General features: G+C 49.0%; 1 long non-coding RNA gene across 3 annotated transcripts; it reads right to left on the bottom strand.

Annotated features, from left to right (window-relative positions):
- Positions 1 to 44,799: 44,799 nt before the first annotated feature.
- On the bottom strand, positions 44,800 to 119,213 carry LOC146870455 (uncharacterized). Of its 3 annotated transcripts, none has more exons than XR_014959395.1 (4): positions 119,102 to 119,193; positions 118,341 to 118,460; positions 118,222 to 118,242; positions 44,800 to 46,637 (listed from the first exon to the last, which is right to left on the bottom strand). It is a non-coding gene; the product is annotated as an uncharacterized LOC146870455 (long non-coding RNA). The 3 variants fall into 3 exon arrangements; XR_014959394.1 differs by lacking the exon at positions 44,800 to 46,637 and adding an exon at positions 116,269 to 117,846; XR_014959396.1 differs by lacking the exons at positions 118,222 to 118,242; positions 118,341 to 118,460 and having other exon boundaries at positions 119,102 to 119,213.
- Positions 119,214 to 144,179: the final 24,966 nt, after the last annotated feature.

The following is a 144,179-nucleotide window of genomic DNA, read 5'->3' as shown; positions in this document are numbered from 1 at the left end:
ATCTTGCATGGGCAGCCCTGAGAGTAGTACCAACAGCATATGTGTGAAACTGCCACACTACTGTCTCCAACCTAGCTGCTGTACCTGCCACACCTTCTTGCGTAAGTCACACAGAGCACACATCAACCACACCATGACCCAAGACTGTGCGTTTATTGACAAGTATGTGCATGAGCCAAGAAAAGTAGACAGTCGAATCTGCACATTGTGTAGTAAGACATTCATCACTGTAAGTTGCTCAGCCCTTTCACACATTGACATGTGTACCTATTGGAGAGTCCATCACAACACTGTTATGTGTACATGTCCAGCAAAATCACAAGTGACATGTGAGGGAGTACATGCCAATGTTTCTAATCATATACAACAACATGGCATGTGTAGTCAGCAGTGGGGTAAAGGTTACATTGGCATTGAGTGCACAATCTTTTGCCCTGAATCATGTGTCTACTGTGCACTGTTGAGAATTGGCCATTGGCCATTCACACTGCATGATGTGTCCATAGGTGCTGTCAAGGTGATCTGACACCCAAATCATGGTCACTGGCACAAATGCATGGCAGCCATATCGCGGTAGCTACCGCCTGGCCCCAGCGGTGTGTCACTGCCAATGCCAAAGCCACTCTCGTGGTAGTGAGAGTGATATGTGTATTGTCAAATGGCGGTTGGCATGCTCCGCCACCCAAATCACGGTCATTCTTAGCAATGTATGGCACACATACCGCAGTAGCTACCGCCTGGCCCCTGCGCTGTGGCACTGACAATGCCCAAGCCACAATCAGTGTAGTGATAGGCATATACCCATGGTCAAATGGCGGTTGGCGTGCTCCCGCCACCCAAATCACGGTCATTCTCAGCAATGTATGGCACACATATCGCGGTAGCTACCGCCTGGCCCCTGCGGTGTGTCACCGCCAATTCCCAAACCACAATCGCAGTAGTGATAGTGATATGTGTATTGTCAAATGGCGGTTGGCATGCTCCGTCACCCAAATCACGGTCATTCTCAGCAATGTATGGCACACATATCGCGGTAGCTACTGCCTGGCCCCTGCGGTGTGTCACCGCCAATGCCCAAGTCACTCTCGCGGTAGTGATAGTGATATGTGTATTGTCAAATGGCGGTTGGCATGCTCCGCCACCCAAATCACGGTCATTCTTAGCAATGTATGACACATATATCGCGGTAGTTACTGCCTGGTCCCTGCGGTGTGTCACCGCCAATGCCCAAGCCACAATCTCTGTAGTGATAGGCATGTACCCATGGTCAAATGGCGGTTGGCGTGCTCTGCCACCCAGATCACGGTCATTCTCAGCAATGTATGGCACACATATCGCGGTAGCCTCTGCCTGGCCCATGCGGAGTCACCGCCATGGCCAATGCATTTACAGCCAATGGGAACCGCAATCGCAGTAGACTAATGCAATTTTGAAAATCGCGGTAGGCTTGCTCCACCACCGCGTGCCGGTCATTGGATGCAATTGAAAGATGCACGACCGCGGTAGCGACCGCCTGGCCCCTGAGGTGTGTCACCGCCATGGAACATGCCCTTACAGCCAATGGGAAACGCAATTGTGGTAGACTAATGCAATTTTGAAAATCGAGGCAGGCGTGCTACGCCACCGCGGAGCCGGTCATTGGATGCATTTGAAAAAGGCTGACCTGGAACACCAATTGCAGCAGTTTAGAACCTCTGAAAGTACATGTGTGGGGGAGAGGCTCACATTTCCACAGCTCCCAAAGTCTGCTGCCTGACACCCCTCACCACCAACTGCTGCTGCTGCTTTCTCCAGAGCCTACTGCCTGACACCCCTCAACACCAACTGCTGCTGTCTCCAGAGCCTGCTGCCTGACACCCCTCACCACCAACTGCTGCTGCTCCTGCCTCCTGAACACAGTGATGGCGAGGACTGAGAAGATCCGGACCAGTCCATTCACCACCGAGGAGCTGGAGGTCCTGGTGGACGAGGTGCTCAAACAGTATGGGAGGCTATATGGTGCTCCAAATGTCGTAGTAAGTCTTTCAGAGTGGAAGTGAGAGTGCAGGGGGTGCACACATGACGTTGATCTGCTGCAGTATGTGCCTGAGAGTGTCAGGTTGTGTCATGCACTGCCTAGCATGCTGTCACCAGGGGAAAGGGGTGTGTAGCCTATTTCACACGTTTCCCTGCCTGCACATCAAAATTGGAGGGACATGTATTGTCTTGTCAGCCATACAGTGACGCAGCAAGTTGGTAATGCAGGAGTCAGGGCATGGTGTGAATGGCTGTGTGGGTCCCTGATGTCCTTCACAGGCTCATCTGTGGCCTTATCAAGGGTTTATGTCCAGAGGATAGTGATGGAATTGTGTCTGACTCAAAATTTGCATCATGTATAGGTCAGCACTATGCTCAGGACTTTAATACCAGAGGGTGACACTCTTGGTGGTCATTCACCTATGACACAGCAGATTGTCATACTTTTGTGCACAGCCCCTTCCATTTCCATCAGCATGTATACTGACTGGCATGTGTAGGCCCTAGTTACGCTCTCAAATTGTCCCCTCATGTGACATTTCTAATGCCCCGCGTTGGACCTCAGTGTGATCCCACCTGGCCTACACAGTCACTGTCCAATCTGACAAGGACACATCACTGACTGTACAGAGTGTAACATGTGTGTTGTTTGCTGGACTCTCCATCAAGGAGCCATCTCAGCCCTGTAGATTGCACACCACAGGCCTTGTGAGAAGGGTGTGGGATTGTAAGATCATGTCCCTCAATGTGACCTCCATGACTCAGTGAGTCATTCACAGGACAAGGACATTGTTGACTGCGCAGTGGTAGTAGTAGTAGTAATAACTTTATTCGATTGTAATCTTTACAATCATAAAAGCACAATTAATAAACATACCTTCAGTAAACAAATTTTATAAACAATTTAAAAACAAGCTATCCAGTTCATTTGTGAGACAGGCAGATTATGTAAACATTATAAACAAGAGAACAGGCAGGATAAACAAGTTAAGAATATAAATAATTATACAAAGTTAAAAAGATTAAAAAGTACAACGATAATAGCAGCATAGTTATCCCTCCATACTTTTCCTGAAGATGATAGCTAATTTCAAAAAACTGCATACATATAGAGTGCAGTCACAATTCAGGAGTTGAAGGAAATAAAGTGCTGGTTTAATCTGTGTGAATTTTAGTTTTTTTAAGCAAGGCTTTAAATATAGCCTCCGAGGTATTGAGTAATAAGGACAAATGAATAAAAAGTGCGCCAAATCTTGCGGAGACTTTCCGTCGCAGCCGCAAGCAGGCAACACTTGACCTCGATGGGCCCCTCTTGGTACCGCCAGTAAGAGGTGAAACAGGTCAAAACGGAACCTTGTCAACAGGAAACGATCGTAGCCAGACATTGGCCATGATAAATACGGTTCCATTTGTAGACATGTTTTAAGTAGGACGTGTTTCCTGACACTGTCTTTCAAAAGCTCACCCTCCTCCCGAGCAAGGTACCTAGTTGCCATAAATGTTTTTTTCACATATGTAACATCTGCTTTAGTTATAGTAATTGGAATTGAGAACAGGTCCGGCCGTCCCAATTCGGTAAGGCAGTCTTTTATGTACTTCAGCCACGGGACCTTAAGCCTACCATCCCAAGTTAAGGCTTCTCTTAATATATCGTAAGTAAGAGGTCTATCGTTGTTTAGCCAAGAGTTCATCCAACATAATAAGGGGTAGTGTTGGACACAGTGAGCTGCCCCTAAACATATATTGAAATGTAATGTATGTCTTGCTCACCCTCAAACTGGATAGTAGATGTGGGCAGCCTACACATAGCTTTCTGTGCTGGCATCCTGCATGCGTATGAGATGGGCAGGTACTGTGTCCACCCTCAGACCTGCATGCATTTTTGTGTGATTCTCCCATGCTAATGTACCATATGAGATGCAGTATTGTCTCTGCTAGACATATCTGTGAAGTTGGACTGAGTAAGTGTCATGCTTCTGTACTGAGAGATAGTGGTACATAACACTGTGTCACTGATTTTCCCCCCTCTTGTCTCACATGCCGGCATCTCAAAGTCCACCAGCGTATGGCCGTGTGGAGGGCCATTGGACACAAGGTGCGGGCTCTGGGTGTCTCCAACCGACGGCGCACACACTGTCACAAGAGGTGGGATGACATCTGCCGGCTGAGCAAGAACGTGGCAGAGATGACGCTGGGTCTGCTCCCTCGGACTGGCAGGTTGGCGCGCAGGAGCATGACACCACTAATGGTCCGCATCTTAGCTGTGACACAACCTGAGCTGGATGCACGTTTGAAGGAGCATCAGCAGCAAGCTGGGGGTGAGTATTCTGGGAAGGCTGACTTTGGTTGTGAGTGGTTGCATTTGTTCCAAGTCTGGGCCAGTGCTGGGCTCCGTGATGTTGCTAGTGTGATGAAGTGGATTGTAAGTGGCCTCTGTGTTGGGTGCAGCTGTCATGCATTTACCCTACCTGTACTTTCTCATGTCATTGGAGTAATGGCCCTTGGCTTTGCATTCTGAGACGTGGCCTTCTGGCATAGTCTGCATTGGGGTAGTCTGGGACATGCGATGGAAGGGAACGGCAGTGTGCATCGTCTGAGTGTGCGTTCATCAATGTTTGCATTGCCTGACGTCAGAATTGTGAGGACTAGACATCTGACACCAATGTGCAACTGTAGTTGTGCCCCAAACTACGACATGGTGGATGGCATGAGCTCATGTCCATTGTGGACTGTTATGCTGGAGTCTGTATATGTGATGTTCCCTTCTGCTCCCTCCAGATGTGACAGTGGCAACATGTTGGGAGGCACATCTTTGCCCCCCTCAGGGCCCTAGGTGTGCTCAGAGGGATTTGTGTGTCTGGTTAGACAGAGCCACCGGCAGACTATTTGGCTGTGTGGTCATCACATGGCTCACTTATGCCACGTTTGCATGATAACACGCAAAATTTGAATTTAGAATTGAGGTTGCACAATGTTACTGCACAGGGTGGTGTACAATATGGGGTATAATAATCTTGTTTAGTGCTTTGCTTGCATATGATGGTTGTGTTGATGCCACTGAACTGACCATACATCTGTCTCATGCAGCATCTCCCGTGGGCACGGAAGGACAGGGGACGGACAACAGTGGTGAGGCATCAAGCACAACTGCTACACACGAGCACAGAGACACTGATGTGACCAGTGCCTCGGAGGGGGACAGGAGTCTGCTTGAGGAATCAGAGCCAGAGATACCAACCTCAACGTCATCTAATGCCAGCGGTGACGCATCTATGTTGGGGGGCACAGGGAGCGGGAACTCTGCCTTTTCTTCTACCACACAGCGTACAGTGCACACCCTCCCACCTACTTCCACTGTTGCTGCCCATGTTCGCACCAGTAAGAAGGGAAGAGTGTCCTTCACCCCAGGCACCGCTGCCCCTGTCTCCCCTGCTGCCATCAGGGTTGAGTCAGTGGACCTTTTGCACCAGCTGTGTGTGGCCAAGACAACTCTCATCAATGCCTTCCTAGACTACGACAAAAAGTTGGCACAGTTCGTTGCTTTCATGGAGGGCATTCATTCAGACATGGGTGGGCTTCAACAGACAATCCAGTCTTTGTCCTCCGCAGTGACGGCAGCCATTCAACTGGCACAATCTCAGAGTCCAGCTCCAGTCCCTTTGGCCACCCCTCCTGTCAGTGGCTGCATCTGACGATAGTGACCACACACCACAGACCTCAAGGGCAAGATACAGCGCACGCAGCACACAACAGCAGCAGCCCAAACGGTCCAGGGCGAAGACACCATCCCCACAGAAAACTAAAGCCTCCCCAGAGCGCAAAGGCAAAAGCCCTTCAGGCGACAACCAGGGCCATAAAGCCAAGAAGCAGGCCTCAGGCTCACATGCCTCAGAGGCATCCCCAGCCAAGGACTCTCCTGTCCCAAAAGTGTCTCGTAAAGACAAGCTGACAGTTGCCGTGCCCGCTGAGAAGCTGATGCCTGCTAAGAGTACACATAAAAAGAACTCCAAGGCTGATTCACCCACAACCTCAACCCCCATCCAGAGTCCTGTAAAGCAGACAAAGGAGGGCACTGTAGGGGGTACACCTGGTAAACAGGGGATGGAGGGGCAAAGGTAAGGCCTGGCCAAGCTTACCGCTGGATCCAGCATGTCCCCTGAGGGAGGGCCACTGACTGCACCTGATGCAGCTTTGGTGGAGAGTGTGCCTGTTGTTCACGCCCCACTTACCACTCCTCCCTAGACAGGGAAGCCATTTAGAATCCCCAAGAAGTGGAAAGGCACCCCTCCACATTCTCCCACCCACACTGTATCTCACGGCAGCATGACACCACATCCACGTGCCACAACACCCCCCCCAGTCCAAGCAGCCCTCCGGCTTCCAAAGCCATTAATGTCTCTACCTCAGCTGGGCCTCTCTCTCCCCGGTCCTGTCCTCCAACTGTCCCCAATACTCAACCACCTCCCAGTCCGACTGACAGCCAAGTCTGAGTGGAAGTCCCCCTCACACAACTGTCTCTCCTACAGCGGTGCCTGGACTGCCCATTGTTACCCCCCTGACTGTGTTGCTGACCATGGCAGGGTACAGTCTCACCCATTTCCTGTACAGGATCTCATGTACCTCATCTGCACTTTGTACTGGCTACTGGCCTTAATGTTCACTGCTGTTTGCCCATTCCCTGTGCAGCTTCTCATGTACCTCATCTACACTTTGTACCGATGTTCACTGCTGCTTGCCCATTCCCTGTGTAGCTTCTCATGTACCTCATATGCAATTTGTACTGGCCACTGGCCTTGATGTTCACTGCTGTTTGCCCATTCCCTGTGCAGCTTATGTCCCTCATCTGCACCTTGGACTGGCCACTGGCCTTGCTGTTTGCCCATTCCCTGTGCAGCTTCTCATGTACTTACTCTGCACCTTGGACTGGCCAGTGGCCTTGATGTTCACTGCTGTTTGCCCATTCCCTGTGCAAGATCTCATGTACCTACTCTGCACCTTGGACTGGCCACTAGCCTTGCTGTTTGCCCATTCCCTGTGCAGCTTCTCATGTACTTACTCTGCACCTTGGACTGGCCAGTTCACAGCTGTTTGCCCCTTCCCTGTGCAGGATATCATGTACCTCATCTGCACCTTGGACTGGCCACTGACCTTGATGTTCACTGCTGTTTGCCCATTCCCTGTGCAGGATCTCATGTACCTACTCTGCACCTTGGACTGGCCACTGGCCTTGCTGTTTGCCCATTGCCTGTGCAGCTTCTCATGTACCTACTCGGCACTTTGTACTGGCCACTGCCCTTGCTCTTGTCTACATTTGGTGCCTATCTGTGTAATATGTGAATAAAGACAGTTACTCCTGTTGTCTTTGTTAGTGTCCTTGCTAAATAAAGGGTTTTCTGTGTGGGTATGGTTTACTGTGACATGCTCTGTATGCTACTTCAACATTGCCAATGGCTTGTTTCATTTTTTCAGGGTTTTACAGAGGTGACAGGCACTTCAGTCCTTCTTGACTTTGAGGCTTGGGGGTGCAATGATGGTGGTTTGTGATGAACTACTGTTATCATAATCATTCTTTGGTCAGGTTAGCTATATTGTACACATGTCATGTTTGTATGCACTTCCAGCACAAAGTGGGATTCTATCCACAGGATTGCAGGCAGGCTGGCCAGGGTCATCATGTCTGTGTGATTTTTCTCGATGTGTGCACAGCAGTGTTGGTGTGTGGTCATCTTGTGATGGCCAGTCATCCTAGTCACATGGGTAAATTTCAATGTGTGCACTTGGGTGGTCAAGAAATGTGCAGTGTAAAGGGGGTGACTTTGTCAGCAGTGTTGTGTGTGTGCCCCTGCAATATCAACTGCCCACGTGTGTCACCCAGGAGTTGATTGACTGTTAGTTGGATTGGTCAGCCCTGTGCTAGTGATTGTGTGCACATGTGGGAGTTGAAGGTTGTGCACTGTGCAGTGTGGTGGTGTGTCCTTGCACTTCTGGGGGACACCTACATGTTGTTGGTGCCAATTGTGAGTATGCAGAGTGTGTGACTGGCAAGTCAGGGTTGTGTTTTGTTGATCAGCCTTCTGTTTTTTTTATACTGTTTGTACTCACTGTGCAGACCTGCTCAGCCACACTGACATTGTGGGTGTGTTTTCTCATGCATTGCTGTCACTTGGGGCTTTTTTGGCTCCAGTATGGCAAGTGGGATGTGGGGTCATACCATCCCCTATCTGTGCTTCTGATGCCTACCCATTGTGAGTCTGCACTCCATCTATTTTTGTATGGGGCACTTTTCACCTGTCCCCTACTGACGTACACACCATTTCACTCTCATGTCAGCTGTCCTCTTGGGTTGCCAGTGTGTGTGCCTTCCCATCACTTCATTTGTTACACTATGCTTTGTGGTGCTGATCTGTGCACAGGACCAATGTGCCACTCAGGACAGTTTCCCAATTGGTTATATGTGATTTTATTGTACAGTTTTGCAGCCATGGTTACTTATATGCAGTTAAGCTGTTTGTGCTGCACAGTCCATTGGTCATGTTGTTTTCACCTGGGTGTGAGAAGGGGGCCTGATATATGCTGTCCACTAGTTCTAGTGGGTACCTTGTATCAGTCCAAACAACCCCTTACGGTGCTAGGTTAAAGACAACCTTTATTGAAAGCTATCCTAGTGGTAGCTATGGAGAGCAGCCTTCAGGCTAAGTCTTGAAGGCAGCTCGTTTTACCAGTCTATAATCTCTTGAATGATCAAATGAAAAGACAACCACACCAGGTATATATTCAAAATATATGTATTTAAGATAAAACACACCCCTCTAGTCTCTTTATGAGACTGGAGTTCGAAGTACTTAGTTTACCAGTGAGCAAGCATCAGTAATAGCACAAATACACGTTTGCGCCCTAGGGGCGTACCAAACCATATACCAAAACAGTGGTATAAGAACCACGACTGGAATAGACACTAGGCCTATAGCCTGTAGAATCGCTGGGACCCCAAGGAACCACCCAAGGTAGTGACACAGGAGACCCACGGGGACTGTATGCAGTGTGTAAACACAACCGCGGGTTCCCGTTATCTTCTATGGGCAATGTCGCGGTTGGAAATTTAAAGATTAGGGACACTTCTAATCGAGTCAGGACCAAACCCTTTTGGACTTAAGAAGTTCTAGGGCTAGCACCCATGTGAGCACCGGAGTACTCAAGTTACCTCACCCAGGGAAGCAAGGTGCATAGGTGTCTTTTGGTGTCGGGTCGCGTCGTCGATTTCAATGGAAGCCTGCAAAGAATTGCTGCTGCCGTGAAGAGGAGAAGTGTCCGAAGAGATCCAAGCCTGGATCTAGGATGGAAGGAACCTGAAAGCAGAGGGGACAGAGTCTGGGTCACTTGCCAGTGACCGAGGGCAGGATGGACCAATGCCCACAGATGTCGGGTGCTTCAGGTGAGTTGATGGGTGTCTTGACTCTCCAGCCACGAGGTCCAGGAGGCGTTGACGAAGTCCATGTGCCGGATTCGAGCTGTCCCACGAAGTCTGTCCAGTGCTGCGGTGTCGGCGACCAGAATGGACCCAACAAGCCTTGGCAACGGCAAGTCACTGGAATTTAGAGAAAGGACTGCGGTGCAGACCAGCAAGGTCTGAGGGACTCACTCAGTGAGGGTAAGTCAGGGCACATCTGGAGCAAACTGGTGTTTGCCAGTGGCCCGGTGACAGTGGGCTGACCGGTGAACGCTAGGAGAGCTTTGCCACCACTTCCCTGCATCTCGCCCCGCTGAATACGAGCGGAGGCGCTACTACGTCGCGCACTGTATTTTTAAACTGTCACTAACCTTTTTAAAGTTTGTGCAGGTTCTGACTTGATTTCTGTTTCCAGGGGTGGGCTGCCGGCTGGGGCTGGTCGTGTTTGCGGGCTCCCAGCGGCAGCGGGCGCCATCTTCGGTTGGGCTGACTTCCTATCCCAGCCCTGCCACTCCCCCACCGCTCCGCCCCTATTTAAACGGGCAGTATGTGTCAGCGCAGCGGACGAGCGCAGCGGGCACGACGAAGGCGCGCCGGAGTTGCGCCTGAGTTAAGCCCGTTTGCGCCCGTCCGCGGCTGGCCGGGGCTAGGGGCACGAGATGTTGCCCGTCCAACTGTGTATTCGCCATCTCAACTTTGCTCATATTGGGCCCCAGGTGCCATCGACCCCTCAGTAACTACTCACTTGATGCAGCTTGGTTTGTTCACCCTCCCTCCTTACCCCCCCCCCCCCCCAGGGATCGCATCACATCTAGCTTCGCTATCTACTACGCCTCTCTTCACTCCCCCATCACCATCTGTCCCTCTGGTTCCGGTATTTAACACTTCGGCCACACTCCTAAACACTAGGTCTGCGGTCAACCATCAGTACGAGCTATTCGACTACATCGATACCCATGAACCAGATCTCTTATTCCTAACAGAGACCTGGTTCAAGGCTGACTCCCTGCCCAATGTGTTAGCCGCATTGCCCCCTTCATATTCCGCCATTCGAGCGGACCGCTTAGAGGGCAAGCGGGGCGGTGGAGTGGCCTTAATAGCTCGGACTGATTTCAGTTTTCAGATTCTCCCCTCCCCTTCTATTCCTGACGTAGACTACCTTGTAGCCCGTTCGACCTTCCATCAGGTACCCCTCACTTTTGTTCTAATTTACCGCCCTCCCCAACCAACTCCCTCTTTTCTCTCAAGCATTCAGGCCCTCTTGGCTACTCTGGTGATCAACAATTAATCAGTACTAGTCCTAGGGGACCTTAATTTTTGGCCTAATGACCCTGCTGAGAGTCTTCAATCTAAAGAGTTCACCGACCTCATGATCAGTTTGAATTTCTCATCGCTCATCCACAGTTCCACTCACATACACGGCCACACGCTCGATCAAATCTGGGCATTGAATGTCCCGTCCACATCCCCTACAATATCCCCGTGCTCCTGGTCAGATCATTCCATTATCACCTTTTCCCTTGCTTTGGCCCCGATGGCCAAACCCCGGCTCCCCAAGAACACCTGGGTCAGGAAATGGGGCAAAACTGACATGCCTTCTTTCTGCTCGACCTTGGCCAAAACTAGTCCTGACCTTTCAGGCCTTGCAGCTACTTCCCAGCTGGCCGCTATTAACAACTGGCTGACCGTGGCGGGTGATGAATTTGCCCCCCTGAGGCGGCTCACAGTCAAGCGGGCACATGCAGCCACGGTGGTTTACCCCAGATCTAAAAGAAAGGAAATTAGCCGCAAGGAGAGCCGAGCGAGCTTGGAGAAGAACCTATAGCCCCGCGCAAAAGACAATTTATTTGTCTGTTTTACAAATATATAAAAAGGGCATTCTTGAGGCCAAAACAGAGTTCTATACGAGCAGGATAATGGCAGCAGAGTCCTGCTCGAAGGAAATCTTCTCTACTGTTCATGAACTGGCATCATCCAGTGGAGCTACGGCCACTATCCCCCCTTCCCAGTCCCTCTGCAACTCGCTCAACGAGTTCTTCATTGACAAAGTTGCCAAAATTAAACTCAACATCCCCCCCCCCTCCCCTACATTTGTCAATCCCTCCCCACCCCCTACGGCCCTTAAATTGAACACTATCCCGCTGTTAACCAATGACACTTCCCCCGCTGCTTCATCGGGTTAAATCGGGTTCCCCCCTGGATTTTGCCCCAGCCCATATCCTCAGGGAAATCTATCTAGCTTGCCCCACCCCACCCCTGACTCTTCTTAATGACTCGCTTAGAAATGGCATTGTCCCCAGTCCACACAAATCAGCGGTTGTCATTCCTATCATAAAAAAACCTGACGCCGACTCATCCTCCCCCTCCAACTACCGCCCTATCTCCCTTCTGCCCTACCTAGCAAAAGTTCTTGAAACCCATGTCACGACCACCCTGAGTACCTATGTAGAGGCTAACCATTGCCTCTCCCCTTGTCAAGCTGGCTTTCGCCCCCTGCACTCTACGGAGAAGGTGGTGATCTCAGTAATGGACGAGCTGCGTGAAGGTATTGACATCAACCTTCCGCAAGCCCTGATCCTCCTGGACCTGTCCGCCGCTTTTGACACGGTGGACCACTCCATCCTACTCAACCGTGTCAGGGCGGCAGGCATAGAGGGCTTGGCCTTCTCATGGCTTGAGTCCTTCCTAGCCGGGAGAGCTCAAGCGGTCCATCTGGCTGGCTTCACCGCGGCCTCCCGTAAGGTGGAGTGCGGGGTCCCTCAGGGCTCATCACTCTCCCCTCTCCTATTTAATTTATACATTTACCCCCTTATTTTTATGTTACAACAGCTGGAGGTCACGGTGTTTAATTACGCCGATGACCTCCAGCTAATCTTCAACCTCTCCCACTCATCTTCATCCGCCCAAAATGTCCAGACAGTCATGACGTTCATTCAGGATTGGATGAACTGCAACCACCTCAAACTCAACCCGGACAAGACCGAGTTGGTCTTGACTGGAGGTGGTTGCAGTCCGTGGTCCCCCTCCTTCTGGCCCCCGTCACTTGGTGTCCCTCCACTCCCCGTACCCAAAGTTAAAACTCTTGGGATCTTTCTGAACTCACAACTCTGTTCATTCTCAGGTTGGTTCAGTGGTCTCTTCCTGTTTTTTTTCCGTCAGAATAATTAGGAAAGTCTCCCGCTTCTTTTCTCCCTCGGCTTTAAAAATTATCGTGCTGGCCATGGTATTATCGCGCATCGATTATGGCAACATAATCTATAATGGGGCTCCTGCCTATGCGATCCACCGCCTGCAGTTGGTACAGAACCAGGCTGCTCGCCTGATTCATGGCCTACCTAAATACCATCGGGCCACTCCACTGCTCAAAGCACTACATTGGCTTCCGGTGAGAGAGCGCGCCCTTTTCAAACTTGGCTGCCTCACTTTCCAGGCTAGGTCGGGTACTGCCCCCGAGTTCATATGCTCAGCTATTAAGCCCTACCTTCCGGGCAGAGAACTTCGCTCCACTCATATGGCTCTTTTAGCTATCCCCCGTTTTAAAAAACAGAAGTCTGGTGGAGCGAAGTTCGCTGTTCTTGCTCCAGTCTTCTGGAATTCCCTTCCCGCTGCCCTCCGCACATCGCCTTCTTATCTACAGTTCCGGAAGGATCTCAAAACCTTCCTATTTGTGCGAGCTTACACTGCCTAGCCCTTCCAGCTGCTGCCGTCCACTGCATCACACATAGCGCCATGAAACCGCCTGGTAAAAGAGCGCTGAATAAAAGTTTTTAAATTCAAATTCAAATTCAGGAAAGCCCAAGCAGAAAAGTAGATGCCTTCATGGAGACCTGCTAGCCAACGGGCTAGTGATCGTGAAGGAGCCTCGAGCGGTCACACTTGAAGCTGGCCCACGGGTCACTCGTGAAGTGGAGGCCAACAATCTTCAGTGCAGGAGGTGCTCAAGACTGGGGCTACTCAGAGCCCAAAGCACAACTTCGAGGAGGACCAGGAAGATAGTGTTGCTGCAAAAGATCATGGTGTCCAGGGGTCAGGGTTCCCCGTCACCCACGATAGCCACGGGCCTCAGCTTTGCTGAGGACTCAGGGTAGCCTCGGGAAAGTCTGGAAATCCACCTCTGGTGATGCAAAGACTTCGGCGTCCGGCGGGAGCTTCAGCGATGCAGACCGGTCAGTTGCTCCTTTGGTGTCTGCCAAGCAGGGGAGTGACTCCTTGACCCCAAGGGAGATTTCTTCAGTCTTCTAGTCAGGATAGAACGTCGAAGGTCCAGGATGTACGTTGCAGAGTTTCGTCCAGGGTAATCTAAAGTCCTAGGGACTGGATTCCTATACTTCTAGTAAGTTTAGAGGATGGACTAACTCTAAGGCCCCACCTATGGGTGGGCTTGGAAAGAGGGGTGGTTACACCCATTTCCTTTGTCCAGTTTCGCGCCAGAGCAGGGGCAGGTAGCCTCTGCAACCGGTTTGAACTGGGCAATGCACAGGGACACCAAACGTGCCCCCAGTGCAGGACGTCAAAGCACCAGAGAGTGCTCCCGCCCGGCCCCAATATACATCTGCCTGTCTGGGGAGGTGGTTACACCTCCCTTCGACAGAAAACCTATTGTCCAGGCCTCCCCTGCCGGAGTTTCGGTCAGCAGCAGGAGGCCAGACCTGTGTCTGTGGCACAGGCATCCATTTTGTGATGCCAGGGCTCAGGAAAGTCCTACCGGGTTTAGCCAGTGTGAACATGTCTCTCCCTCTAGAAGGGTGGAATGCTACCCCCGCCGCCATAACTGGCGGGGAGGGGTAGTATTCCAAAGCGTTTGACACCAAACACAACATGTTTTGATGCAGCCATCCACATTTACCGGGAGGTTATAATGCACATAAGAGTATATGGTATGGCTGTATCACAGAACAGCCATGAGGAAATATTTCCGAAAGCTGCAGAGGGGCTCAGCTCATGCTTGGGCACCCTCTCACATAAAACCAAGCACTCTGCCTTCAGGATTGTTAAGGCCTGCCATAGGAGTGGCTTATAGGTTTATATGTGTCTGTATATGGTAGTGATATAGGTAGCCTATACCACTGTAAGGGGTGCAAGCACACCCTTACCCAGGCTGCAGTAGCAGACCTGTGGTGCTATTTTGGAATGCTTCCCAGGGGTGGCATAATACATGCTTCAGCCCCTGGTAGGCCTCTGAGGTCCCTAGATACATAGTATACCATATACTAGGGGCTTATAAGGCACTCCAGAATCCAATTAGATATGTACCTAATGTACATGGAAACCATTTTAGAGAGGAAGCAGCTAGGCTGTGGTCCTGATTAGCAGGGCCACAGCCAGACTAAGGTCGAAAAACAGTGAAACACCAGCAACAAGTGGGGGTACCCATGTGAAGCAGATCCTACTCTCCTAAACTGGGGGTCCCAGACTTGTGCGTCTGTGGGTGTTGGGTTAGCTGTATGTGTGATTGCTAGGTACTGCTTTACTTCCTGAGTGTGATGTCGTCTGTGTGCTGTGCTGATTAGTGTTGTGGGGGTTCATGGTGTGTCACTCATATCTGTGTGGAACTGGTATGGTTGGTGTCCACACACTGCTTGTTGTACACGCAGTGCTGTGAGTGTGTGTTGCCTTGTCCTTGCCTGGTGTGCACCCCCTGATGTCCTGCTGTGTTTGCAGTGTGATGTATTGGCATGTGCATCTTTTGTGTGTTTGATGTGGATGTGTGCTTTGTTTGGGCTGTGTTGTCTCTTGCAGCTGACAAATGCTCTGTGTGTGATGTTCTATTTGCATGTCAGTGTGTTTGTTTTGTTGGTGTGTTGTGATTCATTCAGATGTGTGTTGCCAGTGTAGTGTGCATTACTTGTGTGTCTGTCACATGCACGTAGGGCTATTCTTGTTCCTGGGCTTGTTTTGGGTGCATCCTTGGGGTTTTCTCCTCTCATGTGAGACCTGTCACTTGTCAGGATTCTGCATGTGCAACCATGTGGTACATTATGACACCATGTTGACTTGATCGGTGGTGTGGTATGTCTGTCTGTGTTTCATTGTAGGCCCATTGCTCCCAGTTTGTGTCCATGATTGTTTTGAGATTATTAACTTCTTGTCTGTGTTGGAGTATGTTGTTTTGCATTGGTCCTGACTGATGAGGTTGTGTACTCCTGTTCTGTCTGGGCTCCCATTGCCTTTCCACAGTTTTGCTGCACAAGTCAGGTCTTATTGTACTTCTGTGTATGTTGTTTTTGAGTTTTGTGTTTGGCTGTTGTTTTTGTGCCACCATTGGTTCAGGCATCCCTGAGTGTGTGTGTGATGTTTGTGGATGCCCCCTAGGGAGTGTGATTGTTTGTCAGTGTATTGACTGGACATTATTGGCACCCTTCTGTGTGTTTGACACTGGTGTTGTGTACTGCAGGTGTGAGGTTGTGGGGGTGGTTGGTATGTGTGAAGGATCCTACTTGTGTATGACAGTCATGGAGTGTAACAGTGGGCCCTGTGTGTTGTGCTGCTGAGATACACCCGTCAAGTAGTTGGATACAGATGTGTGGCTGTTCACTGTTTGACTTCAGAGACTTCCTTTCACCCTGTGTCTATACATGGGTTGCCTTGCTGTCTCCCTGAGTTGTTGCAGAGGTGACTGTGGTTTAATTTCACTCACTGTGCCAGCCATGTGTGATTTGATGGGAAAAGGGTGTTGTTATATGTTTCTTCTCTTGCATGTGATGCCCACATACTTAGTGGTTAGTACCTTGGCCTTCCATTTGTGTGCACCTCACTTTAGCTTTCCTATTTGTTGTCTTCCTTTGCTGCTGACATCTGGTCTGAGTATGTGGCTGTGTGTTAGTGTGGGGTATCTCAGTGTGACTTGACAGGCTGTGTGTCCAGTTGAGTTATTGTTCTGAATCTGTATGAGTGTTCATTTTGTGCTTGGACTCAGTTTTCTTGCCTTGAGTGTAGTGTAGGTGTGGTGTGAGGGTTGCCCTGGTCCTGTGCTTCTGTGCTGTGTTTCTCTGCAGTCCCCCCTGCTGAGGCTGTCTCCCTAGTTGTTTGGTGTGTGGTGCAGGGTGGGGGTTCACCTGGCTGGTTATTGTGCATGGGGGAGCACAGGAGAGGCACATGGCATGTCCTTTCATGTTTAGGGGGAGCCCTAGTGTGTGGAGGGTGGAGGTGTGGCCCTATGATCTTTGTGCACTGCTCATGCCTGGCGCTGGCCCTGCCTTCTGCATTGTGCGCATGTTTTCCCGCTTCTTCACCGCTGCGGTGACGTGACCGGGACATTACATCAATATCGCGGTTGGTGGTTGACCTGGATGCGGAGGGGTGATTTGGTGACAGGTAGGAAATGGTTGGGTACACTTGTGGATGTGTTCCTGTCCCCACCAGGGTGTCTGGTGTGAACAGGAGCCCTACATCTGCCCAAGAATTGTGTGTTGTTGTGTGCAGAGTTGTGTTATTGCGTACCTGCGGCGGCGTCCGCGACAGTGCATAACTTGCTGGTAGTGTATCAGGTACAGCACCGGGAAGACGTTTAGAGCTGGATCCATTGCGGTCGGGACCGGGCGGAAAGGACCGGGAATCTGGTTTCGTGCTCCGCAGTCGTGCTTCTGCTTTCTCAGGTAGTGCGCTTTCTCCGCTGCGGTGTGACTGGCTGTTTGGGGCATCCTGATTTGTACAGCGGATGGGACGTCATTCCGCACGGCGGTGGGTCTCCATTGGCTCCCACCACCGCGGTGGCGGGTGCATGTGATGGCGGTTCGCGTCACACCGCGGCGGACGGGAAATGGGCTATGTTTGGCCATACTAATAAGGCGGGCGTGAGGACCGCTGCGGGCATTTTCTGCCTCTGCCAGCACTGCGGTGGTGCCTTCGCCCGCCATCCTAATGGGCCCCTTAGTTGGAGTCATAATTCTCAAGCAACCAGACTCCTCAGAGACCGAGATGAGCTATATGGAACAACTGACCTTCCAGCTTAACATCATGGCCAACTTTACCATTTATGGTGCCGTGGTCTACTGGGCACCAGAACCACGGGCCAGCTTCATCAGTAATGTTCTGGACTTCATCACATCTCTCCTGGTCAGATTAAACACCTTAATCCTTCTAGTGGATCTGAATTACCACCTGCATGACACAGCCGACCCCAACTCAATAGCCCTGCTGGACAGCCTCAAAAACCTCAACCTCACACAGTGGCGCCGATTACGATCCGGTAAAAAAAATAGCCCGTACGACTCGTATCCGGTCTTTTTACCGTACGAATCGTACAAGTGCTGTACAAACTGCCAATTACGATTCGCATGGGAAAAAGACCATACGAATCGCATTGGGAATAATTCCCCACACGTCCTCGGGTCGGAAATTGTGTCCGACACGTCCCCGGACGATTTACCGTACAAATGTGAAAAGTGAAGTCCGACCGCGGAATCACGATCCATCCCGTGCGTCCGATGTTACAACTGTATGCAAAAAACACCGTCCGCACAGAACACCCATAGCAACCATGGAGACATGTGCCCGCATACGCGCCGAACACCCCCCCAGCCCCCGTACGTTCGAGTCGTACCCCCCGTGTATGTACACCCGTGTACGTTCGAGTCGTACCCCCACCCGTGTATGTACACCCGTGTACGTTCGAGTCATACCCCCACCCGTGTATGTACACCTGTGTACGTTCGAGTCGTACCCCCACCCGTGTATGTACACCTGTGTACGAGTCGTACCCCCGTGCATGTACACCCGTGTACGTTCGAGTCGTACCCCCCGTGTATGTACACCCGTGTACGTGTCGCACCCCTGTGTATGTACACCCGTGTACGTTCGAGTCGTACCCCCACCCGTGTATGTACACCCGTGTACGTGTCGTACCCCCCGTGTATGTACACCCGTGTACGAGTCGTACCCCCTGTGCATGTACACCCGTGTACGTTCGAGTCATACCCCCACCCGTGTATGTACACCCGTGTACGTGTCGTACCCCCCGTGTATGTACACCCGTGTACGTGTCGTACCCCCCGTGTATGCACACCCGTGTACGTTCGAGTCGTACCCCCACCCGTGTATGTACACCCGTGTACGAGTCGTTCCCCCATGCATGTACACCCGTGTACGTTCGAGTCGTACCCCCACCCGTGTATGTACACCCGTTTACGTGTCGTACCCCCGTGTATGTACACCCGTGTACGTTCGAGTCGTACCCCCACCCGTGTATGTATACCCATGTACGAGTCGTACCCCCGTGCATGTACACCCGTGTACGTTCGAGTCGTACCCCCACCCGTGTATGTACACCCGTGTACGTTCGAGTCGTACCCCCACCCGTGTATGTACACCCGTGTACGAGTCGCTCCCCCGTGTATGTACACCCGTGTACGTTCGAGTCGTACCCCCACCCGTGTATGTACACCTGTGTACGAGTCGTACCCCCGTGCATGTACACCCGTGTACGTTCGAGTCGTACCCCCACCCATGTATGTACACCCGTGTACGTGTTGTACCCCCGTGTATGTACACCCGTGTACGTGTCGCACCCCTGTGTATGTACACCCGTGTACGTTCGAGTCGTACCCCCACCCATGTATGTACACCCGTGTACGTGTCGTACCCCCCGTGTATGTACACCCGTGTACGAGTCGTACCCCCTGTGCATGTACACCCGTGTACGTTCGAGTCGTACCCCCACCCATGTATGTACACCCGTGTACGAGTCGTTCCCCCATGCATGTACACCCGTGTACGTTCGAGTCGTACCACCACCCGTGTATGTACACCCGTTTACGTGTCATACCCCCCCGTGTATGTACACCCGTGTACGTTCGAGTCGTACCCCCACCCGTGTATGTACACCCGTGTACGTTCGAGTCGTACCCCCACCCGTGTATGTACACCCGTGTACGTTCGAGTCGTACCCCACCCGTGTATGTACACCCGTGTACGTTCGAGTCGTACCCCCACCCGTGTATGTACACCCGTGTACGAGTCGCACCCCCGTGTATGTACACCCGTGTACGTTCGAGTCGTACCCCCACCCGTGTATGTACACCTGTGTACGAGTCGTACCCCCGTGCATGTACACCCGTGTACGTTCGAGTCGTACCCCCACCCATGTATGTACACCCGTGTACGTGTCGTACCCCCCGTGTATGTACACCCGTGTACGTGTCGCACCCCCGTGTATGTACACCCGTGTACGTTCGAGTCGTACCCCCACCCGTGTATGTACGACCCGTACCCTCACCCGCGTACGTATGGAGCGTACCCCAGGCCCCAACATCACCACCTTCACACAACATCGCGCATGTACGAGTCGTACCAAGCCAGACAAGGACAGCACTGTACAACAAAATGACCCATGTACACACCGTACACACGCTAAAAACGCACGTACACAACCATGACAAAGCAAAACACCACAAGAATACACCATTTGAATGGCACAAAGCCACAAAACATGTCCAACAAGCACAAAAACAACACATTCACTGACCTGCAACTGCCAAAATCCCAAAGAGAGGCCCAAAACACAACCACTCCTTATAACACACCCACCCAAAGTTCAAACACAGCCACACCCACCAATGGACCAATAAAAAGGGCCCACACACACAAACCATGAGCCTTTGCACTGCTGCCAGACCCCACAGACAACCTACAGCACCATACTAGAAGCTTTACCACACCTTACACTTGCACACCTTCACACACACACCTTCACAAACACCCCCACATCACATTCACACACACACACACCTGCACAACCACACCCACACACCCACAACCATCCACACCCCCCCACCATCCACACCCACACCCCTCACCATGCCCACTAACAAGAATTCAAAGTTCACTAGCTGAGTGTTGGAGGTCCTTGTCGATGAAATCCTCAAAGTTGAGCCACACCTCTTTGGAACATTGGTCAGACAGACCAGCATTTCAGAAAAAACATCCATGTGGCAGACCATCGTCGATGCTGTGAATGCTGTTGCGGACACCAGAAGGACCAGGCATGAATGCCAAGCCAGGTGGTACGATCTGCGGAGGAGGGTCCGAGCCAAACTGACGGACGAACACAACCAGGCCAACGTCACTGGAGGAGGGTCGCCCCGCAGACGCGTAGAATACCATCCCTGGGAGGAGAGGGTGATGGCCATACTGCCGGTGGTGGCAGTGGACGGATTAGACGGACTCCGAGACCCGGGTGAGTACACAAACAACTCACCTCACATGGGGGGAACGTCATCCACAACCAAACTCACAAACAGGCACGCAACCACCCCAAGCTATCGCATGACTCAACCACACTCCATGAACATGCACATGCCACTGGCGCCACCATGCCCCATGCACCCAGCTGGACAATGTCAAGTCACAGGCCACAGAAAACACCAACACATGACACGGTAAGCCAGATGGCGGGAGTGTGGGCCCCAAAAATCACATAGTGCAAATCAGAAGCAGACAACAATGCCCCCTGCCCATATGGCCTAGGTCACAGCCAGACAAACAGTGTGTCCCCACACAGGAAAGACTCGCCAGCAAATGGCGGACGCCTTGCATCAACACATGGGGGTGACGGCACGTTCTTGCACATGACAGCAGCTAATGAACAGCCAACACTGTGAAAGAGTGGCAGCACACACCACCACAGCAGCAGTGCAGACACAGACACTACACCCAATGGGTGCCTGGAGATCAGAAACAAACTCACATCAACAATCCAAGGGCTATTCAACGATCTGCTAACAGTGTGTGCCCAGGAAGCTGGGCTGAGGTGACAGAGGGTGACACACAGAGGGAGGGAGAGGGGGACAGAGACGGAGGGAGACACAGGGAGACGGACAGAGAGAGGAGACTGACACACAGAGGGAGGGAGAGGGGGACAGAGAGGGAGGGAGACGGACAGAGGGAGGAGGCTGACACACAGAGGGAGGGAGAGGGGGACAGAGAGGGAGGGAGACACAGGGAGATGGACAGAGGGAGGAGGCTGACACACAGAGGGAGGGAGAGGGGGACAGAGGGAGCGAGAAAGGGACACACAGGGAGAGCAAATCAGCCTTGTGGGGTGTGGGAATGTCTGCTCGTCAGCAGGTGGACTGCGTGCATGTAGACAAGGGTGGCCAGTGCCAGAAACCCCCCTTTTCTCCATGGCAAAACACAGGGCCATGTCACAACCTGTGCACGAGCACAACGACAGCTACCTGCATCATATAAGTGTGTGGAACCACTCCATGTGCACACGTACAGTGCTACACGGAAGGCGCCAATGCATGGCTCGCCACACCTGCCCAGTCCACTGCTGACTGCAGTCACAATTGACGCAGCAAGTAAGACTGTGCCACACATAGGTAAAGTCGCAAAAGCTGTGGCCGAGGGACATACCCATGCACAAGTGCACTGTGAGTGGAATGCAAGACATATCCAAATTCCCAGAGGAAATGTGCCAACTTTGAAAACAATGAAACATGGATGTTGCATGGAACAAAATTAACATTGTCTCTCTCACACACAGGTCAACGTCGTGAATCACCCCCCAACACGGGGGGGGGGGGGAAGACTCACAGGACCCGGCTCGGCGGGATGACGGAGCCACCGGCAGCGACGACTCACCACTCTGTGGACGAACCCGACCCCGACCAACCTGGCCCCTCTGGTGTCCAACGACCTGCAGCACCTGCGTCAGGTACAACTGGGCCAACCACCACCCCCACTCCTGCCACATCCCAGGAGACACCCAGGATCCCTGCCCCACCACCACAATGCAGCCAGGCTGGCCAGGAGGGACACGGTGTCCCGGGCACCCAGGAGGAGGCAGGCGACAACGCCAATGCCACCCCTCAGGGGTCCCGGAGACCCGATGTGCCCACAAGGGCAGGCCAGGTGCAAGTGGGCAGGGGTGGTGGGAGTGGAGGACGGCGGAGGCGCTAGCCTGACCGGTTGGCTGGGGAACCGGCATATTCCCATGTCCGAAACATCCTGGACACATACCGGCAGGACACCACGGGCATGGCCCAGGTTGTGTCCATCCTCGAGGGGATCAAGACCCAGCAGGCCCAGCAACATGCGGAGCAACATGCCTGTCTACTGCGACACCAACAGCGGATGGAGGACAGACAGGCTGAGCTCGTGACGGTGTTCACGGGAAATCACAGTACACTCCGTCGGATGGCCGACAACATGGGCAACCCTCCCTGTGCCATCAGGCATAGAACATCACCACCCACAGGGAGGGATCATGAGGAGGAGGAGGAGACATCCGACGGAGCATCCCAAACATCGTCACGGCCTGCTTCTGAGGGTCCCCGCAGGAGGGCGGGTCGTCCACGGAAAAGACCGTGAGGGTCGGCGCAACAGCACCATCTCCCAGGACACCTGGCCTGGCACCTGGCCCACTGGACCAACAGCAGCACAGCAGCAAAAGACATTCTCTGCCACATGGACTTGCTGGTCACTGTCTGACCAATGTTGACAAAGACTGTGGCATGGACTCTGAGGATTTCAAATGGCAAGGACACCAACTCCCCTAGTGAACTTTGGATTCCACACACCCGGAAAGCCCCTCATGTCGAACCCCCCCCCCCCACCCCCCACCCCAACCAAAATAAAAAGTCACACCATAAAGAGAAGATGCCTACTGATTGCATTATTACCTTACATGTGTCTTGTAAAGTCTAACTATGCCTGAGTTCTCATTTGCCTTCAACCATCCACACCCTGGGGCCTGAGTCTGGCACAGGACACACATGGGTCACATTGTATTAGGCAAGACAGACATGGAGCACCATACACACCCATGATGGGCCCAACCAGCTGAGTGGGTGGCCGCACAACCGTGCCGACAGACATATTGAGTACAGCGACAGCCATGCGCAGAGGTCAGGGATCAAGTGGAGTGTCCTGGGGGGCACCCAGGTATGTGTGGACAGGTGGCAGAACCATGTCCTGCAAGCTTGAGTCAGGTGGATGCAGAGAATGGTGGCCTGGCCAACGTTGGATGCATGGGGATGGCACATGTCACAATACCCACACAGTCATGGACATCATGCACAATACAGAGTCTAATCCCACACAAACAGCTTGCATCTTGCTACTCTACACATAGACACATAGCCACTATCACTGAAAACCATGCCAGACATGCCGGATGCACCGTGGCAACACACCAGCATTGACTGAGAAGAGGCACCTTGGAGGCATAGGGACACCTTTATTAGTCATGTATTCGGGATTGCAGAGGCAACTCGGAGTACACATGAACGGGTCATGTGGAGTAACATGTGGGTCCAACACTGGCACCCCCCTTCTGCAGCACAAATGCGTGATAGCCATGGAACTGGCACACAAGTGTCGGCTAACAGCTAAACACCCCCTGCTGCTCACGGAGAGACTGCCATACACCATTGATCCGCTGATGTGGAAGTCCCACACCATGTCAAGCCAATGCAAACCGTATGTGTCCGAGGGCAGTGTAACACACTGATGACTGTCATCAAGTCTGACCATCTATTCAGGTGTACCCAGCTGCATGTAATGTGTACCATGGTGATGCAACATGTCTGCAGAGGAACCAAACATCGACAGGGGCAGTGTGCATACATCGTAAACAACTGCCACACCCAATACACCCCTGATGCATCCCTTACCCTAAGGAGACTTCCAAACTTGTCCGTGCGTGTAACGCTGAGTCAGCACACGATGACGTGTCCATGAGGAATAGCAGTGCCACAACAATGCAACCAGCAGACGGCATGCGCAAGTACCTGGGGATGAGAGACACACAAGAAGTCAGCCACAAAAAGCACAGCCACTTGCATGTGCATGTACTCGACACATGTAAGGATGACAACATGCCAGGTCACAATTATGACTGGGGAAATACACATCACTGCCACCATCACTCCAGTGACACATCCACACACACCTCTGACTCACGTGGCATACATGCAGATGGACACACATCGCAACACATGCCACACGGGGACCAATGCGTGCACACTCAGACACTGGTACTCACCACTAAGCAAAGAAGTCGCGTATGAGCCGAGTCCGGATGTCCTCTTGCGGAACCACATCCTCCACATCACTAGCCCCATTGCCAAGCCCTTCGTCCTCCACGGGTGGATGGTCCTGATCATCTTGATCCAGGATGAGTGGCACAGCTTTCTCAACTGCCATGTTGTGCAGCATGCAGCAGACCATGAAGATTTTGCAGACCTTCGCCGGGGCATATGGGAGGGCGCCGCCGGTCTTGTGGAGGCATCGGAATCGGCTCTTCAGGAGGCCAAATGTTGTAGACTTGTAAAATGTCCTCTCTATCACTCGCCTTGTCCGGCCATGGGCGGTGTTGTAGCGGAGCTGGGCCGGCGTGATGGGGTTGCGGAGAGGTGTGATCAGCCATGGCATGTTGGGATAGCCAGCGTCCCCTACATGGAAAGCACATGGACATAAGTAGGACAGGAGAAGCGGTCGTGCTGGAAGTCTACGCAAAATACAGGACAGACAGAGTGTACCCACCAACAACACATGCTCTTTGGTTGCGCAGCTGCGTCATCATTTCAGGCACCCTGCTACTCCTCATGATGTAGGCATCGTGTGCTGATCCTGGAAAACGAGCACAGACATGTGAAATCACCATGTTGGACAGACACACCACAAGGGCATTGATGGAGTGGTAGTGCTTGCGATTCCTGTACGCTACCTCCTGTGCCTGTGGTGGTACCAAAGCCACATGTGTCCCATCTATGGACCCAATGACATGGGGCATCCCTCCCAGGACATAGAATCCACGCTTGACCCCAGTCAACATTTCAGGGGTTGGGAAATGGATGAAGTCATCCAGGTGAATCAACATGGCCTCTAAGAAATCATGCAGCACACGGCAGAACATGCTCTGGGACATGCCACCAACATGAGCTATGGTATTTTGAAAGGTACCCGTGGCAAGAAAATGTAGGGCTGCCATTACCTTCAGCTGGGGTGTCAGTGCCGTAGGATACCTGTGCAGCGGTTGCAGGTGTGGTGCCAGTCTCGCCGTCAACTCCAGAATCAACCGTTGGGGGAAGCGGTAGCACAGGATACAGTCATTCTCCCGCATGGCAGCCAAGTCCGGAATTGGTCGGGGAAGAGGCGGCGCTCTGCAGTAATTTGGAAGTGACAAGGAAGAGTGAGTGCACTACAACAACAATTTATATGTACTGAGCACATGTTAATCTGTCAATACACATATGCGACATACGGAGTCAGGTATGTGCCACATGCCCTGGACACGTATGGCTGGCAGGTGACACTCCTACCAAGACCCAGCTACACACGGAGATTGTGAACCTCCACATGCCATGGCATGGGATTAGCTGTGTCCCAGTGTAAGTGAACAGCCAGACGCAAGACAGGAGTGACATACATCCACACATCAGCAGAAGTAGGATGTCGATTGCAGAGACTGGTAGCGGAACACTAGAGCCACAGGTCACATGACATTACACTAGGACAGCCCACACACCTTGCCATGAAGGTGTACATGTGATGACTCACCACACATTCATAGAGAGGATGCAGACATGTCCTTGTTACGCTACTCTGTGTCCCATGCATACATACGCACCTCACATCCGATCAGACATGTGGCCTGGTGTGCGAACAGTGTGCCATGTCAATCTACACACAGACACATGTTGGTTGCGGCAACAGCTGATGCTTTTGAGGGAGCTCCAACATCAACCTAATGGGAACCCCCCACACATACATGACATAGTCACATGGTGCACCGTGGGTAGTGACCTGTCTGATGTGGTAACCCCTGTACCGGGCATCAGGGGACACTAGCGTGTGTTGTTGACCGTGCCATGCCAGTGACGCTCCTCCCAAGTGTGCAGTACGACATGCACACAGGTCAAAGGAGTCAAGGGCATGCCTGGCACACATTGCACCGTCACACATAACATCTGTACACATCTCATCATACATCTGGTGCCTTCTCCACCCAGGAGTAATGTGCCACATCACAGCCTTTCACACCTGTGCCCCACACATGTAGTACTGCCCAGACAATGCCTTGATGTCCATCCATGGACAAGTATGTCAGCCCTATTCCTTCCTGTGTGGTGCCTGTCACCACTGTGATGTGTGAAAGGCACCGTACTTTCGCTAAGAGGGCCTGTGTACGTTCCCTATCACTATGGGAGTGCTGCCGTATGTGTACCCATAGTGATAGTGAGCGTACGCACGTGTGTACGGTCCGTCTCACTATGGGTGTTCTTGTGTATGCGTACTCATAGTGATAGTGAGCGTACAGGCGTGTGTACGGTCCGTACCACTATGAGTACGCATACGCGAGAACACCCATAGTGATAGTGAGCGTACAGGCGTGTGTACGGTCCGTACCACTATGGGTGTTCTCGCGTATGCGTACTCCTAGTGGTACAGACCGTACACACGCCTGTACGCTAACTATCACTATGGGTGTTCTCGCGTATGCGTACTCATAGTGGTACGGAACGTACACACGCCTGTACGCTCACTATCACTATGAGTACGCATACGCAAGAACACCCATAGTGGTACGGACCGTACACACGCCTGTACGCTCACTATCACTATGAGTACGCATACGCGAGAACACCCATAGTGGTACGGACCGTACACACGCCTGTACGCTCACTATCACTATGGGTGTTCTCGCGTATGCGTACTCATAGTGGTACGGACCGTACACACGCCTGTACGCTCACTATCACGATGAGTAAGCATACGCGAGAACACCCATAGTGGTACGGACCGTACACACGCCTGTACGCTCACCATCACTATGGGTGTTCTCGCGTATGCGTACTCCTAGTGATACGGACCGTACACACGCCTGTACGGGCCGTTGCTATGCATTTGGGGTGCCCTAGGGCCCCGGAACGCACCGTACCTGTGTGTGAAGCTCCAAATTACATAGGGGGACACATGAGGGACAAGTATAAAGGCCTACATGCATGCTGGTTGTCATGGAGACCAAGTTTAAAGTTTACATTTTTTGAAGCAGGTGCACAGCAGTTGTCAATTTGAACGAATCTACTTTGTTGCAATGTGCTTCTGGAGTTGACATCATGCTGAAGAAAAAAACCACAATGAGAACCCACTGACTGTGCTAGGTTTGAAGGGATTGGAGGAAACATAGGATGCAAATGTGAGTGACCAATCACTCTGTACTCCTGTGCATGAAACAGGCCAGCAAGGCAGATATAAGGCAGCCAGGTCCCATGAGGGAGCACTTGCCTGCACATCTTTGTATTCCACGACCCAGCTGCTGCTACTGATTCCCTGGAACCATGTCAAGGTCTGTGGAGAGGTCACAGCCCTTCACCCTGGAGGAGAACCTGGCTTTGCTGGATGTGATCCTCCCACAGTACCCCATGCTGTATGGGCGACCAGGGTATCAGGTGAGTGCAGAGTCCACCAGCACAGACTGTGTCCCTTTTTTGTGAGTGTGACTTCTGGCATTGTGTCCAGGTGTGGCACACATGCTATGTACTGTGGGGGGGGGGGCCCGGGGGGGGAATGCCTGATGTCTCCCAGCCAGTGCATGCTGTGGTGCATGTCTGCCGTCCTCACTTGCATTGTGTTTACTGTGACAATCACTGCATGGTGCATGCCACATTCTGCCTGTCTTGTCCTCCTGGGAATGTAGCCTCTACAGTCCTCATGTGATTCTGTGCTCACACCAGTGTGACAGGTGACTGTACCCACAGATGTGTGTTAGTTCTGTGTACCTGTGCTGAGAGTGTCCACATGATGTGTTCGTACCCTGGACATCGGTGTGTGTGTGTAAGTCCCCTGTCATGTGGGTGGGTGCATATGTGGAGTGTAGCACCCCAGCTGCATGAGGGATGGATATACCCTGGCCATGTGATGTGAGCAGGGAGCAGTGCTGTGTGTCTGATGTGCAGAGCCAGCCCCACACCTGTGAGCCCCCCTCCAGTCTAGTCGCACATGTGCAGAGTGAGGTATGTCGCTGCATTTGGCAATGGCAGGTGAACGTCCTGTGCCTGTGTGTGTCTGTGTACTCTGCTGCGGTAGCGTCAGTGGCCTGTGGCATGTGACTGCTTAGAGGTGCTGCACATTATCCTGGTGTAACTTGTGATGCACAGTGTGAGCCTGGATCATTGATTGTGTCGTTGCCCTCATTCCACCTGTGTACTTTCAATAGCACGTACTGCTTTTGCCCTTCCCCAGAGAATCATGTCCCTATGACAAAGGTGCAATGCGTTGGATGCATACTATGCCTTGTTGTAAACAGCACATTTGTTCTAATATGTCTCTCTGTGACATGTGCCTGGTGTATTGATGTAGTGTCACTTGTTCATCCTCACAGGTAGGCGCCTCTGCCAAGAAGCAGTTATGGCTGACCGCCGTCAGTGCCGTGAGGAGTGCGGCTGGTCGCAAGCGGCGCCTGGCCCAGGTGAGGAAACGCTGGCAGGATATCCGGTGCTGGACGCGGAGGATCGCACGGGTCCTGCTGGGGGACTCACCTGAGACCCATAAGAACCGGGGGCGCTGCCGTCTGACCCACATCCACAAGCGTGTGCTGGCGGTGGTATTTCCAGACGTGTTCCCTGGTCTGTGTGTAGTCACTCCTTCACAAGGTAATGTAGGCTGGCGCTTTCTCCACGTGAACTATGCCTGTAGCATCATGTGTGGGGGGTGGTGTGTAACAGGTTTGGGGACCTTGCCTGTGCCCTGTCCAGTTCAGTACATGTGGGTTCCATGTCAGTTGGCACTGATGCTGAGTCCAGACATGGGAGTTAGTCTCACAAGTGTCATGCCTTACAGCGCGCATGTCCTATGTTGTGGCCTGTAACATGATGTGCATGAGTGTGCGATACGCATAGTGCAGGGATGGTGGCGTGTGTTGCAGTCATTCCCATTCAGGACCATGGAGTTGTGTGGCCACTGCTGTCCCCTGGGGCATATGTTCATAGGTGTCATGTGTGTCATCACAAAACGTGGACACTCTCAGTGTCTACAGCATAGGTTGTGCTCTGTGCCATTGTCCCCTGGCACCATGTATATTGACGTGAAATTTAGTACAAGTGTCCACTGTACAACCTGACCTGATTTTCCTTGTTCATAGTCACAGTGGCCAGTGCCTGTGTGTCTTGTTCAAATAATCATGTACAAATGGTCATCATCAGATGATTGTGACAGGCGCACCTTGGGAATTTGGCGACCAATCTTGCATTTATGCAGCCCCTGTGTATTTCACCCAGACTAAGAGATGTAAGTGCCACCTGTGTCTCAACAAATTGTCTCATGTAGGGGGTGGTTGGTGCGGGCCAAGCCTACATGTCAAAACCAGAATTCTCCTTGCTAGGTCTGGCCAGTGTGTGATGTTTGTCTGGACATACACTCAAGGTGCAGTGAGCCAGTCATGGTGGGCATGTTTTCAGTATTACCTATGCAGCATCTGCCTCAAGTTCATGGATATGGTCCCTCCTCATCCCTATTTTCGGCAACGCTGTGTGGTGCAGATGCAGTGCTGGATTGTCCCCAGGGCCTGGCTCCTATGTCAAACTCCATTTCATGTCATTTGCTATTATGTCATGCTCTCCATGGATTTTCTTTGGCATGGTGGGTGAACCAACTGTGTGTTGCATGCCCTACATCTGTACCTTGTTTTGTAGATGTTACTGATCTTTCTTTGCAGGCTATGCACTGTAACCTATGTAGATTGGACTCATGTGACATATGTATACAGGTGTGTGATTAATTGCTGTCTCTTCACCTTGCCCACAGCATCGTCGGGGGACACGGAAGGAGACATGAGCACAGGCGGAGGGACCGAGCACCAGTGCCAGCGTTGACATCGTGGCTGGCACATTTAGTACTGAGGCGTGGTACTGAGGCGGAGGAGAGTGAGGCCGAGGACCTGTCCACTGGCACGACAGAATATGAAGCTGACGGGTCCGAGGATGAGCTCTCCGAGTGGGCGGAGGCTGCACCACCAGCTGACAGCGGCACAACATCGCACCACGCCCCCTCTATTGCCATCAGCCGCCTCCCACTTGCTCGTGTCCCTTCCCAGCGTGCCCGGTCACCACATGTCTCCTTCCTGCCAGGCACCGCACCCCCTGCCCCTGTCTCCACTGCTGCCGCCAATGCCGAGTCTGTGGACATCCAGCGGCAGTTGCAGGTTGGTCAGGCTGCGATCCTTAATGTCCTCCATGGCCACAGCCAAGTGCTGCACAACATGGAGGCATACTTGGAGGGCATTTTTTCATCGCAGGCTGACCAACGCCAGTTGCTGAGGTCCATAGACTCGACACCGACTGCAGCAGTGGGTCTCCTGCAGCGCTACGTCCCACCCCCTACCCCTGCCCCATCCACACTTCCCACTCCCATGCCTGTCCCACGTACACCCAGATGTCAGCATGCACCCACCAAAAGAGACACAGGCACCACACCAGCAGGGAAGGTCATACGCACACCTCCTGGCACGCACACACAGGGTGAAGTAGGCACACCCACTGGGTTGGGGGGCAAACGTAAGACACGCAGCCAGAGTGGGAGTCCGCATTCCACCCAATCCACTCCCTCCAAATCCCCTCCCCTCAGCTCTCCTGGCCACATATCCGGCAAAGACTCCTTCATGGCCGCTCTGTCCCTGAGCCCCACTGCGACACCACCCCGCAAGCGGTCAAGGGAGTCCCCGGTCAGGGCGATTGAGTCCCCCCCCCTGTCCGCACCCTCCCCCAGTGGCGCTGCGACCCATCCCTCCGCCCCCCCCCCCCTCCTTGGGGCCTGTGGTTCCTTCGGTTGCAGGGGAGACGCTGGAGGACCTTGCTAAGGTGTGCAGCGACATCCTGGCCTCCGCCTTTGGCCCTGCCCCACCCCCTGTGGTGGAGTCCTCCATCCCTGCACCCACGACGCCTACCCTTCGCCCTCATGTCCCTGCGGTACCTGGTCCTTCCCCCCCAACATGATGCCCTCCCCGCTGTGGAAGACGAAGGAGTCTGACTGTGCAGGCAAGCTAGGGGACACGCGTCCCACTGTGTCCCCCATCCAGTTTTTTTCCTTAGAACACTACTGCTTTTGTGGTGTTGCTGTTGGTGGGGCTGCTACGTGATTTTGGGTGGTGATCATGGGTTGGGTGTGTGGGAAATGTAGTAGTGTGCTTGTCATAGGGGGGACCCTGGTATCTGTGTGCTATCACAAGGTGTTAGCTAGGTTTCTCTGTTCATGTAAGCAGTTACTGCATGGTGAAATTGTCCCAAGGTGTATTCCTTCCTCTGTGTACCCTGACATCTTCCCTGCAGGGTGTTCCCAATATTTAGCGGTGAGCTGTGTGTACATTAGCTGGGTGTGTGACGGACCCCTTCAACTTTGGCCATGCATGCAGAGCGATGTCTCCACCTGCATCATTCGTGGCATCCTTGGTGATCACTGTACTTGTGTATGTAGTCTGTTGACATGACTTCATGTGGACATGTTCCCTTTTAGCATGTGTGTACTCCCAGCCTCGCACACATGTGTTACATGTACTGCAGGGTCTTTGTGCACCTGACTGACAATTGTGGCAATTAGATCTGTGGGTACTCCATCCTTATTTTTTTCCATGGGCAATGCTGGGGGCCTCTGCACCCACCCCTCCTGTCTCTGGGCACTGCTGGGAGGACTCTGCACCCACCCCTCCTGTGTCTGGGCACTGCTGGGAGGACTCTGCACCCACCCCTCCTGTGTCTGGGCACTGCTGGGAGGACTCTGCACCCACCCCTCCTATTTCACGATATGTACGCTTAGAACATACACTTGTGTGGGTTCGCTCCATGCATACGAGGTGGGGGTACATGTCGTACATACACGGTTGGGGTGGGGGTACGCTCCATACGTCCGCGGGTGGGGGTACGGGTCGTACATACACTGTTGGGGTGGGGGTACGCTCCATACGTCCGCGGGTGAGGGTACGGGTCGTACTTGCACTGTTGGGGTGGGGGTACGCTCCATACATACGCTTGAGGGTACGGGTCGTACTTACACTGTTGGGGTGGGGGTATGCTCCATGCATACGGGGGTGGGGGTACGGTCCGTACATATGCGTCCCCATGCTATGTGATGCTTGTGCGGGCCGTACCCAGGCCTTTGCCACGTGGGTACAGCCGTCCCGCCATTGTTGGGATGACGTAGGTGTGGGCGGGGTACGACTCGTACCCACGCTCTTAAGGCGTGGGTACGGGACGTACCTCTATTGTTGTGTTGCCGGTTCGCATCGTCAAGCACTTCCGTTGTGGCGGTCGCTGGCTTTGCTGGACACGCCCCCACCCTATCGTAGTGACCAGGGCCTGGGGGTCAGATATGTCCAGGGCATGTGTGCTGTGTGACTTTGGTGGGGGTTTTGTGGCCTGCCCCTGGTCCTGCCCCCCCCCCCACTTACCCCCCTCCCTTTGTTGTTCTGACCTTCTGCGGCGTCTGCGTCCGAACCTGTAGAGGAGGTCGACTGCTATGAGGGCCGGGATGACACGTAGGTTCGGGTCCATGTCTGTCCGTCGCGTACAGGTACTCCTTGTTCGCGTCGTCCTGATTTCCCGGCAGTTTTTGGCAGCTGTGGTAAATAATTTAATTACCGGAACTTAATTTGATGCGGAAAATCTATAATAATAGCTCAGTAAAATAAGAGGCAGAATCCGTGGTATTAGAGGTTCGGAACGGGCTTTATTCCAAAATCAATTCGAATTGATGGACTCCATATTCCATCACCACGAAGGTTCAGGAAGTGAAGGGCTAACTTTATTGACAAGTAATCATTTTTATACAATAGGCATTACAGTGAAACAGATGCAGGAGGCGTAACAGTTGATAACAAAGGTAAAACATACATGCGTAACTAAGTGGGTGTAACTGGGCGTAACTTAAAGAACGTCATCAGGTATGATGTCACAATAGGGTGGTTCCATGAAAGAATTTCGCAATGTCAGCAGAAATACTTGGCAGAGATGCGCGCGCAGCAGCATGACGTGTGATTGACGTGCAACTAGGGGGTGAAGGGGACTTGACATTTAGCTCTACATGTGGAGACAGAAGTCTGGGGTTATGTCAACCTAATCCCAAATCATATCTAATATCCTATGTTTAAAGAACTATGTTATCCGAAATGAGAGGTCTCTTAGGATAGAATCTTATTCTATACTGACTATACTGACTGTTAGTGCGTGTACAAGCGTCTAAGTGTCTACACTAGATGCGAGGGGGTAGGAATATTCCATGGTAACAGGGCTATGAATTACTTGCATAAAGACAGAGAAGCCGGGCCTTTTGCTCGGTAGCTGGAAGAATGTTTACTTAAACTACTAGACAGGAATGCATTGGGTGAGGAGCGGAGCAGAGCAGATAATCTTGAAGGTGAAATACAGTTTTTGGCAAGCAGACAGATCGAGTCAGGCACAGTTAGCCGCACAGGGAGTAGGACAAAGTTCATGGATTCAGATGCGAGCTCAGACTGGAGCTTTCAGAGGCAGAAGGCAGGAAAAAGCTTAATGGCAGAATCAGGGCCTATTCGCCTGGACTGTGAAATGGGATAAATGAACCATATAAAGCCGGTGGCCTTTCATACTTAGGAATAGAATATCCGGCCCATCCATGGCTGATCTGAAAGAGGACATATTGACGGTGGCCGCACATGTGTTTGCGTCTTCATAACTGGAACTGGAGGAAACATACATGTATTTGTGATTTATACATGAAACCGTTGGGGTCCAAGATAGGGGACATAACTTGATCATAAAAATCCATATTTCCACATTCCCTCCTTGTCCCCTACTTGCCCTTAAGAGATATCAATCTTCATCAATCCGTTGATCTGTTCATATAGCATCATTTGTTCTTCTTTCTTCTTCCGGGATGAATGAAATCTTGGTGATGGAATACACGATGTGGCACACAGACCACAAATCGCTGGTCCACATTGTAGGCATAAGCAGCAACTGAATAGTATGAGAAAGCCAATACCTAGGAAGGATAGGACCCTCCATCCAAAGGTAGATAATACACTCCAAAACCAACCGGACCAAGTCCAGGTGCCTGGATTCTGGTGTATCTGGCTTACAATCTTATGAAGGCGAGTTATGGCTTTATATACAGATGGCGAATTTTCTGGTATGAAAATGCAACAACTTGATCCGATGACCCTACAAGCTCCGCCCCTATCGGCCAGAATGACGTCAAGGACAAGACGATTTTGAAGCACAACAATCCGCATAGCAGACTGCTCTTCTGTTAAATTGCCTAAAGCGAAAATAGTTTCGTTCACTACTGCTTCAAGGGTTCTGGTTAATCTACGTATCAGCTTACTATTAGTGACTGTACCTATATAGGGAAAGAGACCTTTATTGAAATCTGTGTATTTTTCCCATGCTGTTTCAGTGTAGTCGACTATTGGGAGATCTCTCCGTTCTCTATTGTGTACTAAGTGAGTATTTCTGTGATAATCAGGAGGAGCTAGGAAAACAGGTGGCAAAAGGAATCCGATGTAGCAGGTACCATCCCAATCTAGAGGCAGACGTATATATGCAATCTGACCACATACAAAGTAGGAATGGCGAGAAGCTCTAAATGTAGATTTGCCTTGATCACTGAATTCTATTACAGTGATGCATTTACTATGGCCCATGTGTATGGAGCCATTCTTTCTTATACACAATTCACCTTTAACTGGAAATACTGACATAGCGGGCAAAATTGGTGCAGCTTCGGATTCGACATTCAGGATCATGAGATTAAGCGTGAAATTACCTAATCCATATACTTCATTTTCTAGATCAGTTCCTGTTCTTTTGGGAAGTCCCTCCTTGTTAGGGTAGCAGACTTTAAGCAAGACTAAGTTCAGGTTTCCCCAAACCCAGTTGTCTTGATAAACTGCGGAATTCGAATCTAGGGAATTAATTAAACTAAACCATGCTCCACAGGAGCCATTGTGTGTGAACGGATATGGAAAGAGAGGCAGAATTCCCTTATAGTTCTGATAGGGAGGGAGTCGGCCACATATCCAACAATTTGTAGCATTGCTAGCCTGAAGGGAATGATGTAACATACTAATAAAAGTATTATTGCGCAGCGCAAATCTATAGGACAACTCATGCGAGGGTAATTCACTAAAAGAATGTTCAGCAGTAACATTGTAAACATGTTTAGAAATAGGATAATATATGTGCAATAATATACTTGCAGCGATTATTAAAAGACATAAGAAAAACAAAATTAATAACGTCACTGTGCAATGACTACGCAGTGATTTACAGTACGCATGTTTTTTCAACTGGATTTGATTATTTCTTTCTCTATTCCGGTCCAGAGGATACATGTCAGAGACAAATTCAACCGATTCACCTTGGAGAGGACTTAAACAATCAAATTGTCTGACTTATTGGACCTCAATTTTAGTCTATATAGTTCTGAGTTCGTTTGCTCAACCAAGGGGAGCTTTGAGTCTGTCTTTGAGGAAATACAGGGTTTAGTCTCTATATCGGATGGTAATCCATGAAATTTCTTGATATGACTTGAATGTATCCAGCCTTCGACCTTCGATCTTCACGGCTGTCCTCGTGGTTAACAGTACGAGTTGAGGCGATTTCCACCTAGGCTCCAGCTGAGACTTCCGGTCAAAGTTCCTCACTAACACCAGGTCCCCGGGAATTACGTCATGGGGTTTCACCTCGGTGTTGTCGGGAAAGGCTGCAGCTACCTGTGAACGACAAGATTGTAGTGCAGACATCAAGGAAGCCAAGTAATCTGTCAGCATATTACAGTCTACATCAGTTATTTTGCGTGGTATAGGCGTCCCCCACATATTTGGTGGTCTACCGAAGATCACCTCATATGGGGATAGCCCTGTTCGAGAGTGCGCTACCATTCTCATGTAAAAGAGTGCAACTGGTAAGGCTACTACCCAGTCGACACCTTTCTCTCTACATATTTTGGACAATCTAATTTTCAGAGTTTGATTATGTCGTTCCACGAGACCTGCTGCCTCGGGGTGTCGGACACAATGAAATCTCCATTGATAGCCTAACAAAAGTGAAACGTGTTTCATTAGTTCGGATGAGAACGGCTGGCCGTTATCTGAGTAGACAACACGTGGTAAACCGTACCGTGGGAAGAATTCTCGAACTAACTGTTTGGCAGTAGTCGGGGCAGTGTAATCTGAAACCGGGTATGCCTCTGTCCAACGGGAAAGAGCACAGACAACTACAAGAACATATTTGAATCCTCGACATCGTTCCATCTGGATATAATCCATCTGGAGGACTTCAAAAAGGTGCTCAGGAGGCTGAAATCCACCCTGTTCTACGGGAATGCTTTTACCTGGGTTAAACTGACAGCAGATCATACAGGTACGGACTTTTTGTTTAGCTGCTGCTCGTAAATGTTTGTTGAACCAAATGTGTTGAATGCTGTCTAGCATAGCCTTTTCTCCTAGGTGCGCTGGACTATGTATTGTATTAATGATAACTTGGACCATTGAGTCGGGAAGAAACCATACAGATTTTTCCTTCGTCATCCATCCTTGATCCGTTTGGATCCCTCCTAATTCATTCCATTTCTTTATTTCGTCTGGTGTAGCATGTGTCTGTATGTCAATTACGTCAAGAGAGGGATCCTTAACCATCATGCAATGTGTTGGTGTCGGAACTATTGTCTTTGTCATGTCAGATGTGTGGGTTTGAGCAGTCTGTTTAGCTATTCTGTCAGCTAGATCATTGCCTTGGGAAATGATATCAGTAACTTTCGTATGAGCTTTACATTTCATAATTGATATCGCAGTGGGTAGATGTATTGCATCTAATAAGGCATGAATGAGGGGTCCGTGCTGAATGTGGGCACCGTGAGAAGTTAAATAACCTCTCTCTCGCCACAGCACGCCGAAGTCATGTACAACTCCGAATGCATAACGTGAATCAGTGTATATGTTGACTTTCTTATTTGTGGCTTGAATACAGGCTTGTGTCAGAGCGATGAGCTCTGCTGCTTGAGCTGACAAGGTATTTATACGATTTGTTTCAATGACTTCAGTGTCTGTTGTGACTGCATACGCGGCCACTAGCTCTCCTGTACTTGTTCTCATACATGAACCATCTACATACAACGTCAGGTCTGGATCTGACAAAGGGATATCTGTCAAGTCTTGTCTAGGTTTCGTCGTGATAGTAATAACTTCTATACAATCATGTGCTAATGGGTCTGTTCCGTTTACTGGTAACAGTGTGGCAGGATTTAATGTACTACAACGTCTGATTTCTATGTGTGGCTGAAACAATGTCAATTCGTAACCGGTGAGTCTCGCTATAGTCAAGTGTTGTGTTTGCGTTCGGTTCAAGAGAACCTCTACTGCATGTGGTACTTGTACCGTCAATTGGTGTCCTAACACTATGGCATCGCTTTGTCTGATTGCTAAAGCTGTCGCTGCCACTGATTTCAGGCACGCAGGCAGAGCCTGAGCTACGGGATCTAATGTACTAGAAAAATAAGCACATGGTTTGTGTGATCCTGCTTGTTCCTGTGTGAGTACTGACAAAGCAGTACCTTCGCGTTCTGTAACAAAAAGTGTAAAATGTTTATTGTAACATGGTGTTGCTAAAACAGGTGCTTGACATAAAGCTTTCTTTAGGCTTTCAAAAGCTTGTGTATGTTCCTGAGTCCAAGGGAGGACAGTCGATGTGGCTGCCTCCTGTGTTGTCAACTGAATGAGTGGTTTTGCTAGAAATGCATACTGAGGGATCCACTGCCTACAATATGAAGTGAGGCCTATAAAAGCCCGCACCTCCTTTTGTGTCTTGGGTATTGGCATGTTAGCAATTAACTGGATGCGATCGGGTGTAAGCTGCCTTCCCTCCTTGGACAGCGAGTGACCAAGGTAAACAACTCGCTGAACACAGAATTGCAGCTTAGAAGGGGACACCTTGTGCCCCTTTTCGGCCAAGAATTGTAAAACCGTCAGTGAGGCTTTTTCACATTCAGGTTCGCTTCTAGCGGTGATCAGCAGATCATCGACATATTGAAGCAGGGCAGTGTTGACTGGCATGTGTATACTGTCAAGTTCTCGTTTCAGTGCTTGGCTATAGATGCTGGGGCTTTCTGTGAATCCTTGAGGTGCGCGTGTGAATTTAAAGCTTCGTCCATTTAAACTAAATCCGAACAAGTATTGGCTTTCCGGATCTATTGGGACGCTGAAAAAGGCATTCTTGAGATCAATTACAGTAAAGAATGTTGCTTCGGAATCAATGGCTGTCAGTAATGAAGAAATATCTGGGACTACGGGGTATTGTGGTATAATACATTTATTTAATTCGCGCAGATCAATAACCAATCGATATACTGGCGGGGCTTTTGGATCAGTTCGTTTAAGAATCGGAATTATCGGTGAATTACATACATTGGAGTCGGTTTCCACAACCACTCCTTGGGTAATAAGCTCGTCAATGATTTGCAGTAAAACCACTACAGCATCTGGTGGTAACTTGTATTGTCGCATTCGTGGTAGTACCACTCCTGTCTTTAGTGTGACTCGATATGGTGTAATGTTCATGCAACCAACATCTGTAGGGCCTTGTGCCCATAAATGTGTGGGTAAAGTCTGCAGTCGGTGATCCATGTCTCGGGACACATAGTGCCCTTTGAAATCACGTAGAAACAATCTTACTCCTTCCGGAGAACATCATATTATAGCTCCTAGAGCTTTCAAAGTTTTTATACCTAACAAGTTCTCTGGACATGATTTAGTAAGCAATAAATCTGTAGTTCGTGTCAAAGGACCAATCGTAAGGGGAAGAGGCTGTGATACTTCGTTAATGATAGGTTTTCCTGAAAAGCCAAGGGAAATATTCTGTGAGCCTGAGAGGGGTGCCCCTGGAACTTCACTTCGTTTTAAGGGATTCTGTCTATCCATGTAATACGTCGTTCTTTCTTTTATGGGCAGTGAGACATGTTCGGGACAGACAAAAAGAATGTACTGTTTTCGGGATTCTAGTATTTCTCTAATTAACTCAGTACCTGAACCTCTCCATTTATTCGTGAGTAATTCAGTCAGTATATCAGGTAATGGACCAGGATCGGAGTGTTGGCTTTTATATAATATAAGGAGTTGTTGAACCATATAGATACCAGCTAAACGCTGTTCATCTGGGGTGAGGTTCAAAAACGTGTGTGCTAGTGTATCATCACTATATTTTCCGGGACTGTCAACCCAGTGAACGGCTGACCTGGCTAATTCTTGTTCGTCCATAGAATCGAGTATATGATAACCCCTTCGTTCTCGGAGTAATTTGTCAGCAGCTTGGAACGAATGCTCGGGGGACCTTATATTTATTATAGGGGTTTGGAAATTTCTGTTATTATCTGGACGTATCGGACGTATCGGACGTATCGGATCAGTAAAGCCTCTAGTATTATTACAAGATCTTCCTCTACCTACATAGGCCATGGTTTCTAACTGTCCTGTGGGCAGTTCTAATTCTTCCTCCTCCTCGGTTTGTTCAGGCTCGTCTACTGCTAATCTTTCTTCGTGTATTCGTTCTACTTCTTTGCGGATCTTGCGGCACATAGCTACTATACATGATCGTTTATCATGTCTCCCCTCTGATATATTCCGACTCCATGTGGTAAGAATTTGCATTTCTTCCGGATTTACCCCTGGTCGGTCTTGATTTCTGATCACACAATTTGAGGAAACGTAACAGTTCCCCCTGTATCTCCACTTTCTGGTACTCCAAGGCTCTACTAATACTTTCAGAATCTCGTCCTGACTGGACAAAGTGATATATATTTTCTAAATGTGTAGTCATTCCTGGCAGCCTCCCTAAATATATTGCAGCTCGTCGGATACGTAATGATGCCAGCAGCATTTCGTCCCCTTTTCCGGGCACCGGGTCATATCTACAATCTATTAGAAGTTCCTTAAGCGCGTCGGGAGTTACTAGTTTGGGCGTACGTTGGTGGGCTAATTCTTGAAAGGAAAGTTTATTTACTCTGGGTGGCGTGGAAAAAATGTTTGCTGTACCTCCCGTAGCACCACCTGGGGTGCTGGATGTGAAAGGATTCGTTGAACGTGATATAGCAACCATAGGTGTGGGTACAGCTGTAGAAACAGATGTGCTTGCCGGAACTTGTGTCGGAGTTTGTTGTTGCGGAGGTACAGACGGAGGAGGGTCTTGGCGTTGAACCCCCTCGGCAGGCGGTCTATGTGGCGCAGCATTAGCATACTCGGGAGCTGCGTCGTCTAAATAAGAGGAAAGAAAAACATCTTCTGCGGTTCTGGGATGCCCTTTGGGATGTACTTTTATCGGGAACAATGGGGGTGGCAAGTCTTTTGGTATCTCCGGAGTAGCCTTAGGTAATCCTTCGGCCAGAAGAGGATACATACCATTCATAAGGGCATTTCTTTGTCTGTCTATTTGTTCTGATTTTACTCGAGTACCTTCTTCAATTAATAGGTTTTCTCGAACTTTATTTGAATTCTCCTTACTTTTCTCTTCCTGTCTACGTGCTTTTTCTGTACGTCTATATGATTCTTTACGCCATAATTCAATGGCATCTTTCTGTGACTGTCTAGCTTTCTTTTTCCATAATTCTTCCTCTACTTTCACGATGCAATCTGCATCCCAGGTCCCAGCTGCGGGCCACCTCTGACTTTCTGGTAATTCCTTGGTGTAATCTACCCATAAATCAAGAAATAATATGGCGTCTAGGCCATGTTTATGATACATGAAGTACCCTGGAGTGTCCCTAGGAGGAATGGGAACAGCTTCTTCGAGTACCCCTTTTCTAGTTTTGATCTGTCTTAATTTCGAAAAGAGCGGCATATTGAGAACTGATCTGATACCTAATTCTGAACACGTTTAATACAACAAAACACAATAATGAACAGTCATTCACACCACAATATGCAGAACTTATTTAAAACATTTTAACATTTAACGAACAACAATGATGGCCATTTAGGGAACTAGTCACTAAGCATAATACTCGGCACTAACTAGGTAATTCTGAATTATATACTAGACATACTTGATATACTGCTAAACAGTACAGATACACTGCTAAAACAGTGCAGACCGGATTTGTGTACCCAAACTCGTCTTGACCGGCACAAACTATGTGCACGTCGGAACGCCTCCCCGGCAATGGTACTCACCGGGTAGCTCGGAACGGAAGGCCTCGGAACTGAACTGAACTGGACTCGGACCGGACTCGACTCGAAACTTCGGGACCTCGGAACTGGTGGGCCTCTGTATACCTCGGATCTTGCTCTCTCAGCTAGGCTCTGGTTGGGATACTTCGCACTTCTCACCGCCTCGTCTGGGTGTTGATCGCAGCCTCAGTTACCCCCGCTCGGCAGGAGGGAGATACAGGAAATCCTGTGGGTACGCGTTGTTGTCCGTCCAGCTGTGACAGGAGACCGGGCCTGCAACGCACCTCCGGCGCGTGAGATGAGAAAGTGTCCCTATTCGGGCGCCATATATGTGGTAAATAATTTAATTACCGGAACTTAATTTGATGCGGAAAATCTATAATAGCTCAGTAAAATAAGAGGCAGAATCCGTGGTATTAGAGGTTCGGAACGGGCTTTATTCCAAAATCAATTCGAATTGATGGACTCCATATTCCATCACCACGAAGGTTCAGGAAGTGAAGGGCTAACTTTATTGACAAGTAATCATTTTTATACAATAGGCATTACAGTGAAACAGATGCACAAGGCGTAACAGTTGATAACAAAGGTAAAACATACATGCGTAACTAAAGTGGGTGTAACTGGGCGTAACTTAAAGAACGTCATCAGGTATGATGTCACAATAGGGTGGTTCCATGAAAGAATTTTGCAATGTCAGCAGAAATACTTGGCAGAGATGCGCGCGCAGCAGCATGACGTGTGATTGACGTGCAACTAGGGGGTGAAGGGGACTTGACATTTAGCTCTACATGTGGAGACAGAAGTCTGGGGTTATGTCTACCTAATCCCAAATCATATCTAACATCCTATGTTTAAAGAACTATGTTATCCGAAATGAGAGGTCTCTTAGGATAGAATCTTATTCTATACTGACTATACTGACTGTTAGTGCGTGTACAAGCGTCTAAGTGTCTACACTAGATGCGAGGGGGTAGGAATATTCCATGGTAACAGGGCTATGAATTACTTGCATAAAGACAGAGAAGCCGGGCCTTTTGCTCGGTAGCTGGAAGAATGTTTACTTAAACTACTAGACAGGAATGCATTGGGTGAGGAGCGGAGCAGAGCAGATAATCTTGAAGGTGAAATACAGTTTTTGGCAAGCAGACAGATCGAGTCAGGCACAGTTAGCCGCACAGGGAGTAGGACAAAGTTCATGGATTCAGATGCGAGCTCAGACTGGAGCTTTCAGAGGCAGAAGGCAGGAAAAAGCTTAATGGCAGAATCAGGGCCTATTCGCCTGGACTGTGAAATGGGATAAATGAACCATATAAAGCCGGTGGCCTTTCATACTTAGGAATAGAATATCCGGCCCATCCATGGCTGATCTGAAAGAGGACATATTGACGGTGGCCGCACATGTGTTTGCGTCTTCATAACTGGAACTGGAGGAAACATACATGTATTTGTGATTTATACATGAAACCGTTGGGGTCCAAGATAGGGGACATAACTTGATCATAAAAATCCATATTTCCACACAGCCGGAAAATATTCACCGTGCGGGATGACGTCGGTGCGAATCGTGATTCCTGGTTCGTGAATGGCAGGCTGCGTGCGTCCCGACGTCACGTCGGCGCTTTCCCGGATCGCATTTGTATGTTTATTTTCGTCGGTCGGGGTTTTGTACGGAAATGGTGTTTCCGTGCGAATCGTAATTCCATGTTTGTATATTTTGACGACCGGGTACGCGTCGGACGGAGAATATGCTCCGTCCGACGCTTCGTACACGTTTTTTACCGGATCGCAATCGGCACCAGTGTGTTAAAAGACGAACACACACCGCCAGTCACACCATTGACCCCATTTTCGCAAAATTCACCAATATCACAGTCATCACACCACTTGACATCACCTAGTCGGACTACGCCCTGTGAACTTCAATATCAACGCACCACATCCCCCAAAAAAACACCACGACATGCACAGCTCGCTAACAATGGAGGGATGTCACAGAGGAAAACTACCCTTTCAAGATATTTGCTCAGATAGGCTCGCTACTGACAGACCACACAGATTTGAACTACTGGATTACCACCTTCCCAGACACACTGGCACCCTCAGACAGAACCGATCAAGAAGATCACAAACCCAGACTTGCTGGTACACAGAATAATTTAGGATGTCTAAATGTCACTGCAAGCAGCTAGTAAGAAAGTGGACGCTCAATCAAAACATATGAGCAGAGACATGTACAAAGCCACATTACGAAGATACCCCCAGCAAATCAGGGACATGAAAAAGAAGTACCTGGCAGACCGAATACACTCCAGCACCAACAAAAGTAAGAAAATCTTTACCCTGGTAAAATAATTCATAGCACCGACAGCCATCACCAACAACATCATCCTCTCCCAGGATCTATGCAACCAGCTCTCTGGATACTTTGGGGCAGATTTACAATAACTGGCGCATCCCTGCATATCAGCAGGGATGCGCCAGTTATTGTGCGTCACGGCTCCGCCACCATGGATGCGCCGCATTGTAAATGCGGCGCACCATGGGGCAAAAATGGACAGATGCGTGACGCATCTGCTGCTGTAAAGGCGGCACATTGCTGGAGTTGCGTCGCAAGCGCGACACAGCTCCAGCAAGGCTCGGGGGTGCCCTATCTTTAAAATGCTGCGTAAATCCTAACGCCTGCTTCAAGCAGGTGCAGGGTTTTGACGCAGCATGGCCTTAAAAGTGGCTATTTCACTCAGCCACTTTTAGGAGGCGTTCCTGCGCCGGAACGCCCCCCCCCTGCGCCGGAACACCTACATGTGGCGCAGGGCTATATAACGTGACGCATCTCCCAGATGCGTCACGTTGTAAGTACCCCGCACCATGGCGCTGGATTTACGCCGCCGCGTCACAAAAGTGACGCAACAGCGGCGTAAAAGAGGCGCAAGGGGCTTGTAAATCAAAATCAAGGGCATATATAGGCGCTTCCAGGGTCACCTTACAGATACCCTTTCCATCACAGAAAGTGAGTATTCCCTGAACACCTGGAACTTTGTCACAGTTGAAGAAAGAGCAAAACCCATGATTACCTCCTCTAAGGGGCCCCTTTTGCCCCCTGCACCCACCACATCTTCAACAATCAGCACCACAACCTTTTCAACAACATAGAAACATTCAGTATTCACCGTGCTGCTAAAGAAACCTACTATAGACTCCATCAAACTACCATCTGATATTGCTCCAGCCACACCCCGCCAAAGTCGTGGAGAAGGATATCAACAGAGTTTTTTTTATCAACTCACAAAGCTGATCAGCAAATCCTCAACATCTTCTGACCCAATCACGGCACCAAAATGGCCCTGATTGCCGCTACCAATGACATTAGGATGATCCTGAACAGAGGAGAGATGGCAGCTCTCATTCTCCTGGACCTCTTGGCGATTTTCCAAACTATCTCACATCCCATTCTCATCCAAAGTCTGCACGAGTCAGGCACACACTTAAGTGGCTCGCCTCAGAAGGACCCCGTCAGTCAGGGATGCCATCCTACACATCAAAGACTCTGGAAGTCATCTGTGGGGTTATCCAATGCTCTTCCTCAGCCCAACACTCTTCAACATATACATGACCCCTCTAACAATCATCATTAGAGCTCACAATGTAGAAGTACTGTTCTACACTCATGATACTCAACTCATTGTATCGACAAAACAACAAACACAAAGGGGCAGAGTCACAGCTTGCATGACTGAGATTGCCAGATGGATGAAAGATGACTGACTCAAACTCAACTCATACAGAACGGAAGTGATCATCTTGGGGAAAGAGACCTCCATCCGGGACTCCACCTGGTGACTACCAAACCTCAGAGATACACCCACCCCCTGTAGGAAAGCAATAAACCTAGGGATTATCATTGACGACAAACTGGACTTGTTGGCTCAGATCAACGCAGTGACCTCATCATGCTTCCACCTTCTGAAAATACTGAAACTTATTTTCAGGTGGCTGCCACCCAACACCAAGTGGATGTTCGCACAAGCCCTCATCAGCAGCAGATTTGAGTACAGTAACCACCTCTGTGATGGAGTTCCCATATAACTAACCAGCAGACTTCAAACCATCCAGATCACAGCAGCCTGCCTCATACTAAAAGTCCCTTGTTGAGAACACATCACACCTTACCTCAAGACACTACACTGGCTACCAATCCTCAAGTGAATCCCTTTAAACTGCTTATCCTCACTTTCAATGCACTCCACAAGACTGGACTAGGATACCTCAACAGTAGAATCAATTTCCACCACCCTAAAAGACACCTCAGATCAGCACTCGTACCGGTCTCACGAATACACAAGACCAAAAGCGAGGGCCGGACCTTCTCCTACATTGCTCCCAAAACATGCAACAACCTCCTTTTCTACATAAGGAACTCTGTCAATCTTGGATTTCTGCAAAAAGCTGAAGACTTGGCTTTTCGACTAGATTCACAGTCTAGCACCGCACCTGCTCAGCACAAGGATACCCTCACGGGTAAGGATGCACTCTAGAAATACCATAGCATTGCATAGCACCTTGGGGAAATAAATTACACTTTTTGAAACAGTATGTAAATACAGAGGACTGCAAAAGAATATGTGAAAACTTCTTCAGTGTGTATGCAAGGCAGACAATTTGTTGCTAAATTTTGAAAAGAAATGTTATTACATTTGGGAACTGTTAACCATCATTTCAACAGTCATCACCATCAAACAAATGATCAGACAAAGTATCAGTTAGGCCACTTAGCACTACATATGCTGCTTTATAATGATTGACTAAAACATAGGTACATGGGCTATCAATGGCTGAATTTTCATACAACGACTCTCTGCCATCTTCTTCAGGGCAGTCTCCTACTTTAGTTCTTTTGGTTGTCATCCTTGTATTTTGCTATCCTTTTTCCTGGAGTCAGCAATAGTGAGCCCACTGGTGCTCCTGGGACAGTTCTATTGGAGGGGCAAGGTTTGGGTCAAATCTTCTTTCCAGTTAACATGTTTTTCGACTGGTCTTGACAGTACTCTGTTGAGCAAAAAAACAAGTGAACAAACAAATTGCTAATGGTCAGAATTTTCTGATCCTTCTCTTGGAATACTTTACGGCAGAGAACTGCCTTATCTACTTATCTCTTCTTTTAGTCAGCACTAACACATTCTCGTTGAGACCATCAGCAAAGCAGCACCCACAACTATTTTGCACGCTTCTTCAAATACCATGCATTGGATGTCCATTCCAGTGGTCACACACACTTGAGTCAAGCCAGTCTTAAAAATGTATTTAGTTAATCATTTACTAGACTTCCTTCTTCCATTACTTGGTTGGAAGTCTGCACATGCTTGAAGCTGAAGGGACTGGAAAGAAAAGATATTTACATGGTATTTTACTCAGTAACTAGGACCTGGTATGTTTTTACACTGGCCTAATCTTGCCTAAATCTCAAATAATGGGTTTGACATATTTTGCATACTTTGATGTCAAACCAATACACTGAACAGGTATCTTGCTTGACTTTGCACACTCATGTAGAGCTTTCACAGAGACAACTATCCACACATAATTCATGTAACATTCTTAATTTTCACCAACTGATCAACCAAAAGCCACCAGAAACTGTTTTCAGCCTTGTTGTGCATCATCAGTGAGGTACAGCTTGTGTCCTGTGGCACAGTGAACATGGAATCCACACCTGAGCATACAGAGGGGACCTGGCCCCATAGTTCATTCTGGATCATTCTTGTGGGGCAAAGCCAAGACGGATCTGCTTGTGATTGGTCCCTGTCTATAAATGTAAAGGTGATCTAAATGAAATGCTGCCTTGAGTAGTTACCAGTGACTGAGATTAAGTCAAGCATTCCATTCATCACTTTTGTACTGTCTAAGTGAGTCTCACTGAGTAGCTAGGATATGCCCTAGGACTTAATATTCACGTTGGTGAGGAGGCCAAATAAGGATCGCTTGTGTTTCTGTTCAGAAAGACATGATCAGGCAGTTTATCCTGGGCTATCCCTTGTGGAGCGGGACAAGATTAAATTGCACATGGGTGATGTCTATTTGTAATGTCACAGGTGAGTTAGAAATAATGGAATGGAATGTAGTACAAGTAATTACCACTGGATTACATTAATTTAAGCATTTCATACATCACTTTTAGCCAAGTCAGTTTGCCTAATTAACGGGGGTATGCTGAGCTTAATTCATGCATTCAATCCATCATCACTTCTTGTGCTTTGTAAGCGTGTCTCCCTAAGTAAATTAGGTCTGCCCAGATGTGGGCTTACTGTGTCCAAGGAGTTGAGCTGACCTACAATTTTGACTTTGGCATTGGGTTGTTTGTGTTCCTATTCAGAGGGGACCTGGCAAGTTGTTTAGTCTGGACTGTGCCTCATGGGTGGGGCAAAAACAAACTTGCATGTGGTTGGTCCTTGTCTGTAATGGTACAGACAAGCTACAAAATAATGGAATGGAATGTGGTCTCAGTCATTACCAGTAGCTGAAATTAATGAAGTCATTTAATAGATCTTTTTGTGCTGTCAAAAAAGAATATAGGATCTAAAAATATAATAGCAGAAATAATAGGTAACATACTTTCAAAGGCCTCTTCACAAACTCCATTTTGTAGTATGTTTAGTAGTGCTACAGTAGTTCTACTAATGTAATACAAATCGCTATTTTCAAATAATCGCTTATCTTCTTCTGTACAAAGATCTCTGTCCCGTCTGCAGAGTCTCCTCATATGTTTCAATAGTTAATGTGAGAAGGAGAGTAAGGTTTAGCTGGAAAAATGGGGATTACTTACTTTTGGACTTGGCCCTTTTTGCAGGGTCATCCCTGAACTTTTTGCCTTCCTCCTGTATTTTCTGTTTTTGTTGGGTTTATGACTAAGCACTTTACCACTGCTGATCAGTGCTAAAGTGCATATGCTCTCCCTATTGTAAAGTATTGTATTGGATTAGTGACTCCATGATTGGTTCATTTGATTTACCTGTCAGACCCGAGTACAGTGCACCAAGTGTGCCCAGGGCTTGTAAATCAAATGCTTCTGGTGGGCCTGCAGCACTGGTTGTGCCACCCACAGAAGCAGCCTGTAAAGTGTGTCTCAGGCCTGCCATTGCAGAGCCTGCGTGCAGTCTAGTACTGCCATGTTGACTTGGTAAGTGCACCCACTTGCCAGTCCCTAAACCTTCCCTTTTCTTCATATCAGACACCCCTAAGGTAGGCCCATGGGCAGAGTGCATTGTAAGTATAAGGTAGGACATGCCCTGGTGTGTGTGTGGGGCATGTCCTAATAGTGAATTACAGCCATTTTCGTTTTTCACTATTGCAAGGCTACCAGTCCCTATAGGCCAGAATGGGAAGTTTGTTTATAACATTTTATAATCCTAACTTACCCAGGGAAAATGGTAGAAATTCGAGTTTAGTATGCCTCAGAATGATAAAATACATCTTTTAGTGAAGTTGTTTTTAAAATTCTGTGTTTGAAATACCACTTTTAGAAAGTAGGTATTTTCTTACCTAACCATCCAGCCTGCCTCCACTAGCTTGTGTATTGTGTGTCTGGTTTTGTGAGTGACAGGGGCTGGGGGATTCCAGGAGACAGGGTGTGTCAGCACAGGGCTGAATAGACCATCTGCATGTAGAGTGGTGGGAGGAGATAGCACCTGGGTCTGAACAGGGCTGTGCCTGCCTTTCACAATGCTGGCTCCACCTCCTAAGGTGCGTCTGATGGTCCTGGCCCACACTATCAAAGGAAAGAAGGAGTCCTGTAAACAAAGTGCTCCAGGACTGCACAGAACTGGTTTGGACTAGGTACAGGCCTCTCTGCCTTCAGAGACAAAGGATTTGCTAGTATAAATATTGGGGCCCAGACCCCAAGACTTTAGATCACTTCTGGAACAACAAGTCAAACCTCTGCCAAGGAGAAGCACCAAAGGAAGCTGTAGGAGTTGGACTGCCCCCCTGCCAGTGTGCTGTGTTGCTGGGTTGGCCTACAGTGGTGTCTTCAATGCCAAGGAGAGGAGAAGAAACTTTTAAAGAACTTTCATCATCTTGCAGAATATTACTCCAAGGGCTTGATTTGAGCTTGCCTCCTGACCGAAGTCTCAGGGATACCAGACTTCACCCCTTCTGTTTGCCTGCAAATGGAACTTGCTGTTCTAGCTGTTACAGAAGGAATTTTGCATCACTGACGCCAGCGAGCGACGCCGTCTTCTGCATCGAAGCCGTGAGCGCTGCTCCGACTTGCAACGTAGAGCCAACGCCGGCCGCCGTGCCACATCGACATCGACAGCAGCGAACAACATCGTAAGCCTGCCAAAGCCGTGACTTGTGACGCCGGCCTGCTGCTGTGCCGAATTGACTCCAAATATGACATCTCAGAGCCGATTGTCGATGTGGGTGGTCAAGAATCCAGTGACATCGTACGGAACCGTGGTTTCGGCGCCATCGTGATGTCACCTCCTCTCCGATCAGAAACCGACACCTCCTCTGCCTGCGCGAGCATCCAGGTCCCGACGCATAATCTCCCCGAAGCAAGGAACAGACGCCGCAGCGCCAACGACGCCGCACCTCCGACGCCGTGAGCTGTCTTTGGTTTCGCTCTTCCAAGGTACTGTTCTTTGTGGGTCTGTTTTGACTCCAGGCCCGATGCCGCGCACCTCGCAGTTGGCGCCATACTTTGGGATTTCTTTGTCCTTGACATCGTGATAACTCCAGTTGGGGTTATCTGTTGCTAAAGACTGCTTTTAAGTGAATAACCTATTTTTGAACTATTTCTACCATCTTGAAGAATTATTATTGATTACAGTAATGTGGATTTTTATCGTTTATGGTCTTGTGATAAGTCTATATAAAGAATACTTATTTTTATAGTACAACCTGTGTGGTGTCCATCTGTAGTGTTGTTACTGTATTACTGTATGTGTCCACAAATGCTTTACACACTGCCTCTGAGATAAGCCTGTCTGCTCGTGCCAAGCTACCAAGGGGGTGAGCAGGGGTTATCCAATAGTGTAATTCCCTTTCCCTGACTTAGAAGCAAGGGTCCCTATTTGGTCAAAGGTACCTGCCTCTGCCGACTAGAGACCCCAGTTCTAACACTTATGAAAAAAGGCTAAGAAGGGGTTTAGGGAGTAATGTGCACCCACTCACAAATTGCATTCTCAAACTTCACTGATATTGTAAAGTAACTACAGCCGAAAGGGGCCCAAAACCAGTTGCAAATGTACTCCAGCTTAGGCAAGCTTAGGCAAGTCTAGCATCACAAATGGCCAACCACATATACTGCAACACCCTCCTATAGAAAATAAAAGAGGTAGGGACTTAAAATAAAACCTCGTTGGAGATAATGCTAAATAAAATTCAATTATTTACAATAGCTGAAAATATAAATTCATGTAATTTAATGTTAAAAATGTATCTACAACAAAATGTTTATTTTAATATATTTTGATAACTTTATTTAAAAATGAATGTAATATTAATTTTTATTGAAATGTAATAACAGTAATTTAATTGATTCTATACATCACTTTTAATAATTAAGACATTTTTTATTTTAAGTGTGATTTCCTTTTTACATTTAAACTTGAGAAAAATCATTTTCATTAAATTTAACATATTCAAAATACATTTGAAATTTAAATTATTATCTCAGTAACTATTTTAATTGTGTTCTACATTTATAATAGAAATAAAAAAATAATATTGGACATGAATATTTAACAAAAATATTCTTACTATTGTTTTTTTTATTAAATATTTTAAATGTTTCCTTATACTTTAATATAGGAAACATATAAACATGTGACTGTTTAATTAATTTAAATATATTACATAAATTTGACATTATTGTTCTACTGTTTATTAATCAAAACCCATCTAAAGTAAAAAATGTTTATATTTATCATGTATTAAAAATTACAAAACGTTACGTACAGAATTAATTGAAGTTAGTTCAATTTGTTTACAAATTTAAGGTACATTAATTTTTAAATTATAAAAAGGTTATTAAAATTGTTTATCAAAATACTTTTTATTTATATTGCAAATCTTTAAACATTAATAATATATATATTTTTCACTGTAAGAAACAAAGGTTAAAGTGACATTATAGTTGAAGGGCCACAATCAACAAAGACAAAATGAATGCAGTGGCAGAACATATGGAAAAACACCATTCAAGTGACTGGAAAACCTTAAAATTCTATGGAATTGAGACAGTGCGACAAACCATTCATGGTGGAAATAGAGAAAAAATATTGCGCCAGAAAGATTCTCGCCATATATTGAATTTGAGAAGTCTCGCACCGTATGGAATGAACCAAAGTGAAGAGATGTACATCCACCTGTAATTTTGTAAATAAAACCTGACCCATTAGTTCTGACGAATTTCCCCTGCATAAAAACATTTTTTTGATACTCAAAGGAAAAAAAAATATCACTTTTTGGAAAACAAACGTATGAAACCGAAAGAATGGCAAGAATCCGCCAACAACACCCACTGGAGGGAATAGATGGAAACTAAGATTGGAAAGAAGAAAAAAAGAATTTAAATGGGCAAGAAATAAACTTTATTGATAAATTGTAAATCAGAACAATGATGAATTGACTCAGTAATTGGCGGTTTAGAGACTTCGTAAATGAGAACTACTTGAAGTTGTTAATAATGTCTGGCAAATGAAGGGGCTAACTATGCCAAGGTTTCATATTTATTTATTTATTTTTAAAAACAACAATTGATGGACAGAATGCAGAACAATGTCATACATTCACCCCAGTACAGAACAATGATGGATCAAACCCATATCTGTTGACTGGGTGTGAGGTTCTGATGCTCCGTCCATCACCACCCCCTTTTGTACCGCTTTGTTCGCCATAAGTTGGCAGGGTATGCTCAGACGTGAGTCCCTTCCTCACTTTGTCACTGGAATCAAGCAAGCCTGGCTGAAGACGGCTGAAATGCCAGAAACCGGTCCTAGGAAGCTTGTTTCCGGTCCAGGGAAGGCATGGCTTGGCAGTTCGGGCTGGACTGTTCCCATGAGGCACAGGGTCAGACTGATTTGCATATGGCCATGTCTGAACTGGGGTGGCAGAGTGGGCTTAAGAAAGGTGATGGATCAAACCCAGATCTGGTGACTGGGTGTGAGTGTTTGATTGGTTCTGATGCTCCGTCCATCACCACCCCCTTTTGTACCGCTTCATTTATTTTTACACATTATTCACAAAAAGATAAAAATATTTTGTTTCTCACACCGTGCACAGACACACAAAAAAATGAAATTATGAGGACTACATATCCCATAATGCTAATAGTGTGACACGTTAAAAAAAACAGACAGGAAGTGACAGTCAAATTTTTAAAAAAAAGTATTAATACTGTTGGTGTCGGAAATCCCATCTTGATCGTGACCAAGGTCTTATGCTAAAACCGAAACGCATAGATCTTCTGCCTAGATTATGCTTTTATAATTGAAAATAAAATCTTCAATTTGGTGAACATTCCAGACGTGAGTGCGACCTACTTTTTCCTTCCCGCGCTGGAAGGAGTTATTGTGGATTTATAACGGCTTGGCTCTGCCGTTGGGGACCGCACCCTCAGAAGAGCGCTGGCTTATCCCGACGAAAGGAGCTCATCTTGTGGAAATTATATATATATATATATACACACACACACACACACACACACACACACACACACACACAATTGGCCAATACACACATATTGTCAAAAAGAAGAAACCAGGGTGCTTAGTTTACTAGTGCGGAGAAAACGTGAACAAGTCATACCCATGCAGAAAACCTCTTTCAAGAATGTGTCTACTGAAGCACACAATGATAAAAATATAAATCAGCAGTTTATTTCAACCTGTTACAATTAGTGTTCTGCGTGTTTTTTTTTGTGTTTAACTGTTTTATTGAGTTTCAGGCAATAAAATAGACACAGTGCACACCCCACGCATGCCTGTTGGAGTAGGCTGGACGCTCCCCAAGTCCAACCCAGCCACCCTGCGTCGTTGCAGTTCAAAGCTAGAGATCGTCCGTGTGGCAAGTGTTCAAAACAGCCTGGCAAGACCAAGGCCCCTGCTGGATACGCAATATACAAACTCAAATTGACAAAAGGAAAAAAAACCTTACCCCCTTGTGTCCCCCCCCCCCCCCCCCCCCAGAGTTCATTGTGTTTTTGACATTTTGAATTCATTTGGAATGTGCAGTTCTCTTCAAGACGGAACCTGGGATCATGAAACCACAAGGTCTATGATAGTCCATGATAGTCTCAGGGAAACCAGGCGCTTGTGGATTACACCATAAAGTGAGGAAAAAATAAAATAATTCATTCACTCAGATGTAAGAGTAACCATAAAAGACTTCCGTATGGCATTTAAAGAATCCTCTGACTCTTTAAATACAATTCATCTGATAGAGACTTATAGCCGCAGATTCCTTACCTTAGAATATTCCCATCCGTCAGACTGGATCCGTACGATTTCCGAGCATTACCCCTGTGCGCTTGGTAGGTGGTATCAATTGGCTCTGCATTGTCGGTGTCGACCTCCGTGCCGGAAGTGATGGGCACGGTACCTATATAGGTTCCACCTCGGCGCACTGACGTCAGTTCTTTTCTTTCCGTGCCCGATAGCACTGATCCAGTCTGAGCTACCCCTCACTCACTTTTTGACTGGCTTATCTGATAGAGACTTCTAGCTGCAGATTCCTTACCTTTGAATTTTCCAGGTGTCAGGCTGGATCTGGAAACATTTGCTGAGCAATACCCCTTGCGCGCGACTTTGGGTGGCTCCATTCGGCTCCTTGTGTCGTCGAAGATGTCGGTTGCGTCAGTTATGACGTTGCGGTACCTACATAGGCGCCACCCAGGCGTGCGGACGTCAGTTCTTTTCTTACTGCGCCAGTTAAACATCGATTCGTGAAGAGCTACCCCTCTGCCACTTTTTGGCAGGCTTTTTTCTCGACTTTTGTTGAAATTTTTGATGACTTCATGTGGGAGGGATGTCGGGTGGGAAGATAGGTTTTAAACAGTGAGGGACTTGTTCCATCATGATGTCGGTTACCGATCCCCACCGCGTATGTCTGTGGTGTCTTGAACGCGACCACGATTCGAGGTCATGTTCAGACTGCCAGGTGATGGCTCCGAAGACCTTGAGGGAGCAGGCATTGAAGTTGCTTGCGGCCCGGCAGTCGACACCGTTGAGCAAGACTCCGAGAAGGTCACAATCCCGTTTGAAGAAAAGGAAGTCACGGGATCGCTCTCGGAGCCCTAAGTCCTCTTTCTCCCTTTCAAGGTCATCTGGACACTCGGGGAAGAGGCACAAGAAGAAGAAAAAGTTCAAGCGGACTTCGCCTTCCCCTCAACTGGTGTCCGTTGTCGTGAGAGGTAAGGAGCACTGACGCTCTAGGCACGGTTCTGCGGAGCCGCAGCCAGAGTCGACTTTGCGCCTCCCTTCATTTCCGGGAGCCGGAGCGACTCCCACTCAAGGCCATGCGCTGCGTATTTGAGTGGAACGACCCCGTTGGTGAGCCCTCGGGTCCCGCGGGGTCGGATGGAGCCCCATCGGGTTCAACATCTTCGGCTTCGGCCACGGCGCCGGTGGGGCCTCAGGGGTCTGATATCGGACACCGGTCATACCAACGTGACCTTCCCCGGCGTCGAACCCGAAGTCGGTGTCAACAGCGTTGCCGGCTGTTGTCGGTGGCACAAGCCCCATTCTCATCCCCGACAACACGGAGCCGGAACGGCGTTGTTTGACTCCGATTCCGACGTCGACAGAACCAAGAGGTTCTATGTCGTCACCTGAGCACTTTGTGGACGTGCTAGGCTCATGAGAGGAATGGGAGGAGTCTGGAAACCCTTTAGAGAACCAGGATGTCTCTGAGGAGACAATGGACTGGTATGGGGAACTTGGGAAAGCCAGTGGTTTGGATACTTCCCCAGACACTGGCATGCTTTCTCCACCTACAGTGACTATGAAGGAGGGGGTGTCCTATGCTATGGTGGTTAAGAGGGCAGCTAAGGGCCTTGGACTGTAACTGCCCGCAGTGCAGGTCAGGACTAATCTCCTGACTGAAGTGCTTCAACCTGGGACTTCCACCTCTGAACCCCTTTTGCCCTTTAATCAGGCACTCACAGACGTCCTACTAGGAACTTGGTCCAAATCTAGCACAGGGGCTCCTGTGAATAGGACAATTGCATGCCACCATCGTCCAGCACCGGGCGACCCAAAGTTCCTCAGCCAACAACCCACCCCAGAGAGTTTGGTGGTGCAGGCCTCTACTTCCCAGATCGCATTCCCTTCCACCCCTCCGGCTAGGGAATCCAAGAGACTGGATTCTTTGGGAAAGAAGATGTTTTCTTCCTCTAGTCTGGCATTGCGGTCGGTGAATACCGCGTGCTTATTGGGCCGTTTCTCCCACTCTCTTTGGGAGACGGTTGCCCAAGTGCTGCCACAAGTCCCGGAGGAGGCCTCAGCTGTGCTCTTCCAGGCTGTCTAGGACGGGAGAGATGAGGCAAAATTCACCATTCGGTGTGGTTTGGATACGACTGATTCGCTGGGCAGGTCTATTTCAATGACAGTGACCTTAAGGCGCCAAGCCTGGCTTCGTACTTCTGGATTCTCGGGGAATGTCCAAGCCAATTTGATGGACATGCCCTTTGATGGACCCCGCCTTTTTGGGGAAAAGGATGACTCTGCCCTGGTCAGGTTGAAGGACTCATGAGCTACGGGTAGATGCTTGGGCCTCTTGTCCACTCCTCGTGGCCAGTCTTCCTTTTGCCCCTTTCCTGGCAACGGAAGCGGTTTCCAGCCACATGAGCCCTATCCTAGCCACCTTCCCGCACACAGACTACCCAAGCCGTGCATGCACGTGGACGCTGCACATTCCATCCTCGGAATGGAGGTCAGAAGTCCGCCATACTGCCCCCAGCAGCCGCAGCCTCCAAGCAGTCCTAGGCTGATTCTGCAGGACCACACTACTCCAGTGGGTGAAATAAATCATCATCTCTCCCACTGGAGATCTATAACAGACAAGTGGGTCTTGCAGATCGTCCAGGAGGGCTATTCTCTTCCCTTCCTTTCTTTTCCTCCCATTATTCTGCCAACTCAGGAACGGTTGGCGGAGGATCACTTAAAGCTGCTCCAAGAGGAAGTTACGGCTCTTTTGGCCAAAGGAGCTATAGAAAGGGTTCCAGTTTCAGAAGTAGGCAGTGACTGTTATTCTTGCTACTTTCTGATTCCGAAGAAGAACAAAAGGCTTCAGCCCATTTTGGATCTTCGGACCCTCAATCTCTTCCTCAAAAAGGAGAAATTAAAACTGCTCACATTGGCTCAGGTCTTGTCTGCCTTAGACCAGGGAGACTGGATGGTAGCGCTGGACTTGCAGGATGCGTATTTTCACATTCTCATCCTGCCGGGCCACAGGCATTACCTGCGGTTCAAGGTAGGCCACGAGCACTTTCAGTTTACTGTGCTCCCCTTCGGCCTTACCAGTGCCCCTCTGGTGTTCACCAAGGTAATGGCGGGGATTGCAGCTCATCTGCGCTGGTTAGGGGTTTCAGTCTTCCCCTACCTAGACGACTGGCTGTTGAAGGTGTCCTCGCCCCAGGCAGTCGTCTCACACCTTCAGACTGCGGCGGACCTCCTGCATTCGCTGGGGTGCTCTATAAACGTGCCGAAGTCACACCTGACTCCTTCTCAGACACTCCCTTTCATCGGAACTGTTCTGGACACAGTGCAGTTTTGGCTTTTCCTCCAGAGCAGCGAGTCTAGGATATTCAGGTTATGATTTCAATATTTCAGCCTCTATCATGGATTTTGGTGAGGTTGACTCCAGTTGGTAAGACACATGAGATGGCGTGCGTGGGCTCTGCAGTGGGACTTGAAGTTCCAATGGGCACAGCATCAGGGTAACCTCACCGACATGGTTCAGATCGCGGAAGGAACTGCGAAGGATCTGCAGTGGTGGTTAACGAAACGAGATTGGGTCAAAGACAGACCTCTCTCTCTTCCTCAACCGGATCGCACAATCGTGATGGATGCGTCACTTTTGGATGGGGCGGCCACTTGGGAGAGATGGAGATCAGGGGTCACTGGTCTTCGGCGTAGACGGGGCTCCACATAAATGTGTTGGAGCTCCGAGCAATTCGTTTGGCATTGAAAGCATTTCTTCCCTCTGTCAAGGGGAAGTTGGTGCAGGTGTTCACAGACAACACCACCACCATTTGGTACTGCAACAAGCAAGGCAGGGTGGGGTCATGGACCCTTTGTCGAGAGGCCCTGTCTCTGGACATGGCTATAACATCCGGGCATAACCCTGGTGGTTCAACACCTGGCATGTTCTCTGAATGCCAGGGCAGACGATCCCAGCCGTCAATGGCTATCAGATCACTAATGGTGTCTACAGTCAGAGGTGGCACAAGGTCTCTTTCAGCAGTGGGGAGAACCTTGGTTACATTTGTTAGAACCGAAGAGAATGCGCAATGTCAGCAGTACTGCACGCTGGAGTTTCCAAGACAGCTATCGCTCAGCGACACGTTTCGTCGCAAGTGGAGCTTATGCCTGTTGTACACCTTTCCGCCCATACGACTCCTGCCCAAGGTTCTGAAGAAGATCAGGAGCGACCGGGCCCAAATCATCCTTGTGGTGCCGGATTGGGCAAGGAAAGTCTGGTATCCAGAGCTTCTGAGCATGTGTCGATACTCCGATCAGGCTGCCCCTTTGGGAGGATCTTCTGTCACAGCAGATGGGGAGGGTTCCCCACTCAAACCTGTCAACTCTGCTCCTCCATGCGTGGAGATTGAGCGGCGGCAGTTGATGGCTTTTGACCTTCCTCCCGAGGTCTAATGTTATTCTGGCGGCCAGGCGGCCCTCCACTAAGTCGGTATACGTCTGCCGTTGGCAGACATTTTTATTATACTGTACAGAAAGGTCTATTGACCCTCTTTCTACTCTTCTTTCTACTGTACTTTTATTCATTCTGACCTTTGCCCAGCAGGGCTCTACTTTGGGAACTCTCAAGGGTCACCTTTCTGCTCCGTCTGCTTTTTTGTGGCTGCCAGACCAACCTTCTCTCTTTAAATCCCCTATTGTAAATAGATTTCTAAAAGGGTTGGTTCACTTGTTTCCACCCACGCCTTTATTATGCCACAATGGGACCTTAATTTGGTCCTCACTTATTTGTTGTGTGCTCCTTTTGAGCCTTTGCACAATTGTCCCCTCCGGCTGCTGACCATCGAAACAGCCTTCTTTTTGGCGATTACAACGGTCCGGAGGGTGAGTAAGTTAAAGGCGTTATCCAGCTCGCCTCCTTATTTTATGTCTTTTCAGGACAAGGTGGTGCTTCGTACCAGGGCATCTTTTTTACCAAAGGTTGTGAAGCCATTCCATATGGGTCAGTCTATCACTTTGCCCACCTTCTTTGCTCCCCCACATCCCTCTAAGGAAGAGGAGCGTCTCCACCGACTGGACCCAAAAAGAGCTTTGTTGTTCTACCTTGACCGCACAAGAGAGTTCCAGGTGGATGACCAACTCTTTGCAGGGTATGTGGGAGCAAAGAAGGGAAAGGCAGTGCAGAAAAGAACCATCTCTCGCTGGGTTGTTCTCTGCATTAAAATGTGTTATGCCGTGGCGAAGAAGCAGCACCCTTAGGGATTAAGGGCCCATTCAACCAGCGGAAAGGCTGCGACTACAGCTTTAGCACAGGATGTCCCTGTCCAAGTCATGCAGCGATGTGGGCATCATTGCACACGTTTGCTAAACATAATTGCCTTGATGGTCAAGTGTGTAGGGACTGGCAGTCCTGCAAGAATTTTTAGTCTAGTCCATGAGTCCTCAACCCACCGCCGGGATGGTAAGGCTTGGGTATCTGATTCAAATGTACGGAATCTACAGCTAGAAGTCTCTATCAGATGAACAAGTTACTTACTTTTGGTAGCGCATTATCTGGTAGAGACTCTATCTAGCAGCAGATTCATTACAGCACCACCCATGCCTCCCCGCTTTGCGGACTGATGTTGTAGGTCTAGGGTTTCTCCCCTTTCAGGGCCCTAGTTTTGCACACGTTTATGTCAGTCACTTCGTGGCTCTGCGCTTCTGGCGTGGAAAAGCGAAAAGTACTGACATCCTGGGTGGCGCCTATGTAGGCACTGCAACGTCATAACTGACACTACCGACGTAATCGACGACACACGGAGCCGAATGGAGCCACCCGACGTCACGTGCAAGGGGTATTGCTCAGCAAAAGTGTCCGGATCCAGCCTGACGCCTGGGAAATTCAAAGGTAAGGAATCTGCAGCTAAATAGAGTCTCTACCAGATAATGCATTCCCAAAGGTAAGTAACTTGTTCTTTTAAGCATTTTGTTGAACGTTTTGGGAATTTTCTCCGGGTGTGATGTCATGTTACCCTAGAAGCCGGCTGGTTTAAACCAACGTGAATGAATGAATGAATGAATGAATATGGGTTTTATAGAGCGCATAGTAACGCGGAAGCATCCCAGCGCTAAAAACCAAGACAGCAGATTCGGTGGGGTGACCAGGGAGAGGAGAGAAGGAGTGAATCAAGGGAAGAGGTGAGTTTTCAATAGTTTTCTGAAGCGGAGATGACTGGGTTCACTCCTGAGTTTGAGAGGTAGGGCGTTCCACATTTTAGCCGTGTTCACCGATAATCGCCGACCTCCTGTGCGTGCCTTTTTTACTCTATGGACTGTGATAAGGTGTTCGTGATCCGAGCGGAGAGGCCTTGTGGCTTTGTAGGGCGTGATTAGGTTTTTGAGAATGGGGGGGCCCTTGTCCTGTAGAAGTTTATGCGCCAGACAGAGGGCCTCGAATTTTATTCTCTTATTGGGAGCCAGTGCAGGAGTTTAAGAGCTGGTTTAGCCGAAGTTCTGGCCGGGGTGTTCGTGAGAAGCCGGGCAGCGGCGTTCTGAATTCGTTGTAATTTGTTAAGGGTGGCTTCGGGAGCTCCCAGGTAGATGGCGTTGCCATAATCCAGTCTGGAAAGGATAAGGCCTTGGATGAGCAGTTTCCGGGAGGTTTGTGGTAGCAGGGGCAGAATTTTTCTGACTGATCTGAGAAGGCCGAAGCAGATCCCAGCAGTTTTTTTTGCTTGGGTTTTGAAGGACAGGTCCTTCTCTATCCAGATCCCTAGGCTCTTAATCTCCTCTTTGGACCAGAGGTTAGGGGGAAGGGTGGGCCCTTTATGTCCGAGAAGCATGATCTCAGTTTTGGACCCGTTGAGTTTAAGGGCTGATTCGTTCATCCACATAAAGATTTCAGTGAGGCAGGTATGAAGGTTGGACGGTTCTAGGTTGGGATGGGATAGTGAGACTACCAGTTGGGTGTCATCTGCGTAGCTAATGATTTTTACTCCAAACGGGATGACCACTCCCTCCAGTGGGGACATGTAAACATTAAATAAAGTAGGGCTAAGGGATGAGCCTTGCGGTACTCCGCACTGGAGGGGAATCGCTGTGGAGCAGGTGCTATTTTTTCCGTAATTTTGCTGATTCCGGGGAGGAGGGAGATAGGCCTGTAGTTGGCCAGGTCTGACGGGTCCAGGAGTGGTTTTTTGAGAAGGGCTTTGACGACGGCGGCCTTCCAGCTGAGAGGGACCGTTCCCTGACACAGGGAAGAGTTGATGAGGTCAGCTAGGGGGAAGGGCGATTGTGGATGCCACTTTTTTGAGGATGCGAATGGGCACCGGGTCGCTGGGAGAACCACTTTTAATTGTGGCGAGCGTTGTAAGGACCTCTTCTTCCGTTACCAGGCCGAGTGTATCTAGGCGAGTGTCTAGTTCTCCCGGCTGCGGAATGGAGTCTGATACAGGCTTGGGTAGACCGTTTGCGTCTACTCTGAGGTTAACTTGGGGCAGTGTAGCGAGGATCTTGTGGATTTTTTTGTCGAAGTAATTTGCCAGCTTGTGGCATTTGTCCTCGGAGGTGTTAGGAACTGGGGGAGGGTCAGGGACTTTGAGCAGTTCTTTCATGATGATAAAGGTTTCTCTAGCTGAGCTAGAGGACTTTTTTATTCTCTCGTCAAAGAATTTGCTTTTGGTGTTGCGTAGGGCGGTTTTATAAGTTCTCATGGAGGAGCGGAAAGCGTCTTTTCTGGATATGGATCCGTCGTTCCTCCAGGCGCGCTCTATCTTTTTACATTCTTTTCGTGGCAGTTTGAGTTCAGGGGTGTACCATGGGGCGGGGTTGACCCTTTTGGCTGGTTTCAGGGTGCTTATTTTAGGGAGGAAAGAATCGAGTGGGAGGGTGAGCCAGGAATTGAATTGCGCATCTGTGGTTGCTGGATCTAGAGCTGGGGGGGGGGGGGGGGGGGGGGAAAGAGACTGCGTGAGTCTGGTGGCCCATTCTTCAGGCGAGAGTTGGGACCAGCGTCTATCCGTGACCCGGATTTTGGGGTGTTGGGGTGGCGGGACGTTGGGTAGTCAAGTAATGGGGACCAAGAAGTGGTCTGTCCACGGCAGTGGGAGGGGGAGAGCGGTTTTGAGGTCGTTGATATTAGTAAAAATGGGGTCGAGGAGGTGACCTTTGTCATGAGTAGCCTCTAAATCCACTAGTCTTCGGTCGTAAGAGGTGAGGTAGAGAAGGAGGTCGGAGGCTGTCAGGTCCTTGGGGTCTAGGAAGTGGAGATCGAGGTCTCCCAAAATTATGAAGTTAGGGGATGACGTAGCCATAGAGGTAACAGTTTCAACGAGGGCGCTAGAGAACTTGGTAGGGGCTCCCGGTGGGCGATATACGAGTAGCCCGGAGAGGGAGACTGTGGGTGAGATTTGAAAGGCGAAATGGCAGCTCTCGCAGTCTTCGATAGTGCCGTTGTTTGCTCTGCAAACAAAGTGCTCCCTATATATTATTGCCAGGCCACCTCCTCTGCCGAGGGGTCTGTTCTGAGAGTGGATTAGAAAGCCTTGAGGGAGGGCATTGACGATATCTGATTCTGCGTTGGGTGTGAGCCAAGTTTCCGTAAGGAACAGAATGTCAATTGTGAGATCCTGTATAAGGAGGTTTAACTCTAGGGAGTGTTTCGGAAGGGACCTACAGTTCAGGAGGCCAAGTTGAAGGCCGTGGTGTCCTACCGTGGTGTGGGCTGGGTTGCAGAGATCACAGTTGGTAAAGGGTTTCCCTCCTTTGTGGGTATAGTTGCAGTTTGCGTTTTTCATGGGGTTGAGTGAGAGGAGGTTTTCTTGGGTGTAGCGGAGATGATCCTTGATGGATTTGGGCATAGAGTCTGGGCCTAGGGCCGGCTGGGCCCGGACGGGCACAGACGGGCTTACCTTTGGCGCGCCTTCGGCACGCTGACGGCGCGCCCGCTGGGCGCGTCCGCTGCGTGTCCGGGTGAGCCACATTATGAAGGGTGGAGGGCGTGGCCTCTGGAGGTGGGCGTGGCCTCGCTACCCTGTAATGGCGGCTATCTAATTCCCCAAAGCGCCGCGGCAGCGTTCAGATCGGCTGCGCGGTGAGGCTTTGGTGATGGAGGGGGGACAAGTGCTCAAGAGAAGGTGAGAAATTACACACGTTAAAAGCAGTTTTTTTAAAATATTGGTGCTCAAAATACGGCGAAGTGTCACCCGGCTATCCGCCTCAGGAGCTGTCCGTGGGGCTGGTCACAGCCAAATGCCGGTGGCAGACCCCCCACTAGGTGTGTTTGTGGTGCTTGAAGCGGGACCACGACTCAAAGACTTGTGAGGACGGCTGAGCTATGCATCCCAATGCTCTTAGGGAGTGGTTCTTCCAGCTCTTTGCTGCACGAAGTCCAGTTGCCTCCATGACACTCGAGGTCCCGTTCTCACTGAAGGTTCCAGGACATTTCATGGAGCCCTTCCTGATGGTAGTCATTGCACTCCAAGTCGTTGGGGGAGTCCCACAAGCGCAAGAAGTTAAAGAAGTCTTCTGACGAGATGCAGGCACATCGGCACTCCACACAAGTCGGCGGAACCGGAACCCAGGTCTACTCCGCACTTCCCCGATTTTCCCACAGCCACCCCTGCCCAACTGAAGGAGTTTTATGAAGCCATGTGCTTCATATTTGGGTGACAAGGCCTGTTTAGAGTGCCTTTGTGCTCCATGGGATCCATGCCATGGATCCTTTCTTGGAACCAGAGTGCAGCCACCAGCAAGACCAAGAACTTCCACGGTTTCCGCTCCAGTGCCAACGCCCCCGACGATGCCCCCATCGTTATTCCTGACTCCAACACAGAGCTGGATGGGCGTCTTCCGACTCCCACGCCAACTGAGTCCATGCTTCCCGGAGCGCAGCCAGTGCCTTACTTAATTGATAGGATCTGGAGAGAGAGACAAATGGGAGGGGTCTGTGGGCCCTTATGGTTACCAGCTCCCAGGAGAGAAACAGTAACATGATAACTGGTATGAGGACCTGGCAGAGGACACTGGGTTAGACACCTTACCTGACACAGGATTCTCCTACCATGGCTATGGAGGAGAGAGCCTCTTTTGCATTAGTGGTGCGTTGGGGCGGCTGAGGTCTTGGACCTTCAGTTGTCCACAGTGGCAGTCAAGATAAACATTTTGACATACTGCTTCAGCCGGCAGCCTCCCCTTCAGAACTCCTACTTCCCTTCAGTGAAGCCCTTCCAGACGTCCTACTCGTGACCTGGTCCAAGCCCTGCACAGGGGCTCCTGTGCATAAGACAGTTGCCCGCCGCCATGGCCCCGTTCCTGGGGACTCCAGTTCCTGCACCAAGAACCACAACCTGGAGAGATAGGTAGGCCAAGCCTCCACATCCAGAATTGACCCCGGTGCATTCCCTACCACTCCACTAGATAGTGAATCCAAAAGGCTGGTTAACTTTGGCAAGAAAATGTACTCTTCGGCCAGCCTAACACGGAAGTCGTAAGCACCGCATACCTCTAGGACTGTTATACCCATACGATATTGGACTCAGTTGTGCAAGTGCTTCCTGTGGTCTCAGAGGAGGCCCAAGCCATACTCACCTAGGCTATTGCTGATGGGCAAGATGCAGCAAAGTTCACCATATGGTGTTAGCTCAACACGGCCGACTCACTGGACAGAACGATTTCATCATTGGTGGCCTTTTGGTGCCACGGCGGGCCAAGAACGACTGGCTTTTCAGCAGATGACCAGACTTCCCTCATGAACATGCCCTTTGATGGCTCTCACCTCTTTGGATTGAAGACTGATTCAGCGCTGTAGCGCTTTAAGGACAGCAGAGCTACAGGCAGGTCCTTGAGCTTGTCTGTGGCACTTAATAAAAATAATAATAATAAGTGATTTGTAGATTGCTTGGTTACACCGTACGGTGTGTCCCCGTGCTGAAACCATGACCTACTTAAACTATAAGAGAAACACAGATGAAAATAGATTAGGAATATCCCCGTCAGATACTAAGTGGAGCTAAATAGCCAGGTTTTAAGTTTGTTCCTAAAAGTTTTTTCAGAACGTTCTGTTCTCAGGTGTGACGGTAAAGAATTCTAGGCTTTGGAGGCCAAGAAGAAAAAAGAGCGTGCCCCTAGTCTGGCCCTGCAGACCCAGGGAACCCACTAACTTGGCTTCAGAAGATCTTAGGTTTCGCGATGGTAAGTTGGGTTGTATCATGGTGCGAAGATATTTAGGGCCTTTCTGGTGGAGGATTCTATGACAGAAACACATGGCTTTAAAACTGATTCATTTTTTCCAGGGGGAGCCAGTTAATAGAGACCAGGGCTGCAGATGCTGATGTCCTTCTAGGGAGGTTGAGTACCAGGCGTGCTGCTGTGTTTTAGACTCTTTGAAGTTTTTTCAGATTACCCTTGGTATGTACCTGGGAGCTACAAAGGGTAATCTGAAAAAACTTCAAAGAGTCTAAAACACAGCATGTTACAGTATGTGACATTACTAAAGTATGAACAATGGTTTTCTGTGACTCCATTGGGAGTAAGTCCAGGCTTTTTCTTGGTGCCAAAGCATTTCCCTACAACACTGCCAACATGATTTTCAAAGTTAAGTTTGGAATCAAACTATATACCTATGTTCTTGACTTTGGGTTCGGGTTCTGGGATCTGGCCAAGGGCATCCGGCCACCAGGCTGATGTCCAGATAGATGGGGCCTTGCCCACAATCAGAATCTGTTTTATTGGCAAATAGCTTCAAACAGCTGTTAGCCATCCACGTGGCCAGCTCCGCCAGGCAGGATTTAAATTGCTTTGCTGGCTCACCCTCTGACTGGGAGAACATTACAATTAACTGAGTTTCATCGGCATATGAAACTAATTTTATCTAGTATCTATCAATGATCTCTGTTAAGAGGTGGATGTAAATGTTAAACAAGGTGTGGCTCAGAGTTGAACCCTGCAGGACTCCTTGAGGTAAGGTAAGAGTCTCAGACACAAAAGGCCTCAGGGCTACTTGAAAAGTACAATAAAGGAGGAAAGAGGCAAGCCATTGTAACGCTGTGCCACCGACATCGCACTCCCCCGGACTCTGAATCAAGAGACCGTGGGAGACGGGGTTGAAAGCAGCGCTCAGATCAAGCAATATCATGGCTGAGGTATGACCTTCATCAGTACTCTGTCTCAGAGTTTCCACTTTGAGTACTAAAGCTGACTCGGTGGAATGGTCTGCCCCAAGTCACATTTGGGAGGGATGGAGCAAATCATTGAAACATATGATGATGAACCACGTTAACTGAATATTGACCAGTTTTTCAAGTATTTACGCAAAGAAGGGCGGAAGGGAGATGGGCCTCGGATCTTCCAGGATCATAGGATCTAGTGAAAGTTTCTTACAAATAGATACGAAATGCTTCCATTTCTTGGGTACTTGTCATCAGTTGAGTGACATTGTGATCAGCTGTCTAAGACAAGGAAGGATAGAAGTCATGCCTAGGTGCAGTATTTTGGGCTGGATCAAAAGGAGAACCAGATTTTATTTGCAAGAAGAGACCTTGTAGCTCATCTAGTGAAGGGAAGGCAAATGTGACCAACCCAGCAAGGTTGATATTTTCTTCTCTAGTGGGTCAAATCCCTTCTTTGCTCGTTTGGGAATGTGTCATATCTTGGCCACTTTCGAAGCAAAGAAAGTAGCAATGTTATTACAACTTCCCTTGGAGGGAATTACTGCTGTAGACACACGTTCAAGAGAAGATAGAATGAGCAGTAAAAAGAAGAGTTCTTTAGATGATTTATTCGCACTATCAATTTTGTGTGCGTAGAACTCTGCGAGTACTTCTGATAAGCTTGTGGTACTGTTTGAACACTTGTTTGTGGCTAGTCTGGTTAATCAGGCTGTAGTCTTGTCTCCAAGGCATTTGCATCATTTCTTGGCTGCTGCTAAGGGCTCATTATACCAGGGTGCAGAGTGAGAGGTTCTAGATTGATGTTTTGGGGATAGGGAGCCTATACCATCTAAGGCTTCATTAATACATCTGTCTAAAATTTTCTCCGCGAAATCCACGTCCTCACCTAAGGCAGAACTGGTGATCACTAAAGGCTCCATGAAGGCCTTCCAATCAATCGTAGCCCATTTCCTAGATAGAACCATCTGATAGTTATTAACACAGAGGGTAGGTTTAGGTATTGGAAAGGAAAAGAGGATCATATAATGGTCTAAATAAGTAATGGGAGTTGCCACCAAAAGTGAGAGAAAGTTAGAAAAGATGGGGCCCAAAGTGTGACCCTTCACATGGGTGGGTCCACAAACTTATTGAATTAGATGAAGGGTCTCTAAGTCTCTAATTAAGGATCTAGCCCCTGCAGGAACTCTCCCCAAAGTGGAGGTTAAGGTCGCCTAAGATAACCAGCTTATTATGGCAAGTTGGGTGATAGTGTCTGTAAGGGTCGATGTGAATTTAGACTGACCCAGGGGGCGATAGATAAAAAGTCCTGTTGTCGTACAATTGCTCGAAAATGTTAGCGAGAAGAGAGCTGCCTCACACTCAGCTATATCCACATAAACTCACTCTGAAGTGCTCTTTTGGTTAACAATATTAACAATGCCTCCTTCTCTCAGGGTGGGGCGATTGCATCTTACGATGCCGTAGCCGATAGGTATACCATCTAGGCTATCAGGGGTGGAGGCTTCCGAAAGCCTGGTTTCCATGAGGAATAAGGCATCTGGTTGTTTATCACTGAGAATATCAAAAATGTCATGTTTGTGTTTTGGTAGAGAAGAGCAGTTTATGGTGAGGCAGTATATTAAGCCTGTGGGTGTAAGGCTGCACTCCTTAAGTCCGCCAACAAGATAGTCAGGGGTGTAACCACAGGAGTTACATAAAGGATGGTTGCCACCTATCTCAAATGAATTACAGAAATCCCTAGGTAAGACTGGGGCTGGTTTCTCAAGTTCGGGGGCCGAGTAGCACACTCCCTCGGAGTTAAAATGGGCAGGGGTTCTTGCCCCAGGCCTCAGACGGCTGCAGACGGGCTTGCCTTTGGTGTACTTTCAGCACGCCGGCAGACCGTCCACGCATCAGCCATAGTAAAGTAGGCTGCCTCAGAAGGGGGGTGTCAGTTCGTCAGCCAATCCACACAGAGGGGGGCGGGCAAAGAAACACTAACGTGCATCAGGAGAGCTTCCTCCTCTGCACGATGCCACTGGTAAAGAAAAGACGAGCTAAAATAATAATGGCAACTAAAAGATGAGAAAATAAATCATATAGGGCCACATGCATGAAGACTTTTTGAGTTTACAAAAGGCCCATTTGCGAACGCAAACAAGGCTCTTCGCATGCATCAAACCCAAATTGCAGTTCGGTAACCTATTACCAAATCGCAAATTTGGTTTTGCGAATCGGTATTAGGAACGGGCGTGTTTAGGGCGTTGCTTCCTAATACCGGATCGCATCGGTCTACATGAATGTTTTGCGTCCAAAATGTGGTCGCAAAACATTTGCATTCTGTCACCTACTTCAAATAGGTGGTAACCCATTCGCAAATGGGAGGGGATCCCCAAGGGACCCTGTCCCCTTTGTGAATGTTTGTAAAATCATTTTTCAAAAGCAGGCAGTGGTCCCATGGACCACTGCCTGCTGTTAAAAAATGAAAGGAAAACTTTTCATTTTTCTTTTTGTAAAGCATCCCATTTTCCTTTAAGGAAACAGGCTGCTTTACAAAAAAAAAAAAGATTGCTTTATTTAAAAGCAATCACAGACATGGTGGTCTGCTGACCTCAGCAGGCCACCATCCCTGTGATTTTGTGCGATTCCTAGGGGGTCGCAAATTGCGATCTACCTTATTGATATTAATGAGGTAGGTCGGTTTGAGGCCCACTATGAATCAGTATTTAAAAATCATGGAGTTTCATACATTGGAAACTGCGATTACTTAATTGCGATTTTCTTAGAATCGCAATTAGGTAATCGCAGTTTTCCAATTTTGATACATGTGGCCCAGTCTGATTAAAACCGAGTGGCGTCAGGCACCTGCCCGCACTTAGAAGTGCTACAAGGAAAAGAATCAAATATTCTAAAGCAGAGGGGAGCAAGGCATCTCCCCACACTTGAAGTGCTACAAAGAATAGAATCATTCTCTAAAAACAGTGAATAGGCGTGGCCAAGATGGCGGAGTGAGTGGACGTGTTTCACTCGAGGTTAGTCCTCGCCGTGCCCATAGCACTTTCACAGCAGGCGCAGCCCTTCAATTCTTTGTCGGAGACGGGGGCACCGCTATGATTTCAGCGCTGCATCGGGGGCGAACCACCAGCCCACCAGAACAAGGAGACTTGCTCCCCGACCCTTCCGTGAGAGCTTGCGGCCTTGAGCAGGGGACCCCTCGTGGCTCTACCAGACTCCTGCTCGGCCCTTCATTTATCCCACGACTGGGTCCCTGGGTGAGATCAAGCCAACACTACGTTCTTGCACCCAGGTAGGAGACCCGCGATCCCCACAGCGCCGGGTCCGGCCACGGTGGTGAGGGCCCCGGTAGGACGCAGCCTACCTGTGCTTTGGGGTGCAGCCAGGCCCGTCCAATGAACACGGGGGGTGCTCCCCTGGCCGGTGGCGTGGCTCTTGCCGATGGGGCAGCGCCAAGGAGGGCGCATGCTTGAAATCCCACGGAGCACAGCCTACGCACCACTGAGCCCCCAGCTGCAGCCCGTGGTGGCCTCACGGGGAGAACGTCATCTGCTGCCCCCCCTGGGGACTGCAGTAGGGGTTGTGACTGGAGCACCAGGGTCTATGCTGTGAGTGACGGTGGCCCCGAGGCACACCACTCAATTCACTGCAGCGATGGAGAAGCACGTATGCTGTGGAGACCCGGTGTGAGGTGGCGAGCTCACCGGAGCCAGCGGCCTTGCGTGACGGCCTGGGTATCTGGCAAGGTTTCCCACTGTGATCGATCGCATGGGCCGCGCCCGATTCATGGAGACCAGGGGCGGATTGCAGAGCGCTGTGCCACCCTATCAAGACAGCATACGCCAGTCTTTGATGGAGGCTCCATGATGTCGAAACCACAGGGCCCATAGAACAGTCCCCGCGGAGATGAGTCGGAGCTCTTCGGCCCTGCTTCTTGTCAGCACAGATCGGAGCTGGCCCTGCACAACGACCGATAGCACGAGACACCCCAGCCCGGAGAGGCGATGGGGGAGCTTCTCTTTTCCTACCTTTGGGCCGCACTGAGAATGACTGGGGCCCCGGGGACTTACCATCCCGGATGCAGCAACCCCACGGGTGAGGGGCACACCTAGAGTTAAATCATGACGGGGAGTCGCATAGCACTGGTCAAGCACCTGGACCTGGACGTGTGAGTGCTGAGGGAGTGGTCACGCGCGAGTTCTTTGAGTCCTTGTTCACCTCCCAACATGAGGACATCCTTGCCATCAAAACGGATCTGCAAGTTGACCTCCCGGAAGTACGAAGGGGATGTTGATGCGGAGGGCGAGAGATTTGCAGCATTGGAGGATTCGGCATGGGCCAGAGACGAAGAAATCGCCACTCTCCAGAAAGAGGTTTTACATCTGCATGACCAATAGTTGGATCTCCAGGCGTACACAGAAGACCTGGAGAACAGGTCTCGACGGAATAATGTCCGCGTCCACACGGTCCCTACTGGTGCAGAATTAGATCTGGAGCGGTAGGTCCAGGTGTTATTCCATGCAGTTCTGTACGCTTCAGAGAAGTCCACAGTTAAAATTGACCGTTGTCATTTTGTGGGGCCCCCTTGACAACCCAATCGCCCTCCTGCGGACATTCTTGTGTGTGTGCACAACTTCGAAGTGAAGGAGGAGATTCTTAAGATGGCCCGCTCCAGTCAACCTTTGCAATTTCGAGATTACACACCACAGCTCTTCCAAGACATGGCGGCAAGCACCCTTCCAAAGAGGAGAGATTTCTGCCCGGTGACCAACCATCTCAGATCGGCAGGCATAGCCTACTCCTGGGGCCACCCGTTTCGCCTCATCTTTGTCTATGAGGGGGAAACTCCACCCGCTTCACTTCATGGCTGAGACTTGTAACCGGTTGAACTTAGATCTTGACAGCTTGGCCTCCCAGCCTGCAGCCACGGGGTAAGGGACCCCCGCACCTCACCGGCGCGGCCCACGGACCGGCTTGAGGTTGGATTGCCTATGCCCAGATTCCGCCACGATGGTTAAAGAGCGTTCAGCGGTGCTCTGGACTCTCTGGGACAGAAGGGACTCCCTGGACTCTAATGATTGAGGTAGCGTTTGTTGGGTGCGCTGTTTCTCATGATTGGGCCTGGGGGGGACTGGGTGAGTTTCTTTACTGATGGGAGCAGTCCCTTGCTCTCTAGGCTTCCCCCATTGTCTCTGGACCCTCACCGGGATGGATTCTACATACTATTCTGAACTGTTTGCATTCTGTTTGTTTTCTTTGTATCCTTTTTGGGTGGGTAGGGACCCCTCACTGGGGAGCCTTCCAGTATATACCCACAAGTATTGGTCTGCTATGGCACTTCTAACTGATCGGCACCTCCCATGGCATGTTAGGCCACTGCGGTACCATAGCCCAACACACATAGAACTACTGCTCTCCCAGGATTGATGGAGATTAAGATAGTTAGCCTTAATGTCCGTGGCCTTAACAAACCTACTAAACGAAAGGCGATACTCTCCCTACTTGAGCATTCTGAGGGGGATATATGTTTACTTCAGGAAATCCATTTACTTTCTAAAGACACACACCTGATGCAAACTAGAGGGTTTCCCTACCGGTTCTGGTCCTCCGGGAAGGGTAAAAGCGGAGGGGTGGCTGCTTTGTTGGCACTCTTCTGGGCTCCGTGGCCGAGATTAAAGGGCAGCTGTTAGCTCTGAGGGTACGGACTGGCACTGTCAACTATACAGTAGTTTCAATCTACTCCCCGAATGAGCACCAGAAAAAGTTTTTAATTGATGCTATGGCCAAGGTTCTTCACACACCTGATTCTATAGTAGAGTTGGGCGGAGATTTAAATCTAGTGATGGACTCTGTCTGTATCAGGTAGAGAATGGTTGGAAGAATGTGGGATCAGATATGCCTGGCGAGGTTTGCACCCTATTGAACGAGTATACACACTATTCTGCTGCCCCTGGATCTAACGCCCGTTTGGATAATTTTCTTGTTAACTCATCCGCCTAGGAACGCACTCAGGCCTCATCTATTGAAGCCCGTTCCCACTCAGACCACGCACATATCACCATGACTCTGCGCATGTCCTCCTCTGCTCCTTCTCCCTCGCACTGGCGTTTGAGGGATTTCCTGCTGTCGTCCCCGTCTGTGGTGGGTGCGTTAAGGTGTACACTGTCGGACTACATTGCACTTAATGACGATGGCTCCACAGCACTGTCCTCAGTTTGGGAGGCACTTAACCTGGTTTCCCGCGTGGCCTTAATAGCTAAAGCTGCACATGACAATAAGGCCCAAAAGGCTAAAAGGGAGAAGTGTGAATCAAAAGAAAAGGAACTTGAGGCAATCCACAAACGCACTGGTGCCCCCGGCATCTGGCGACAACTGGAGAGGAAATGGATCCACCTGTGGCGCTTCGTTCTAGATAGGGCTGAACGCGCGGTAATCCGACTGAAGCACAAGTACTTTGTGGGAACTAATAGGGGGCGGGGGTCGTATGCTTGCACAGCAAGCACCATGCCCAGGCTGTAAAATCGTTGCGAGGAGCCCAAGGGTCTGAGATCTCTGATGGCTCTGGTATTGTTGCAGCCTTCCGGGCCTTCTACTCAGACCTATATTCTGCTGAGCCCCTTCCCTTTGCGAACCCTCATGACTATGTCAACAGGGCAGTGGTCATTCCCCTTTCGGCCAGCAAGGCTGAAAGTTTTGAGGCCCCCATACGAATCAAAGAAGTGATATCCCCTATTGCCCAATTGAAGCCTGTGAAGGCACCGGGCCCTGATGGGTTCAGTGCACCCTTCTATAAGACCTTCTGCGCTGAGTTGGCTCCCCTGCTTACCTAGCTGTTCAAATTGTTTGGGGACACCGGTAGCCTCGATTACGGTCATACCCAAGCCCGTTAAGGACTGTTTATCCTGTAGCGCGTATCGCCTCATCTCATTATTAAACGTCGATGCTAAGCTCTTTGCAAGCATTCTGGCCCACAGATTGAACCCTCTGATGCCTGGCCTTGTGGATCCGGACCAGGTTGGCTTTATCCCAAGTCAACAATGCGGGGACAACACCAAGCGGATCTGCCATTTAATTGACAAAGTGCAGCGCTCCAATGAGGAAGCACTATTATTGGCGGTTGATGCCGAAAAGGCATTCACTGGCCTTACCTGTTTGCTACCATGGAACGCTTCGGCTTGGGCTTACGGTTTCGCAGGTGGATTTCGAGCCTATATAGTTCTCCAAGTGCAGCAGTCAAGGTAAATGGGGTACGCTCGGACAGCTTTGCAATTTGAGAGGGGGACTAGGCAGGGCTGCCCCCTCTCTCCCTTGCTTTTCCCCCTGTACATGGAGCCCCTGGCTCAAAGGCTTCGGGACAAACCCGACGCGCAGGGCATCCCATTTGGAGCTGACCGACATCTGATCAGCATCTACGCTAACAACGTTTTTTTCTGTCTCGCCCATCCCTGGACTTCTCTTCCGGCTATTGTCGCGGACTTGAGGGCCTTTGGTCAGGTGTCCGAATTGGAGATGGCCCTATTTGCAGGGTTATCCCTAAACTTTTTGCTTCTTCCTCCTATTTGTTCCTGACCTGTTTGTGTTGGTTTTAGGACTCTGGGCACTTTACCACAGACAATCAGTGCTAAAGTGCATATGCTCTCTGTATAAAATGTGTTATGGATTGGTGTTTCCATGATTGGCCTAGTAAAGTGCACTGCGAGTGCCAGGGCCCATAAATCAAATGCTATTGGTGGGCTGCAGCAATGGATTGTGCCACCCACGCAAACAGCCCGTAAAGTGTAACTCTGGCCTGCCATTGCAGAGTCGGTGTACAGCCTGGGGCTGCCATGTCGACTTGGCAAGTGCACACACTTGCCAGTCCCTAAACCCTCCCTTTTCTACATGTTAGTCACCCCTAAGGTAGGCCCAAGGTACCCCTGTGGACAGGGTGTATTGTATGTGAAAGGTAGGACATGCCCTGGGTGTGTGGCATGTCCTGATAGTGAACTACAGCCTACTTCGTTTTTCACTATTGCAAGGCCACCTGTTCCTCCTAGGCCAGAATAAGCAGTTTAATTATAACATCCTATAATCCTAACTGACCCAGGGAACATAGTAGAAATTCGAGCTTAGTATGCCAGAACTCTGAATGATAAAATACATCTTTTAGTGTAGATGGTTTTAACATTCTGTGTTTGAAAATACCACTTTTAGAAAGTAGGTATTTTCTTACCTAACCATCCAGCCTGCCTCTGCTAGCTTGTGTATTGTCTGTCTGGTTTGTGAGTGACAGGGGCTGGGGGAGACTCCAGGAGACAGGGTGAGTCAGCACAGGGCTGAATAGACCTATCTGCATGTAGATGGGTGGGAGGAGTAGCACCTGGGTCTGTATCGGCTGTGCCTGCCTTCCACAATGCTGGCTCCACCTCCTGTGGTGCGTGAGGATCCTGGCCCACACTGACAAAGGAAGAAGGTGCACACTGGCAGAATACACCCAGAACTCGTTTGAACTAGGTACAGGACCCTCTGCCTTCAGAGGGCAAAGGATTTGCTAGTATAAATATTGGGACCCAGACCCCAAGATGTCAGAACTCTTTTGGATCAAGAATACTGCCAAGAAGAAGAGCTGGAGAAGCTGTGAGGAGGAACTACAACTTTGCTGTGTTCTTTGCTGTGTTAGCCTGCAGTGGCTGCTTCTGTCTTGGACAGTGAAAGGACTGGACTGAATTTTCTGCAATCTACTTTTGTGAGTTTCTCCAAGGGCTTGAGGTGGAGCTTGCCCCCTGTTCAAGAAGTCTCAGGAACAGCAAAGACTTCAAGCTCAACGCCGTCTATGACGCCGCTGCCGACTCCGTGCCCTGAAGGCACCGCAGAGGACACCGCCGCAACACGACCCTGGTCTGACTCTGCCACCGAGTCGCTGCTCGCACCGCGACCTGTGGGCACCGCACTCCGCACCGCTTCGCGACGACGCCTTGGTATTCCCGACGACGTTGCTCCACGCTGGACTCAACGCCGCTGCTTGCACCGTGGTTTGAGGGCACCGCTCATAAAGTTACACGACACACCACCCTCATCCCGTACCGCAGCCTTGACCTACCGACACCGGTGCCATCGATCCAGTTCGTCAGCCGACGACAGCGTGCCAGCTACTACGACGTCGCTGCTGCTTGCACCGTGACCTGCCAGCACCGTGACGAGCACCGCCTTCATCTCACACCGCGACCCTGGTCTCACCGACAAAGTCATTTTGCTAACTGAAGATTTTTAAGTACTGTATTGTGGATTTGTATCGTTTTGGTCTTGTCTTAAGTATATAAAAATATTGGATATTTTTCTAAACTCGTGTGGTGTCCTTTTGTAGTGCTTACACTGTATTACTGTTGGTTATGTGCAAATGCTTTACACACTGCCGCTAAGATAAGCCTGACTGCTCATGCCAAGCTACCAAGGGGGGGAGCAGGGGTTATTTTAGGAGTGTAACTACTTTATCCTGACTAGGAAGAAGGGTCCCTATTTGGACAAAGGTGCAAGCCCTTGCCAACTAGAGGCCCCCATTTCCAACACCCGGATTTAAAATAAATCTGAAGAAATCAGAAATATTGAACCTGACTGCTGCTTAGTCAATGGTGGAAACCCTGCGGGCTCAGTTTGCTGAAGGCATAACATTTTGGGTGGGTCCTCCATAAGAGCCTAGATAAAACATCTGAGGTAAATTATTCAACCTTGCTTCCGTATTCGTAAGGACTTGTCACACTGGCAGCGCCTGCCCTTGCTGTGGCTAGGCAGGCTGGCTGCAGTTAGGATGAATGTCTTACCACGGGCGCTGTACATTTTTCAGACCCTCCCCCTTCTCCCACCCACAGGCGTGAGCCCTAGTATTCAAAGAGAGATAGAGCGTTTTATCTGGGGCCCGGTTTCCCCTAGGTTGCATAAGACGTTGTTGCAGCGCCCCAAAAGTGAAGGAGTCCTCGCTTTTCCGAACATTCATTGCTATTTTAAGGCATCACTACTAAGCTACCTGTTCGGATGGAACGGTCCGACGACGGAGAAACACTGGGTATTTATGGACCAGACTGTTGCTGGGCACCACATCTGAAGGGAGGCGTGGCTGCCTAGAGCTTCTCGTTCTTGGGGGCTGTATTCGTCTCCGATTACGCGGCCTACCTTTCAGGTCTGGGATAGGGTGTCTGTCAGCGAATCTCATAACGTTCCCCTCGCCTATGTCCCCCATCTTCTCGAATTCTAACTTCCCACCAAGGGAGTGGGCACTTGTTGGGTGAAGGGAGGTTGCAAGCGTCAGGGCCTCCTGTTTGACCACAAGGGCTATATCAATCAGGGAATATCCCCTTCGCACAACTCGCGGATGACCTATCCCCTTCGAACCAATTTCTTAATACACAAATGCTACATTGGGTGTCGGGTGCCTACACCCGCCCATTAGCAGGCAGACCAATGCTCCCGTTCAAAAAATGACTCTTTCTAAAAAAAGATGACCACAAACTCATTTCTGAAACATTTTTGCTCCTCTCCCAGGGTATTCGCAAGGATAGGACTGCTCGTCAGAGGCGGTGGGAAGTGGAAATTGGTCAGACACTATCAGACAAGGAGTGGGAGGATATTTTTAATAGGACTCACCATACTGCGCACTCTATGGGTCATACTGAAACATCATATGAAATTATGTAATATTGGTATTACACTCCGGCCCGTTTAACAAAATGGAACTCCCAATGCGATGGTCTCTGTTGGCTGAAACTTACAAGATACTGGGAGAAAATCCTGGATGAGATAGACAAGGCCTTTGAAACCACTATTCCTAGGCTCCCCGCTTACATCATGCTGGGTCTGCCCAATGTATTGACCTTTCTCCTGCGCTCCCTCAAAGGTAGGCAGATCGCCCTAGCACTAAATGCAGCCAACTGAGTGCCCTTAACAGGTTGGAAAACAGATAGGGTCCCGGAGCACACACAATGGCTTCACCAATTGTGGTCTCTTCTAGGTATGGAAAGACTGTCTATGGCCACCCTGGGGGATAACTGATTACGCGAAGATATGGGCCCCCTTTATTTCTATACTCTCTACTGAGTTCCGGTAACTAACATGTCCTATTTACTTGCGTATTTTAAAACTGATACCGGACCAATAGGATGTGTGTGGGACTTGTTGACTCCAGGAGGGTTCCCCCAAGGATGGGTTTCACTAGTGGCCCCCACGCATGGCTACATTCATGTCCTTGTCAGTGAGTCTTGGCTCATCTGGAGAGGGCGTGGGAGGGAGGGGTGAGGGGGTTTCAGGTCCTTTTTGAGCAGACCTATAAATGTTCTTATGTTGGGTTCTTGTTTCATAGTTATGGAAAAGGCAGACTCTCTGGCTCAGGGCCTGCTGCTATGGGCCTAGGCCTTATTATAGGGGCATTTTACATCGCCTTCAGTGGGTCTCTTCCAGTATTGAAATATGTACAATCCTGGCCTCCTCTAGCCCCGTTTTCTCTTTGTTCACGCGGCCGGCCCAGGGTGGGTTGTAGGCAGCTTGTTGTGTACTGTACCTGTATGGATTTGCCATACTCCACTGGTTCCTTTCCTCTTCGATGACCCCTACGCAGCCGGTGCTTTGGGTTGTAGGTAACGATACGTTGTAATGTATCACTATGTGTTCTGCTAATAAAAATCGATTTTATCATAAAAATAGTGAATAATACAATACACTTTAGATCCAGTGAGAAGTCCACTCTCAGGGGAGTGGAATAAAACAGGGAGGGTGATCTCCTACCGGAGGTCAGGTCTGGCACATCCACGCATCGGCCGTAGTGAAGTAGGCCGCCTCAGGAGAGGTGTGTCAGTTCTCCAACCAATCCACACAGAGTGGGGCGGCAAAGAAACACTAACCAGGGCCCAGCAACCCCGCGCACGTCAGGAGAGCTTCCTCTCCTGCACAGACAGAATTAGTCAGGGAGCACTTGCAGTTTGCAGTGCTCCCTTTCAGCCTTACCAGCACCCCTTTTGTGTTCACGACAGTGATGATGGTGGTTGCAGCTCATCTGCGGAGGTTGGGGGTTCCAATCTTCCCCTACCTCAATGATTGGCTGTTGAAGGCTGACTCACCCTAGGGTAGTTGTCACCTTCAGTCTACAGCAAACCTCCTGCACTCGCTGGCGTTCACTAGCAACATACTGAAGTCACATCTAACTCGCTCTCAGACACTCCCTTTCATCGCAGCTGTTCTGGACAGAGTATAGTTTCAGGCATATCCTCCTGAGACCAGGATATTCAGACTATGATTGCAATGTTTCAGCCTCTATCCTGGATTTTGGTGAGAATAACTCTAAGGCTTTTGGGCCTCATGGCCTGCTGCATCTTGCTTTTACTCATGCCCTGGCAAAGGTGGGCTCTGCAGTGGGACCTGAAGTTTCAGTGGGCACAGCATCAGGGAAATCTCTCCAACATGGTTCAGATCTTGGATGGGACAGCAAAAGATCTGCAGTGGTGGCTAACAAACCGCAATTGGGTCAGTGGCAGACCACTCTCCCTTCCCCATCCGTAGCTGACTGCAGTGACAGACAAAGTGCAGTGACAGATGCATCACTCCTGGACTTGGGTAGCTATCTGGGAGACGTGGAGATCGGAGGACTCTGGTCTCCAGCAGAGTCCGAGCTTCGTATAAATCTGTTGGAGCTGTGGGTGATTCGCTTGTGTTAGACCTGTCAGCTTTAGGGTGATCTTTCTCCCAACTTTTTTTGCCTTCCTCCATTGTTCTGACCTCTTTTCTGCTGGCATTAGGTCTCTGAGAACTTTACCACTGCTAACCAATGCTAAAGTGCATGTGCTCTCTCCTTTAAACATGTTAATATTAGCTCATACCCAACTGGCATATTTAATTTACTTAGGAGTCCCTAGTAAAGTGCACCACATGTGCCCACGGCCTGTAAATGCTGCTAGTGGGCCTGCCGTCCTGGTTGTGCCACCCAATTACATAGCCCTCTAAACAGGTCTCAGGCCTGCCATTGCAGATCTTGTGTGTGCAGCTTAAACTGCCACTTTGACCTGTTAAAATAAACCTTTTGCCAGGGCCAGACCTACCATTTTAATACATATGTCAACCCTGTGATAAGCCCCAGATAGCCCAAAGGCCAGGGTGCAATGTATTTTAAAAGCAGGACATGTACTTTTACCTTTTTCATGTTGTGGTAGTCGAAAACTCCTAAATTCATTTTTCGCTGCTGCAAGGCTTATATCTCCCATAGGTTAAAATTTGGATTACCTCAGGATATTTTATAAGTGTAATTTCCAAATGGGAAGATATAAATGGTTCACATTTGGTGTCTCTGGAATCCTAATTTTGAATCCTAATTATGATGAGGTCGAAATTTAACATAGTTCTGAAAATCACACTTTTAGAAAGTTGGCGTTTTGTTGCCTTAGCCATTTGGTGCCTCCAACCGCTCTGACCACCTGATGGGGTGTAGTTGGCAATTGGGCCTTGTGTATTCCTCCTGGATAGCCACACACAATGGGAGCTTAGGTGTGACTGAATGGGCCATCACTGACAGGATGTTAGGGATGAGCTGGACCGAGCCTTTCTCACGCCTGAATAGACTGTGTCCTGTCCCCACACAAAGGGCTGCATACCCCCTGTAGTTAGTCTGGAGCCAGGGCTGGCAGAGCAGAGCATCTGTGCACTTCAAAGGCATGTCTCTAGAAGTTTCTCCCTACTTCAAAGGCCCATCCGGGTATAAAAGAAGGACCTCAGACATGACCACTTCAGTACACTTCTGGACCTATGGATACTCTGCCATGAAGGACTGATGTGCTCCTGTAGGACTGCCACGCTGCTGGACAGCTACTCTGTTGGACTCCTGCTTTGCTGTGCTGACCTGCTGCCTGCTGCCCTTTTGCGTGGGTGAGAAGGACTGGACCTGCATCTCTTGAGCCCAGAACCCAGGGATAGTTGGCTGGCCTCCTGATCTGAAGCCTTAGCGACATAACAGACTTACAGCAACCTGCACCTAGACTATGCCATCTGGGAGTCTGCCCTGCCAAGTGGTGCCACCCCAGTCCTAGACCCTTGGAATTGGGCATAAGGTACTTGCCAGCGGGACTGATGCATTTTCTTTGCTGAGCAACGCTTCACCAAGCAGAACAGTCAAATCTTCTCGGCAGAGCGGATCATCATCCCTGAGCAGAACCAACACATTGCTGCTGCTGCATGGGATGGACCTTCCACACAAGACCTGCATTGCCTTTGCAGTCCTCAGAACTGGCGCATCGCTGATAGCATGGTGCATCTGCAGCCCAGATCCTCACATCTCTCGTCCACAGCAGCTTCGACGACACCAGACTCCACATCGCAGCCTCAGGGCTCCTCAGGACCGAGATATCGCCAGCTGTCCGACACATCCCAGAGTTTACATCACAAGCTCCGCCGACGGGATCCTCAACATTGATGAAACAGGACCTCGCACTGCAGCCCTGGCGCAGCAGGCGCATCACTTCTGCTGCGCGGCGTTTCTTCTATCCTGATCCATGCAACGCTCCGCAAACAGAATTATAAGATACTTTGTTCAGCAGGGCTAGCTGAATCACTGTAGCGCTCCATCGCACTCTGCCTGAACTTGTGACTTTGTCCCTGTCCGGCGTGACCAGATATCTGCAATAGGTGTTTTTTTCTTTTTGGCACTATCTCACTATAAACTTTAACACTCAATATTTACAGCTCTACTAGTTGGATTTGTTGTTTTTATCTTGTTTTATTTATTAAAAACAACTCCATTTTTCTAACTCTGTTGTGGGCTCCTTTTGCGGTGTGTTTTCAGGAGCGTGGAGAGCCTTGGTTAGATCTGGTTGCTACAGCCAAGAATGCGCAATGGCAGCAGTTTTACAGTCTGGAGTTTCCAAGGCGACTCTCGCTCTGAGATGCGTTTCGTTTCAAGTGGAGCTCAGGCCTCTTGTACACCTTTCCGCCTATACTACTCCTGCCCACAGTTCTCAAGACGATCAGGAATGACCGGGCCCAAGTCATTCTTGTTCATGCTTCAGATTGGACACAGAGAGTCTGGTATCTTAATCTGCTGACCATGACCCTCAGTCCTCCAGTCAGGCCTGCCCCTTCGAAAGGATCTTCTGTTGCAGGGGAGGGTCCTGTACCCGATGCGTGGAGTTTGAGTGGTGACAGTTGACAGCTTTCAACATTCCTACCGAGTCTGAAATGATATTCTGGCAGCCCGGCGTCCCTCCACCAAGATAGTATACGCCTATTGTTGGGACAAGTTTGTGTCATGGTGTGCTTCACAGAATGTTTTTTTTAATTCCATAGCTGGATTTGTTTGTTATTGAGTGAACAAACACACAGATGCAAGCAGAGATCCATAAAATTCAAGATACAAAAACCTCATGAACAATATTTAAATTGTTACATTCAATTCATAAATATGATAATCCCCCAGCTGAAAAAATAAATATGCCATAGTCAAACTAATCTAATTCTCTAATGGATCACATATTGATTGGCCTTCTTTCTGACCTTTTTACATTTTTGCCTAAAGTTAAGAGTTCTCTCTGCCATCTCTGCATTCTTGCGGTTGCCGGATTAACTTTCTCTCTTTCAATCACTGATTGTGGCTAGGTTCCTTAAAGGCCTGCAACATATGTTTCCCCCTACACCATTCATCATGCCTCAGTGGAACCTCAACATGGTCCTCACATTTCTCATGTGTCCACCATTAGAGCATCTACACTATTGTCCTCTTGAGCTCTTGAAATTAAAAACTGCCTTTTTAGTGGCCGTAACATCGGCCAAGAGGATCAGTGACTTGCAGGCAGTCTTTGCGCGCTCTCCTTCTACCATCTTCTATCTGGACAAGCTGGTTCTCCGGACATCGGCCTCCTTACTTCCGAAGGTTGTGACTGCCGTCCATGTGGGCTAGAAAACAACCCTGCCTACCTTCTCACCCCTCCAAAGAGGAAAGACTCTACCATCTGGACTCAAAAAGAGCATGGTCATCAAGCTTCTCATGATGGGCACTTCACCTGTTCTTTCCTGCAGGACTTTCTGATTATTAGATTCACAGTCCCACCTCTGGGGAGGAATTGCTTGGATATTTATATATCTGCAGATTCCTTACCGACCCTCCCCACTCTCCGAACCGATTCCAGTATAGGGAACACCCTTCTCAGGGCCTTAGTTTGCCACACCAGTGGTCTGTGCTCATTGTGGGTCCACACTCCTGGCGGGTGAAGTCGCGAAAATAACTGACATCAGCACACCGAGTTGGCACCTATATAGATACCTCACACGTCATTCCGGCACTGCCAACATGGAGCCGAATGACGCCACCTACCAAGAGTACTGCTCAAAGATCTTCCAGATCCAGTCTGATGCCTCAGGATATTCTAAGGTAAGGAATCTACAGCTAAACAGGGATGGCGCCGACGCGCAGCGGAAAAGCTGCCTATTGATGCTGCTGGGTGATAGGGGTGCGAGATTGATACATGCGCTAATCTTTTAAATTTCACACGCGTTGTACTATTTTTAATTCTTTGTGACCTGTACACAGTTGCTTTGCTCTGACTTTTTTGTAACTTGCTTACGCCTACCTACTGGTCGCTGTTATCTCCCCATTTCACCACAGCTTGTGCTGTTTGAGTTGAGCTCTAACACGATCTGGCATTTCATCCTCACTTCTGGTGGCATACTTAGCGGCGGCCATCTTGGCTAGGTGACGGTTCAGTCTTTCCCTGATCCCTTGCCAATTACCCATAAAAACGGGGATGGCGCCGACGCGCAGCGGGCGTGCCAAAGGCAAGCACGTCTGCGTCTGTCCGCGCCCGACCGGAACCAGGGGCCATGACCCCTGGCCCCAACAGGGCACATAGAATATGTTACTCTACCAACTAACTAATGGCCTGCTGCAATCCACTGCCCCCCGATTGTTCCCTACTGCACCCCGAGGATCAGGAACAAAACTGTTCATGTTGTGGCTTCCTTTTTAACTTAGCCCCGGGACATGAACCTTTTCCTGTGATTATTAAACAAAAATATTCTCCCCGTAATTGCGTCCCCATAGATAATAAGAGAATTATCTTTCCTTAGTATTAATTGCCGCTCTCTTCCCAAACAAAGCTGATTTTGTCGACCTTTTAGTCAGTGAACAACCTGATGCCTTGTTTCTTACAGAAACATGGCTGCATGAGAGATCTGGCCCTGATATTGCGGCCGCCTTGCCGTATAATTACGCCATAGTCAGGAAAGACAGGGGCTCTAAGACAGACGGGTGCATTGCTATTATTTTTTTTAAAGATTATCAGTGCAAATTCGAAGACTTACCTTTCAGGAATTGTGAGGCAGCTGTATTCAAGCTGGCCCTGACCCCTAAGTTCACCTTTTCTGGGGTACCGGTGTATCGTCCTCCTGGGCCGCCTGGTCCATGGGCCTCTTCATTCCCTGGTTTGGTAACTCCTTTTCTTATGAATACTGCTAATTTTTCCATTCTGGGCGATCATAATTTGCATTTGGAGGATCCCACATGCAATATCAGTGCTACTTTTATCTCTGATTTGGCAGCTATGAACATTGTATTATATAACTCTAGCCCCACACATGCGGCTGGCCACTTACTAGACCCTATCTTTTCCAGTATATCCAATGTTCACTGCTCTCCGGCTCTTCTGCTGTGCTGGTCTGATCATTCTGCTATAGGCTTCCGTTTGGAATCCTCAGCATGCCTTTCTTCTGCTAATCCTATTCTTAGGAAACCTACCACAAACTGGAAAAAATTAGATATGGCAATCCTAAATAAAATCTTGTCCTCCAATACTCCCATCTCTAAACAAAGGCTGAGTACTCTTTCTGATACCATACAAAAGTGGCTTCTTAATGCTATTGACACCTGTCTCCCCCTTCCTTAATAAGTCAAGTCAAGTCAAAAAAGCTTTATTATCGGCCAAAAGCCATAAAAGCACATATTTACAAAGATTTAAATAAAACATACCAATATCCCACAATGCAATATATTCATGATGAAGAGGAATACTCCTAATATAGTTTTTAAATACAAGTATAAAACCAGGAAATAATCCTATGCAATTTAAAACATAACAGATAAAAGAGTCAAATCAATCACTTCACAAGTTAATATCAGGGAATCCCAGTGATATGCTGGGTCGGTGGTAACGCAGGTGTAACAGATAATTGTTTTTTAATTTTTGCGCCTCTGGTGCACCACATGGCCCAGAGGTATCTAGAGGTCGCAAAGACAATCAGGGGGGTGGTGTCGTATTTAAATATTCTAAATGCTTCCCTGTAATCCCTGAGACCCAGTGACATACAAAGCTGGACAATCCATTTAGCTCTAGCCCTGGTGTAAAGAGGGCAGAAGAGCAGAACATGCAGATCCGTCTCTTCACAACCATCACATCCCGGGCATGAACTAGAAACGTGTGAAGCGATTGACCACTTGTTTGTCACTGCCCTCAGTGGGAGTGGTCCATGTCTAAATTGGACATAAAGTTTCTTTGCCAGTGAGGGCTGAATGTCATCCAAAAATTTCTCAAAGCAGTAAGTATCCTTCACCTCCAGAAATCTGTTGGTCAACTTGCCCAGGGATGGACTAGAACATACAAGATCCATTCGATATTGATTAAGTTGACCTTTTAGGCATCAAAGGACATGTCTGCTCCGGAGAGAGCCAAATGTCTCCCCTGCCCAGTGCATAGCAGAGGTGCTGAACATATTTTAGCCAGGGGATTTTCCCTACCCCCCTTATGGTCATTAAATCCCTTAGGTCATCCCGGTAGCTTAGCTGCTCTGGGGTAGCCCAGAGTCGCCTCCAGTACATCACAGGTCGGTTCGAAATGATCCCCTGTATGGGGGCCAGACCCAGATCTAACCGTAAAGGAATCAGAGGTGTGCTCTGCGGGAGACTCAATAGACGACTAATAAAGCTATTCTCAGTGATGGACAAGGGGGTGGATTTAAGATGGCCCCATAGCTCCACCCCATAGAGCACCCCACCTCTCGCCTGGGCCTTGTATATTTCTAAAGGGGATCCCAGGGCTTTAAGTGAACACTCTTTATGGACCTTTAAGATACCACCAGAGGATTGGGCCAGCTTCATGTTTGCCTTGGCCATCTGCGACCCCCAACCCATCTTATCATTGAGTGTTACTCCTAAATAGTCAAAGGTAGAGACTCTTTCCAACACCGTGCCATCCAAATGGGGGTGGGGACAATTAGGTGATTTTGCATTAAAGACCATGAATTTGGTTTTGGAGAGGTTGATCTCCAGATTTCTTGTCTTGCAAAAAAAGCAGAACGCCTCCAGTGTTCGCTGAATGCCCATAGAGGATTTTGATACCAAAAGGGTGTCATCAGCGAACATCAGGGCTGGTATCTTGCGGGCTGCTAAGCTAGAAGAATCTAAATCCCTCACCCCCAAAAGATGGTCAATTAATCCATTAAGAAACAAAGAGAAGAGAGTAGGGGCCAACACGCACCCTTGCCTCACTGCCCCTGCCGAAAGCTCCCCATTTCTCCCATACCTCACCCTCGCAAAGGTGCCTTGATGTAGACATTTGAACAATTGGCACAAATATGCTGGGGCACCCATCTCTATCAGTATGGCCCAGAGCTTATCCCTCTGGACCACATCAAATGCAGATCGGATCAAGTGGGGATGCCTTTTTATAGATGGGAATGATCTCTGACCCCAACCAAGTTCGGGGAATTTCCATGCCATGTAAAATGGCATTAAAATATAACCAGATGTAGGGAACCAAAACCTTCTGCTCACTCAGAAATAGATCTCCTGGGATTCTGTCCAATCCCGGAGCCTTCCCAGAAGACAAACTTTTAAGGGCCGCCTTAATTTCCTGCATAGAACAAGATTGACAATCGGAGTCCTTCACCTCCAATAATACTAAAGGAGATGTGCACTTTGCGGGGAGACCTAGTTTTACCGAGGAAACAATGTCAGTGTGGGAGTACAAGGGCTTAAAGTGGGCTATCCAAACCTCTTCGCTCAGATTGGGTGTTATAGCGGGCGTCCCTTCTGACGAGCCTGATCTCACAAGGTTCCAAAATGCGCCATAGTCGCGCCTGTCCATGGCTTCTTTTATTCTTGCAAAAACCAAAGGAAATGATGGACGGAGTGTTGAACATTGCAAGCACTCATCCCCAGTCAACTGATCTGGGTTTACAGTTGACTGGGGGTGAGTGCTTGCAATGTTCAACACTCCGTCCATCATTTCCTTTGGTTTTTGCTATGTTTGCCATAAGTTGGCAGGGTATGCTCAGACGTGAGTCCCTTGCTCACTTTGCCACTGGATTCAAGGAAGCCTTGCTGAAGACGGCTGAAATGCCAGAAACCGGTCCTAGGAAGCTTGTTTCCGGTCCAGGGAAGACATGGCTTGGCAGTTCGGGCTGGACTGTTCTCATGAGGCACAGGGTTAGACTGATTTGCATATGGCCATGTCGGAACTGGGGTGGCAGAGTGGGCTAAAGAACGGTGATGGATTAAACCCAGATCAGTTGACTGGGGATGAGTGCTTGCAATGTTCAACACTCCGTCCATCATTTCCTTTGGTTTTTGCCTTCTTTTATTCTTGCCCATCTTAGGGCCTCCCATTCCGACTTGGCCTCCACGATTATACTTTTATAAGCAGTTCTGGCCACTCTAATACTCTGCACAGAACCGGTTTTAACCTCGCTAACAAGTGCACATTTCGCCTCCCTACAAGCTTCATTAAACCACTGGACCTGTTTTTTTTTTTATCGTATCCTATTATTCACTGTGGTATAAAAATAATCGACCATATTGGCGATTAGGTTAGTGTGAATACAGTCCAATGCTTGAAAATAAGAAAGATCAAAATTCACAGGTGGAAGTTCAAAGGCCTCTTCTAGTGGGCGAGCTACATGTAAATATAGCTCAGCAATTTTTTCGGGTGCTAGCACAAGCTTGGTCCACCTAATGCGTCTGCCACCCGCTACTGAGACTAAGTTCCTGTCAACACGGATCTCCAACTCCCCTGATCCATGTGGGTGACCCAGTGTGTGTTTTAATTCTAAAGACAAAAGATTGTGGTCACTATCTACCCTTTGAATTACACAAAAAGCCCTTATTTGAGACCAGAATTCTACATTGACCATAATGTAGTCAATAGTAGTGCTTTTCCCCACTCTATTGAATGTAAAATTCCCTGGAACATCAGGAGGGACTCTGCCATTACAGGCTCTAAGAGAGTGGGTTACTAGAAGCTTGTTAATCTGTATGGCCACTGGCATTAAGCGCATTGCTGGGTACATAGAACACTCCTGGATATGCCAGGTGGAATCCTCCTCTAAGGTTACAGAGGGGATCCCCACAAGAGGTTCGAAGTGACAGTTAAAGTCACCCCGATAATTCTATGTGTTGATGGTGAAGAAAATGAAAGAAATTCGTCAAGAGCCTCTAACAGAGATAGCCATTATGGCCGAGGTACGTGCTGGATTCAGGGCTATTGATGCGCGCTTTGATGAGCTGGGCATGCGGATGGAGGGCAAGCACAGCCACCTGGAGCAGCATGAAGCCCGCATGGATACCGACGATGCACAAGTCACAATTTCTAAGCGCTTTGAACGCCTTCTAAAAACAACAGCAGCAAAAGCAGAAGACATTGAAGCGCGATCGCGCCGTAACAATTTACGCATTGCAGGGATCGCGGAGTCCACTAATACTGGCCCATGAAGGCCTATGTGGAGCGGATGTTAGCAGAACTCTTTGGCAGAGACAGTTTCTCAACTACATTTACGGTGGAGCGGGCTCATCGGTCCCTGGCCCCAGATCCACTCCTGGTGCGCCCCCCCTGGCTCGTCATTGCTCGAATGTTGAATTACCATGACAGCAATGTTGCATTGAGAAAGGTCCGGGAGAAGGAAAATCTGCAATACCAGGGAATGTCGTTATCATTCTACCTAGACTTCACCCCATGGTGCAAGAAGTCCGACACAAGTTACAAGACATTAAGCGAACCTTGAGAAGCGAAAACATCCGCTATGCCATGCTGTACCCGGCGTGCTTAGGAGTTCACCTCAATGGCAAAACTCATTTTTGACACGCCCGCAGAGGCAGCGGACTACTGGAAGCGCCACAAATCTGGCAGGGCTGCCTCTCCTGGAGAGTAGGATTTACATGGGCTGAGATCATGCAATTGACAATGGGGTGCTCTCCATATCATCAGAGAAACACCAGCCTTCGTACAAACACAGGACCATTCAAAATATTGGATACTAGAATGCTTGCCCCCTTCCCTCTTTTTTGCCAATGACACGCACATTATTTCGGCTTTCTTTTTCATGTATGCAGCTATACACTAATGGTGTAAAATTGTTATCATAGTTCGTGGTATGCTTGGGGCGTTGCTGCCTCCCTGGGAGAACACCTACTACTCGCACTTGGTGTGGGGCTATTTTCTTGTTTTTTCTACCTTTTGTAAAGTTGAAATGGGCTGGGATTCACCGGATACAAGTTGGGTGGGTATCCAATGTGGGTGGGGGGAGGGAGGGTGGGAGTTCCGGTTGAATATGTTTGTTTTATCTTTCTGCTTGCAGGCTATGAAAAATTATGTTGATTGGCTATGTAGGCAGGACCATAATGTCACAGCGGACTGCATAGTCTCCCACCTGCTGTAGTAGGGACAGGCGGTCGACCTAGAGGACTTGAACTGCGTTGTATTTCATGGAATGTTAGAGGGCTGTCAGATCCGCGCAAGGGACGGCAGGTGCTTGCATATCTAGCTAGGTAGAAGATTCATGTAGCATTGTTGCAGGAGACACACTACGCCCCAAGATCAGACAACAGATTTGCGGCCAATTAGGGTGACAACCGCTTCTTCACTGGGTATAGTACTTACTCCTGGGGAGTCTGTATATTGATTCGCAAAACGCTCCTTTTCACGTCACTGACTGTGATCAAGGACCCGTAGAGTTGCTATCTACTGGTTGCAGGATCTATTGGCGCACAGCGATTGTTATACATAAATGTTTACGCCTCTAATGTGAATGCCCGAGGTTTCTTTGCTGGCATTTCAACCCACATTAAGGGCATTCCAATTGATTCTATAATATTCGGTGGCAACTTCAACCTACGCTACAAACTGGGTCTGACACCACGGGCACTGGACACAACACCAAACCTTATTCTGCGAAGAAGCTTCAGGCATTATTGCATGCACACCTCCTGGCGGATGCCTGGCGGCACTGGTTCCCAGATGGGCAAGGATATTTGTTTTACTCAGCGCCACATGGTAGTTGGTCCCGTATAGACCGATGGTATGTTACCCCTGACTTACTTCTTAACATACAGGAGGTGGATCACCTGCCACATACCCCCTCGGATCACTCGCCAGTGCTGTGGTCACTGACCCTGCCCGCTGTTGAGTGCCCCTCAGTGGCTTGGCGCATTCCTGCTGAGGTGCTGCTGGATATTCTTTTCAAGGGTGAAGTACAGGAAGTGATTTAAGTGTATTTTCAGATAAATACTGGCTCTGTGCCGCGCTATGCCACTCTATGGGAGGCTTTTAAAGTGTACATCAGGGGCATCTGTATTGCTAAACAGGCAGGGGTACTCCGCACGATTCTCCGAGAGCTTGATGCTACTGAGCGGAAGCTACGCGAGTTGGATGCCTGGATGCTGACCGATGTGTGCCCTTCTCCACAGCATCATCGCGCTAAACAACTGGGAGAATTCCAGGAGCTGGCGCAGCGAGAGGCGGATTACTTGGGGAAGTACACTCGTGCCTGGGTATACAGGGATGGAGAGCGGCCGAGACGTACCCTGGCGCGTTTACTCACTCCCAAGCACCATTTTACGCAGCTCCAGGCTGCAAACGGGATGCACATCACGGATAGTGCTGGCATCCAGTCGAGTTTCTTGTCCTATTACACTAACTTCTACATAACGTGCTCGCCACCCGTCAGCAAAGCGCTGACAGGCTACCTAAATGAAATAGCAATGGGATGGCTAGAAAGGGGCCAACAAGAGTTTCTTGCTGAACCTATTGGGGTAGACAAGATTATTGAGGTCATAGATAGCCTGGATGGTTCGTGGGCCCCCGGCATGGATGGTCTCACGGACATGTTTTATAAAACTTACAAGGAGCAACTTGTCCCGAAATTGTCGCAGGTTTATGCAGAGGCGCTAGAAGCCGGTGAACTCCCCCCGACCATGCACGAGGCAATAGTAACTTTGCTTCTGAAACTGGCCAAACCGTCTGATCATTATGCCTCTTACAGGCCGCTGTCTCTCCTAAACCAGGATTATAAAATATTAGCTAAAGTACTGGCCGCACGTATTTCGCTCATAATCAGGCAGATTATATACCCATATAAATTGGGTTTCATGCCGAACAGGTCCACCTCTGTAAATTTACGTACACTTTTTGCAGTCATCAATCAGATGAGTCCTGCACTTCCTTCCGCTGCGATATTAGATGCTGAAAAAGCATTTGATTCCCTAGACTGGGACTTTCTGCGTTAACTTAGGCTTCCCTCAAAATTTTCAGTCATTGGTCCGCCTTCAGTATATTAGCACAGTCGCACAGCTGCGTATAAAGGGGGTATTATCTACTTGATTCACTTTGTTAAGGGGCACCCTGCAAGGGTGTCCGCTCCCGCCCCTCCTCTTTATCATCGCAATGGACCCCTGGTGCGGTATCTGCAGGAGCTGCACCTCAGCGGGGAATAGGATTTCATCAAGGTCCTTTTCTTGCGTCACTATACGCGGACTACATTCTTTTGTTCGTCCGTGAGCTGGCTTTAAACCTCCCCCTTATTATGAGAGAGTTGGTGCGTTTGGCGTCTTTTCTGGCCTGGTCATTAATTGGAAATAATCTGAAATATTCCCTCTGACGGATGCCACTGCACCATTCATGCTTGAATTTCCACATACCCCCAAATACCTCGGGGTAATTATCCATTGCAAGACCTCGGAGGTCGTGTGGCTAAACTATAGTCCAGCCATTGATCTTCTGTCGGGACAGATAGATCGCTGGATTGCGCTGCCTTTATCAATAGCCAGACGTATTGTGATCATTAAGATGGTTGTGCTGCCCAGGTTTTTATACCTTTTTTTGACTATACCTATCCCACTCACAGTTAACTTTTTAAAAACTCTTAGAGGACTGCGGATCCCAGTGGGCGGGGGGGCGGGCACGGGTGGGCTGGGAAACTCTCATTCAACCCTTCCAGAGGGTGGGAGGGTTTGGTGTATCTGACTTCTACCTGTACTATCTAGTGGCGTAGGCGCATTATGCCTACTTTTGGTACCACCCGGATGCGCGCCTACAGTTTGAGGCCTGAGCACACGCAGGCCCGCCCTTACCCTCTCTCCACTATCCTTCCGCGCGGGCTTAGGAGAACGCTGGCTGAGATACATACCTTACAAACCACGGCGTGGGAGTGCTTGTGCGGATACCTGGGGGTTGAGCACTTGTACTCACCATATCTGCCTATTCTCAACAATCCCTGGATAGCACCCACGACTGAAACGCTGACGCAGAGGGCACTCACCCACTGTCAAATACTAAACATGGGTGGCATGTTCAGGGACGGTCAATTACGTATGTTGGCAGACTTGACTGCAGATCGGGATGTGAACATGCTGGACCGTTTTCTGGTCTATAGAATGCAAATGGCATTGGTCATTGCACTGCACAGTGGGACAGAGGAGCCTGCAGACCTCTCCCCACTAACAAGAATAATTACAGCGCACAATGGTGCGCATTTAGTTTCCAGGCTATATCGACAGGCGCAGTTGCTCCGACCAATGATGTGGAGTGGAGCACGTGTGGCATGGGAGAGAGACCTAGGGCAGTGTGTGACTGAGAAGATGTGGGCCTACTGTTACGAACAGACCCGTTTAGTGTCTAATAATTATAAACATAAACTCCTACACTTTAAATACTTGCAGAGAATCTATGTCACCCCTGTGCTGCGCGCAAAGATGGACTGTACGAAGTCTGATTGCTGCCAGAGATGTGCAGATCCTTCATCTGGGATGGAATTGCCATGCGGTGCTAGCCTACTGGGAGGCGGTGTCTGGGCATCTTGAGCAAATGGTTGAGGTTAAGCTCCCGTACACACCTTTGTTGGCCCTGCTGGGGTATATGCTTCTGTTGAGCAAGGGGAATGAGACGCTTCACTGCAATTGCACTAGTACTGGCTAAAAGACCGGTGTCCCTGAGCTGGGGTGGCACGGCGAGGCCTCATGTCGGGGCATGGCTCAGGAATATGATGTATTGTGATACGACTAGTTATGTATACGCTCCCCTACTTCCACCTGCCTCCCGCCCTAAAAATGTATGTCAGCCACTCCGTTCCTATCTGTTATCACACCCTGAACTCACAGACTGAAAGGTATCAAGCGATTCTGTGATTGCTGATGTAACCGTCCGGTCCTATGGATCGGGAATCTCAGAATATTCCTGCCACATTAGCCTGTATTGTTGTGTTATTGTTAATGATTACTGAACCGTCAATGCTCTGTGTGGTCAAATGTTCCTTAGTCATTATCCGTCAACGAGTGGTTCGGGTGATCCACACTACAATAATTACGTATTTTCTTTTTTCCTTTGTATAATTTCTTGAAAAATGCAATAAAAACAAGTTTAAAAAAAAAAAGAAATGGAGGAGAACTAGGGTTACAGATAAATAATAATTTCTTATCTGTAATTCTAGACATCTGTTTCCACAGGTGTGGTTAAATTAAATTGACACCTAGCTTACAGAGATGCGCTGTAGAAAATCACAAAATGAAATGAACCAAGCATGCTTTTAAAAGGCTATCCTAAAAATGAGGAATTGCCTTTGACCACATTAGGTGCCCTTGCCAAAACTATGATGTGTGATTCAGATGTGTCTTTCTCCCTCAACAGCTGCAATATACCCCACGGCAGACACCGTCTTACCAATCACAAACGTAAGTTAAAAGAGAGCACTTGAAGTTATAGACTCAGGCGATTTAGAGAAACTGGGATGGGGCAGTGCACTGATGCACATTGACTCAACACAAGAATTAACTGCATTTATGTATATTTAGATTTATGTATCTGAAGTTATTTGCAATTCGGACATCTGACAGCATATTGGAATAACAAATATTGTGGTACACAAATATCAAGTCAAAAATATCATCTACTTATAATGGTAAGTATAAAAACATTGGAACATAAATATCATTTGCACTAGTATCGTTAAAAAGAATACAAAAGTATTGATTTTCATTATGTATTTATAGTATAAAACAGTAAATCTAAAATATTTTAACATAATATATTGTAAAATGAAAACTTTAATATTTTATATAAATATATATTCATATAAAAACAGACATATATATATATATATATATATAATGTAACACTTAATAAAAATATATTTTTTAATTTATATTAAAAAAATGAATTCTTGTTTTTTCATTTACTATTCTCAAAGGTATAAATATATACATTTATATAGTTAAATAAACATAAAAAATATGAAAACACAAGTACAAAACATTAAACTAAATTACCAAATTATTAATTATATAGAAAATTAAAAAAATTACAAAAATATATATAAACAAATAATGTAATATTAAACACACAAATATTACTTGGATATATATTTCAACAATTAAAAAAAAAGTATTCAAATCAACACATAAAACATGCACTATTCCCACTGCAATCTGTGCATCAGTAGGGAAAGCGTTTGACTTTGGAGGACTACAATTTACTATTCCCACTCCAGTCTGTGCAACAGTAGAAAACGCATTGGACTTTGGAAGGGTAAAATTTACTATACCCACTCCAATCTCTGCAACAGTAGAGAAAACGTTGGACTTCGGAGAGGTTAAACTTACTATTTCCACTTTAGTCTGTGCAACAGTAGGGAAAGCGTTGGAAATTCAAAGGGGCAAAATGTACTATCCTCCCCCAAACTCCCCCCCCCCCCTCTTCCCCCCCAATGCGTTCAACAGTGGGAAAAGTGTTAGACTTTGGAGAGGTTACATTTACTATTACCACTCCAGTCTGCGCAACGGTAGGGAAAGTGTTGGACTTCATTCCAGTATATATAATAGTAGGAACTACGTTAGACTTTGGAGAGGTTAAATTTACTATTCCAAATCCAGTCTTTGCCACAGTAGGGAAAGCGTTGGACTTCAGAGAGGTTACATTCACTATTCCCACTCCAGTCCGTGCAATAATAGGGAAAGCATTGAACTTAAAAGGGACTAAATGTAGTACTCCCACTCCAGTCTGTGCAGCGGTAGGGAAAGCGTTGGACATCAGAGGGGTTACATTTATTATTCCCAGTCGTCTGTGCATTATTAGGGAAATTATTGGACTTCGGAGGGGTTATATTTACTTTCCCACGCCGATTCTGACATCGACAGAACCCAGGCGTTCTATGCTGTTGCCTGAGCACTTTGTGGACGTGCTAGGCTCAGGAGAGGAAAGTGAGGAGTCTGGAGACCCTTTAGAGGACCAGGATGTCTCTGAGGAGACAATAGACTGGTATGGGGATCTTAGGGAAGCTAGTGGTCTGGATACTTCCCCAGACTCTGGCATGCTCTCTCCACCTACAGTAGAGAGCATGGATTCAAGATAGCCTGGCTGATGAGGGTTATGAACCCGAAACCGGTCCCAGGATGCTTGTTTCCGGTCCAGAGAAGACATGGCTTGGCAGTTCGGGCTGGACTGTTCCCATGAGGCACAGGGTCAGACTGATTTGCATATGGCCATGTCTGAACTGGGGTGGTGGAGTGAGCTAAATAATGATGATGGATTAAACCCTGATCAGTTGACTGGGGGGGGGGGGGGGAGTGTTTGATTTGCTCAAACACTCCATCCATCATCCCCTTTGGTGTCGCTTTGTTCGCCCTAAGTTGGCAGGGTATGCCCAGACGTGGGTCCCTTGCTCACTTTGCCACTGGATTCAAGATAGCCTGGCTGATGAGGGTTATGAACCCGAAACCGGTCCCAGAATGCTCGTTTCCGGTCCAGAGAAGACCTGGCTTTGTAGTTCGGGCTGGACTGTTCTCATGAGGCACAGGGTCAGACTGATTTGCATATGGCCATGTCTGAACTGGGGTGGTGGAGTGAGCTAAAGAATGATGGATTAAACCCAGATCAGTTGACTGGGGGTGAGTGTTTGACTTGCTCAAATGCTCCGTCCATCATCCCCTTTGGTATCGCTTTGTTCGCCCTAAGTTGGCAGGGTATGCCCAGACGTGGGTCACTTGCTCACTTTGCCACTGGATTCAAGATAGCCTGGCTGATGAGGGTTATGAACCCGAAACCGGTCCCAGGATGCTAGTTTCCGGTCCAGGGAAGACATGGATTGGCAGTTCGGGCTGGACTGTTCTCATGAGGCACAGGGTCAGACTGATTTGCATATGGCCATGTCTGAACTGGGGTGGTGGAGTGAGCTAAAGAATGATGATGGATTAAACCCAGATCAGTTGACTGGGTGTGAGTGTTTGATTTGATCAAACGCTCCATCCATCATCCCCTTTGGTATCACTCTCCACCTACAGTGGCTACGGAAGAGGAGCCGTCCTATGCTATCGTGGTTAAGAGGGCAGCTGAGGTCCTTGGACTGGAACTGCCTTTAGTGCAGGTCAGGACTAATCTCCTGACTGAAGTGCTTGAACCTGGGGCTTCCACCTCTGAACCCCTTTTGCCCTTTAATGAGGCACTTACGGACGTCCTACTAGGAACTTGGTCCAAGCCTAGCACAGGAGCTCCTGTGAATAGGACGATTGCACGCCGCCATCACCCAGCACCGGGCGACCCAAAGTTCCTAAGCCAACACCCCACCCCAGAAAGTTCGGTGGTGCAGGCCTCTAGTTCCTAGGGGGCATTCCCTTCCGCCCCCCTGGATAGGGAATCCAAGAGACTGGATTCTTTGGGGAAGAAGATGTTTTCTTCCTCTAGTCTGGCATTGCGGTCGGTAAATACTGCATGCTTATTGGGCCGTTTCTCCCACTGCCTTTGGAGATGGTTGCGCAAGTGCTGCCGCAAGTCCCGGAGGAGGCCCAGGCTGTGCTCTCTCATGCTGTCTAGGACAGTAGAGATGCGGCAAAATTCACCATTTGGTGTGGTTTGGATACGACCGATTCGCTGGGCAGGTCTATTTCAACGATAGTGGCCTTGAGGCGTCATGCCTGGCTTTGTACTTCTGGCTTCTCTGGGAATATCCAAGCCAATTTGATGGACATGCTCTTTGATGGAACCCGCCTTTTTGGAGAAAAGGTTGACTCTGCCCTGATCAGGTTCAAGGATTCTCGAGCTATGGCCAAATCCTTGGGCCTCTCATCCACTCCTCGTGGCCAGTCTTCCTTTTGCCCTTTTCGTGGCAACAGAAGGGGTTTCCAGCCACGTCAGCCCTATCCTAGCCACTGTCCCGCACAGACCACCCAAGCCGTGCGTGCACGTGGACGCGGCACATTCTGTTCTCGGAATGGAGGTCAGAAGTAATCGGCCACACGGCCCCCAGCAGCCGCAGCCTCCAAGCACTCCAAGGCTTATTTGTCATCATCTCCCCCGCTGGAGATCTATAACAACAGACAAGTGGGTCTTGCAGATCGTCCGGAAGGGCTACGCTCTTCCTTTCCATTCTTTTCCTCCTACTATTCTGCCAACTCAGGAACGGCTGGCGGAGGATCACTTAAAGCTGCTCCAAGAGGAAGTTACAGCTCTTTTCGCCAAAGGAGCTATAGAAAGGGTTCCAGTTTCAGAAGTAGGCAGTGGCTGTTATTCTTGCTACTTTCTGATTCCGAATAAGAACGGGCTTCGGCCCATCTTGGATCTTCGGACCGTCAATCTCTTCCTCAAAAAGGAGAACTTCAAAATGCTCACATTGGCTCAGGTCTTGTCTGCCTTAAACCAAGGAGACTGGATGGTAGCGCTGTGGCTGCAGGATGCCTATTTGCACATTCCCATCCTGCCGGGCCACAGGTGTGACCTGCGGTTCAATGTAGGTCACGAGCACTTTCAGTTTACCGTGCTCCCCTTCGGTCTTACCAGTGACCCTTGGGTATTCACCAAGGTGATGGCGGTGGTTGCAGCTCATCTGCGCAGGTTAGAGGTTTCAGTCTTCCCCTACCTCGACGACTGGCTCTTGAAGGGGTACTTGCCCCAGGCAGTCGTCTCCCACCTTCAGACTTTGGCAGACCTCCTTCATTCGCTGGAGTTCTCTATAAATGTGCCCAAGTCACACCTGACTCCTTCTCAGACGCTCCCTTTCATCAGAGCTGTTCTGGGCACTGTGCAGTTTCGGGTTTATCCTCCCGAGCAGCGAATCCAGGATATTCAGGTTATGATTCCGATATTTCAGCCTCTATCCTGGATTTTGGTGAGGTTGACTCTGAGGCTGTTGGACCTCATGGCCTCCTGCACCCTGTTGGTAAGACCCGCAAGATGGCATATGTGGGCTCTGCAGTGGGACTTGAAGTTCCAATGGGCACAGCATCAGGGGAACCTCCCCGACATGGTTCAGATCTCGGAAGGAACTGCGAAGGATCTGCAGTTGCGGTTAACGAGCCGAGATTGGGTCAAAGGCAGACTTCTCCCCCTTCCTCAACCGGATCTCACAATTGTGACGGATGCGTCACTTCTGGGATTGGGCGGCCACTTGGTAGAGATGGAGATCAGGTGTCACTGGTCTCCGGTGGAGAAGGGGCTCCACATAAATGTGTTGGAGCTCTGAGCGCTTAGTTTGTCATTGAAAGCATTTCAAGGGAAGTTGGTGCAGGTGTTCATGGACAACACCACCGCCATGTGGTACTACAACAAGCAAGGCGGGGTGGGGTAATGGACCCTTTGTCGAGAGGCCCTGCATCTCTGGACGTGGCTGGAACATCAGGGCATAACCCTGGTGGTTCAACAGCTGGCAGGTTCCATGAACACCATGGCAGACGATCTCAGCCGTCGATGCCTAGAGTATCACGAATGGTGTCTCCAGTTGGAGGTGGCGCATGGTCTCTTTTAGCAGTGGGGAGAACCTTGGTTAGATTTGTTTGCCTCCGAAGAGAGCGCGTAATGTCAGCAGTAATGCGCACTGGAGTTTCCAAGGCAGCTATCGCTCGGCGACGCATTTTGTCGCGAGTGGAGCTCAGGCCTGTTGTACGACTTTCCACCCATACCACATCTGCCCAGGGTTCTGAAGAAGATCAGGTGCGACCGGGCCCAAGTCATCCTTGTATCGGCGGACTGGGCAAGGAGAGTCTGGTATCCAGAGCTTTTGAGCATGAGTGTCGATCCTCCGATCAGACTGCCTCTTCGGGAGGATCTTCTTTCACAGCAGCAGGGGAGGGTTCTCCACCCGAATCTGTTAACTCTGCGCCTCCATAAGTGGAGATTGAGAGGCGGCAGTTGATGGCTTTTTTTTATTTTTTTATAATGCTTTTTATTAACAATCATCGACTTCAAATAGAAAGAAGAGTACATTACAATAATGTATATAATTCGATCTCTTGACTAGGTAAGAGTATTCTGCATCATTCAGAAACTGTCCATCACCACCCCCTTTTTCCCAAATCGATTTTATCCACACTCAGTGTGGGAGGGTATGCTCAGACGTGAGTCCCTTGCTCATTGCACCATCAGGATTCAGGCAAGCCGGGCCGACGAAGGCTGTGATGCCAGAAACTGGTCCCCGGAAGCTTGTTTCCTTCCCAGTATAAGAATTGGCTTGGTAGTTTGGTTTGCCCTGTTCCCATCATGCACTGGGACAGGTACAGACTAATTTGCATGTAGCCAGGTTCTGAGCTGGGATGGTGCAGTGAGCTAAAAAACGGTGATGGATTAAAACCATGATCTCTTGACTTGGTAAGAGTATTCTGCATCATTCAGAAACTCTGTCCATCACCACCCCCTTTTTCCCAAATCTATAATTCGATCAGGCACATACAAAGTTAATCACGACATAGTCCCTTACACACCATGGGTCAAATTAAGGAGAATGCATGTCATCAAGGGCTGGTTCCAATGGTGGGGTGCAGATGTTACCTCTGTAGTGATTCCAAGATCCCCAAATCCGGGACCACTTCCCGGGGCAATCTCGGGCCACATAAACAGTCTTTTCACAGAACATGCACCAGTCCATGTTGGTCTTCCAGTCTTTCAGCGTTGGAGGGGCGGTTGCCCCCCAAGCCTGGACAATGTTCCTTTTTAGCTACCATAAAACCAAGTGTGGTCCATTGTGTCTGGTGTGCATTCAAGTCAGTGGGCTCCCATATGTTGAGCAAACATCTACGCGCCTCTGGGAGCAGGGGGATTCACAATACCGTCCCCACCACCCCATGAATCTCACTCCAGTAGGACTGAACAAGTGAACATTCCCAGATGATGTGTAGGAACGTGCCCAGCTGGTCACACCGCCTACGACAGTCACCCGTGGGCGCCCATCCCATCAACACTAGTCTAGGCCCCGTCATGTATATTCTATGCAGGATTTTAAGTTGGACCAGTCGCAGTCTTGCAGGGATAGCTACCACTCTGGTAGATGATCAGGCTTCCTGCCAGTCCTCGTCGTCCAGTTCAATACCGTCTGCCACCCATTTTTGTCGGAGCTGTGTGAGAGGATCTTCCATGTTATGTATTAATTTATTGTAAATCAAATAGATGGACTTCTCGGGAAGGTGTCCATCCAATATCCTACTTTCCAGTGGGGAGGACTCAGGGGGAAAGGAGCCAGAAGGGAAGGCTGAACACAGGGCATGTCGTATTTGTCTGTAGCGGAAGTGGCCGGGTCATGCTGCTCTTGCAGGGAAGCAAACATTTTTATATCGCCCTTTTCCCACATGTCCAGGACACGGGAGATGCATATTAAATCCCACTTATTGAATCCCTTTGTCTGCCATAGGTGTCCCAGCTTCTCGGACTCCCATAAGGGGGTGGCCAAGGTCAGTTTACCCTCCCATCCCAGAGATCTGGTGGCGGTGTGCCAGACGGTTATAGAGTGCCCGGTGGGGCCAGTTAGAGCAGGTCGAGCTGGTTTGGAATATAGTGTTTTATTATAGTTCCCACCCGGGAAAAGCCATCTGTCCATACGATATCCAGGGTCATCAGGGGTTCCATAGGTGCCATGATTGATGGCGGCCAGGTGGGCAGCCCAATAATATTTCCTGATGTCGGGGAGGGCGATACCTCCGTCGTACCATTTCAGGGTCAATTTATTAAGAGCCATGCGCGGCGGTCCATTCCACAGTAATTCCCTCTGGAGACGTTCAATTTCTTTAAAATAAGCAAGGGGGACTGCGTCTAATGAGTTTTGTAGGGAATAGAGGAAGCGGGGGGGACATCATTTTGAAGAGAGAAGGGAGGGACAATGGGAGAGTTTTCCAACTGGCGATGTCTCGCTGCAGACGATGGAGAGGGGGGAAGGAGATTATTGTTATATCAGAGTGTAGGATTCAAGGATACGAATATCCCCAAGTATTTAAACCCCGATGTACTAATTTGGATTGGGAAGTTAGAGGGCAATGCAGGTATTCCCCCATAAAGGGGGTACAAATGAGACTTAGCCCAGTTGATTTGGAATCCGGAGTATCTCCCAAACATTGCCAAAATGTCCAATAAGGCAGTTAAGGATTTCCGAGGGTTTGTAAGATAAAGTAGGATGTCATCGGCGTAAAGCGATACCCGATCTTCCCAGTCTGCTGACCAGCGGAATCCTCGGATTGTTAGATCCTGCCGGATCCAGGCCGCAAGCGGCTCCAATGCCAGGGCAAATAAAAGGGGGGATAGCGGGCAGCCGTGACTGGTGCCCCGGGTCAGAGTGAAGGTGTCTGATTGCTTATTATTAACTACAACCTTAGCCAGTGGCGCCGCGTATAGGAGGCGGACCTATCTGAGGAATTCTGGACCAAATCCCAGCGAAGAGATATGGCCATTCGATCCTATCAAACGCCATAGTGGCGTCCAGGGAAACTAAGACTGCTGGTTCACGTATCGTATCTGCTCTACCAAGCACCCCGTGAACACGGCGAAGGTTCAATGCCGTATTCCGGTGCGAGATAAAGCCAGATTGATATGGGTGTATGAGAGTGGATATGACCTTAACTAGGCGATTGGCAAGAACCTTTGCGAGGATTTTCGGCTCTGCATTGAGAAGAGAAATGGGCCGATATGATGCAGTTTAAGTTTGGTTTGCCTTCTTTGTGGATTACAACTATGTTAGCTATGCGTTTATCTAGCAGAAGTTCCCCTAACTCCCTACTTTCCTTGAACATGACTTTAAGGTGGGCTGATATTTTGTCCAGACAGTTTATATAGTTCTATTGGTATCCCATTAGGGCCAGAGGCCTTGCCAGATTGGAGCGATCTAATGGCCTGGGCGATTTCATCTGTGGTCAGAGAACTATCCAGTAGTTGTGTATCAGTCGAGGTGAGGGTGGGCAGGTTAATGTCTTTTAGCAGCTCGGTGGAATCTACCTCGGTGTGGGGCATCCCCGCCTTATAAATCGCTTCGAAGTGTGCGGCAAATTGAGAAGCTATGTCTTTGGGTTCTTCTATTTTAGTGTCAGAGGCATCGTGGAGGACCGGGACCAGTCTATTTGCCCATTCTCGCGTATCCAGCCAAGCTATAAATGTTCCTGCCTTGTCTCCCATGTCATAAATTCTTCCAAGCTTTTCCTGTCCCAGAGATCGAGCTGCGTCAGTAACAAGAGCTTTATATTCAGCCTGCTTAAGCCGCAGTAGGTGGTGCACCTCAGGAGAGTCTTGCTCCACCAAGTCCCCCTCCATCCGAAGGATGTCGGAATCTATGTCGGACACCGCTTTCTGCTGTTCTTGTTTGTGACCAGAAATTAAGGACAGAGCTTCCCCCCGATTACCATTTTAAAAGCCTCCCAGAGTATTTGGCTAGAGGCCACAGTGCTCACATTCTCAGTGAAGTAGTTATCTGTGGCAGTTAGGTGGTCTTTGTGTATTTTAGGGTTACGGAGGTGCCAAGGGTTGATGGAGGTAATACGACACACCCGCGTGTGATCTAGTAGAAAGGGTGCCCAAAGCAGCGAGTGATCGGAGATACCCCTAGCTAGGTGGCGGACCTCCCGGATGTGCGAGGTTTGAGAGCCAGGAACTAGGATGTAATCGAGGCGGGAAAAACTGTGGTGGGCTCTGGAATGGAATGTGTATTGCTTTGTCTTGGGGTTGAATGTGCGCCAGGTATCTGTTAGACCCATGGCCTCAAGGAGGTCTGGTAAACCACGGGAAGAGGGCCCCAACTCACGAGGAGGATGCCGGTCCAGTGCACCGGAGCACACAGAATTAAAGTCGCCCCCCAACACTAACAGACCCTCTGGTAGCGAGAGAATAGTCGTACGGAGGTCTTGAACGTGGCCGATTGGAGGCCGGGTGGGACATAGATAGAAAACAGAGTGAGGATCCGTCCCTCCCAGGAGCCAGATATGCCGCCATAACAACCCCTATCATCGGTCCAAGTGGAGCCCACACCAAAGGGGAACGCGTTCCTGATCATAATGCCCACCCCCCTGGAACCAGTTGTGAATCCTGCATGCACCGCTAGTTTGTATCTGTATGTCTCCTGAAATAGCGCGACAGCCGGGCCCTGCTTCTTGATATACTGCAGGACAACACTCCGCTTAATTTTATCTCCCAGCCCATTGACATTCCATCTTAATATTTTAATGCTTTTCCCCCAGTGTGTGGGCATTGAAACCATAGTGAGTCTTCTGTGCCTTTGCTGTGCCTGCAGTCATGCGTCAATGGAAAAGAATAACAATGGAAAACCCCCACAAACCCCCTCACCAGCAACCCCCCTCACTGCTTCCCTGCCCTATGGACTTAAAACTGCCCTTTACAAACTGGCAAGAGTGCCTGTCTCCCAATTTCTAATACTAGAAAATAACTAAAGGTAGAAAAGAGGAGGAAAGCCAACACTCCATCTCCCCGCCCCCCCAACCCTGAATTGTAAGTCAAGTGTCTCCAGCAGGTTCATGTTGGGCTGCACTAGTGCAGTACGGAACACAGTGAGCAGTGAGTTTATGACCAGTTGTGGGGCCTCAAGGACCCCGTTACCTGAGTATGTTCATGTGGACGAGAAGGGCACTTATCAATTCTCACTATTGGTCCTGCAATTCTTGATCTTCGCCCCCGCTCCTCCTTCCGGGGCCATCGATGAGTCGATTGTCCAGCCAGTCCGAAGCCACTTCCGGATTATCAAAAAAACATGCCCTTCCCCCAGCCTCCACACGGAGACGAGCTGGGAACATCATGGCGTATTTTTTTTTTTTTATTTGTTTATTAAGGTTTACAGTACCATACAGCATATTGGCGTCAGATTCATTATACTCTAAAACCATTAAAAAACAATAATGCAAAAAACAAAAAATATATCCAAAAGAAAACACTGCGAAAGAAAAGGGCACAATAGCGATCAGAAACCACAATAAACATGGTGATGTAGTCACGCATCAGTGGCGCAATATCAGTACATTTGGCACAGGCGATGACAACAGCATGGATCGGCAGCCAACATTACTCATTGTCAGCAGGAGTCTGGCTTAGCAAATAGTCTCAGAGAGGGGCCCAAATGTCCTTTGGCCTAGATGTGCTCGGCAGTTCCTCTGCATACAAGTCTCATTGCTCCCGGCAATAGATCAAGTCTTTCATCCAGTCGGCAAGCTTCGGGCCAAACCTACTGTCCCAGGTAAACATGATCCTCCTCTTGGCGAGCAGAAGTGCCACTCTAACAAACCTGCCTACACTGGCCTGAGGAACAAAGCCGAGGAGACATTCCAGGGGCGTACCCCCCAAAGCAATACCAGTCATAGCAAGTAGGCGTGCAACAACACCCTCCCAAAAGTGAAAGACGGGGGCACACTGCCAAGCGAGGTGGATAAAATCAGCATTCCGTGAGCCACAGCGCTTACATTTATCAGAATTTCTTAGGCCCATTTTATACAATTTGACAGGGGAATGATACATTTGGTGGATAAATTTAAAATGGATTATATGTAAGTTACCATTTGGTGTGAAGCGGCCCGTTAATATGCAAATTTGTTCCCATTCTTTCATAGAGATCTGAGGGGATATGAATGTGTTCCAGCGCTCTAGACTGCGATCCGGCCCAGAAATCGTCTCAGCCTGCACCCCCCTGTATAATTTGGTAATTAGCTTCTTCTTGGAGGGGGCTATCAGCAGGAGTTGGAGTGATAGAAGTGCGGCAGGTTCGGCAGGAAAGTCAGGGTAAGGATCCCTCAACGCACGCTTCAGGCGGTGACAGGTGTATTGGAATAAAAATGTAGGGTTCTGGATGTATGCTAAGTCCTCTTCGGTAACATATCTGCCCCCCTGAAATAGATCACCCATGTGTGTGATGCCACCTTCCTTTAAAGCCGTTAGAGGCCCTTTTTCCCATGCGACAGACAAGGCCGCGTGGCCAGCCAGGGGCAGCGCAGGAGCATACAGAGGGAGTTTATGCGCGCGCTTGCCTATCGCCTGCCAGGCCGCGATAGTGGTATCAATGGTGTTGATTTCAGATCTAGGCGTATTGCGACGAGTGTGCGTCAGGATGCCCCCCAGTGGCACGGGATGCGCATCACCGTCCTCTACCGCCACGGGCGGAATAAAATCATGTGTTCGGAACCAATAGTAGGCATATTGTGCCTGTGCACACAAATAGTAGATATAAAAGTCAGGAGCAGCAAACCCCCCCCCTTTTCATATCCGAGCGACAAGATGTGCCAACTTGTTCTGGGCTGTTTACCCCCCACACAAATCGCAATAGCTGCGTTTGAACTGTTTTAAAAAAGTGCTTAGTAAGTTTACTTGGAATGTTGCAGAACAAGTATAAAAAACGCGGGAGGATAATCATTTTAATGACTGCAATCCGGTCTGCAAAGGACAACGGGAGTTGGGACCACCTGCTGCACCAGAGTGCTATAGGCTGGACCGTAGTTTTCCTTTATCACCGTGACAGGGTCGCGATGTACCCAGATCCCAAGATATTTAACCGGGTCCGCGGACCACATTAACGGATATTCAAGCTGAAGCTGAGTTGTAATCGGTGTCAATGGAATAATAACCGATTTTTCCCAATTAATGAGGAGTCCAGAGAAGAGGCCAAATTTGATATATTCTCGTATGATCGGAGACAGATGTATTTGAGGATCCCGGATGAAAAGAACCATATCGTCCGCGTACAGAGAAATGCCGACTGGACAATGATTGAAATTAAGAGCAGCCGCTCTGTGGCATTGCCGTATTTTGCACGCTAACGTTTCCAGCACAAGAGCAAATAAAAGTGGGGACAGAGGGCAGCCCTGTCTGATGCCACGTTCTATTGGAAAAGGCTCCGATGTGAGGCCCCCCACGCGCACCCTCGCCGAGGCGTCGGTGTATAGAACCTGAATCCACCGCGTTTGAATAGGAGGAAATCCCATTCTGTGCAGAATGCGCATCATATACTTCCACTCTATCGAGTCAAACGCCTTCGCTGCGTCGATCATTACAGCAGCAGCAGATAATTCGGGATCCAGCGCATGGAACATTGCAAAGATAGTGCGCAAGTTATGCGAGGTAGACCGCTCCGGAATAAACCCGGACTGATCCGGGAGGACCAAACGGGGCATCAATCGTTGAATTTTGGTGGCCAATATTTTTGCGAGAATTTTAGCGTCCGGATTAATTAGCGATAAGGGGCGGTAGGATTCACAAAGCGTGGGAGATTTATCTTTTTTAAGAAGGGTTATAATCAGCGCCTGTCTGAGGGAGGGCGGGAGGACCCCGGACTCATGCGCCTCCGCATACATTTCTAACAAGTGAGGCACCAGGAGATCCGCATAGGCTTTATAAAATTCTGCTGTTAATCCGTCCGGCCCGGGGGCCTAGTTATTCGAAAGAGAGAGAATAGCCTCCCGCACATCTGTTTCATCTATGGGTTGACTCAAATACTCTGAGTGTCCGATAGCCACGCACAGGCCGTGTCCCAAAGATAGTCATCCAGTGCCTCCTCTGCCATACTGCCCCGCGTGGTATATAAAGCAGAGTAGAATTGTTTAAATTGATCTACAATTGCAAGCGGCGCAAAGTGTGTGTGCCCATGAGAGTCTGTTATTTGGTCAATCGGGTGATGATTAGACCTGAACCGCAGTTTGAAATCCAAATTCCGCCCTGGCCTTCCCCCCTCCCCATTCGCCCGGGCTACATGTCGCCTAGCGAGGTATGTTGCCTCCCTGTCAGCTAAGATGTTATATTCAGCCACTAATTCTTGCATGCGCGCCTGACTGTCTGCAGCTGTGGAGGTCTGATATTGGCTCTCTAAATCCCCCAGATCTCTTTCCATTTTGGACAGCTGGTCCCTGAGGTCTCTAAGTATCCCTGCTGCCGTGCCGATACACACCCCCCTTATCGTCACTTTGAACGCCTCCCAGAGCGTGGCTGGACTATCCACAGAGCCTGTATTAAAAGCAAAATATTGGGTAATAGTCGATCTAATTGCCTCATTGTATATAGGGTCCAGCAAAGACTCGGCCCGGAATCGCCAGGTGAAAGGTCGATGTGGGTTCGCGGGAATACAAACAGCCAGGCCCACAGGGTTGTGATCAGAGTATGTACGTGGAAGTATATACACCCGCGTGACCCAACCGCAAACTTCTTCATCCACCAACCAGTAGTCCAACCGAGACCAACTATTGTAGGCAGGGGTAATGTGTGTACCTTGCAAAGTATCTGGATTTCGCATGTGCCAAATATCTACAAACCCCATCTCGACCATTGTATCTCGGACACATTGGGCAACCCTGACAGTGCGCGCCCCCGCCGGATTGGATTTATCCACTCGCGGGTCGAGATTTGTGTTGAAGTCACCTCCCCAAAGGACAGCCGATTCGGGCCAGGATCGCAAAGTTCTAAGCAAGTTGAGGAAGGGTGTCGGATCATCCACCACCGGACCGTAGATATTGACAATAGTTACAACAGACATACCCAACTTGCCCTGTGCCATAGCCCAGCGACCCTCCGCGTCAGTGCATGTGTGCAGTGGTCGGAACGGGACTCCTCTTTTAACCAGTATAAGCACGCCCCTAGAATAATTAGAGTAAGAGGATGCCAATCTAAAAGTTGCCCATTTGTGTGCCACCTTCGCTTCAGTTCGCTGACTAAGGAGCGTTTCTTGCAATAAAGCAATTTGTATATTATGTCTGTCAAGATAGGTTAGCACTTGACGGACTTTCTTGGGAGTGTTGAGCCCCCGTATATTCCATGTTAAACAGTTGTACGACTCACCCATGCCCAGTTACAAAAGCAGCTACCACACTCTGCGCACCTCTCCACTTTAGTAACCGCGGAGATCGTAATTAGTGTACCAGATACAATATGGTCCCTGACCGCAGCACCCTGAACTAGAACAGAAAAGAACCCACTCCCTCCCTCCACCCACCCACTTTAGCAAACCCCAATTGCCAAAGACAAACCCTCAAAAACTTGAACAAACCCACCAAAAACAATTTACAGTGAACCATAGTGCGGGGCATACCCATTGGGGGCGTAGATGCCAAATCCACTCCCTGGTGGGGTCGGGAGGGGGCCGCCGATATACTGCAATCAGCACCCGTTCCCGAGACAATCACCCGGGCAGTACAGCGGGATGATAAAGGAGGGCAGGAAGAGCAAAGGCGAAAGGGATATCTCCGCAGCTACAGGTGTAACAGCAATACAGGGGTGTCCAGACAGGACACACAGCGAGCAGGGAGGACACCACACAATTCGTGTAACGGAAGTATACCCAATGGGGCTCACCATCCGCCATAAAGAGTCGAGATCTGGCCACCATCCCCCAGCCGCCCACAGCCAAATAGCGACAGCCACTTGCCCCCCCGCATCTCCATCGAGCATGAACACAGAACAACACTATCTCAGTTACCATTAATGTCTATGTAAAAGCCCTAAAAGAGAAAAAACAGTTATACAGCCCATGTCATGAAGCATACAGGTTACTCATCGTCAACATCCGATGTAGGGGTGGCAGAGGCCCGCTGCCGTCGCAGCGACTTGGCGTATTCCATAGCCTGCTTGGGAGCCGTGAAGATCTTGGCGCCGTCTTCCCTGCCTATGCGAAGGCACGCAGGGTATGGCGTATGGCACCTGCTCCTTCATCAAAATCTTTTTAACTCCCTGAAATTCCTTTCTCGCTGCTTGTACCAGTGCGGTGAAATCCAGGTAGAACGATAGGGTATTGCCCTGGTAAGTGATCGTGCCTTTCTGGCGAGTGACACGGAGGATGGTATCTCTATCTCTGAAATTCAAAAGCCGAGCAATGATCGGCCGGGGAGGGGCTCCAGGAACAGGTCGTGCCGCCAGCGATCTATGAGCCCTTTCAATAGCAAACATAGCGGAGAGACGCTCAGCCCCGCATATTTCTCGTATGAGCGTCTCTACATAGTACTCCAGGCGCCCCACATTCGTCGATTCTGGCACACCTAAAATGCGCACGTTATTGCGCCGAGAGCGTGCTTCAGTGTCTTCGTTCTTCGCTTGTATGACAGCTAGCAGTTTTGCCATATCTGTGGTTTTATTGGTGACCTGCTGGAGACCATCCTCAGCATCAGATATCCTCTGTTCCGCCTCGCCAATTCGTGCTGCATGTTTGTCCAGCTTACCGGAGAAATGGTCCATCCGTCCGTTCAGCGCCTTTTACCGTCGATAGCCTGTAAGCTGGCCTGTATGGCGGAAAGCGACTTTTCCAACGCCGAAGGGGCTGGGGCAGCAGAGTCAAGCTCAGCATCAGAGGCCTCCGTCTGTGTGAGTCTACCGCCCTTGCGAGAATCAAAAGTCAGCCGGGGCTGACTCTTGTCCGGTTTACCCATTGTTATGATGTGGGACTACAGCTTGGGCCAAGGATCCCAGCAGCAATAAAGAAATGCTCCCGCTCCTGAAGGGCAACGCCGGAGGGGAACCACCGGCTGAGAGAAGCAGGAGATCCAGCCAAGCAGTCACGAGCAGCTCCACTTATATAGTTCACAGGGCCCGCGTCTGGCGTTATGTCAGCAGCGCTATGGTGAGGTCACTGTCCTCGTCCACGGCCCACCCTATCTGGGGGGCACCGCGTCTCACCAACACTGTTCCGTGAAGTAGAGCATCCAAATCACCAACTACCGCAGGCCCAGCACAATCCAAGTCTCCAAGGGCTCCCCCCCGGCGTCCCCGCATCCACAGGCCACAACGCCCGGAGCAGGGGGCAGCACAGCGTGCCGGCACCAAGGCCAATCAAGCGCCCAGTACGGCGTCGTAGCAATCTATGCCCACCACAGTCTGCAACCCGTGAACAGATCCCAGCAGTCCACTCCCCAGGTGAGGGAGCACCAGTAGTCTCCTCCTGAGCGCCTCGCAACATCTCCAAACCACGGGCAGACAACGCGGTCGCGAGGGGGGGCCCACACAAGAGTGTAATGCAGCGCGATGTTGCAAGCCTTCACGGTCCTCACCCAAGCGCCCCCCGCAATGTCCAGTGCACCAGGGCATAGCGGCACGCAGCGGGGGCCTCCAGCGATGATCCCTGCTAGCGCGGCAGTTGAAGCGGGGCGCTGCCACCTCGCGCAGGCCTACCTCGCTGTCCGTAGCTGGGGGCTCCCGTAGAAGGGCACGCCGCTCACGCCACCAGCTCCGCTTCCAGCCGCGGTCAGATGGCCCCTCGCAAGAGGTGCAGGCAGCCAGACATGCAGCGCTAGGTCCCAATCGGCAGCATCGGCTACTGCAAGCCGAGGCACACACCCGACAGCGCCGCGGGCTCCGATCAGCGTACAGCAGCATCAATGGAGCCCCAGCACTGCGGCCTCCAGCGCGGTTTCCTCCCGATGGCGTCACGGACTCCCCATCCGCCTCAGAGTCCAGATCAGCGACACCCGGCACTCCGCCCAGCCCCGTCCTCCACCAGCGATCCCAGCAGCGTGATATGCTCCGAGAAATGTCCCGCTGGGAACAGGATTAATGTAGGATTGATTCGGCGGCCGGCGGAGCTACACTATTGTGCGGCCATCTTGCCGAGCGCCAGGCCACGCCCCCCCATCATGGCGTATTTAAGTGCCTTGTCTCGGAGTTTCTTTTTTGACGGCCATAACGTTCGGCGTTGTCTCTGCACCAATTGTGTAAAGTCCGGGAAAAAGGAGAGGGTGGCATTCTCGAAGTGCGAAGGGGTTGCGGACCGTGCATGTTGCAGAATAGCATCTCTGTCCCTGAAATTTAGGACACAAGCTATTAAGGGGCGCGGAGGAGTGCCGGGCTTAGGACGTCCACCCGGGACTCTATGTGCGTGCTAAATGGTGAAGAATTTACCCAGTCCCTTAGGTTTGAGATGGTTTAAGATGAGGTCTTCAACGAACAGGTCTGGTGCTGGTCCTTCCGATTTTTCAGGCACTCCTAAGATGCGGACGTTGTCACGTCTAGACCGTCCTTCATAATCGTCCAGTTTACGTTCGGCTGTTTCACGGAAGGACTTAAGATTTCGCACTTCTTGCTGGAGCTGAGACACATCATCTGTCAAACTGGTTGTTTTTATATCCAAGGATTTGACTTTTTCGTTCATTTTCGTGAGGTCGGCGCAAATGAGATTCACCTCAATGGAGATAGTGTCCATTTTATGTTCTAGAGATGATTTAACCCCTTCTATGGCGGCCATTACATCCTGCAATGTCGGGCCTGAGGCGGAACTCTCAGAGTCTTCTACCACCTTAGGAGTATGGCGCAGGTCCGTCGGCAAGCCCTTGGGTAGTGTGTATCTGTCCAGTTTATGTGATTGGACCTGTCTCTTGCCCTTGGAACCCCTAGTAGGGCCCTTATCCGTTTCTGGTCTGCCTGTCATCTTTCATCCGTGCCCTTAGACACTCCGGTCGTGCCCGGGCTGAGCTCTTCGGCGCGGGAGTGGGGAGGAACGGCAAAGGTGGAAGGACCTCTGTGTCGAGCAGATCGTGTATGGCAGGTATCAGGTTTGAGTGTAATGGGCAAGTGAGATGCGTCCGCACTATATGCTTATATCCGGTTGGCGAGCCAAGGCCTGCACACCCACCACCGAGAGTTGCTGTTCCACTATGGTGGCCGCTCAGACCAGGGTAAGTAATGCTTGAACCTAGGAAGGCAGCCCTTTCCATGTAGAAGGTAGCCGTCAGGAGGGAAGCAAGGGCCACCACACGTGCTCCTCCAAACAGCACCATGATCCGCCTCGACCGTGTAACCTCAGCGGCTGCACACCCAGACCCCGGCTTCAATAGATCCCCGGTCACCTGGAGGGTCTCTATTGCCGCGGCACGCCAGGGCCCGGAGCGGCGCAGCGAAACCAGCAGCAGGAAAGCAGGTGGTGCCTACAGGTAACGAGGCGACCACGTCCCAGCCTCCGGACACACCCCGTCGGCAGACACCACCGGACCGCTGGGGCAAAATGAGGGTCAAATCAGATCAGCACGGCGGGCAAATTAATGAAGCGCCAGTTCCATCAGGCCTCCGCCCCGGCCCCCGGCGCAGCGCATCAGGGGCCCTCACCTCCACACACGATCTCAGGGGGGGGGGGAAGCCTCACCACACCGCTATTGCTGCAATCGATAGCGCCGCTGCTGGGTTGAGAGACACGACCGGGACCGCAGGCTCCAAGCCGACCGGCGACTTCCAGTCCGAGCGGCCGACCCCACCTCTCGCCGGCTGCTGCTGCACTCATGCCCCCGGCTTGCGATCGCTGACTAGGCCCAATCAGACGGGGCTTCGAATCTTTGGCCCCGGGTGCCGCTCAGGGGTCGGAGTCACATGTACCGGCACCACTTGCCTTCAGCTACCATGCTGGGACCTGGAGAGGCAGGATTAATGTCAGGATAGTCATGTCAGGGAGACTGTCACGACGGAGCCTAGGTCTTAGGCGGCCATCTTGGTCCGACACCTGGCCACTCCCCCAGTTGATGGCTTTTGACCTTCCTCCCAAAGTCTGTAATGTTATTCTGGCGGCATGGCGGCCAGGCGGCCCTCCACTAAGTCGGTATACACCTGCCGTTACCAGAAATTTGTATTCTGCTGTACAGAAAGGTCTATTGACCCTCTTTCTGCTCTTCTTTCTACTGTACTTTTATTCATTCTGACTCTTGCCCAGCAGGGCTCTGCTTTGGGAACTCTCAAGGGTTACCTTTCTGCTCTGTCTGCTTTTTTTTGCGGCTGCCAGACCAACCTTCTCTTTAAATCTCCTATTGTAAATAGATTTTTAAAAGGGCTGGTTTACTTGTTTCAACCCACACCCTTTATTATGCCACAATGGGAGCTTAATTTTGTCCTCACTTATTTCATGTGCGCTCCTTTTGAGCCTTTGCACAATTGTCCCCTCAGCCTGTTGACCATCAAAACAGCCTTCTTAGTGGCGATTACATCGGCCCGAAGGGTGAGTGAGTTACTGGTGTTATCCAGCTCGCCTCCTTATTTTATGACTTTTCAGGACAAGGTGGTGCTTCTTTTTTACCAAAGGTTGTGACCCCATTCCATCTGGGTCAATCTATCACTTTGCCCACCTTCTTTGCTCCCCCACATCCCTCTAAGGAAGAGGAGCGTCTCCACTGACTGGACCCAAAAAGAGCATTGTCGTTCTACCTTGACCGCACAAGAGAGTTCCGGGTGGCTGACCAACTCTTTGTGGGGTATGTGGGAGCAAAAAAGGGAAAGACAGTGCAGAAAAGAACCATCTCTCGCTGGGTTGTTCTCTGCATTAAAAAGTGTTATGTCTTGGCAAAGAAGCAGCCCCCTGAGGGATTAAGGGCTCATTCCACCAGGGGAAAGGCTGCGACTACAGCCTTGGCACGGGGTGTCCCTATCGAAGACATCTGTCAGGCAGCGACGTGGGCATCATTGCACACGTTCGGGCACTTTGCCCACTCAGTCCTGCAAGACTTTTTAGTCTAGTCAATGAGTCCGCAACCCACCGCCGGGATGGTATGGCTTGGGTATCTGATTCAAAGGTAAGGAATCTGCAGCTAGAAGTCTATCAGATTAACAAGTTACTTACCTTCGGTAACACATTATCTGGTAGAGACTATCTAGCTGCTGAATTCTTACAGCCCCACCCATGCCTCCCCGCTTTCTGGACGAATGTTGTAGGTCTAGGGTTTCTTCCCTTTCAGGGCCCTAGTTTTGCACACGTTTATGTCAGTCACTTCGTGGCTCTGCGCTTCTAGCGTGGAAAAGCAAAAAGTACTGACTTCTGCGTGCCTGGGAGGCGCCTATGTAGGCACCGCGACGTCATAACCTACGCTACCGATGTCATCGACGACACGCGGAGCCGAATGGAGCCACCCGACTTTGGGCGCAAGGGGTATTGCTCAGCCAAAGTTTCCGGATCCAGCCTGACGCCTGGGAAATTCAAAGGTAAGGAATCTGCAGCTATATAGAGTCTCTACCAGATAATGACTACTGAAGGTGAGTAACTTGTTCGTCTGTGCAACAGTAGGGAAAGCATTGGACGTCGGAGAGGTTATAGTTACTATTCTCACTCTAGTCTGTGCAACAGTAGGGAAAGTTGGAATACAGAGGGGTAATATTTACTATTCCCACTGAAGTCTGTGCAGCAGTATGGAAAGTACTTCACTTCAAACATATAACACATTTTAATAACCCTATTAGCTGAGCATAAATATAAAGCTCTTAATATAAAAATGATATATATAAAATTAACAATTAAACAATTTGCATGATTAATACACATTTTAATAATTAATTTGGTATTTTCAATTTTTTTAAGTAATTATTTTTTTAATTACATTCCCACACTATACTCTCACAAATAATAGTTTAACAAAAATAAAAAAGTATAACGCAATTAACAAATTTAATAATCAATTATTAATAAATGAATAATTCATTGTTAATTAATTATTACATAAATAGCTTCCCACCCTATTTCCCTACCAACATAACAGCCCACACCATATAAACAACGTAAAAGACATCATTATTTAACAAATTACATAATTATTAATAAATTAAATGTATAACAAATTAATAATTAATCAATAACTAATTATTACTTAGTTAACATCCCACCCTATACCTCCACACATCCATCAACCGGCACCAAAAATATAACTTTAAAAATATGATATTTACACCATTTACATAATTATCAAGTAAATAATAAATTAAAATGAATTATAATGAATTATACTCAGTTAACTTCACACCCTGCACCGTTACAAACCTCACAACCTGCTAAACACTATAAATTACTATTGACAATTAAATTAAAAATGATATACCACTTAAAATTACAAACTATATTCAAAAATATTGTCAACGATTATACAAACAATATCTAACATGTAAAATGAATATATGAACCACAACATAAAAATAATTTTAAAACTCTTTTTTACAACTATGTTATTGAAAACGACATTAACAACACAGATATTCTTGAAAACGGTATTACTTACCTAAAAAAATCAATATTCTTATCAATGATTTATCTGCATCACGATATTTTGTGTAACGATATTTAAAACTCCATATTTCTGTAGCTCGGTTTTTAAATACCGTGCTATTGTGTTCATTACCTTGCAATGGGTATTAATACTCAGGAAGAGAAATGGCAGCCTATCTCTACCATGTTTCCCATAACCAGGAAATTTATTGTGCATTAATTCCACCTGCTTTTGACAGATGAAGCTGTGCCCAGGTTTTACACCACATAGTAATAGAGTGAGTGATAAAATCTATAAATTTGTAATCCAGTTTTGTCCAAAAGTGGGAGTTAACGGACTGAAGGGAATTAACGTTTCACTGAGAAGTGGTCCTTTTAGAGGAAGAGTTAATCCATACTTTTCCTCTCAGGGGATCTATTTTTTAAATAACATTTCCAGCACATAAACCCTTAAGTTAGGTTATCACCCCCTCCCAGTTTATTGTGCGGTCACACAACTGCGCAAAGTAAGTACCAGACGTGTTTTTCCTCCCCAACTCTTTTACTTTATTGAGGAAGTCTTTGTCTGTTTGGCCTTCATTATGATCAGGTCAATTGGAATTCTGTGGCCCTGTCTTTTTTTGCATTGTTGGATTTGCTACATTTACAACCATAATCTATCATCCTCTGCAAAATCTGCAGATTTGAACAAACAAGAAATGTTGTTTCTATGTCAAACTGATCAAATGTTACTAAAAACATGTCAACACGTGTTCCTGCATGCTGGTAGGCCCTTCAGAAAGGTTGACTAAGTGCTAATTGCTGTATTTGGGTGTTCATTAGGTACTAAGGTGAAATCCTTTCTCAGACAGTGTTACAATGTGTAAAAAATGACAATGTAACAAACTAATACCACAAATGTTTCCGCATCAAGTGCATAATTTGCCTTTTTATGTTGCATAATTTGGTCAACCATGCCATAGTAATAATTTGATCCTCCTCTGCCGCATAATTCAGTGGCCCTGTTTATGAACCAGTAGGGCCCCCTTTCTACATTGTTCGATCCCTATCCTGGTTGCTGTCCCGATCCTTGTTAAAGGAGCAGTATTCTGTCAGAAATTTGCAGAATTGTATTTTGAGATGTGGAGGGGTGAATTCAGTAGGTGACTCTGTCTTCGTCATTAGTCTGCTGGCAATCAAAGAGAGTCCTCATTTTTGCACTGTGAAAAGCTTTATCTAATACTATCTTGGTCTCTCTCTCATGCAGACCTTCATCGCTCAGCAGAGATTCTGTAGAATAGACCAATTGTTCTGGTCCTTCGGTGTCAAATCTGAAGAGCTTAACATTTGGAGAAGGACAACAAATATCTTGCAGCTTCTTACCTCATGCTAGCCAATCCTCACAGCGATGAACCCACCATAAGCAAATACCAGCAACTAGAGAAGACCATAAAAAATCATAGGCTTTCACTTCTGTTTAAGACATGCCTTTTGCCCTGCATCTGAAGAAAAGCAACAGAGTTCCTGTATCAAAACAGACCCAGTTGCCTACTTCTGATAAGGCTAGTATTTTGCATTTGCCTCGTCCAAACCAGATAATACAGCGCTTTTAGCCCTGCTAGAAGAATAACAATAAATGTGGTTTCAGTACTTAAACAGTTCTGTAATGTAGTTGATTGCTTTCATTGGTTACATTACCAAGGGTTTAGAAACTAAAAGATCTGGACTCATGCGTATCTTCGTATCATATGATCTTTATTAATACTCATTATCACTGAAAATCTCTTCCTGTGTGCAGGAAACCCATACACATTTACTTTACATATGTTATCTTTCAAATAAAAATGGGGGAAACAATACATTATGAAATTAATAATAGTTTTAATTGATATAGCAGCACTGCAGCCCAAATTTCCTTTCCGTTTTCCCATTTTAAAAAGAGAAAACGAGAGGCAAGTGTTCCCGTTGGCATGCAGCCTGTCGTACATGAAAAACCGCGCTACCTATGAACCTTCACAGTTCCACCATGCAGCATATAATATGCCTTTTGAACTTTGTTTTCATAGAAATAACATACGCGCCGAGCTTGATCGCGATCACTTTCACGGCCTTTGATGTTTGATCGCTATCACTGTTCTCCGTGAGCCAATGCTTGTTTTAATAGTTTTTACAAAGTGTTTCTAAGGTCTTTTTAGGTCGAGCCTACAGCAGCGCATGCGCTATTGCTCGACTTTTAGTAAGTGGGATTTAAAAGTGCTTCCCACCGGCTTTTGCTGGCCTAATGCTTGCGTTGACGCGAGCGTGAACGTGCACAGCTGCCAGCTTGCTGATTACTTTCACTTTGGGCGCTGCTGCGCGCGCACCACTCGCTTGTTTGCCGGCGCGCGTGCAAACAACTCCCTCCGCCTCTCTCTCTCCCGCTGCAGCCCCCATCTTTGCATTCCCCACGACCAATGCTTGTCTGTTTACCTGGCGGTGACGAAATGGCAGCAGGAGAATAGACCTTCTAGGTTTTCGCACGTTACGAGATTGTAAAGGCAGCATGTGTTGTGTGTACGCACAGCAGACTGTGTGCACTCCCATGCCTGACTGAGGTGACCCGCATCCCACCCGTGCCACACTTGCACAGAAGAGGCAGCTCTGCACACCACTTGGCAATGTCTATGTCCAATGGTGCCTATCTGTTATTTTTAGTCGGATAAGAACAAATGACTGTCGTTGTGTGGGCTGAGAATGCAGCATTGGGTTGGGGAGTGATAGACTCAGTTCTTATTTATATCCACTGCACCCTTCCCCTCCCTAATCACTGGGAATGAGAAGTTGAGTAAAGGCATGAAAACTAGCCATGAATAAGAGCACCGTAAACCTGTCAGAAGAATGTGCTCTGTCCATGAAGTCCTAAACTATACATTAAGATTACAAAAAATATCTACATAAAGCACAAAAAGACGCATCATGCAAATACAAAGAACAATTGCCGCAGTAAACAAAAAAAAATCACAGTGCAATATTTACTTAACTATTTCTAGTCAGCTCCCAAAAATCAATTGTTGATTTAAATTACACCAACCCCTCCAGAGTCCCTGTTTTACAAACTTCAGAGACCACCCTTCAGGGTATCAAAAGATTATCCCCAGCACACGTAGAATATTTTTTCACAGTTGATATAATGGCATACTGTAAGCAACAATTGAAAGCAGTTGAGTACAAATCAATGACTTTTTTTTTCCTTTTTTTTTTAATTGTAAAGTTTTTCTGACAGCCGACACGTGTTTCGTCGCAAATGGGCAATCTCCCGCGACTTTATCGAGGCTGTGTAAGATAAACAAAAACAAACAATGTACCACCTTACAAAGAAATAGGTGTACATATGATTGGTAAAGCAATGCTGTTTAAGAGGTGCTCAAGAAGCACAAATAAGAGCAAAGGCGGAAAAACATGCTTACCCAAATTAAAATAAATCGGGCAAAGTAGCCCACACGAATATCCAAGAGATGGGAAAGAGAAACCTCAAAATTATTGTCTTAAAGTGGGTTTGTGATTTAACCGTGACACGAGCAGCTATCAAATTATGTTTGTGATAAAAGTTTCTAATAGTGCGGCAAACAATAGAGTTGTGTAGAAAACACCCACCTATATACCCTAGTGAGTGATAAGGGTGTAATCAAAATTTCATCCACTAAGTACCTCTGTCTTTCTTGTATTGACCTGAAAATATGGAGAGACACATGATAAGCATATATTGCTTGATAAGGAAGGCTTCATGTGAGTTTGTGATGCCTAAAATAAAGCAGTCCATGACCTACTTGTTTTGTGGTGATATTTCCAACCCACAAAGGGGTTTCTATTCTTAGCGACGTCCCAATAGTGTGAGGGTAGGTGCCCAGGGGTCCAGTTATGTCCCTGTTGGCAGGATTCAATATATTCTGAAAGTAATGTTAGAAAGGGCCGCATATTAGCATTCTGTCATAGACACATTATATGCCTAAGCATAGACCCAAGTCAAGTGTGTATATCTCCTAGTGGTGAAACATACGGCAAGGTTTGTACGGTATGATATACCTAATCGAATCATACCGAATAATAAAGGTACGTTGGAAAACTTGCAAAAACAACAAGTCGCACCCTGTCTCCTGTACATTAGTCACGGTAGCTTCAAATTCTAATACTATGTCACATGAGATCGTGTATTAAATATAACCTTATTAAAAAACGGAAAATGTCCTTTTAAACGCGCTGCTAACACCATAGACACGGGTGTCTTAACTCCAAAGTAATTATATTGGACTTAATAGTAGATAAATTCCTACTATACTTAGTAACAGTTCTTAGGTATGACGTCCTAACCGATATCAAAGAGGCGTTTCGCTTCTATCACATAAGCCTAGTAAGGGCAAGTGCCACGAGAGTCATATGTAAAATAAAAAGCTCCTCCGGTATTTTCGCTATTCTTATAAGTAAGTTGGTTAAATGCTTGCATGGGTCCTGATTGTACAATAAGCTACGAGCTCCGCATTATAGCTGATAGATATCCAGTAAACACAAGCTAAATCCTCAGTCCTCTTACCGTTGCGGTGCTCGTGTAGTCTGCGACGTCGCTCCTCGCGTCTCCCCGAGTGAAGGGCGTGGTGGAGACCGCACGCCATTACTGTGAATATATCGACTCACCAACGTGGTGTAATGAAAATAGAAGGTGGACTACAAGTATTCTGTCTCGCCGGTGCAAAGTAGTAGAGCGGGGACTTGCTACGTATTGTTATTAATACGGCGGCCGTATTAAAGTTTAAGAAGCAGCCAAAGTAGATAACAGAAATTAGAATGGTCATAGGAACGTTATAAGACTGAATTATAAGAGGGGGATCCTAGTAATTGGCTGATAATGAAAATTAAGATAGAGGCTCAAAAGGTTCTTGTAGTACCGATATTTCTAAAGTGAGCTAAGTGTAAGTATTTTCTGATAAGTACCTCGGTGCCAGTTCATGCAAGCAGTGAGTGTGAAATTCTGTTAGTGCTCTTATCACATGATTTTGTCTCTCGCATCATATGTGATAGGTAGCTATATTTTATTTATGAATTGCATTGTATGAAGGTCATCTCTTCCATCTATGGGTTAAATAAATTTTCTTACATGTATAGGGTATGAATGTTATGAAGCGTCACATAATCATTTGGCATGAATAACATATTGAATCGTCAATAAAACTTTCATATGATATCAGTAATACATTTCAAAAGGAAAAAGGCCTTTGTACATTGTGCGCTCATTAGCATAATCAAACATGATGTTAGGATACTTTATTGAGGGACGATTTCAGGTATTTCTTGCATTAGGATTATCTCCCTAGAAAATAATGCAGCTCATGGTCAATATTAAGCCCTATTTCTGTACTCCTCAATCGAAGGATCCACAGAGCATCGCATCTGCGGAGGGCCAGTTCCCTGTTGCCCCCTCTTGGATGTCTGTGGGTCTGTTCTATACCAAAGTATTCAAAACGTTTGTGAGTAGTCTGTGCGGGACATTGTGTTATATGTGCAGCAATTGGATATCTAGAATCTTACTGTTTCACAGCCTTCATATGTTCATTAATTCTTTCTCGTAATGTTCTAATGGTGCTTCCCACATATCTCTTGGTGCATTTACATTCAATGATATAGACTACATATTTTGTCAGGCAGTTGATGTTTGACTCTATTTTGTGTGTCTCGTCATAGGGACCCTTGAATTCTGTTTTGTGGTTGCTAGCCCACTTGCATGCGCTGCATGTATTGCAGCCATAAAAACCCCTACTTCGTTGTGTCAACCAGCTTTCTTTTTTCTCAGCTCTGGGATAGCTAGGGCTTAACATATTCCTAAGGGACAAACCTCTTCTATATGTGATAGTGGGTTTGTCAGTGACAAAGTCACTGAGTGATCTGTCAGCTTTCAGCAGATGCCAATGTCTTTTTAGGCTGTCAAGTAATACGCTTGACCAGTTGTTATAGCCAGTTATCATCCGTAATTCCTCTTTTTTCTGTACTGGCCTTTCGCGTTCTCTGAGTGTGTCCTGTCTCTTAGTTTTCTGTATCCTAAGTTCTGCTTTCTGTAGTATCTCAGTTTTATACCCTCTATTCTGAAATCGGGTCATCATGTTGCACTTGTGCTCCTCAAATTCAGGGTCATAACTACAGTTGCGCCTGATCCTGACCATTTCTCCATATGGTATTGATCTTATTTGGTGTGAAGGATGGGCACTGGAAGCATGCAAAACTGCATTGCATGCTGTTTTCTTGCGATACAGTCTAGTCTGTATTGTGTTTTCTCTAACGTAAATCTCAACATCCAAGAATGTGACCTTGTTGGTACTGTACTCAAAGGTAAACCTAATGTTCTCATCATTGTTGTTCAGATGTTCGATGAATTGCATCAGTTTCTCTGTGGAACCTGTCCAGACCATTAGGCAATCATCAATATATCTGCCCCAGTATAGGATCGAATCGTTCCATTGTGCCCCCATGGGACCCCAGACCCTCTTCTCCTCGAACCAACCCATGAAAAGATTGGCATACGAGGGAGAGAATCTGGAGCACATGGCTACTCCTTGTTTCTGTCTATACCAGTTTTCTCCAAAGAGAAAGACATTATTGTCTAATATCAGTTCAATCATCTTAATGAGCATCTCGTTGTGGCTTCATGCGCTCGCTGACCTAGTGTTAAGGATTTTTTGAATCGCCATTAAGCCACACTCTCGCCTGATGCTAGTATATAGAGCAGTGACATCAAGAGTCACCAGAGTCATACTGTCATCCCAGTTCAGATCGGCCATAATACCCAGAACATGTTTCGTGTCTCGTATGTATGATGGCAGGTTTTTGACCAAGGGTTGCAGAAAAATATCTACGTACTCTGAGATTCTCTCTGTAGGTCCCTCATTCCCAGATATAATGGGCCTACCAGGAGGGAATGTCATATTTTTGTGGATTTTTGGGAGTGTATATATGCAGGGATATCTTGGTCTATCCACCCTCATATATGTGAGTTCATTGTCATCTAAAAGACCCTGTCCATGCCACTGTTTGAGATGTCTGTTGATATGGTTGGTAAGTGACCAGATAGGATTATTAGAGAGGAATTCATAACGTTGAGGGTCACTCAGTTGTGTAAGAATATCATTCTCATAGTCAGTACTTCGCATAATGACAATATTGACCCCTTTGTCTGCTTCTTTGATTGTCAATTCTTTGTTGTCGGAAAGTTCTTTGAGGGCTCTACGTTCCCCTCGGGTTAAGTTGTCTGGTTTGGTTTTAATGTATGTCTTATTTTTCTGGTTATGTCTGCCCTGGTCCGCAGTCACTAGTTTGTGGAATATATCTATATTATTTCCTGTAAACAAAGGTGGAGTCCATTTTGATTTTTCTTTTAGTTTGCTAGTAATGCTCAAGTCGCTTGTTATGTTAAGATCACGCTTAACCATTTCAGCTGTGACTGCATCATCCTCACACTCAGTTAGGGATAATAATAATCTAGTGTCCAGTACATCTTGTATCGTATGTGTGCTTGATTCAAACACCCCATGATTTTGTTCAAGATCTTTATTGGCACATCCTGACATTTCAAAATATTTTCTGATTTTCAATTTTCTCACAAACTTAAACACATCTATTTTCCCTTCACATATATCCCCATGACTGTTGGGACAAAAATTCATGCCCTTAGTAAGTATTGAGACTGCATCATTGGAAAGGCATACATCAGACAAATTAACAACATTCACTTGATCAAGTTCATTCACTTTTTCTGGTTCCATGAGCGGGTTCTAACCCCTGTGCGATCGTCTCCCTGAGCTCCCTCTCTTGCCCCTCCTGGTTTTTCTGAAGGTATGACACGTTTGGTTTCCCTGTTCCCACGTTTTATTCTTTGTACCTCCGTTAAAAAACGGCTACCATTGCTAGAGAGATTGTTGCTTCCTTCTCCCTTCTCAGACTCATTCTCACTAGACAAGGCTGTATCTAAGGATGTCGAGCTAATACTTGTTGACTTGCCATCAGTGGCATCTATCTGGCTCTCTTTCAGAACTAGGTGGTCGTACTTTTTTGCAAATGTGAATATCCTGCCACTTTAGTAATCTCGTTCATCTCTCTTGAGTTTTCTAGTTTTGAGTTGCTTTATGTCTGCCAAATGACGTTGTAACACCTCATTCAGAATATTGTAGTTCTTTTCAGTAGCTTCACTCAGGTTAAGTTTGATAATTTCAGCTTCTAAGAGATCAATTTCTATTTGATATTGTGAGACTTTTCTCTCACAATTTTCTATAAGAATCTCCATGAGTTTATTGGAGTTCCCAGTAAGTTCTGTCTCCCAGGCGACCAATAGGTCTGCCTCCAGATCATCATATGTCGGTATGATCTGTGATCGGAGTCCCCTGGGTATGCGTTTGACACGTATATATTGTTTAAGTGTGGCCGCGTCCCACCACCTGGACATTTCATTTCTCCTCAATTTCTCCAATTTTATAAATTTTTCTCTTAGGCCCTTTTGTTTCGGGGCTTGTCCGCCATGTGCTCCCACATTAGCAGTGCTATCGGATGATATGTTATTAAAGAGGTCCTGAGCCTCTTTGTCTCTATTCTGTCTCTCTCTTATGAAGGTGGTCATGATGAACCTGGTGCAGCCTCCTAAAGTACAAATGACAATTACAGGGTAGTGGTAGGGGATAGGAAAATGGCGCCACTCAGGAAATTCTCATATGAGTATATGTACTATGTCAATATCGATAACGGTGCTGAAGGGTGAGGGATACCACTAAACCCCCCAGAGGATTGCCAGCCGTGGCTAGCAGCAATTTCAAAAGATTATCCCCAGCACACGTAGAATATTTGTTCACAGTTGATATAATGGCATACTGTAAGCAACAATTGAAAGAAGTTGAGTACAAATCAATGACTTTTTTTTCCTTTTTTTTAATTGTAAAGTTCTTCTGACAGCCGATGCGTGTTTCGTCGCAAATGGGCAATCTCCTGCGACTTTATCGAGGCTGTGTAAGATAAACAAAAACAAACAATGTACCACCTTACAAAGTAATTGGTGTACATATGATTGGTAAAGCAATGCTGTTTAAGAGGTGCTCAAGAAGCACAAATAGGAGCAAATGGCGGAAAAACATGCTTAGCCAAATTAAAATAAATCGGGCAAAGTAGCCCACACGAATATCCAAGAGATGGGAAAGAGAAACCTCAAAATTATTGTCTTAAAGTGGGTTTGTGATTTAACCGTGACACGAGCAGCTATCAAATTATGTTTGTGATAAAAGTTTCTAATAGTGCGGCAAACAATAGTGGGAGATTGCCCATTTGCGACGAAACACGTGCCGGCTGTCAGAAGAACTTTACAATTAAAAAAAAGGAAAAAAAAGTCATTGATTTGTACTCAACTGCTTTCAATTGTTGCTTACAGTATGCCATTATATCAACTGTGATAAAATATTCTACGTGTGCTGGGGATAATCTTTTGAAATTGCTGCTAGCCACGACTGGCAATCCTCTGGGGGGTTTAGTGGTATCCCTCACCCTTCAGCACCGTTATCGATATTGACATAGTACATATACTCATATGAGAATTTCCTGAGTGGCGCCATTTTTCTATCCCCTACCACTACCCTGTAATTGTCATTTGTACTTTAGGAGGCTGCACCAGTGTTAGAGTCGGGGATCTCTGGTTGGCGCAAGGTTGCCCTTGAGTCAAGCAGGAACCCTCTCCTCCACGTCAGGGCGCAGGATAACCCCTCGCGAATGACCCTTGCTCACCCTCTAGGTGCGTGGCGTGAGCAGCCAAGGCGATTCCTCAGGCGTTGTTGGTTAAGCACTTACAATCATACACACAGTAAATACATCAATCCCCCCAGAAACGGACACCAGACTTGGATATATATAAAAATACGTTTCTTTATGTAAAAATAAGGTATATATCTCTCAGCAGACTTATCACAAGACCAATAACGTTTTCGCTAGGCCACCAGGTTATACAGCAGGTAAATGTTCTTGGTTCGTAGTTTCAAATGGATAGTTCGTAGTCTCTTTACTTGTAGTTCCAGTACTCACAGAGATCGGTTCCTGCGAACGGGGAAATAAGGCGTTGCGGGCCCCGAGCCCGATACTGGAACTTCCTTCGTGATGTGGAGAGTCGGCACAGGTCGGGGCGACTCTCAGCTTGGGAAGTGTTCTTGGGTCCTCAATCAGTAGGTGTGGGCACGTAGGCAGGCGCGGCCAGCGACCCTTTAGCACGGCGGTGCAGGAGGGTCTCCACAGCGGGGGCGGCGCGGCCTGAGATGTCCGGGGATAGCGAAGCGGGGTCACAGGGCACGGTCAGTGCAGCTGGATGACCCGGCGTGGATCACAGTCGTCGGACGGCTTCCGGCAGGAGGGGTGATAGCGCGTTCAGCGCACTCCAATGGCAGGCGGTGACAGGGGTGCAGGCGGCCTGGCCCGGGGACAGAGAGCGGCTCCGGACGGAGCGGGGCTCTCACGGGATTGCGGCAGGCGAGCTCCTGAGTGTCACGGCCCTAGGAGGGGCGATGAGGGGCGCAGTCTCTTTTCCAGCGGGATGCCCACACGGCTCGAATTGGAGGATGAGCAAGAAGCACAGAGAACCCACTGTTCCTGGGGTTCAGTTCAGGGGGCAAGCTCAGATCAAGCCCTTGGAGAATGTTCAAGCACAAAGTAGCAAAGTCTTTTCAGTAAGTCTCTTCCTCTCCTTTCTCAGCAAGGCAGGCAGCAGGCCAGCTCCTCCAGCGTCTCCTTCTCCTTCTAGTCGGGCAGAGGTTCTTTGTGGTAAACAGGATTCTGATTTCTTAGGAGCCAGGCTCCTACTTTTATACCATGATTCTTTTGTTCTTTAGCGCCAGGGGGCCTAGGCCTGGCTCAGTCCAGTTCTGGAGCACTTTGTTATGGTGACTCTGCTCTTTCCTTTCAGCAGCAGGGCAGAGACATCAGCCGCCCCACAGGGGGTGGCGCCGGCTTTGTGGTGGCAGAGCACAGGTCTATTCAAGAGTCAAGGTGTACTCCTCCCACCCATCCAGGTGTCACCTCTCTACCCACCACCTGGCAGCCAACCTGTCTCTGGGGATTCCCCAACCCTGCTCCTTACTGTTGCCAGGCAGAACACATACACACAGCAGAGGCGGACTGAGATGGTCAGGTCAGTAAATACTAACTTTCTAAAAGTAGTATTTACAAACCCAGGATATTAAAATAAACTTGACTACAAGAAGTATTTTATTATTCTGAGTTCAGGCATACTAAACTTGACACTTCTACCATGCTCTCTGAGTCCACTGAGGTCACAGCGTTGGCGTGATCCCGGCAGCCCATTCTGGCCTATGGAGAGCAGGTAGCCTTCAATAGTGAAAAACGACAAGGGCTGTAATTCACTACTAAGACATGCCACACACACAGGGCATGTCCTACCTTATGCCTACAATGCACCCTGCCCTTGGGCCTACCAGAGGGGTGGCTAATATGTAGGTAAGGGAAGGTTTAGGGACTGGCAAGTGGGGGCACTTGCGCAGTCAGCGCGACGGTCCCGGACCGCGCACAGGGTCTGCGGTGGCAGGCCCTAGACACACTTTACAAGGCCGCTTCCGTGGGTGGCGCAACCAGCGCTGCAAGCCCACCAGCAGCATTGGCATTCACAAGCCCTGGCACCCTCGGTGCACTTTACTGGGGACTGACAGTGAATCCAATAAACCAATCATGGACATTGTGAGAAGTTGGCCTGGTATATGATGCTCACTAGTTAAAGTGATCACCTTGTACCATGCCAAGCAACCCTTATGGTGTGGTTGTAAGTCAACCTTTTCGGACTAGCTGCCCTAGTGGTAGCGTAGGCTAAGCAGTCTTTGAGGCTAAACTCGTGAAGCGTGTTAAGCCAGCTGTTTTACCAAATGCAACCCCCTTTTATACCAATGAAAGGACACCACACAGATATATATTCAAAATATATATGTATTTATTTCTCAAAGTAACCCCTAGTCTCTTTATGAGCACAGGAGCACAAATCGTCAAACAAGATTATCACAGAATACACAGAAGTTGCACTTTATATGGATAGGCCCTGGTGGCCACTCGAACCATATACTAAAATAGTGGTATAAGTACCACGAACAGAAAAGGGAAAAGGCCTAGGGCCTCTAGAATCGCTGGGCCTACAAGGAGCTAACGTCAGTTAGTGACCAGGAGGTCCACGGGTGGCGTGTGCAGAGCAAATAGTCACACGCGTGCTCCCATAGGTTTCAATGGGTGCGTAAAAAGTACAAAGTTACTGCAAAAGGAATCTTCCGGATGACCTAGGAACTTAAGATTTGGAACACAGGCACTAGAGATGTAATACTACACTTGGGCACAGGTGTGCCAGCTTTACCTCACCCACAGGAAGCGGGTGCATAGGCCTCGAAGTGCGTCGGGTTTCTGCTATCTGTTCCGTGGGGCTTGAAGACAAAGATGCTGCAGGCGGTCGGTCCGGGAGAGATGCAGTGGATCCAAGAGTGGATCGGAGATGTTGAAGACCTGTAAGCAGAGGGGACAGTGTTCACAGTCACTAGCCAGTGACCAGCGTGGCACCAGGTGGGTACCAGGCGATGTCGGGTGCGAACAGGTGATGAGGGGTAGCTTGTCTCCGCAGCCACGTGGTCCCTGAAGGTCGACGACGTCCAGGAGTCGGCTCACGAGCTGTCCCACGCAGGCTCTCGCTGTCGGCGGTGTCGGCGACTGGATTGAAGCAAACAAACCTTGGCAAAAGCAATTGTAGGAGGATTCGGAAATCAGCTGTTGGTTCTGACCAGCAAGGTCAGAGGAATTGCTCCTTTGGAGGGGAGCAAGGGCCAGTCTGGAGCAACCAGACCAGCGGTGTTTGTCGTAGATTTCGTCGCCAAGATGGCCACTAGCCAGCGGGCCAGCAACCGGTTAGGCGCGTCGAGTGGCAAAATGCAGAAGGGCCCCACGCAGATCGTGGAGATGCTGGAGGGCTCACCTTTGGTGCAGATGCTGCTCGAGGGTTGGGCTTCTCAGGACCCAAAGCACAACTTGGAGGGAGCCTCGGTTGTTGCACTTGTCAGCTTGTCGTAGTCGTTCCAAGATGGCTGGCTCCACGTGTCTCGGTGCCTCCACGGGTCTCCTCTTTTCAGGGACTGTGGATCGGGCGGTGAGAGGTCTGGAGGTCCAGGTCTTGTCAGTCTCTGGGCTCGGGCTCCGGCGGGAGGCGGCGGCAAAGCAGACGTTGATGCGCTGGATGGTGCTTGCGTTAGCAAGGTGGTCACTCCCTGACCACAGGGGAGATTTTCTTCAGTCTTCTGTGCAGCAGAATGTCGAAGTTCCCGTCTTCTTCTTAGTTTCAAGTTGATTCCAGGATGTCTGAAGTCTTAGGACACAGCTCCTACCTTTATTCGGATTCTAGGGGCCGGACTACCTGCTAGGTCCCTCCCTATGGGTGGGACCAGGAAGGGGGGTGGTTACACCCCCAATCCTTTGTCCAGCTCGCCCCAGGCCCGGGACTGGTGTGCCCCAGGACCGGTTTGAACTGGCATATGCCCCGAGGCTCCTTGTGAGCCACAGGCATGTCTGGTTTCTTTCAAGCCCTACCTGACCAATACACAAAATCCTGTCTGGGGTGGTGCATGCACCTCCCCTGGCAGGAAACCCTTTGTCCACACCTCCCAAGCTGGAAGGACTCCCAGCAGCAGGAGGGCAGACTTGTGTCTGTGGTGGCAGCATCCATTTTGTGGAGCTGAGGCTATGTCTGATTTTACCCGGGTTTCAGGCACTGTACATGTCGTGTCCCTCTAGAAGGGTGGAATGCTAACCCCGTCGCCAGAATTGGCGAGGGGTTAGTATTCCAATTCGTATGACACCTTACTCGACATGTTTTGATAAAGCCAAACCAAAGATAGCATTTAACCGCGAGGTTCATAATGCACTTAAGAGTATATGGTATGACGATATCTGGAAACAGTAGAAGGAAGTTGTTCCGACCACTGCAGACAGGCTCAGCTCATGCCAGAGCACCATCTCACATGGAACCAAGCACTCTGCCTTCAGGATTGTTAAGGCCTGCCATAGGAGTGACTTATAGGTTACCAGGTGTCCCATTTAAGTTTAGGTATAGGTATACTACACCTAAGTAAGAGGTGATTACACCAACTTACCCCAGCTGAGTGATCAGCCAGTTGTGTCAGATTGTTAGGCCAAGCCTGGGGTGGCATAATACATGCTTCAGCCCCTGGCAGGCCTTGGGTACACCAATGCCCTGGGTACCTAGTGTACACTGGTACAGGGGCTGACAGGGTGATCCAACCAATTGGGTATGTACCTAGGGTACATGGAGTCCATTTTAAAGAGAGAACAGCCAGGCTGAGATCCTGAATAGCAGGATCTCAGGCCAACTAAGTCGAAAAACCAGCTAGACACTAGGCAAAAATTTGGGGGTAACCATAGTCAGATATCCACCTTCCTACACAACCCCCCCCCAAACGAAGGGAGATAAGGCTGACCTTGACCAGGTAAGCCTATATTGCCCAAGTGGCCATATAAGGAGGAACCAGCACTGGCATGGTTACCCCCTGTCTCATGGTCCACTAAGCAATCCCTCACCCTAAGGGTATCAGAGGGTCTCCACCATAGGGAATCTCTACCTTTGGCGTGTCTTGGCAAAGTAAAAGGCTGGTGTTGAGATGGAGTACTGAAGTGAGTGTCCTCAAAGTGAGGCCTCAGCTTCCTCCAATCATCCTTCACCATGGATGCCTTTCTTTCCTTAACTGAGTTGCACTGTGCTCTCAGGGTCAGCCTCTGGCTACCTAAAGCTGGAGGCTGGGTCCCTTTTGTGGGCTTACTGGAGGGACAGGTCAGGTTTGGGGCCCTAAGGTCCCAGGTTTGCCTGTGCCCAACAGAATCCCTCTGGGGGAGGTCCCTAACTACCTGTAAAGGAGATCCCTCAGGAATGTTTTTACCCATCACCTGACTAGGGCTACTAGCCAGGCAATCCTCATTCTTTTGATGGGGGGGTTCTTGTGGACAGGGGCCCTCTGGGGGTCCACTGGCCTCCCTGACCTCTGCAGTCCTGGGCTGACTGGGGCAGGGTAGAGAGAGGCAGGTTACCTGCACCAGACTGGGTCCCACCTTGGAAGGGGCCACTGACATCAGAGGCTCTGCCAGGCCAGGCCTGGCTACCTCTGGGGCAGTTCCTTCACAAGGGGTGAGGTCAGATCCCTGAGGAGGCTGACCTTTTCCTAATGTCTGGGGAGAGGGAGACTTTTCTTCCTCCCCACTACTCTCAGTTTGTGTGGAGTGATCCATTGTTTCAGGCTTCACTACACCTATGTCAGTCTGAGTATAGGCTGAGACCATTACAGCCTTGCCAACCTTTTCAGGGGGGCACTCAGTTTGTGTTTGAGCTGTGACTGTCACAGCCCTGCCAGTCTCTACAGGGAAGTCTGTCTGTGCCTGGGCTGTGGCTACCACTGCCCTTCCAACCTTTTCAGGGAGGAAATCTATTTGGACAGGGGTTGTGAATGGCACAACCCCCCTACCCTTTTGTGACAGGCCTACCATTTTAGAATGGGTGTCTTGTTCAACTCCAGCCCAGGCTGAGAGTTCTAAGTCATTCCCCAGTAAGCAGTCTACAGGCAAGGTTGGGGACACTGCTACCCTTTTAGGGCCAGTGACCCCTCCCCAGCTGAGACATACCTCTGCCATGGGATGACTGTTTTGTTTGCCATCAATGTTAGTCACCTGGTAGGAGAAACCAGGCAAAAGCTGCTCAGAGGGAACTAGCCAATGGGCCACCATTGTGATGCTAGCTCCAGTGTCTCTGTAGGCCTCAGCTTTTGTACCATTGATGTAGGGCTCCTGTCTGTACCTACCCAAGGTGTTGGGACAGGCAGTGAAGTTGGCAAACCCCATGCCACCATCACAGACAAGAGTGGTTGCTGTAGGGGAATTGGCTAAGCCAGGGTCCCCCTGTGTTCCCCAAGTAAACCCACCCAAATTTTTGGGGGCACTCCCACCACCTGGGGGATTACTGCTGACAGTAATAGGTGGTGTGACAGGAGTAATTGGAGGAACAGTTTTGTTTTTAGCCCTTGGGCAACCGCTGTCAGTTTTCCAATGCCCAGGAGTTTTACACTCATGGCAGTAGGGCTTTTTAGCTGTGGTAGAGGAGGGAGCTTGGGACCCACCACCCTGTGTGGAGTTTTGGGGCCCTGAGGAAGGTTTCTCTTTTTCTTTATCCCCACCCTTCTCTTGAGGCTTGGTGGTATCTTTCTTTTGGTCACCACCCTGGTTTTTAGGCCTGATCCTGGTCCTGACCCATTTATCTGCCCTCTTTCCCAATTCTTGGGGAGAGGTCAAATCTGAGTCTACCAGGTGTTGATGGAGAAGCTGGTTTTGACAATTACTTAAAATCTGCTCTCTCATCATCAAATTGTACAATCCTGTATAATCAGACACCTTACTTCCCAGCAACCAACCCTCCAAAGCCTTAGTGGCACATTCCACATATTCAGACCAGTCCTGAGTCTGTGTCTTCTGGGTGTCTCTGAACATTAACCTGTACTGTTCAGTGGTTAAGCCTAACCCATCAACTAGGACACTCTTCAGGACTCTGTAATTTCTGACATCCTCTTCTCTAACAGTGAGGAGTCTATCTCTGCCTCTCCCCTCAAAGGAGAGCCATAAGATTGCTGCCCACTGGTCTTCAGGAACCTGCTGCACTTTGCAGGCTCTCTCAAGAGCAGTCATCCATTTGTGGATGTCATCCCCACTTTTGTAGGGGGGCACAATCTTGGACAGGTTCCTATTGTCAAAGACCCTATCTTTGTCCCTAGGGACATTGCTGCCACCAGTGGGTATAGACCCACTCTCTCTAGGCTGCCTAGCCTTGTTCAGTTTTTCTTCCATCAGGGCTACTTCTAGCTCCTGCTTCCTGATCCTCAGCTGGGCTTCCTGCATTCTGGCCTCATGTTCCCTCCTCTGAGGGGTGGTCAGTCTCCTTCTGGAGTGACCTTGAGAGCCTCTAGAGCCATGGGAAGCATTGGAGTCACCTGAGCGATTCCTTTGCCTTCCAAGCCCTGTGTTAAGTCCACTGGGGAGATCCAATGGGGTGAACCCACTGTCAGTCCCCAACAGCCTTAGTTTAGCTGGGCCAAGTATAACACTTGGCACTGGGCTAGTTCTCCCTTCATCCCCACTCACATCTGTATCCCCATCTCTTTCCTCCCCTGTAGTATGGTTCTCATCTAAGGGATGGCTATTGGAACTGGGTACCTCTGTAGTATCTTCAGAAGGGGGGCCTCCTGTTCCTGACCCTAAGGGGGCTAACTGGGAAGCTTTCTTGAGTGCTCTCTGATTCTCATCATTCTGTAAGAGCTCTCTGAGCTCAGCAGAGTTTGGGTTCTTGGGCTGTTTAAGGCCTCTAAGAGTTGCCAAATGCCTGAGCTCATTCTGATTAAGGGTAGCAAAGCTGGATGGTGCCCTCTGGGGGTCACTCTCAACAGAGATGGGTACAGTGGACCCCTCTGCCCCGGCCATTGCTCTTAAGTGTGGGTGGATGTGTTGCAATCTACCTACACTTGGGTTTACCTACTAAACCTATCTAGTAGTTGTAGTCAGGGTGTGCTACTCCCTTTGCTCTACAACAACTAAGTTCAGTAGAACTTATGTATATCTAATCTTGTTTTATATGTACCTACAGGTACCTATGTGATCTTTCAATTGGTAACCAAGAGATTACAATGGTAAAACACAGCAAGCTCAAATCCCACCGCTGCTCACCAATGTGAGAAGTTGGCCTGGTATATGATGCTCACTAGTTAAAGTGATCACCTTGTACCATGCCAAGCAACCCTTATGGTGTGGTTGTAAGTCAACCTTTTCGGACTAGCTGCCCTAGTGGTAGCGTAGGCTAAGCAGTCTTTGAGGCTAAACTCGTGAAGCGTGTTAAGCCAGCTGTTTTACCAAATGCAACCCCCTTTTATACCAATGAAAGGACACCACACAGATATATATTCAAAATATATATGTATTTATTTCTCAAAGTAACCCCTAGTCTCTTTATGAGCACAGGAGCACAAATCGTCAAACAAGATTATCACAGAATACACAGAAGTTGCACTTTATATGGATAGGCCCTGGTGGCCACTCGAACCATATACTAAAATAGTGGTATAAGTACCACGAACAGAAAAGGGAAAAGGCCTAGGGCCTCTAGAATCGCTGGGCCTACAAGGAGCTAACGTCAGTTAGTGACCAGGAGGTCCACGGGTGGCGTGTGCAGAGCAAATAGTCACACGCGTGCTCCCATAGGTTTCAATGGGTGCGTAAAAAGTACAAAGTTACTGCAAAAGGAATCTTCCGGATGACCTAGGAACTTAAGATTTGGAACACAGGCACTAGAGATGTAATACTACACTTGGGCACAGGTGTGCCAGCTTTACCTCACCCACAGGAAGCGGGTGCATAGGCCTCGAAGTGCGTCGGGTTTCTGCTATCTGTTCCGTGGGGCTTGAAGACAAAGATGCTGCAGGCGGTCGGTCCGGGAGAGATGCAGTGGATCCAAGAGTGGATCGGAGATGTTGAAGACCTGTAAGCAGAGGGGACAGTGTTCACAGTCACTAGCCAGTGACCAGCGTGGCACCAGGTGGGTACCAGGCGATGTCGGGTGCGAACAGGTGATGAGGGGTAGCTTGTCTCCGCAGCCACGTGGTCCCTGAAGGTCGACGACGTCCAGGAGTCGGCTCACGAGCTGTCCCACGCAGGCTCTCGCTGTCGGCGGTGTCGGCGACTGGATTGAAGCAAACAAACCTTGGCAAAAGCAATTGTAGGAGGATTCGGAAATCAGCTGTTGGTTCTGACCAGCAAGGTCAGAGGAATTGCTCCTTTGGAGGGGAGCAAGGGCCAGTCTGGAGCAACCAGACCAGCGGTGTTTGTCGTAGATTTCGTCGCCAAGATGGCCACTAGCCAGCGGGCCAGCAACCGGTTAGGCGCGTCGAGTGGCAAAATGCAGAAGGGCCCCACGCAGATCGTGGAGATGCTGGAGGGCTCACCTTTGGTGCAGATGCTGCTCGAGGGTTGGGCTTCTCAGGACCCAAAGCACAACTTGGAGGGAGCCTCGGTTGTTGCACTTGTCAGCTTGTCGTAGTCGTTCCAAGATGGCTGGCTCCACGTGTCTCGGTGCCTCCACGGGTCTCCTCTTTTCAGGGACTGTGGATCGGGCGGTGAGAGGTCTGGAGGTCCAGGTCTTGTCAGTCTCTGGGCTCGGGCTCCGGCGGGAGGCGGCGGCAAAGCAGACGTTGATGCGCTGGATGGTGCTTGCGTTAGCAAGGTGGTCACTCCCTGACCACAGGGGAGATTTTCTTCAGTCTTCTGTGCAGCAGAATGTCGAAGTTCCCGTCTTCTTCTTAGTTTCAAGTTGATTCCAGGATGTCTGAAGTCTTAGGACACAGCTCCTACCTTTATTCGGATTCTAGGGGCCGGACTACCTGCTAGGTCCCTCCCTATGGGTGGGACCAGGAAGGGGGGTGGTTACACCCCCAATCCTTTGTCCAGCTCGCCCCAGGCCCGGGACTGGTGTGCCCCAGGACCGGTTTGAACTGGCATATGCCCCGAGGCTCCTTGTGAGCCACAGGCATGTCTGGTTTCTTTCAAGCCCTACCTGACCAATACACAAAATCCTGTCTGGGGTGGTGCATGCACCTCCCCTGGCAGGAAACCCTTTGTCCACACCTCCCAAGCTGGAAGGACTCCCAGCAGCAGGAGGGCAGACTTGTGTCTGTGGTGGCAGCATCCATTTTGTGGAGCTGAGGCTATGTCTGATTTTACCCGGGTTTCAGGCACTGTACATGTCGTGTCCCTCTAGAAGGGTGGAATGCTAACCCCGTCGCCAGAATTGGCGAGGGGTTAGTATTCCAATTCGTATGACACCTTACTCGACATGTTTTGATAAAGCCAAACCAAAGATAGCATTTAACCGCGAGGTTCATAATGCACTTAAGAGTATATGGTATGACGATATCTGGAAACAGTAGAAGGAAGTTGTTCCGACCACTGCAGACAGGCTCAGCTCATGCCAGAGCACCATCTCACATGGAACCAAGCACTCTGCCTTCAGGATTGTTAAGGCCTGCCATAGGAGTGACTTATAGGTTACCAGGTGTCCCATTTAAGTTTAGGTATAGGTATACTACACCTAAGTAAGAGGTGATTACACCAACTTACCCCAGCTGAGTGATCAGCCAGTTGTGTCAGATTGTTAGGCCAAGCCTGGGGTGGCATAATACATGCTTCAGCCCCTGGCAGGCCTTGGGTACACCAATGCCCTGGGTACCTAGTGTACACTGGTACAGGGGCTGACAGGGTGATCCAACCAATTGGGTATGTACCTAGGGTACATGGAGTCCATTTTAAAGAGAGAACAGCCAGGCTGAGATCCTGAATAGCAGGATCTCAGGCCAACTAAGTCGAAAAACCAGCTAGACACTAGGCAAAAATTTGGGGGTAACCATAGTCAGATATCCACCTTCCTACAGACATCAATTACAGGTACATTTTACTTTGGGAGCACTTGCACTGCGGCACGGATTAGCCGTGGCGCAGTGCCCTGAGCGGACAACACCAGCAAAACAGTCGAGGCACACCATCAAAAAGTGGAAGGGAAACTCACGCCAAGGTGCCAGGTCTAACACGTGTCCCCTCCAGCTGAAATGTGGGGAGAACTACCCTTGCCCAGGGGGTTCCTCGTCACTAAGGCGGAAATACCTGGACAGACCGTCAGCGTTGGCGTGATCTGTACCAGGACGGTGTTCCACCGTAAAGTCCATACCCTGTAGGGAGATGGACCACCTCAACAGCTTCGGGTTCTCACCCCTCATTTGCATCAACCATCTGAGGGGCCTGTGGTCCGTCTGAACCCGGAAGTGAGACCCAAACAAGTAGGGTCTTAGCTTCTTCAGCGCCCAGACCACAGCAAATGCTTCTCGCTCAATTGCACTCCACCTACTTTCCCGTGGAAGTAACCTCCTACTGATGAAGGCTACGGGTTGGTCCCAGCCCTCCTCAGTCATCTGTGAGAGAACAGCCCCTACACCATGCTCTGAAGCGTCTGTCTGGACTAGGAATTCCCTGGAGAAGTCAGGGGCCAAGAGCACGGGCGCCGTGCACATGGCAGTCTTCAGGGTGTCGAAAGCTTTCTGACAGGTGTCAGTCCAAATCACGTTCCTGGGCTGCTTCTTCGAAGTCAGCTCTGTCAAGGGGGCAACGATCGTTCCATAGCCCTTGACAAACCTCCTGTAGTACCCAGTGAGCCCCAGGAAGGCCCTCACTGCGGTCTGCGTCTTGGGGGGTTCCCAAGCCAGGATGGTTTCAATTTTGGGTTGCAAGGGTGCCACCTTGCCGCTCCCCACTTGGTGTCCCAAGTACACCACGGAACCCTGCCCGATCTGGCACTTGCTTGCCTTGATCGTGAGGCCTGCTCGGCGCAGCGCCATCAACACTTCCCAGAGGTGGCGCAGGTGTTCAGGCCAGGTGGCACTGAACACTGCGATGTCATCCAGGTAGGCGGCACTGAACGCATCCAGCCCAACCAGTACCTGGTTGACCAACCTCTGAAAGGTGGCAGGGGCATTCTTCATCCCAAATGGCATGACTCGGAACTGGAAGTGCCCATCTGGTGTAGAGAATGCTGACCTCTCTTTGGCCCCGTCGGTCAAGGCGATCTGCCAGTACCCAGACGTTAAATCAAACGTACTGAGGAACCGGGCAGCCCCCAGCCGATCAATGAGCTCATCAGCTCTGGGGATGGGGTGCGCGTCAGTCTTCGTGACTGAATTGAGTCCTCTGTAGTCCACACAGAACCGGAGTTCAGGTGTGGCTCCCGGCGCAGCAGCCTTTGGGACCAAGACCACGGGGCTGGACCAAGGACTGCTGGAGGACTCAACCACCCCTAGCGCAAGCATTTTGGAGACCTCCTCCTTGATGCAAGCTCTGACCCTGTCAGTTACCCTGTAAGCCTTGTGCTTCACAGGTAAGCTGTCTCCTGTGTCCACATCATGGACGCACCAATCTGTGACACCAGGAACCAGGGAGAATCGGTCGGAAAATTGTCCCAGCAAGTGGCGGCAGTCTTCCTGTTGTTCGGGCGTCAGGGTGGGTGAGAGGTTAACTCCATCCACTGACCCATCTTTCTCAGAGGCCACTAAGAGGTCAGGAAGAGGCTCGGTCTCCTCTTCCATTCCATCATCAGTGGCCAGCAGCATGCCCACTTCGGTCCTCTCTAAGTGGGGCTTAAGGCGGTTAACATGTAGGACCCTCAAAGGGTTCCTGGGAGTCTGCATGTCCACCAAGTAGGTGATAGGACTTTTGCGCTCCACAACCTCAAATGGACCTGTCCACTTATCCTGAAGTGCACACGGCTCCACTGGGGCCAAGACCCACACCTTTTGTCCAGGTTGAAGCTCTACCAGAGTGGCATTCCGGTCGTACCACCGCTTCATCTCTTCCTGGCTGGCTTCCAGATTTGCCTCAGCAAGTTGCCTGAAACGCCGAGTCTGGTTTCGGAAGGCCAGCATGTAACTATATACATTCTGGGGAGGTTTCCTGGGAGATTGCTCCCAGCCTTCCTTTACCAAACTCAGAGGTCCTCTTACCGGGTGACCATACAGAAGCTCAAAGGGGCTGAACCCTAGAGACTTCTGCGGCACCTCTCGGTAAGCGAAGAGCAGGCATGGCAAGAGGACGTCCCACTTACGCCTCATTGGACCGTCCAGGCCCATGATCATGCCTTTGAGGGTTCGGTTGAATCTCTCAACCAACCCATTTCCTTGGGGATGGTAAGGAGTGGTGAACTTGTAAGTTACCCCACACTCCTTCCACAGGGATTTCATATATGTGGATATGAAATTGGTCCCCCTGTCGCTCACCACCTCTAGAGGGAATCCCACTCGGGAGAAAATTCCCATCAGTGCCCGTCCCACCACGGGGGCCGTCACTGTCCTCAGAGGGATGGCTTCAGGGTACCGGGTGGCATGGTCCACCAAGACCAGGATGAACCTGTTGCCCAGGGCTGTCTTGGGGTCCAGAGGCCCCACAATGTCAATACCCACTCGTTGGAATGGCGTACCGACCACAGGGAAAGGTTGCAGAGGAGCCTTATGCTTCCCTCCGCTCTTACCACTTGCCTGGCAAGTCTGACAGGTTCTGCAGTAGGAATCTGAATTCTTATGCATTTGGGGCCAGTAAAAGTGGGTGACAAGCCTGTCATAGGTCTTGTCCATCCCCAAATGTCCTGCTAAAGGCACATCGTGAGCCAGCCCCAGTAGGAAGGTTCTGAACTTCTGGGGTACCACCAGCACACGGGCTGACCCAGGTTCAGCAGCCTTAGGCTCGGAATACAGGAGGTCACTCTCCCAGTACACGTAATGTGTTTTGGCCTGAACACCATTGGCCTGGTCTGCAGCCTGCTGCCGCATACCCACGAGAGAAGGGCATTCTTTCTGCTCCCTGCAGAATTCCTCCCTGGAGGGACCTCCTTCTTGCTGCCAATCGGTCAGCTCAGGCAAGTCTCCCAGTTCGGCAATCTGTTCCCCGGTAGGCTCCAGAGCATCCCCCTCAGGGTCTACTTCCTCCTGGGCCGTGGGAACTTCGGGGGCCGGTTTCCCGCGCCTCCTGCGCCTTCTCCCTAAGGCCGGTTCCTGGACCTCTCCCTCAGGCTCCAGGACCCTCTCAACACCCCTACTGGCTGCCATGGACCGGGTGGTCACGCACGCCCAGTCGGGTAGACCCACCATCCTCAGATGCGTGGTCTTCTCCACCTTTTCCCAAGGGGAACTCTCCAGGTCGTTCCCTAGCAGACAGTCTACAGGCATGTCAGTTCTCACAGCGACTTGTAGAGTACCAGAGACCCCCCCCCACTCAAAGGGAACTTGAGCCATTGGACAACGACTCTCCACGTTGTCAGCATTGACAACCCTACAGTAGGCATTGGGTACAATTTGCTCTTGAGACACCAGGTGTTGCCTCACCGAGGTCACGCTGGCTCCTGTATCTCTAAGAGCCTCAACCTTCTTTCCATTGATGGTCACCACTTGCCCATATTTCTTAGTGTTAGAGGGCAGGTAGGTTACAGGGACCATCTCACTGTCTCCTAGCGAGACTAGGGTCATCTGCCCGGGACCCCCACCCTCCTGGACTGCTACTTCCTCCCCAAAGTTAACACTAGCTACTTGCCGGGGTGGAGCACCAGTGGGTGCGGTCTTACCAAACAGGCGACACTTCGGATCAGAGGCAATGTGACCCGGGTCACCACACTTATAACAATTGAAGGGCCCCTTTGGAACAGGTCTACCTGTCGGGGCCCCGTTCTGCTGCGGGGGTGGGGGAGGCTGAGAACCCTTCTGCTGGTTCCCTTGGGAATTACTGTGGGGGCCTTTTTGGAACCCCTTCTGTTTACCCTTGTCCCCCCCACTCTTCTGCTGGGGACCCTGCCCACCTTTGGCGGAGTCTCCCACTTGACCCTTGTGGACCCTGGTGCTGAGCCAGCGGTCCGCCTCCTCAGCAAGCTTCCTCGGGTTGGACAGCTTGCTATCAATCAGGTGCTGGCGTAGCTCAGGAAAACATTGACTGGACAAGTGCTCCCATGCAATTAAATCAAGCAGCCCTTGATAATCATTCACTTTGCTACCCTTCACCCAACCATCCAGCGCTCTGCAGAAAAAGGTCACATATTCCACATACGTACTCTCAGGGATCTTCTTGGTCTCCCTGAACCTCTGTCTATATAGCTCCGGAGTTAACCCATACCTGGTCATTAAAGCTTCCTTCATATGGGGGTATGAGGTTTGGAGATCTAAGGGTAAATCTAACAGTGTGTCACGCCCTTCAGCAAGGAACCTTCCCCACAGCCCCGCTCCCCAGTCTTTCTCAGGGACCCGGTGTGAGGACATGGCCACCTCGTAGGCTCTAAACCACTGCCCTATGTCATCCTTTCTAAAATACTCCTTTACTACGTCTTTGGGGATGTACACCTTGGACTCTACCTGCGCTGGTGGAGTGCTGCCACCAGAAGGAGCGGTGTCCAAACTTTTCGCCTTCAGCTCCAACTCCTTCAATCTGATATCATGATCCATTTGGCGTTGTTGTGCCTCCAGGGCCAACTTCTGCTTTTCCATTTCCATTTGTCCTGCCAACTTTGCCATCTCCATTGCATGCGCCCTGTCGGCTGCCCTGTCTGCCAGCTCCTCTGGCGACCGGACTCTGCTGGGTTCCTCAAGGTTGTCGGGTGGAACGATGTCCCCCGCATTCCGTAGGTCTCGTGACTCCTTCCAGGCTCTCAACGCCTTGGTGTACTGGGGCTTCCTCTTGCATCCAGCATGGGGGACTCTGAATTGTACACTGTAGCCTTTCAATTGCTCCATCGTGTAGCCTTCCAGTCTCTCCCAATCCACCTCATCTATTCCAGAAATCACAGAGAGTGCTCTTCCAGCGGAGTGCGAGCCAGGCATGGTTGCAGTAATGGCAGATGTCTCAACAAAGTTCAACAATTACAAACCTGTGGCTGCGTTATTTGGTCTGCTCTCACTATCTGGCGATTAATAATTCACTGTATGCAAATTACAAGTGCAAATCCGAAATCCCAACCGCTGCCAACAATGTTAGAGTCGGGGATCTCTGGTTGGCGCAAGGTTGCCCTTGAGTCAAGCAGGAACCCTCTCCTCCACGTCAGGGCGCAGGATAACCCCTCGCGAATGACCCTTGCTCACCCTCTAGGTGCGTGGCGTGAGCAGCCAAGGCGATTCCTCAGGCGTTGTTGGTTAAGCACTTACAATCATACACACAGTAAATACATCAATCCCCCCAGAAACGGACACCAGACTTGGATATATATAAAAATACGTTTCTTTATGTAAAAATAAGGTATATATCTCTCAGCAGACTTATCACAAGACCAATAACGTTTTCGCTAGGCCACCAGGTTATACAGCAGGTAAATGTTCTTGGTTCGTAGTTTCAAATGGATAGTTCGTAGTCTCTTTACTTGTAGTTCCAGTACTCACAGAGATCGGTTCCTGCGAACGGGGAAATAAGGCGTTGCGGGCCCCGAGCCCGATACTGGAACTTTCTTCGTGATGTGGAGAGTCGGCACAGGTCGGGGCGACTCTCAGCTTGGGAAGTGTTCTTGGGTCCTCAATCAGCAGGTGTGGGCACGTAGGCAGGCGCGGCCAGCGACCCTTTAGCACGGCGGTGCAGGAGGGTCTCCACAGCGGGGGCGGCGCGGCCTGAGATGTCCGGGGATAGCGAAGCGGGGTCACAGGGCACGGTCAGTGCAGCTGGATGACCCGGCGTGGATCACAGTCGTCGGACGGCTTCCGGCAGGAGGGGTGATAGCGCGTTCAGCGCACTCCAATGGCAGGCGGTGACAGGGGTGCAGGCGGCCTGGCCCGGGAACAGAGAGCGGCTCCGGACGGAGCGGGGCTCTCACGGGATTGCGGCAGGCGAGCTCCTGAGTGTCACGGCCCTAGGAGGGGCGATGAGGGGCGCAGTCTCTTTTCCAGCGGGATGCCCACACGGCTCGAATTGGAGGATGAGCAAGAAGCACAGAGAACCCACTGTTCCTGGGGTTCAGTTCAGGGGGCAAGCTCAGATCAAGCCCTTGGAGAATGTTCAAGCACAAAGTAGCAAAGTCTTTTCAGTAAGTCTCTTCCTCTCCTTTCTCAGCAAGGCAGGCAGCAGGCCAGCTCCTCCAGCGTCTCCTTCTCCTTCTAGTCGGGCAGAGGTTCTTTGTCGTAAACAGGATTCTGATTTCTTAGGAGCCAGGCTCCTACTTTTATACCATGATTCTTTTGTTCTTTAGCGCCAGGGGGCCTAGGCCTGGCTCAGTCCAGTTCTGGAGCACTTTGTTATGGTGACTCTGCTCTTTCCTTTCAGCAGCAGGGCAGAGACATCAGCCGCCCCACAGGGGGTGGCGCCGGCTTTGTGGTGGCAGAGCACAGGTCTATTCAAGAGTCAAGGTGTACTCCTCCCACCCATCCAGGTGTCACCTCTCTACCCACCACCTGGCAGCCAACCTGTCTCTGGGGATTCCCCAACCCTGCTCCTTACTGTTGCCAGGCAGAACACATACACACAGCAGAGGCGGACTGAGATGGTCAGGTCAGGTCAGTAAATACTAACTTTCTAAAAGTAGTATTTACACACCCAGGATATTAAAATAAACTTGACTACAAGAAGTATTTTATTATTCTGAGTTCAGGCATACTAAACTTGACACTTCTACCATGCTCTCTGAGTCCACTGAGGTCACAGCGTTGGCGTGATCCCGGCAGCCCATTCTGGCCTATGGAGAGCAGGTAGCCTTCAATAGTGAAAAACGACAAGGGCTGTAATTCACTACTAAGACATGCCACACACACAGGGCATGTCCTACCTTATGCCTACAATGCACCCTGCCCTTGGGCCTACCAGAGGGGTGGCTAATATGTAGGTAAGGGAAGGTTTAGGGACTGGCAAGTGGGGGCACTTGCGCAGTCAGCGCGACGGTCCCGGACCGCGCACAGGGTCTGCGGTGGCAGGCCCTAGACACACTTTACAAGGCCGCTTCCGTGGGTGGCGCAACCAGCGCTGCAAGCCCACCAGCAGCATTGGCATTCACAAGCCCTGGCACCCTCGGTGCACTTTACTGGGGACTGACAGTGAATCCAATAAACCAATCATGGACATCAATTACAGGTACATTTTACTTTGGGAGCACTTGCACTGCGGCACGGATTAGCCGTGGCGCAGTGCCCTGAGCGGACAACACCAGCAAAACAGTCGAGGCACACCATCAAAAAGTGGAAGGGAAACTCACGCCAAGGTGCCAGGTCTAACAACCAGGCTCATCATGACCACCTTCATAAGAGAGAGACAGAATAGAGACAAAGAGGCTCAGGACCTCTTTAATAACATATCATCCGATAGCACTGCTAATGTGGGATCACATGGCGGACAAGCCCCGAAACAAGAGGGCCTAAGAGAAAAATTTATAAAATTGGAGAAATTGAGGAGAAATGAAATGTCCAGGTGGTGGGACGCCGCCACACTTAAACAATATATACGTGTCAAATGCATATCCAGGGGACTCCAATCACAGATCATACCGACATATGATGATCTGGAGGCAGACCTATTGGTCGCCTGGGAGACAGAACTTACTGGGAACTCCAATAAACTCATGGAGATTCTTATAGAGAATTGTGAGAGAAAAGTCTCACAATATCAAATAGAAATTGATCTCTTAGAAGCTGAAATTATCAAACTCAGCCTGAGTGAAGCTACTGAAAAGAACTACAATATTCTGAATGAGGTGTTACAACGTCATTTGGCAGACATAAAGCAACGCAAAACTAGAAAACTCAAGAGAGATGAACGTGAACGAGATTACTTAAGTGGCAGGATATTCACATTTGCAAAAAAGTACGACCACCTAGTTCCGAAAGAAAGCCAGATAGATGCCACTGATGGCAAGTCAACAAGTATTAGCTCGACATCCTTAGATACAGCCTTGTCTAGTGAGAACGAGTCGGAGAAGGGAGAAGGAAGCAACAATCTCTCTAGCAATGGTAGCCGTTTTTTAACGGAGGTACAAAGAATAAAACGTGGGAACAGGGAAACAAAATGTGTCATACCTTCAGAAAAACCAGGAGGGGCAAGAGAGGGAGCTCAGGGAGACGATCGCACAGGGGTGAGAACCCGGTCATGGAACCAGAAAAAGTTAATGAACTTGATCAAGTGAATGTTGTTAATTTGTCTGATGTATGCCTTTCCAATGATGCAGTCTCAGTACTTACTAAGGGCAAGAATGTTTGTCCCAACAGTCATGGGGATATATGTGAAGTGAAAATAGATGTGTTTAAGTTTGTGAGAAAATTGAAAATCAGAAAATATTTTGAAATGTCAGGATGTGCCAATAAAGATCTTGAACAAAATCATGGGGTTTTGAATCAAGCACACATACGATACAAGATGTACTGGACACTAGATTATTATTATCCCTAACTGAGTGTGAGGATGATGCAGTCACAGCTGAAATGGTTATGCGTGATCTTAACATAACAAGCGACTTGAGCATTACTAGCAAACTAAAAGAAAAATCAAAATGGACTCCACCTTTGTTTACAGGAAATAATATAGATATATTCCACAAACTAGTGACTGCGGACCTGGGCAGACATAACCAGAAAAATAAGACATACATTAAAACCAAACCAGACAACTTAACCCGAGGGGAACGTAAGACCCTCAAAGAACTTTCCGCCAACAAAGAATTGACAATCAAAGAAGCAGACAAAGGGGGCAATATTGTCATTATGCGAAGTACTGACTATGAGAATGATATTCTTACACAACTGAGTGACCCTCAATGTTATGAATTCCTCTCTAATAATCCTATCTGGTCACATACCAACCATATCAACAGACATCTCAAACAGTGGCATGGACAGGGTCTTTTAGATGACAATGAACTCACATATATGAGGGTGGATAGACCAAGATATCCCTGCATATATACACTTCCAAAAATCCACAAAAATATGACATTCCCTCCTGGTAGGCCCATTATATCTGGGAATGAGGGACCTACAGAGAGAATCTCA

Source organism: Triturus cristatus, chromosome 1_1 (assembly GCF_964204655.1).
Source record: "Triturus cristatus chromosome 1_1, aTriCri1.1, whole genome shotgun sequence".
In the NCBI taxonomy this organism is placed as follows: domain Eukaryota; kingdom Metazoa; phylum Chordata; class Amphibia; order Caudata; family Salamandridae; genus Triturus; species Triturus cristatus.
Note: the sequence above shows the minus strand (reverse complement) of the source record. Positions and strands in the feature narration are given on the sequence as shown.